The following is a 144,179-nucleotide window of genomic DNA, read 5'->3' on the forward strand; positions in this document are numbered from 1 at the left end:
GGTCTGAATATTACTGTGAAAATTGTTTTGATTTCACAGATCTTGAGGATCCTTGGAGCTCTCACACTTTGAGGACCCCTTTGTTAAGCTATAAATGGAGATCTTTATTATTTTCCCCTAATATCTGCATTCAGTGAGGTTCCTCTGTACAGACACATTTTGCAAGGTTCATGCCCCCACCCAAAACAAAACAAAGGTGTGACTATAAAAACTGACAAGTGACACATATGGAACTATTGTTATAAGCAGTGTTAGAAGTTTATTTTCAAATTTTTCTTAATTTTCTTTGTTTCAGTTTCTACCTTATGAACAAATTTGTGTCATATCTTATTTTTTTAATAGTTTGAGTATAGGCATGAGTGCCAAGTCCAATCGGTATAGTTGCCCCAAAGCTTATGAAGTTTCAATGGGCTGCCCAGGCCCCTGCAGTGCCTCTTTTTTGTTTGTTTGTTTTTAAGATTTTATTTATTTGAGAGAGAGAGAGCAGAAGCAAGGGGAGCGGCAGAGGGAGAGGAAGAAGACAGCTCCCCACTGAGCAGGGGGCCCCATGCAGGGCTCCTGGATCCCAGGGTCCTGGGAACATGACCTGAGCTGAAGGCAGGAGTTAAACCAACTGAGCCACCCGTGCGCCCCCCTTGAAGCATCTTTCATGGGACATTTCTGGTATTTCCTTTTGCTGCTGAGGCTCTGGATGGAAACTTACACTTTCGGGGACGGTTTCTATGCCAACTGTGTTTCCTGATATAGGGAGAATGAACCTCATGGCTTTGAAGGCAGAACTGATGCGGGCAGGATTACAAACTTCACAATTAAAAACAATGGAAAACCAAAACACATATCTAGGATCTCAATTACCTTAAAAGCTTGGAGAAACTCCAGAATATTGTTCGCTAATGAGAAAGGGGGAGGAAGAAATGCAAACTATTTATTTATGGAGCTTTTAGGCTTGCTTTGTTACAGCCATGAGAAAATTGCTGTTTTATGCAGGAACTTCCTGAATTCAATCACTTGATTATTCTACTCTGATTTTCACATTTAAAATGTTCCTTTTAAATGTGCATCATGCAACAGTTAACAGCTAAGTAAGTCAAAACAAGTCATAAGTCGTGTGAGCAAGACCCAGCCTCAGAAATCACAGTGACCAAGTTTCCTGTATACGTGTCTCTCCCACCACCCAAAAATTCATTATCCTATTTTGTGCTTACCATCCTGATGTGTGTGTGTGAGTGTGTACCCCTTAAGCAATATAAAGTACGACATGCAAATGTTTTGAGAAGTGTAGCTCTAGTTCATGCAAAGCCACTACTGTATGATACTCCATTGTATGAATGTACTGCAACTTATGTTTCAAACCATACCTTTGGGTACGGTTTCAAATTTATATTTGGTCTTAAAAATAGTGTTGTGGTCAGGCCCCTGGTGGCTCAGTCAGTTAGGCATCAGACTAGGGACTTTGGGATTTTGGCTCAGGTCATGATCTCAGGGCTGTGAGATGAAGCCCAGAGACAGGATCTACACAGGGCAGGCGTCTGCTTAAGAGTTTTTGTCTCTCTCCCTCTCCCTTTGCCTCCCCCCCCCTAAAAAAAAATAGTGCCGTGGTAAAGATTTTTGTAATGTTCTCGTGTGTCGACTCTTGAGAAGTTATCTAGCGAGTAAAATTGCAGCATCATTGGGTAGATGCATCTTTGGCTATATTAGAAAAATCCTTCATTTTATCCACATTAGCATTCTTCAGAAGATAAAGTTCTCGTTCTTTCAATGTTCCTGTCAGTAGTTGATAATGTCAGGCTGCCTTTTCCATGTTGCCAGTTTTGCCAGTCCAATGATGTAGAAGCTCTCTTGTGATTTTATTTTACATTTCTCTAATCATTAGTAAGATGGGACATCTTTGCCTATGTTCATTGGCCATTTGTGTGTCTTTCTAGGAAACTTCTTTTTGTGTGTGCTGCCCTTTTACCCCCCTCGTTGTTGGTCTTCCTCTTGTGGATTTCAGAGAACTCAATAAATCCCACCCCTGGTGTCTCCTGCAGTTGCCTTCAAAAGGAGGCACAGATGTACCTCACTGCCCTCTCCTTGAACCAAAATTCAAACCCCAGCAGCGCCCCTTATCTGGAAGGTAGGAATGATGAGACCCCCCCCCCTTTGCAGAGGTAACATTTATAAAAACCTCCTTGCAGAGTGCCTGACAGCAACAGATAGTTGATGAGCACGGAGTTTATCCTCATCCTCCCAGTGACTCCTCCTCTTTCCAGGCTTTTCCAATTGCAATGGGAACATTCTTGGAAGTTTATGCCATTAAGCACAAGCCATGAGTAATGGACTCTTTTCAATTGTTTTGTTGTTTGGTTTCGTTTGGTTTGGTTTGTTCTCTTGTTTTGTGGAGGCCGAGAAAAATTAAGGCCATTCCACCTCAAGTTTAGCATTAGCACAAGTACAGCCATCTTAGGACCCTGGGAATAAGAGCTGAACTTTACAGGAAAAGCTCAGAATGCCCTCGGCAGAGAATCCCATATCAGATCTTAAGAAAGCCTCCTACCCTTTCCCCCATATTGGAATGGAAAAAATTCCTCCACCCCTTCTGAAAATCCCCTAGACCAGCCCATAAAAAACCCAGCTGTAACCCACTTCGGGGTCCAAGCCCCTGCTCTACTGTATGGAGTATACTTGGACCCAAGCTCGAGCTTGTAAATAAACACTCGTGTACTTGCATCGGTGTCAACTCCTTGGTGGTTTCTCAGATTCGCAATCTTGGGCACAACAGTTTGGTGAAGTGAAAAAACCTCCACAGATTCATTGCCTCATCCTGAGAACAGGTGTAGAGCAACAATCTATGGGTGATGGAGGCACTGCTGAGCCCAGATTGGTTGAGTTTCACCTTCTGTCTATTTGCTCCTCAGGCAAGGATATGATGTGTATTCAGAAGAGTAGCAGAGCAATGGTTTTTATTAAAAGGTCTCATATATAAATGCATATTTTATATAATGTCCAGTGGCTTTTCTGTGGTCTAGTTAAATATCTGATGATTTCCCTCCCACTCAACCTAACATGCACAGAAGGTTTCCCAGTGAGAACGAAGCGGAAATATGTTCACGTGTAATGGGCAAATGCTCTGGATTAGGCTGGGATGAGGGGGTGGAGGTGCTCCCAAGATCTTTATACATTTAAAGTTCTCAAAAAAAAAAAAAAAAAAAAAAAAAAAAACAAAGTTCTCAGATTCTCACATGTGTCCTCTCTGGGAGACTTGAAATGTGCAGCAGCAATTCTGTGAGAGGCTTTTGTGGCTGGGATGACATGAACCCCCAGAGATGGAAGGAGCAGCAGCCTTTGGCTTCCTGAGGTCCTGCACCTGCTGTCTCCCGCTCAGCTCCACGATCAGTCTGTTCACTCACCCGCTGAGTATCCACACAGCCCCTGTGCCCCTGCTGCACACCGGGTGACCTCCTGCGTGCTCGAAACAGCCGTAGAGAAGACAGATCCTCTCAGAGTTTACAGTCCAGTGGCTGGTATGTGGAATGGAGGGACCAGAGATTGGGAGAAACACTGAGTAAGAGACGGTTTCAGGCTCATGAGAACCATATGAGGGTATGAAATATGGTGAAATGATAGGGTGTTGGGAAAGGCTTCACTAGGGAAGGGACCCCATAGCTGAGACCTGAGTGATGACAAGTATCAGGCTTCCTGGTTCTCAGGGAGTCTGCTTCTCCCTCTGCCTCTGCCCCTCCCCCTGCTTATTCTTTTTTCTCTCTCAAATAAACACTTTTTTAAAAAGTTAGTAATTATTTTTAAGTTGTACGGTTACGAGAGACTTTTTTCTTACTTGTACTTTTTAGAAATTTCTGCATTCTCTCAAACCAATATTGTTTCCATAACACAAAAAGATTTTTTTAATTCATTTAAGAAAAGTGGTTCTTATACCATCAACTCTCAGAGGGATTAACTGTCCCCACTTGCTGACAGCCTCCCTAAACTTTTACTCCCTAAATGCCCTGCATCATCATGTCTCCCAGCCAACTTACTTTATGCCTCATGTCCTCCCATCCCAAAACTCAGATAGCTCCCCTAAACCAACTCTGAATGATAAAGAGTAGGTATTTTACTCAGGGATTTAAGACCTTCTACAGCATGAGTTCATTCCCTGAAGTACTCTCTCTTCACTCTGTTCTCTGTGGCTAGATTTAAGTGTTTTCTGACTTTGAGATTTTTTGTTTAGTATGGCATGAGGCACATAATTAGCACTTTTACAACAATCCAAAAGTAAACTTGAAAGCAAACATATTTCCCCCATGTTTGGGAATTTGAGGGAAGACATGGGGCCCAGGTTTAGGAAACAAGAAATTCGAGGAAGGCAGGATTATGGGATGTTCTCTAACAATCCTGTTCAAACAGATGGCCACTGGGCACAGCCCTGCAGGCGACGAGAAGCAGGAGACTGTCAGGCTAAGCAGGACCAGTGATGTAAGATGGCTGAGGAGAGAAAAAGGAGCCACAGCCTGGCGGGACTGACCACAGGGTGAAAGTGGAAGTGGGTTCCCACGGGAGCTGTTACACATGCAATGCCCCACCCCCGCCCCAGCCTGGCCCCAAAGAAGTCCCAAGAGTCTCACTCTCAGAATGTATTTAGTGAAAGGAAAACCAGGGAACCCTGTGGAATGGGGTCAGTGCAGCCCATCCCAGATCCAGAAGGGTGAACTAAGCGACACTTGGGATCACTCCCAGTCAACCGTTCTGAGGAAAACAAGCTTTGTCGACTTTCACTCTGGGTAAACTAATCTCCCAACTCCCAGCACAGGCCTAGAGAAGTCAACAGCATCCTGTGGGGCTAGACTCAGTGGTACAGGCTCAACCGGTCTCAAAGCTGCAAATTTTCCTGACTGCTGTGTTAATGTTTGGGCTGCAGAAATAAGGTGAACGCACAGGGTCTCTGCACTTTCATCAGCCAAAACCTGAGCAATATGTGTTAGGATGAGCATGTTTTTGTTTTGAAAGGTTAATACTCACTTTAGATAACGTCCTGTTTCCTGTAATTCTTCCTCTCCCTGAAACTAATATGCGCATGTGCACGCACACACACACACTCATCTTTTGGGTGTAAAATAAATGTTGGTACATCAAAAAGAGGTCCCTCTCATCTGTCTCCCACGTACATTGTTTATGTGTAGTCTATTTTTGCTATTTTGTGAATTTTGGCTCCTGTTGTGATCCATTTGTGCAACTTATCTTGGCAAAAAAGGAACGAACTGCCCATTCCAACTCCGGAACATTCTCTCACCACCCGCTACCTCTCTGTGGCTTTCACATGAAGCCCTACTCACCGCACTCACAGATTCTAGCCTCAAAAGTGAAAAGATTTTCTTCTGACAATCTGATTTTATAACTCTATGGTACTTATATTTAAAAGTCCCTCGATTAATATCTGAGAAACCTGCTACAGTTGATCCTGGAACCCCGCACAGTTCAAACCTGTGTTATTCCAGGGTCAATGTACATTAAAAATAACAAGCAGGGCAGCTCCAGTGGCACAGCGGTTTAGCGCCGCCTGAAGCCAGGGGTGTGATCCTGGAGACCCAGGATCGAGTCCCACGTCGGGTTCCCTGCATGGATCCTGCTTCTCCCTCTGCCTATGTCTCTGCCTCTCTCTCTCTCTCTGTGTCTCTATGAATAAATAAATAAAATCTTTAAAAAAAAATAACAAGCAGATTCTGACTTGCTAAAATTGGAGTAAACAAAAACTATTTTCATTTCTAGAAGTTAACTCCAAGATGATCTGCCTTCCTCCCTGCTCAGTGGGGAGCCTGCTTCTCCCCCTCCCTCTGACCCGCACCCCCCTGCTGGTGCGCATGCAAATAAACAAATAAAATAAAATAAATAAAATCTTAAAGGAAAAAAAAAAGATGATATGCCTTCCTCTCCCTCCATGCCCAAAGCCCCAGAATCTGAAAAAGATACATTTTGGATAAATGAATTTCTTGGTTTTATCTGATCAAAAGGCAATTTTATTTATTTTTTATTTTTTTAAGGCAAAATTTTTAAAATATATATTCTGAGATTCTCTCTCAGATACTGGACAGAGGCTTTCCGCACATAAAAACTTTGAAACACAGTAAGTCTTATTTCATAGATGAGAAAATGGAGATAGGAAACAGCCAGGTGTTTTGCTCTAGCTTAAAAACTGTGACAGTACAGGAATTTATACTCAGGATTTTCCCCACCAGATAGCATCCTGACTGAGAAACATTTCCAAAGACCAAAAAACAAACAAACAAAAAAACAAAATAAACCCCCATTTCGAGGAAGCTATTTGGTAAAGAGTATAAAAATCCTCCTGACGAAAAAAGAAAAAAAACACTTTTAAATGTTTTTTTAAAATGGTTGTTAGCACTGACTTTGTTTGCTAATATATATATATACAGAATATATACATATGTATATATTTATATTTATATCACTTTATATATATATAAAGTGATTTATATATATATAAAATGATAAAAATAACCAAAGTATGGTGAAAGGCTCTTTGAATTTTTCCAGCGACAAATTCTGTATAAGCAAGTTTTCTGGATAGCTGATCCTGAAATTTTCAGGGGTTCTTGCATTTTTTTCATTTTTATTGAAAATCCCATCAGGAACCTGTTAAATCCCTTTCTTTAGAAACTAGGCATCCTTTGAGACAGCTGGGTGGCTCAGGGCATGATCCCGGGGTCCCAGGATGGAGTCTTGCATTAGGCTCCCTGGGAGGAGCCTGCTTCTCCCTCTGCCTGTATCTCTGCCTCTCTCTCTGTCTCTCTCGTGAATAAATAAATAAAATCTAAAAAAAAAAAAAAAAGAAAAGAAAAAGGAGCTAGGTATCCCTTCAAGTCCCCCCGCCAACAGAGAGTCAGTGTGAATGAACATCAGTCCCTGGCCCTCGGGGACACAGGGCTCCTGGCCCCCGTGTCACACAGCTTCATCTGGGCATTGACACTGTATTTTTCCAATTGCTTTACTTCCCCCCTCCGTGTCAGTTGCACTTCTGGTTTATTATTACTCTTCCCTTTGCATTCTATTTGCAGATTCTAGTATGCCCAAGCTTATTCACAGAATTGCTACAACCAATCTCCCGTTCTGGAAGGCCCGCTGTATGCTGGGCACCATGCCTGTCGGAATGTACCCCATCTTTCTAGTTCTTACACAGCTCTACGAATTAGATAGTAGGCCCATTTTATAGATGAGGGAACTGGAGCTCAAATAGTTCGTCCCAGTTTGCACACCAAGTAGGAGGCAGGATCTAGGGTGGGCCCTCAGGCTCCCGGCGGACCTACCTCATCTGGTGTGCCCTCTGGGTACTGCCAAAGCCACCTGCTTGTGGGAATAGCTCGGAGGGAGGTCAGAACAGAGCAGCGCTGACCGGGCAGGCCTCCCTCACCACTGGAGTTGGTGAGCACCGTGGACGCCACAGTCTGCTAATTTCATTCACCTCCTGGGTCAAAGGAGAAAATTCATGGAAACCTTTTCTAAAATGTAAAAAAGTTCATACAAATGTTGCCCTTATCTGGTAAAGGGTCAATCACAATAATAAACCTTCACATTTTAAAAGCAAGCAAACAAGTGGAGCATAGTTGAGGCTACAGATGGGATTCAGGGCTCATTGGTTGGCCAATGGCCTCTGAATTCCCCAGGCAGAAGGGGTCCTCACCTACATCAGAGCTGGGAGTGTGGCCTGGTAAGCCCAGGGCAGGGTCAATGCAGAAACAGATTTTTTTTTTAAGATTTTATTGATTTATTTATTCATGAGAGACACAGAGAGAGAGGCAGAGACACAGGCAGAGGAAGAAGCAGGCTCCCCGGGGGGACTCGACCCCAGGACTCGATCCCAGGACCTGGGATCACTGCCTGAGCTAAAGGTAGATGCTCAACCACTGAGCCACCCAGGTACCCCCATGCAGAAACAGATTTTTTTTTTTGAGATTTTTTATTCATTTATTCATGAGAGACACGGGGTGGGGGAGGGGAGAAAGGAGAGAGAGAGGCAGAGACACAGGCAGAGGGAGAAGCAGGCTCCATGCAGGGAGCCCGACGTGGGACGTGGGACTCCATCCCCGGTTTCCAGGATCACGCCCTGGGCTGAAGGCGGCGCTAAACCGCTGAGCCACCCAGGAGTCCCAGAAACAGATTTTAATGAGAATACTCAATACCAGGTTTTGCCAATTTTATTGGAAAACTAAGTTCAGTCCATTGATTAGTGATACATGCTGTACATGAATCTGGTGTTTTACTATACAAAAATACTTGCTATCTGCTCAGAAGTATACAAACAAGTTTCTAAAATTCTTCATCATGAATCAGTAAAAATATAATTTATCAAAAATACCACCGGGAAAAAAAATGGCTCAATACCTTTTCTCTCCTCACAAATACACAAAGAGAGGTGGAAGAAGGAAAATACAAATTCTGCTAAGCCAGCTTTAAGAACTGGGAGTGAAATGCTTTGTGGCAAACTTCCCTTCAAACACTTAGGCTGACCAAAAAAAAAAAAATCACCATCAGATAATGTGGTGAAATCTAATTAATGGGGAAGTCCTGAAAGGAAGGGCTTAAAGGAGGTTTTCAGGGAAAACAATAAAACAAAGGAAGTTCCCAGAGAACCAGGAGTGTAGCTCCTTCCTCTGGAATCCTCCCCTGGGAAATGGGAGTGACACCAGGACATGCACTTTCCGGTTGGGGCTCCTCCTGGCCCAGGACCCATCCCTTGACTCTTCTCCCTCCCTAAATTCCAAGTGCAATGCCACCAGTAATTCTGGAATGTTTTCCCCACTCCTTACTTTCTGGCCAACTTTGCTGCTAATTCTAAGTTTCAGAATTGGCTTTCTTGGCCTACACATGCAAGTGTATTTTACAGATGACAGACTAAAAATCGTCAGCAACATATGTTTTGAGCATCTGATAGGTCTTTGGGGGGCATCACAGCCCCCCCACCTCCGCCCCAGCCCCGTGTGTTCTGCCAAATAAAAATAAGGCACTTTTTTTTTTTTTTTAAACAGCAGTTCCAAAACAGAGCCATTACTCAATGTTACCAGATCTGATCCAGGAAAAAGCAGGTGGTAAGAGAAGAGGCAGAGAATTCAACTGTTTTTGTCTAGCTCCAATCATTTTGGGGAGAAAAAAATATACTGTATAAGTCTGTGTTCACTCATAACATTAATCATTAAAAATATAAAGAACACAGGGCCTGCCCATGTTCGTTGCCATTTAAAATGGGGCACGTGGCCCGCAGCAAGGGGTTTCTTTCCAGGGTTTCTCTAACGACTATCATCAAGTTTAAAAAAAAAAATTTCTTATACCAAAAAAACCAATTTGGTTTCATTTGTAATTCCCTAAGAAATATCTACCTTTCAGGGAAAGAAGATATGAAAGCAGAGACGTTTTTCATAAAAACAACATAATTTTCGTAAATTCCAACACACTAAAGTTTAGAATTTGCTTTCTTAAGTGAGAGCCTTCCTAGACTCAGCCACCATCCTAGGAAACAATCATTTCTTCTCACAAAAGCGCTGGGGGTAGGGCTGAAGGGGACATGGATTGACCTGAAGTCGAATGTTGAAGTCACCGCACCAGAAGTCAGCAACTCAGTTCTAAGCCCTGCTCCGACCTCACGAAGAATAGAATTAAAAAAAAAAAAAAAAGTCACTTACTTTATCAAATTACAATGATTGCAAAACTTAAAGAATGACAATCTGTGAACATTTTTCAACAAGAAAGCCCTACCCAAATCTCTGTCAGGTGGGCACACTCCTTGCAAAGGCACCCAGACCAAGGGACACACCCACGGCCTCCGCGTGGAGAGCAAGGCTTCTGGCTGGAAGCAGAACAGCCTTCTCCTGAGTGGCTGCCAGCAGACCAAGTGCTACCAGACTAAGAGGAGAGAGCAGGTGCCTTAGGGCAGTTTCTTGGGGAGAGCTCTTGGAGAAACAAGAGTTGGAGTAAATTTTGAATTTCATAAAGCTCTGGTCGGCTAGAGAAAATTCGAGAAGGCGTTCTGGTCAGAGGAGACAGGAAGGAGAAGCAGTGGCGTAGGAGCACTGGGGGCAGGATGAAGGAGCACAGAGCTGGCCTGGGGATTCCCAGCATGGGCAGTGAGGGGACAGCTGTGCACACACACTGGGGGTGTGGGGCAGTGGTGGTGACATGTAAGTGGGGCATCTCGGGCTTTCGCTCCTCAACCAGGAGGAGCCCTGCCCAGGCAGGAGGCGCTTAGAGCAGCACTTTTTGAAGGGCGGCTAATCCGTGGGCCAGGTGTGTGACGGAGAGGAAGGAGGAAGTGACTTGGAAATTGTGCTTCAGAAAAAGCCATGAGTCAAGTGGAATGCAGAAGAGGAGGGTAGAACGGGATGATCACTGCAGGGGGAAGGCAGGCCGAGGTGGATCAAGCCTCTGCTACTCCCGCTTTTGAAATTCCCTCTCTCCAGCAGAACGCTGAGGTTATTTCAAACACATGTAATCCTGACGAATCCCTTTTGCCCCTGAAATGGGAATTTTAAAGGTCTGTAAAATGAAATTTGGTCTCTGGAAACTGATGGCTGGCCGTCGATGCATATGGAAAGTGCAAAGCCGATGGAAAGTTCTCCAAGAATACTTCTCTACCTTCCTCTGTGAAATAACCAGTCTCACTTTGCAGGCAGCACCCCCGAGGGGAGCCACTGAGGCCAGGGGCTGTGCCATCCTCGGACTGCGCCACGGCCCCATCTGTGGACTGTAGACAACTTCGTAAAACCGTTTATAGATGCTAAATATTTCCTGCCTGTTCATTCCTCTCATTTTCTGTCCTGGCGCCTGTTCCCGGCAGGCAGTTCAAGCATTCAGACAGGGCATCTGTTGCCTTCTGAAAGGACTTCCAAGCCCTTGGTTCTGAATTGTGCTGACCTGCTACTGTCACCACATCCTGCTCCCTTAACAATCCGATTTCAGGTGACCTCAGGGGTAAGCGACGCTACAGGTGGCATTTTACGACTATACAGTCAATGGGGGCACAGCCCAGCCTGCAGTGCTAGAAGACAAGAGTCACCCAAGGAACTCTTGGCCAAGCTTCTCCCTGCTACCCGAGAGGCACCTGCACCTCCCTCTGCAGCGTCTTCGAGTCTGGCCTGGTGGCCAAGGACAGAGACTGGTGTTTGGATGAAGGTGGCTGCCGCTGGACCGGCATGTGGTACCTGACGTTCTTCCAGAACCTTGTCTTTGCAGATTGCAATCCCTCGCTAAAGTCCCCTGACCAGCGGATGGCCCCATGTTTCTGCTTAATGAATTTAATGGTTTCTGGCATTTTCTCATAGTCTTGGATTTTCTCCAGTTCAAGCAGGACAACTTTAATTCCATCCTGAACAAAAGCATTGTACATTGCTATCTGCTCTTCAGAAGAATTCCCCAGGCAGCCCAATCCTGATGTTTCTGGGACCAAAATGATGATCAGTCTTCTGCTTTTCCTTATGTTTTCATTAGCTACCTCAACAATGTCTGAAAAAGACAAAGCAGAGTAAGAGTAAGTAAAATTTCAATTAACAATCATTTTCTCCCAAACCAAAACCCCACAAGATTCTTCCCATCCCATCTTTTTTGTGTTCTAATGCACTTTTTTTATCATCTTTTTTTAAAGATTTATGAGAGAGAGAGAGAGAAAGAAAGAGCGAACACATGAACACGAGCAGGGGTAGGGGCAGAGGAAGCAGATTCCCCGCTGAGCAGGAAGCCTGACTTGGAGCTCCATCCCAACACCCCAAGATCATGACCTGGGCCCAAGGCAGACACTTAACTGACTGAGCCACCCAGGTGCCCCTTCTTTTATCTCATCTGAATTAAGATGAAAAAATTTCCAATTGTATAGACCAGCTCAAAACCTGACCTACAAGAGTTGAATATCTCATTTAGGACTCAGAATACTTCAGGTGGAAATTTTAAAACATTAAACCATTTGTTCTCTTCCACTCCCATTCCACTCTCTTGCTCTCTCAGTTGTAAAGAGAGAAAGTTGTTACTATTGGATCTAACGAGTTGTGAAGTTTTCCAAAACAAAAAAAAACTTAGTTAATTCTTGCACCAACAAAATATGAGTAAAAGTAAGTACTTTGCATTTAATAGATGTGAAAATCTTCATCACGCCCCACAGAGGGGGTTCTTTTTTTTTTTTTTTTTTTTTTTTTTAAATATGGAACGCTTCACGAATTTGCGTGTCATCCTTGCGCAGGGGCCATGCTAATCTTCTCTGTATCGTTCCAATTTTAGTATATGTGCTGCCGAAGCGAGCACCAGAGGGGGTTCTTAACACTGCCACGTCTGAATACATCAAAATTCTTCTAGAAAGGTGAAACCTAACTTTAGCAATTATTTTCACAACAAAGACTTTTACTTTTTTCCATGACACACATACCTTCCCCAACATAGGCATCCCTTCCATAAATGAACAGCTTATATCCACACTGTTCTTCCAAGACCTCAGGCAAGACTTTAAACACAAAAATATCTGAGTTAGAGGTGGACCCTTCCCCAAGGGTCTTTGGGTATAGTATGTATGCATCATAGGTCTTTCCATCTGAAGCTAGAGGTGAAAACATAAAATATTTAGGTCCAAAAAAGAAGAGATTTGGTAAAGTCAGTATCCCAAACATGCATTTCAGGATGAATTATTAATTTTTGTGTGTGAGTATGAATGAAGCAGCAATACCAAAAATACAGTAACTTTTTAAAATGTTACTCTCCTACAAGTTTCTATTTATTACGTTTTACTGTGAAGGTATTCTTATATTACTGAATGGCCACCTCATGTGCAGAGATTCTTTTTTTTTTTTTAAGATTTCATTTATTTATTCAGGAGAAACACAGAGAGGCAGAGACATACAGAGAGGGAGAATCAGGCTTCCTCTGTGGAGCCTGTTGCGGGACTTGATCCCAGGACCCCAGGATCACGACCTGGGAGCCAAAGGCAGACAGCCACTGACCCACCCAGGTGACCTGTGCAGAGATTCTTTACCTCTTGCTCTGGGAACTACATCTCACTCCCTGGTCTTATCTTCTCCCCCGGTGTCTCAGCCCTGCAGTCTATCCATTCTTTCTTTTATTTATAATTGTAGTATTAATTTTTTTTTTTTTTTTTTTTTTTTTTTTGCAAATTTGAAACAAAAGAGAAAGGGAGAGTTTCCCTGATGCATGAAAATAATCATTTCTTTCCTCTGAAAGCATATCATGGGGTCATCCATGTCCTAACCAGCATGGAGCAGGCCCTCAATAATGCACATTGGATTTGTAAACAGACACTGTAAATGCCTGTTTATCCCACCGTTACGAACACTAAAGCAGCAACTTGGAAAACAATGCCATGCAGTCTATTCAGTCCCCAAACTCCAATTACATACAAGAATAACTACTATTCGTGTATATGCCATATTTCATTTTAAAATTTAAGTATAAACCCTCAGTTATCTTCTACATCCCTTAACTATCCCCTCTCTCCAACAAAGAATTATTGCATAGAATACAACATTGTACCTTTTTTGGGGAGAAACTCATAGCAACAATCCCTGTACCAAAGCACAATGTCAACCTTGAAGATTTTGTAGATGAAAACAGAGCATGTAATCACTACTGTTAACATGACAAATACACCAATCATGTGCTTCTTGAAATCAGGCACTATAGCGGAAAAGAGGAAAAAATATATTAGAACCAAAAGAATTAAAAATTGGGGCATACCAAATTAAATATTATTATCCCAGAGAAACTATTTGGGATTGGTCTGCAATCTCAAATCCCAGATAGTATCAACCTATTCATTATCATCACTTAATAAAGCATAGTAATGCACAGAGCCATTTAGAATTGATACCACATAAAACTGAATGAAGTGCACTGTATTAAATTTCCACCTAAATATTATAACACAGTTGACCCTTGAACAATATAGGTTTGAGCTGCATGGGTCCATTTATATGTAGTTTCTTTTTATAACAGTTACTATAAATGTATTTTCTCTTCCTTATGATTTTCTTTTTTAAAAAAAAATTATTGATTTATTCTTGAGAGACATAGAGAAAGAGGCAGAGACACAGGCAGAGTGAGAAACAGGCTCCCCACAGGGAGCCCGATGCAGGACTTGGTCCCACAATCCCAGGATCATAACCTGAGCCAAAGGCAGATGCTCAACCGCTGAGCCACCCAGGTGTCCTTCCTTATGATTTTCTTAATAACATTTTCTTTTTTCTAGCTTACTTTATTTTAAGAGCACAGTATATAATACACATAATATACAAAATATGTGTTAACTGTTAATGTTATCAGTAATGTTTCTGGTCAACAGTAGTTTATCCATAGTAAAGTTTGGGGGGGACTCAAGTTATACTCGAATTTTTGACTGGGAGTGGGGGTGATGGTTCTTCTAACCCTCATGTTGTTCAAGGGTCCACCGTATACAATGAACAGAAAAAAATGCCAAAGACTATAGGATAGAGCACTTCAGAATAAAGCAAGTCAAACTCACTCAAAAGCCTACAAAAGAAAAAAAGAAAAAGAAAAAAAAAAGCCTACAAAAGTTTCTGGAAGCAGAAGAGTCAGGTGGTGGAAGTTGAAGTCTAGGGAAAAGGAAAGAAGGCGTTTAGGGATGCCATACAGAATGTTTCACTCTTCCACATTCTCCTACCTTCACTCCCTAATCATTCATCCAATGATTGCAGTGGAGGAAGGGCAGAGAAGCAAGGTGAAGAAGAGGTAAGGGGGTATGGTGTAGAGAAAAAAAAAAAAGAAAAAGTGCCTTCTAAATGTCAGGGGCCATGTAGGCACCCAGAAGAGAGAATCTAAAAGCTCTATTATTTTAATTTCCCAATCTGGGTCTTTGATCCATCTGCAGATTATTTGGGTATGAAATAGAAATGAAGATATATGCCATTTTCCAAACCAATATCCAATTGGCCCAATGGATAGTTCACCTTTATAGTCTTGATTATGGCAGTTTCACACAAGATCATGATATCTGTAGTGTAAATCTTCCAGATTTATTGTTTTTATTCAAGACTACCTTGATTATCCTTATCCCTTTCTTTTTTTAAGATTTTATTTATTTATTTGACAGAGAGATAAAGACAACACAAGCAGGAGGAGCAGATAGAGAGGGAGAAGCAGGCTCCCCGCTGAGCAGAAAGCCCTACAAGGCTCCAGCCCAGGAACCTGAGATCATGACCTGAGCCAAAGGCAGATGCCTGACTGAGCCACACAGGTGCCTCATCCATTTACATTTCCAGATACTTTTAGAATAAACCTGCCTACAACAATGCACCCACACAAACACATACCCCCACTTGCACAAATACTGTTGAAATTCATTGGAATTTTTTTGAATTTACACATTCATTTGGGGAGAACTGACATCTTTATAATATGGAGTTATTCAATCTATAAACATTGTATATCCTTACACCTATTTAACTCTTCTCTAATTTATTTCGGTAATCTTTTTTTAGTTTGTATCATGGAGGTCTTGAAGAGCCTTTGCTAGATTTCTTCCTAAGTATTTGACAATTTTTGATACTACTGTAAATGTAATCTTTTAAATTTAATTTCTATTTATTGTTGGTATTTTATAGACATACATAGAAACACTGTATACATATATATATATATATATATATGTTTACATGTAGAGAGACTAGTGATCTTGCTAAATTTGTTTACTAATTCTCATAGTTTGTCTCTAGGTTTTAAAATTTTCTTCCATGTACACATCCATAAGGACCCTATATTTAATTCAATTACAAGTAATCACATTATTTAACAAATATTTTCAATATTGTGTCTGATTATATACTTGAAGAAAACCAATAACTTCTGACATCCCCTCTGGAATGTAGATATTTAGGCTTCTCCTGTACATCCATTATACTGTCATTTACCAAAAAATATTCATTAAATACCTATGATATAGCAGACTTAAGTCACTACTAGCTCTGGAAATAGGATGATTGGTAAGATAAATGGTCAGCACCATCACAGAATTTAAGTCAAGTAAAGAAAACTAAGTATGAAAAATATTGTGACAGGGACATAGAGTTCTCTGAAAGTATATAACAGAGGCAATAATCTCATCTGTGTGGTCAGAGAGTTTGTTAAGGGCAGGCAAGAGGACAGAAAGCTTCCTAGCAGAAGAAACAGTCCAGCTGACAAGTGAAAGAATAGAAGTTTGCCAGGTTAAGAGGAATTCAAGTGTTCCAGGCAAAGAAAACACTATATACCTAACGGTCATTGCAACAGTGAACCATAAATACATTTCAAATATTCTGTTGTTTACCTGGATGTATTAATTGGATATATGCTGTACTTATACCATCTGTATTCTTTGCTACACAGGTAAAGGGATATTGATAAAATCTACTTTCCACTTCTAAAATATTAAGCATGGTGATGATTGTACTCTTTCTTTTTTTTGAAGGATTTTCCACTCTGTTCAAAAGAGAGAGAATAAATAAAGTTATTTAAGTAAAACTACAACTGAGACACATATACATGGTTCATCTCTTTATCCACCACATGAATTATGGCAGAAATTATCACCAGCCCTATGCACAGGGATAATAATCAGGCTGTTAGCTATCCTGATCTGAGATTTCATAGCCCAAAGATCACTGTCAGTAAAAGGCCCAGTAGCAGAGATCAAAATAAAATTACCAGCCTCCGAGAAGAAAAAAGATGGATGGGCATTCTGGTTGTCATGGGGGCACAGAGAATACATGAAACAAGAGGAGACTGGAGCAGATGACCAAGGAGAATGCTAAGGAGTCAGGAGTTGATCCCTAGAGAGGAAACAGAAAGCCACTAGAGACTTGAGAGGTGGAGTGCCAGATTCTCCATCCCACTTAATGAGTCTTTCCTAAACTGCTTAAAAAACAGAATAACATGAAGGGTAATTCAGGAAAGTTGCTTCATTGGGATATTGTAACATATCTATCTAAATTCAACAGAAAGCCTTCCAAGTGGTCCGGAATTTACACCACAATGTCATGTATTTTTACCTTAAGTGTTTAAGAACTTATAAATCCTGTTTAGCTCAGCAAAACTCAATATGGGCAGTAAAGGATCAAGGGCCAATCAACTAACTTTTGCTATTCAATTAAACCATCAAGGCTGTATAAATTTCATGACATGAAATTTAATACCAAAATACCTCTGTTGTGTGAGTGGCTTTTAGCATACTTACGGTATATAATCCTCCTCCAGCACTGAGTCCTCTATATCAATTGATGACCCATTCCACGTCCAGTAGACAAAGTCACTAAAGTGGCCACTGACGTTGCACAGCAATTGTAGCTTGGATCCTGCGAAGCAATGTATTTTTAATCATAGCAATTGATTTTTAGCTGATCTACCTAGATTAATAAGAGGCTATTGAATAAAAATTTTAAATTATAGAAAAGTACAAAGAAAACAAAAATTGCCCTTAAACCTACCTCTTGGAGAAAACCATGATTAGCAAACTCATGTATCTTATTCCTTATCTTCTCTATGTACACATGCAATTTTTTCTTCACATGCAATTTTTTAAATGAAGTGTTGTCTACTATTTGTAAATATTGTATATTGGGAATTCCAGCTTACTTGACCAGCCTTCCAAAACAGGCCATTTCATGGCTGCTTAGTATTCCATAATACAGATATACTATGATTAACAATTTTCCTATTGCTAAACATAATTTGTTTCTAAGTTTTTCATTATTAGGATTAATATTCTAATGACCATTCTTGTACATCATCAATACTATACATATCCTGAAGTACTACTTTGAATCTGGAAGTAGAATTGAGTGAGATACATATTTAAAAAGCCAAATGAGGCTGTACATGCCCACACTTTGTCCAGTAGTGTATGTGATTGTCTTCTAACCCCCAAATCTCCAGATTCCAATTATTTTTGTCATTGCCCAAAAAGAGAAGGAAAATTTCCATTTAAATTTTCATCTGCATTTCTTGAAATCACAGTGAACGTGTCTTTTATAAGTTTGGTATTCATTTGCCTTTACGAATTGCTTATTATACCCACTGTCTATTATTTAGTTGATTCTCATTTAACTTCACTGCCGTGTGGGAGCTCTTTATTCATCGAGGATATTAACTCTTTATCATGCATGAAAACTATTCCAAATACCACTCAGAGTTCATTGCTTTCATTTTCATTTTTGTTTAGGGAAATTCTTTGGTGTAGATATTTTTATTTTTTTATTCAGTCAAATTTCTGTTTTATCTGTTCTCACAGTTTTTTTCTAAAGCTCTACCACCAAATCAGAAAAATATCCATGTATGTTTCACTGAGATATATAAAATGTTCCCCTTTGTTTTATTGTTTTGATTGTTTTAGTTCTTTACTCTGTCTAGAATATAAATGGGTATGGTGTGAGGGAGAGATTTAACTTAATGTTTTTATCCAAATAGCTGATTGATCCTTTCAGAACCACTTACTGAGTAACAATTTGTAATGCCACTTTTATCAGAAAATAAATTATTTATTTGTGACTTTCTTGGTTGATCTGAATGTATATACTGATTCCAATTGTACTAAAATCTTAATTATTTCAGCTTTGGGGTAAATGTTAGTATTACTTAGAGCTCTTCTTCCAAATATTGTTTTAATAATCTCATCATTTTAATCCTCTGGGTGATTTTTAGAATCTCTCGCCAACTTTTGAGCCCATTCATATTTTTATTGGAATTCCATCAGAACTATAATTTTAAGTCTCTGTCTTTACAATTTCCAGTTTTCCCTATAAGAAAAAACATACACTTCTATTACAGTTTTCCTTAAATTAGTGTTGATCAAGATTGTATTCATTATTGTTCCCTTTGGAGACTTTTAAGACATTTTTATCCTAATTGCCTCCCTCCCCCATGAATTTTTAATACCACAGACAAACAGCATATTGCTTTAGGTTTTTTTCCACTAAGAACCAATTTTCTCCCCATTGGAAACAACATAGCTCCCACTCCTCATCAATATATATGATTTAAATCTCAATTTTCCTGAGATATAGGTCAGAATTTGGGGAGGGGGTTTCTCCTCTATAAATTTTATATATTTTTGAAAGATTTTGCTAAGAAATGTTATAGACATCTCTATGACATGTTGCAAATAGGAGCTCTTTCCCCATTATGTTTTCTAGCTGGTTACTGCCGAACAAGTTTACCATTTTAGAATGGTAATTAATTTTACTCATTTGTTTGCTGTTACAAATATTTTGTTTATTTTAATGAAGTTGGCTTAGACAATGTACATTTAAAACCCATATCCCCAGATGAAAAAGAAGTACAAATAAAATTTAAAAAAGCAGTGTTCTGTTGCATATACTTCTGCATGAATAACTTTATTAACTGCTTATGAAAATCAGGAGTTTTCAGAGATCTTCTGAGAAGATTTTTCTTTAATCTTAATGTTTTCTCTTCAGTGAAGCCATCACTGGAGTCAGTCCCTATTCTCACCATCTTTCTGCCACCTCGACTCCAATCTGATATTCCTTTTCTTTGGGGCCAGACCCTCAGGTTTTAAAAGCAGCTTTAAGTCAAGCAAAGGCCATTTTTCCACAGGTCAGTTCTCTGAGGAACTTCCATCTCCCACCGAGAGCCATAAGTTCAGGAGGGAAGCGGTCAGGTGTCAGATTGCCGTCAGGGCCAGTTAGGAAGCCATGATGAGCACTAGCACTGGTGGGTCTTATTTACCACAAGCCTGAAGACACATAGTCCTGGAAAAGGCGGCCCCTCTGTGCACACACGTAATTTGTAAAAAGGAGTGGGCAACAGGAAGGGTATTGAGGTTTCATCACCAACACTCAGCACCATGAAAACAAATTCTAATGACTGATGGACACCGGAATTCAAATCACCAGATGTTTTAAGGAGGTGAGGTGCCAGTCTTTAATTATATCTTGAATAGCACATGACAAAAGAACTATTTTTAAAAATTAAAAAAAAAAGGACCAAGGGGAAAGAAGAAAAGATAAAAACAATATCTAAACTCATGGGATGACCCCATTTGTTCCTGACAAACTTCCATCACATCTTCCTCCGCTCCAAACTCCCTTGGACTGTGATTCTCAGCAATCCTCTGACCTTCAAAGAGAAACCTGAGTGAATTCACTGGAACATCCAGTCTTTGACAGGATGGTTCTTTGAGTTTCTGGAGATGTGTCGTCTGCCATCCTCACTTCAAAGTGAATCTCACTGCCATCATGTCCGATGACTCTGAGTTTAATGCATGCTCTTTCCTTCTTATCCCTTAAATCCCCATTTGAAGGTTCTGCCTCCTGGTCAGACATGGTGATGATGGCTTCACCCAGAGTCTCATCCGCACAGCAGTGGCCTCGGGGAGGCAGGACCTCGCTCGGAGATTTACAAATCCATCTCTTCCCCACAGCACGCCACCACAGCCGGAGGGACTTCCACTACACCTAGAATATTAATTTTGTATCTGGCCCATTAATAATATACTAACCCTAACTTCTCCCCCGTAATGCTCTTGAGGGTAATACATACATTATGTGATCTGAAAATAATAATAAAGTCCTTTACAGTAGGCCTGCCTTGGTTCTTTCAATGTATGACTGTATCAAGTGGGTGTTTCTAGAATATGTTAAGTAAAGTTATTTGGGCATCTTTGTCTTGCTCTTGGCTTCAGCAAGAGGGTCTATGCCTGTAGAAGGTCTAACACTATAGTGGTTTATCATTAAGAATGCTAGTGACTATTGGTTTCAATCGATGCTCTTTATTAACTTAAGGAAGTATCCCCCAGCTCCTATTGTTCTAAGTTATTTTATTGGTAATTGGCATTGAATCTTAGCAAATGCCTGTTTGAAACCCTTCAGGAGAATCATATGACAGGGTGATGTGTGCATCTCACCAACATGATATATTGAAATAATTGTTTTCTTATATGAAGCTATTTTTTTAGATTTAGAGATCACTGCCCCCTGAACTTGAGAGCTCCAAACCGTGTACCTCTAGAACATGAATTCTTAATAGAAGCTACAGCCAACAGGGCAAAAAGTGGTTCTTGGGGAAAGGGCAAGAAAATCCTAGATCTTGCAAAGGTTTGTGGCCCTTCCAAGTGCCACGATACATCAACAGATATCTATCTGGGCATTACAACTGAGGAAGGAGGAAGGGAAGAGGATTGGGGGAGGTAAGTGCCTTGTTAGGCTCTACAGGGGAGCATTAATGAGGAAGAAAAGGGTTGAGAAACACTACTCTAGATTCTATTGGTCTATATTTAATTGTGAGTTTTCACATCTTTGTTCATATCTACGAATGTCTTTATATTCCCTTCCACCAGGAATAACAACTTGGCCAAGTACAGAATCCACTCGTCACAAACTTCTACCTTCTAATCTCTGTACAATCATTCAAGGTATTCATGCAGGTACTTTTACAGAAGAGAACTTTGTATTCCAGCCTGGCTTTTGGTCCTCCAATAGGAAAATCTGTTTTTATGTTTGGACCAATGGTTTTTAATAGAATTCTCAGTGGAGGCAGAAATGTTCTATATTTGTGCTAATACAGAACTCACTGGCCACATATGGCTATTAAGCCCTTGAGATATGGCTAATGTGACTGAAGAGCTAATTTTTAATTGAACTAATTAATTTACTCAACTTAAATTTACATGTACATAGCCACATACAGCTATTGGCTATTGCATTATATAGTGTAGGTCTGGATGCTTCTAAGATTGTGCCTTTGTTCCTGAAATAAAAAAATTCACTGACTTGATGGTCATTCCAGAAAAATACTTTTCCTTTTTGGTCTGTTATTGTACACTTCTGTCTAAAAGCCTAACTCTGGTCTTAAGAAATCCATTCTGGGGATGCATGGGTTGCTCAGTGGTTGAGTATCTGCCTTTGGCTCAGGCTATGATCCCAGGGTTCTGGGATCGAGTCCCACATCAGGCTCCCTGCAGGGAGCCTGTTTCTCCCTCTGCCTATATCTCTGCCTCTCTATGTGTGTTTCTCATGAATAAATATATAAAATCTTTTTTTAAAAAAAGAAAGAAATCCATCCTGTGCCACTCAGATAAATTACATTTTTCATTTCTAGTTCTGTTGAACTTAGCCTTTGGCTGATGCTTTTATAAGGACCCACAGGAAAGTGAGGGTGGACAAATCAGACATGGTTAGATTTCTGCCATGAGAGGCAGGAAATCCAAAGAAAAATTTTAAGATATAATCTGTGCCACTTGCCCACTAATTATAGATCTATTTGGTAAACGGTTTCGGTTATGTGAAGTAAACGTAGAGTTTATCTTAATCATGAGTTCAAAATAATGATTTCAGCGTATCCTGACTGGAGCCCACTTACCCAAACTTGCTTCCACTGTCTCATTAGCTGGACTCACAATTATAGGCCTCACAGGTTTGTGTTCTTCTGAAAGACAAACATTCGCAGGGCTTCTTAGTCTGTTACAGATCAGAATCTCGACTGGTGACAACTGTTAGCAAAATATACCACATGGCATCTGGCCAGATATTCCCGCAAGTCCCCAAGGCATAGACAGTAGGAGGCAGAAGGTAAGAGTTGTGAAGGAAGGAGACCAACACAGGCGACAGCAAAACCACAAATACATGCTACCCAGCCTGGTGGGCTCTGCTGAGCCTGTCGAATATGGTGCTACAAACACACACCTCACCATGATTCCAGAAACAAGTGCCTCTCTTAAAGCAAATCAGGAAAAACAAATAGCTGTGGAAAGGTACCTCTGTGGATGAAGCATTCACTGGACGAACCATCCAGTGATATACCTGCTTGTATTTAGTAATTGTAGTAATGACCTAAGAGTGGAATGTCCAGCAATTTGGCATAATTTATGAAAATGGGCAGAAAAGTATCAAGGAGTTCCAGAAATTCATTTAAGTTTTATTTACAAGAAGATTGACTTCAAAGGTAGATCTGTGGCCAAGCCTGAGAAATTATGAACTGGAATGCCCAGTATTCCATCAGAGTCAAGAAAGAAAAGAAAGAAAAAAAGAAAAGAAAGAAAAGAAAAAAGAAGAAAGGTAAAGGGAAAAGGAAAAGAAAAAGAAAAAGAAAAAGAAAAAGGAAAAGAAAAAGAAAAAAGTAAGTTCCATCAGAATGGGATACTGTCTCTTTTGTTCCCTAATGTATACCTAGAACAGTGCCAGGTGCATAGTAAATGCTCAATTAATATTTTAAAATTCCTTTATATTTGTTTTACAAAAACAAAATATGTTTTGTTTCCAATGTTCTAATACTCTCTTTTGTGATTAAATATATTATTTCTACAAAAGGGACCAAAAAAGAAGACAGAGAGTATTTAAAACATATTTGACCTATTAAAAAAATTCCCTGGGCAGCCCGGGTGGCTCAGCGCCACCTTCAGCCCAGGGCGTGATCCTGGAGTCCTGGGATCGAGTCCCACATGGCGCTTCCTGCATGGAGCCTGCTTCTCCCACCTGTGTCTCTGCCTCTCTCCCTCTCTCTCTCTCTCTCTCTCTCTCTCTGTCTTTCATGAATAAATAAATAAATATTTTTTTAAATAAAAATTAAAAAAATTCCCTAGTTCTCTCTAAAATTCTGTCTGCTGCTCTGGTTGCTGTATGTCAAGACAGACCAAGAAGAGGTACCCAATGGTCAGAGAGAAGCTGCTAAAAACTCAGGATGGTAGTGATATAAGGACTGTGGAAAATTATAATTCACTGATGCTTGCAAGACCCAGGCAAGGAGTTAATTTTGATTCAATAAAATTAATGTTTGCAAAATATAAATTATTAGACAATTGAGAAAACATAGCTATACATAGGGTGATCGTATTTTGGGTTTACCTGAGGCAGTCCCCATTTATACCTGTTGTCTCAGGATAGTTACTAATAAGGTCCCCTTTAACTTTTAAAGTTCTAGTTAAAGCAACTCTTCTATTACTGAAAGCTTACAAAATCTAATATTTACAGAAAGGCTGAGCATTTTGCCCATCCCCAGGTAATTTGTAGGAGGGCATTTTCTTATAAAATAGCTTTTAAGGTGAAACATAGTTAATAGAGAACTGAAAGCCTCAGGAATATTTACAAGAATAATTATCATATGTCTATTTCTTTCTTTTCTGTTTTGCACCAGGCACATGATCACAAGCTGAGCATACTTGATCTCTAATCTGTCCAATAACCTCGGAAGGTTGTATCATCTTAGAGGAGGAAACAGGCTTAGAGAAGTAAAGTAACTGAGCTAACATGAAACTAATAAGAGATAGAGTGCACTCTGGGAATGCAACATATTCCAAAGCCCATTAGTGTCCACCCCATCAAGTCAGTGTTCCTTACTGCTAGATACTCAGTCCTCCCAAGTGAAAGTGCTCAAAATTGCTCTTCTTCTTATAGCAGCCACAGGGAACCCCAGAGCTCTCTGGAAGAACCATCGTTAGCCATACCAAAGAAAAAGGCTCTTACTTCAGTTGGAAAACACAGGTCCTAATGTTTGTCTAATCAGCTCTGCATCTGAAGCAAGAATGCAAAACATGCATATAATATTAGCAACAAAAAAGCTAAAGCCATGTGACCTTTGGCAAGTCATCGAGCCCCTCTTGGGTTTGGTTCCTCCCTGAACAATGAAGGTAATATTAGAATCATGGTTTCCAGGCCTTCCCAGATTCAAACTCCTATGATTGGAGTTATGACTTACCTATAGTAGTAAGTTCTATAACCCGGGTAATACGATATTGCTTTCCGGAGTATGTATAAAATGCTCCACAAGTATATTTCCCATTATGCGCCGTAGTCACATTCGCTATGATGAGTCTATCTGTCAGTCCAATAAAGTTTATATTGTCAAGAAGCAGAGGTTTGCAATCCTAGATGGAGGGAGAGGAAAGACATAATTAAAGCCAATTAATGATTTTCCCCAGCCTACCAGGAAAAGAAACTCCATTTTTTCACACTGGCAAATGTTTTATGTGGGTAGTGTGTGTAGGTGGTGTGTTCAGATACAGATATATATATATGTACATATATTCATATAAATCCAAACATATATGAATCAAAATCCTCAGGGGAATTTACAAGAATAATCCTCATACATCTGTTTATTTCTCCTCTATTTTGCACAGACACATGATCACAAGCTCAGTACATACAGGAATATATGACTATGTTTCTTGCGTACAAGTTTTAATACAGCATTTTTTTTGGCAATAGTCACAATTATATTCCCAGGATATTACATTCTTATGCCTATGAGACTTGCACTTTGAAGACAAGTGAAGACAAATTTACTTTGCAAGGAAAACATATTTGAGGGCAGAATGCTAATACCAGTTTCTTAGTAATGCTGTACTTCCTTTCTGCATTGATATTATCTATTTTGTATCTCTTTACCTCTACCAGATGATTCCCCATGTAAGCGCCAAAAAACTGGATATATCAAAGGTACCAAAACATGACGTGCTCCATGGACTGCTAGCCAATCCACTTTTAAGACAATTACAGAAACCACTCAGTTACGTAAGGACCATTTAATGTTTTTAACAAAACCAAAAAATAATATCTTTAATAATAAATAGGGATCTCTCAAAAACTTTAAATTTATAATCAGCCTCATCTTTAAATATCCTTTATTTCTACTATACTTTTTTCGACTTTATCTCATTAAATAAAACTAACAGAAAGTAAGACTTTCCTTAAACTGCAAATTAAATGTACGCCGTCTTACAACCCTAAAAAAAATTCCTGTTAATTTCACCACGCAAAAGAAACAATACATCAAAGTAAAAGTAGTCTGCAGATTCACCTTATTGTCTAAGGCAGAAAGCTATTATTTGCTGCAAAAGTAAAATATCATATTTAATATAAAATTACCTTATGCCACTGTATTTTGGGAAGCTCATTTTTTTCATTTTTAAAAGAATCCATATAAGGACACACAAGTTGTCCATCTGCCGCAACAAGTAGTTTCTGTTTAAATACTGCTTCTGTGTTGTAACACAAGTTAGGTTCATGCTGTACAAACTTAGCAGTTATTTTAATTTTGAGGCAGTCAGTTGAATTCCTAAAATAAATCAAAATAGGTGAATTCAGCATAATTAAAGATGTTTCCATCCTTAACTCTTGCAGGCACACAGAACACGTTTGCAATGCATTAATACCTTTCTTACCTTACGACACAATAGTAATGTCCCGAATCCTCCACCTTAGCAGGAACAAACCACAGTTTATCTTTGTGCTGATGAATCCTAGAGTCTACTTCCATAGATATAGGTGTCTTACTGTCATTTTTATACCAAATTATAGTGCCTTTCTCTTCATTTGGGTTTAAAAAACATGCACGGACATCAATTTCAAATGCAGATGAAACTAAAATTACTGGTTCTTCACGTTCCTCACATGTATCTTTAAAAGGAAAAAAGAGAAAGAAGCAACTTCTGTGAAAAATTAATGTAATATCGACATATAAACACAGCAATTATAAAATACATCAATTCATATTATGTATGAGTTTTAACAGCTTTATGATTAAAAGCATCCCTTTGGAAGTCTGAAAGATTTATATTCAATTCCAGTCCCGTCACTCACTATCTGTGTGCCCTTGGGAAAGTTACTTAACCTTTCTATCCCCTCTTTACTCATCTATAAATTGGTGCTAATGTAGCAGGAGAGAAATCTGCTTCAGTACAAAATGGACTGGATTTGCTCTCCCTCCTGAACAACTAAAAAAAGAAAAAATGGACCAAGTACATGAAACAATATTCAAGACATTGAACATCAAAGAACAAAGAACAGAAATACCAGAAAGATGGAAAACAAAGTAGGTGAGCCCTACAATTTTCCCAAATTATTGTCCAGAGAAAGATTCTAGATCATGACATTACAAGGAGGAAACACAGGCAAAGCCCAGTCTTCTCTCTGAATGGAGAAGATAGAGCTGGAAATCCAGGTAAATCACAAGTTTGCAGGTCAGAGTACCAAAGGGATTAGAGCGGTATAGATATATAGAGAGAGAGTTTTAGAGATCTATACAGTCTCCCTCAAGGTTTCAGCTGAGTACCAATTAGTATAAGCACATAAGAAAACTACCCCAAGTCAAAGTGAGAATTGCCAAAAGGATTAGAGTGACTATCTGCTGGAGCACATACTGCTGTTCTCAACAGCTAGAATGGAAAACTTATTAATCATGGGACATCAGGAAGAGTACTCAGAGGGTTTTGACCAGCTATTTAGGCCTACAGTAAACCTTTTTCGGACTAATTAAGCTTTAAAGCAAAACCGGAAAGGATCAACTATTTCCAAGTAACAACCCTGTAGCAGAGCAGTTCAAGAACATTTTTAGTAATACAAAAATATCCAGCACCCAAACTGGTAAAATCTTCAATGCCTAGCATTCAATCAAAAATTACTAAGTATGCAAAGAAGCAGGACAATACAATCAATAAGAAGAAAATAATCAGGGCGCCTGGGTAGCCTAGTCAGTGAAGCATCTGTCTTTGGCTCTGGTCATGATCTCAGGGCCCTGGGATTGAGCCCTGAGTCAGGCTCCCTGCTCAGGGGAGTCTGCTTCTCTGTCTCTCTATGTCCCTCCTCCAACTCATGCTCATGCTCTCTCTCTCTCTCAAATAAATAAAATCTTAAAAAAAAAAGAAGAAGAAGAAAAATCAAAGCAGACCCAGAAATGACACAGATGATAGAATAGATTGAAAAAGTAAAATAGTTATTACTATGTTCAAATACTATATCAAGCATGATGAGTAGAGATATAAAAGATTTTTTTAAATTTCTAATGATGAAAACTATAATGTTGACTTAAAAATACATTGGATATGATTTTTTTTTTTTTTTTTTTTTTTTTTTTTTTTTTTTTTATGATAGGCACACAGTGAGAGAGAGAGAGGCAGAAACACAGGCAGAGGGGGAAGCAGGCTCCATGCACCGGGAGCCCGACGTGGGATTCGATCCCGGGTCTCCAGGATCGCGCCCTGGGCCAAAGGCAGGCGCCAAACCGCTGCGCCACCCAGGGATCCCTGGATATGATTAATGGCAGATTTGACACAGTAGAAAAAAGATTAGTGAACTTCAAGGCATAGCATTATTAAATCTCTTTAAAGATAACTGAAAAAAAAAAGATAACTGAATGTTAAAGCAAAAATTTTAAAAGTATTGTGAGATTTATAACATATGGAAAAGTAAGATGTATAGGAACAACTGGACAAAGTTCAAGAAGGGAGAAGTGGATTTATATTAAGTTTTTTATGGCATATGTGAAATAGCATAGTATTACCTGAAAGTAGACAGAGGCAAGTTAAAAATGGATATCATAAGCCTGAGGGCAGTAATTTTTTAAAAAGACAAGTTATTAGTATAAGCCAGACAAAACAGATAAAGTGAATTATGACATACGAATGGCAAAAAAAAAAAAGCACATGACAAGAAGTTCATTATAACTAACGAGAAAATGGAAGTTAAAACTACAAACAGGGCAGCCTGGGTGGCTCAGCAGTTTAGCGCCGCCTTCAGCCCAGGGCATGATCCTGGGGACCCAGGATTGAGTCCCATATCGGGCTTCCTGCATGGAGCCTGCTTCTCCCTCTGCCTGTGTCTCTGCCTCTCTCTCTGTATCTCTCATGAATAAATAAATAAAATCTTTAAAAAAAAATAAAACTACAAACAGATATTATTCCTTTCAGTATTAAAATTTAAAAGGTTGGCAATATCAGGTGTTGGTGACATACTGAACTTTCATTTACTGCTGGTGAGGGTATAAAATAGTATAACCACTCAGAAGACATTTTAGTAAGTTCTCAAAAAGTTTAATACAAGCCAACCATATAACACAGCCATTCCCCTCCTAGGTATTAACTTAAGAAAAATGAAAATATATGTCCATTCAAAGACCTGAACACTAACTGAATAGCCAAGAACTAGAAATTTCTGAAATTTCCATTAAATGTGAATGGATAAATATATGGTGATATACCCCTATGACAGAAAATTACCACGTAATAAAATAGTAATAAATTATACAATATGAATAGATCTCAAAAATAATTATGATGACTGAAAGAAGCCAGACTAAAAAAAAAAAAACAAAACAAACAAAACTGTCTCTTGACGGTTCTCAGCTGTGGGTTCATAATGACTACATTTAACACCTCTTCTGAATGAAAGTCAGGATCTCCCATCACACTCTTCAGTCAGGAACAAAGTCAGAGGAGGCCCGGCCTTGACATTGGAGGCCTGGATTTTATTTAGCTCCTGCTCTGACACTAGCTACATGAACATGAGTTCTTAGCCTCACTGGGCCTCAGTTCCCCAATCTGTAAATAAGATAATGTACAATACAGTTCTGTGACCAGGGCTCTCTGTTCTGGGATTCAACAGACACAGGTGAGAAAAAAATGACTCTGTCAGGGAAGGTACTTCGTGTATTTTAAACAAAAGAGTTTTTCAGCAAACAAGAACATGAGGAAATGCTTAACTTACCGGCTTCCAGAGAAGAAATGAGTATAGCTATGAAACAAACAAGCCTGAGTAACTCTTTCATATTCTCCTGGAAAAGAGAGGAATGGACATGAAACAAAAATGAAAATGTTACTACTTCAGAAAAATCTCTAAAACCATATACACTAACTCCCACCTGCCTCTACCCTCACCCCCAAGTCACAATGATGGGTTAGTCTCCGTACGTCAATATGATCATGTTTCTGGTCAGAACTGGGGACAAGTTCAAACAATTTAAGATTAACAAAACTTTTTTTTTAAGATTTTATTTATTTATTCATGAGAGACACAGAGAGAGGAAGAGAGACACAGGCAGAGGGAGAAGCAGGCTCCATGCAGGGAGCCGGATGTGGGACTTGATTCTGGGACCCCAGGATCATGCCCTGGGCCGAAGGCAAGCACCAAACTGCTGAGCCACCCAGGGATCCCCAAGATTAACAAAGCTTCTATCATCTGTCCCAATATTCATTTCCAATCTTGTTTCCCATTCAAATTTCCCCCAAATCTAATCTACACTATATCCAAATTATCTAAACCAGCTTGCCTCTAACTTGTGTGGATTTATTCTCCAGCTGGAATGCACCCCACTGCTAAGACCCACTTACAAAAAGTCTTTCCATACTTCTAGGTGCAGCTCAAAGATCACACCTTTATTTTATAAGGTAGACAAACTAAATTGTTTGTACCAAATAATTGACAGCTACCTAGAAACACAACAAAGAAGACTAAAAAAAATAATAACAATATATAGAAATTGAATGGTTTTTCCCCCTCTCTGAGGCTTTTTATCTAACATTTCTACAGTGAGCCTGTACTCATCTTATCAAAGAGAACAATCAAAAACAAAGCCTCTCAGCTCCTGAGTGGTTTAGAAGGCCACATCAACATAGCATCAGCCTCGAAAGCTATCAGTCAGCGATAGGGCTATAGATTAAATTGAGGTCCTGGGGGATCTCTGGGTGGCCCAGCGGTTTGGCGCCTGCCTTTGGCCCAGGGCGTGATCCTGGAGACCCAGGATCGAATCCCACATCAGGCTCCCGGTGCATGGAGCCTGCTTCTCCCTCTGCCTGTGTCTCTGCCTCTCTCTCTCTCTGTGACTATCATAAATAAATAAAAATTAAAAAAAAAATAACTAGTTACTTTAAAAAATAAATAAATAAATAAATAAATAAATAAATAAATAAATAAATAAATTGAGGTCCTGGTAATTATGACCAACTGCATAACACTTTGCCCACATACATGGCAGGGGATGTAACCAGATTAGGTACTTGACTGATGCTAGAAGGAAAACGTGCCCATTTCGTATCGATAAAACAATGGCACTAAAATAATATCAATTATTGATGAGAAAAAGAAAAAAAAAATCTCAATTTTGCCTACCCTTCTAAACTGCTCAATCACAAATGAAGTTAAGTTTCAACACAGCCTCATTTTCCTTTGGCAAGTTCCTCGTGAGTGCTCCTGAACAGGGCCCTGACCATGACACGTTGTAAGTTCTGGACTCATACACCCGGTGACCTTCTGCACAAATTGAGGACCTGTGAATCCCTCCTATTCAGTAGACCCCCAACTAAACTCATCTTCTCCCCACCTCCATGACAGGCACAGCATTGCCCCACCCCAGCCACACACACACACACCCCCACACACAAAACAGGAGACCCAGGTTAAGGACCCTGACGCAGCCGCCCCCAGAGCTCCTCTCTTACTCACCCTAGCCAGCATGTGTCAAGTGGCCCGGTTCACTCACACACTGCTGACCCCTCCGGCTCAAGCAATCACCAGCTCTGCCTGGATTAATTATGGCAACAGGCCCCTCACTGGTCTCTTTGCCTGTGGACATACTACTTCCCTCCCATCCAGAGTCTACAGACTCACATTTACCAAATGATCTTTTCAAAACACCTCCACTAGCTCCCCAGCAAATTTCTTAGCCAGAGCATACAGGTTCTATGTACGGAGGCTCTGACTTACTTTGCCAGACTCAAGGCCCTGCCCCGCTGTCCCTCACCCAAGTCTGCAGTCACACTCCCCTTGCCCTGTTCTCCACCTCAGAGCCTCTGCCTTCACTGGTCCCCCTCCCTTCACCTGGCCACCTCCCTTATCTATCAGGTCTCAGCCCCATCACTGTCCTCCCACCCAGACCCGTGGCCCAGCCAGGCCCTCCTCCTAGCCCCTGGAATGTCTCACTGCAGTTATCCCAGGCCAGGAAGCGTCGTGAGGGCAGGCACCGTGACAAGCCTGTCACTGCCACACATGCCACTGCACCTGGAACCAAGCCCATGGGACGACAAATTAACCAAAGAAATGGCTATGCTCTCTAACCCAATCTCGGGGCAATGTCCAGACTAAACAATGTAGTTTCATGTTTTAAAATCACCTGCCCTTTAATTTTTTTTTTTTGCCCTTTAATTTTTATAGGACATAAAACCTGTTTATATTATCTGTAGCCATAAGTCCATTACAAGCACAAGACATATTTTACTAAGACATCACTAATTCAGACTCTAATGGCGTGCAATCATTTGAGTATTAGCTGTAAAATGTTATAGTTAAGAAGTGGTATTAAAACACATAAAAGATGTCACAATGGGCTTTTTACATAAAGACAGAAAAGAGGAAAAAAAAAGACCTTCGAAGCATGGCAGACATCCCCTTTTATAGTTTCTTCGGTTTGCCCCACGCATGAGGATGAGATCCTTAAGCCTGGCTCAAGCCTTGAAGCCTACCTCAGCAGTAAGACCACATTCCTTAAATATCGTGTAACTCTGACATTTTATTCACATCAATTGGCCTTCTCCCAGGTTCACCCACATTAATTGCATTATTATCACATTTACTTCTAACCTATATTTAGAATATTAAAAAAGTCTAGCAACCTGGCTTACTAGCTCTTTCTGTGACTGTGTGGATGTGTATTTCAAGGCTCCACGAGAGAGAGAGAGGCAGAAAATAAAGGGTTAAAATATTTCCTGATGGCCAGTTCCAGGCCAATCAACTGCTCATGTTAGTTTATCTAAAACAACATAAAGACACCAGGAAACTAACTGAACAGTGCCAGCTGTTCGTTCCTGCAATCACAAGATCGGACTTGTTTGATTACTAAGCATGGGAGAAGAAAAGGAAGGTGCCAGGGTGAGTTTTATACAGATGATATCTGAAGATGTAATTCTGAAGTAATTGTAGGGAAATGCTGATTCGTTACGAGTCCAAGGCTAATGGCCTGCCGCTGCCGGGCAGTGTGATGTTCGACACAACACCTCCCTGGGCCTCAGTTTCCTCATATGTACAGTGGGCAAGGAGTCAGATGATCACTGAGCAATTCCCACTCTGATAGTCTATAAAAAACACAAAAGCCAAGCGCCATGGGTACAGGTTTTATTCCACCTCCCCCCGAACTGCTCTTAGAAAAAGCGGGGGAGAGAGTGGCTCCTTCCTCTCAACAGGGGACCTTCTGAATCTGTTATCAGTTCCCAGGACCTTAGGGCAGGAGATGGGGTCATATGTCCAAGGAAGGACAATGGGAAGGAAGGAGGTAAAGATACATATACCCAAGATCAAACTAGCCACACTCCTGACAAAAACAAACACAAGTCCCACTAGGCACCCCAAACAACACAGAAATTCCAAGGATGATGCCAAACCTGACTAGACTTGTACTGCCAGTAGTTGAAAGGGTGGCCAAGTAAGGAGGTCTCTCAAGAGCATCAGTGTGCTGCCGTATGCCAGGAAGAGTGCTAGTGCCAGAGACAATAATAATAATGACATAAAATAAGGAAATAAGAAGCCACTCTTCAAGATGGCCACAATTTAGGCATAAGCCACATGTGATCACAGATGTATCCCACACACCCCATCACTGGCACACTGGATCAAAGCTCAGCCTCCTTAATTTTAGTTCCGCATTTGACAAGATAGGGATGATGCCAGCAGTATCTGTCACAGACAGCTATTGAGGATGAAATGAGTTGTCACATGTGAGGGTGTAGGACATTGGCAGGTGGTCACACTCAAATGTTAGCGATTATAAATCACCCCTGGTGCTGATGACAAATACAAGTTTTGGTGAAATGTTTTCAGCTACCCATTCATCTCTTTATTCATTCACTGCTGAACTCAACAAATGTATATTGGATATCTACCACATGCCTGCATCCACACTTGGCCCTGGGAGCAAACAGGAATGACGACCCTGAGTCTGGCTCAAGCAGGTCATTAGCCAGCAGGGAAAGCAGAAACATCCACAGAATTAAACAGTGATACAGCGGTGGCTATGGGGAGAGGAATGCCCAGGGCCCTAAGTCAGCCTGGAGGAGGACTCCTGGATGAGGTATTACCTCAACCTCATGAGGTGGTGGGGAGCACTTGGGGGAGACCACTCCCCTCCAGTTCTGGAGCATAAACCAAAGATGGGAAGCCAAGAAGCAAAGCTGGGGAGGCTGACAGTGCCCAGATCACAGAGCCTGGCTCTGGAGTTAGGACTGCAATTTGTTTTTGTTTTTGTTTTGGATTTTTTATGTACTTATTCATGAGAGACACAGAGAGAGAGGTAGAGATGCAGGCAGAGGGAGAACCAGGCTCCATGCAGGGAACCTGACATGGGACTCGATCCCGGGTCTCCAGGATCAGGCCCTGGGCTGAAGGCGGTGCTAAACCGCTGAGCCACCCGGGGCTGCCCTAGGACTGCCAATTTGTAGGTAGCAAAAAAAGAAAATCACTTACAGGTGTGAAGCCATAGGGTGGTGTACAATCAGATTCCATTTTTTATAGAAATCTTGGCACCCATGTGGAATATAAATCAGAGACAAGAGGGTAGGCAGGGAGAACAGGCTGCCGTGAAAGGGTGTCGAGATGAGGGAAGATGAGACCATGAGCCAGCCTACAGTAAGAGACAGACAAGAAAAGGGGCGTATCTGAGACTCACTCAGAGACCAGCGAGAGGAGGGATGACAGAGGGGGTCTAGGATGCACCAGCCCCGATTCATTCAGGTGGGGACCAGTGAGAGCCAGGCCAGGTAAGGACAGGTTCCAGAACCACAGGCAGCCCAAGGAGATGCCCTGGGTCTGCTGGGGCTAGCTAGCAGGGCTGCCAAATATCAAATACAAGTGTCAGCTGATAGCTGAGTGATGCAGACACTGGAATGTGCTGGAACTGGACAGCACACAGTGCAATGACAGCCATCATCACAGAGGTCACAAACCATAGTAGTAGGTTAGTGACCCCGGGAAAGTGGGTGTGCTGTGGGTCACAGACCTCTTCAGAAATCAGATAAAACCATGGAGCTAGCCCAGAGGAAACTGTATGGACAAACAGAATGTTCTGTACACAACGAGAGATATGCCAGGATCACCTGAAGCTGAGGTTGGAGACTCCACCTATCTGTGAGAAAAGGCCGGCAGGCCCGAGCTGGGGAAGTAGCCCTGTTAGGTTGAAGATGGCCCTTTCTTGTGTGAAGCAGTCCTGCTTCGCAGGATGGAGTCTGCATCTTCAAGGGGACAAGTCCACCTGAGGAAGGAAGTGCACCTGACGGTGTGAGCTGCAATGAAGAAGCTTAAAGTCACTGATCACTGTGCAGACCTCAAAAGGTATCCAAAAAAACCCAAAACAAGCTGACAAAAAGGAGTCACACTTTTAAAGATCAACATGTTCTACTGTCCTCTGAGGCTCAGAAAATCGAGTCACGGGGGTGAGGACTACCAAGAGGTTGATAATCACCATCTCTTTTGGAATAAACACACACGACCCATCACATCCCACTGGGCCCAGGGATGCAGAAAGGCTGAATCGCCTATGGGCAGCTCACCACTTTATGCACTTGGAGAACAGAGCTCAGAGCTCAGAGAGAAACAGATGCCAGGAAAAAATGAACAGGCCCTTTTTAAGAACAGGTCCACTGTGAGTCCTCAGGCTTCCTTATACCACACTTATCAATACACCGGCCTTCCCAGTTACAGAATTGGAAACTTCCAAAAAGCTGAGCTGTGACTGCCCTACCTGTCATGTCCTGCAGACATTCCACCATTCATTCCCTGGTTTTACAGTTTACTTTTAATATTTTGGAGCCTCTGGTTTTTTCCAGGTCTGATTCATTTCCTTGGGTCTTTGAAATGCTGGTAAGGCTGAAGCATAACGCCTTTTAATGTCCAATCAATAAAACAGCCTAAGACAACACCAACACTCTGCTTAGATTAAATGGATTAATTACCACCTGATTGTTCATGTTAGATTGATGGGAAGGTACACAGCATAACATGAGGGGGTCAGAGACACAGTGGCTTATCTACAGGAATCATAACACAAAGTCAAAGACTCCCTGATGTTCCGGGGTTCCTGGCCCCTGTCCTAGGCACAGCGCCCTCCCCACCTCCATTAGCATGGCTGAGGAAGGAGTGCAGCCTGGGGGTGGGAAGGTATAGGGGATGGCAGAGAAATTAAGAGGGGGGGGGATGGGGGAAGGATGACACGAAATGAAATTACTTGGAAAGTCCAGGAAACGCTTTGCAGAGTTGACTTCCCAAGCCCCCTAAACCACTTCATTTTCTCTATTCCTCTTTGCCCCAGAAAGTTTTTAAAAGAATTTTTATATTCACTGTCTCTTCTTCCTGTCCTCTGTTACTTGAGTCACGGGTTCTTCTCCTTGCCCAACTGCAAGCGCTCTGCCATTCTGCCTCCATGGTGCCTCCATGGTGCTTCCCGGGGCCATCACTTGGTTCTTCCATCTGAGTCAGCCTGCTTCTTCTGGGACTTCTGACTAGCTGTGAGCGGATTCTGATCAGAGGCCTCTCCCGGGGTGCCTGGAGACACCCTCTTCCTCCAGAGCCAGGAGCATCAAGTCACATAGGTTCTCCCTGGCACAGGGCCCCTTGCCTCAGACCTCTGGCTCTGAGACTCAGGGTTCGGGCAGTGGCTGTGGCTCTCCTAGTTGCTGGTCTTCTCTACTTGGGCCAGAAGAGAAAGATACAGAGAAGATCCTCTCCCTCTCCCATGCTCCAGTGAAGAGGGCCCCAACCTACTCATTGTGCATGTGGTAAGAGCTCAGGAAGGAAGGGAGGGAAGGGGGATTCATCTCTCCAACATCTTCACATCAGACAACACATGGACAAAAATCTGGCTTCGAATCCAGAGAGGAGGAAAGGATGGAATACGGGTACTGAGTGTGAGTCAGAGAAGAGAAATGCAAGGGCAACCATTATGAGGCTGGGAAGCACATTGGAAAAGGAAGATTACTACTTCAGGGGTTTCACAAGGGTGCACAGCCAGGAAGCCAGGGAGGACACTGAGGGAGAACAGAAGGAGGGAGAGCAGACGCTGGGAGCGACTCTCCCTGGCAGGGACACTGGCTAAGCTAAGTCAACCTCCCTTGTTCGGAGGCAACTGAGCAAAACCTGCTGTGATTTTTGAAAGTGGTTTCTGAGTAAAATTCAAAATATTTTTAGAAAGTATTAACAATCAAAAATGTCACAGATTTGGATGAATTTCCCCGCATAAAATAAAAGGATTAAGGAAGGGGAGAGGACCAATGCTCTCAGCAAATTAGCAAGCCCTAACACACTGCTCCTTTCCCACCCTGAGGTGCGGTGATGTCTGTTTTACATATGAAATTTCCCGCCCTGCCTACCATCTCCTCCATAGCAGATTCCAGCCCTTGTGTAGAGGCTTGGCGGCAGCGCCTTGAGGTATTGATGCCCAGTGAGGGCAGTCAGCCAGGGTCTGGCATGACAGGCGGCCTCGACTGGTCACCCCTGCCCCTTGTCCCTAGAGGCCTGGTCCACTCACTGCCGTGCTCTGGGGTGTGGAGACAGGAAGCACAGCTTTCTATGACAATCACATGAAAAGAGCTGGCCAATGTGAACTTCCTGAGTACAGTTCCCCTTGCTTTTCAGTGATTACAACACATCTGGAAACCAGTACATCACACCATGACTCTGTGGCACATGGAGAACCCTGCGAAGCTACTTGTCTGTTGAAAATAAAATGGAAATGCGAATGGGAGGCGTACAGCAATGTCCTACTAGACCTGGGATGACCTACTTCGACATGTACTAAATTACAGAAGCAGAGGTGAAGTCTAAGAATGAACAGTGAACACACAGGCCTCCAACAGAAGCCGCTTCCAGGAAGGGCTAGCTTCATCTGCTAGCTGTCCTGTCAGTCTGCAAGGAAGTCTATGCCCGGTGCAGACACAGGAAAAGTGACAGCTGGGGGGTGGGGGAGAGGGCTGCAGAGGGACAGTCACCAGAACCCATGTGGCTTCCACAAGGCCCAGGGCCCCAGGGAAGAGGGAAGAGGTGTTTATGCCCACTTTGTGGCCACACAGCATCTATTAACGCCTTCTTATTCTTGAAGAATTTCCTACAACCTTGAGGAATTTCCTTCTGATTCCTGAGGAATTCCCCCACATTGTGCAGCTTGCCTTCCAGGACAGCAGCCAGGCACAGGACAGAGGTGGCACGCATCAGACACACCCCACACATTAGGCACTGTCCCATACAGCATCTGCATGGAGCAGCCCCTGGCATGGCCCGTGCTCTTTCCGTCGACATTAATCTCCAAGCTGGACTCCCTGGATTGCCCCTGGCTTGGCCACACATCATGAGGGGCCCTGGGCACACATGCAGGCAGACAGCCCAGCCCACACATCCAAGGCTGAAGTCTGTCCTCCCCCCACCTGCACAGCCAGGGCCAGTCGGACCAGGGAGGCACACTGGCTGTGGCATTCATAGGGGCATGGCCTAAGAAAGAGGCCTGTATATGCTTTGCCCAGGCTGTTAGGCCAACGAATTTCGGGGACCCTAGGTACCTGGATCGTGGCCATGCTGATGGGCACAGGTCCCACGCAGGCACATCCCTTTAGCCCTACAGACTCCTGGCCGTGCTGAGGCATGCAACTGGCCAGGAGGCAGAGCAGAACCCTCCAAAGTACAGGGCCTGGACAGGACCTCTCTTGCCTGGCTTTAAGGGAAGTCCTGCAGCAGCCAAACTTGTAGAAACCCAAGAAGAAAGAGAACACAGCAGCAGAAGCCACCTCTTCCACCTTCCAGGGACTTGACGGGACTCACATCCGAAATTTAAACAGAAATCCTAATGGTACTTTCCACATCTCCATCTAATACCAGCTCACTCTTCACACTTACAAATATATACACAACATTGTTTAATACGATTTCTCATCCCGAACATTATTCAACATGTATGTAAGTGTATATTTGACACAGCAGAGAAATATTCAGAGAATCTGGCTCCAACTACTTGACTATAACTGAGAAGGGACTGTGGATAGTCCCTGGAAGAAGCAAAGACTAACGCAGGCTCCTCAGGTCATGAATCGTCACAACCTCCTTGTTCTACCGAGAACCACCGTGAACACGTAGGGGGAACGGGGCATGGCATTAAAATCAAGCCTGGAATTATGATCTTCACCTCTTATAAGGACTCAAACAGCAACTAAACAGTCTCCAATGCTGTTAAGACCAAAAATGTTAGTTTTAAAGACAAGGCATAAAGGAACTTACTCATAAAGCCATAGAACCACATGCTTGTAGAAAATACTTTAGAATTCTGGACTTACCACGAGTCCCAGTTTCTTAATCTAGAATCTGCAAATCCCCAGAAGCTGTAGCCAGCGAAGGAACTCAGAGTCCAACTTTCTGGTGTACTGATTTGACTCAAGGATTTTTCTGGGTGGAGTTATCTTTATATTAGAGAAAACGCAGCTATATTACAAAATGGAAAGAAAAATCTCCAAGATGTAAAACATGAGTCATCAAAGAAATAGCTCTTCAGGTGAGCCACTCTGGAGTGCTAGATGGAGCATTTTACTCTTCATTTCTCAAGAGGAGTCCTTTGGTGGTAAAATCTGAGAGGCACTGCCTTACATAAGCACCCACAACCATCTCTATCCGGTCCCGCGCATGGGAAACGGAACCATGAGGGCCACCCAAAGTCACACCTACAAAGGACACAAAAGAGCGATCTAACCCTAACATTACTGAGCAGAGCCCCTAGGATGGTTCCACACTTGAGACAGGGAAGGCAGAACAAGGACGTGGCACAGTCTGGGGTTGACCACGGTATGATACGACTGTTTCTGTTCTACAGAGATGAGCGACGGACACCCCACCACACTTCGACATCCTACAACCCAACTGTGTGTTCAGCGTGGCTATGCCTGATTTTCCCCCAGAGAAAAAGTTATCCAAAACCATGAGTAACCAAAACCACTCCTTCGACAGAGGCAGTAGAAACACTCATCATCTCAGAAAGCCTGAGAAACACTGAAATTTTTGCAATTTTCCTATCAGATGATCCAAAAGCCTGCCTCATAGCAGATTCATCTGGTTTATTTACTCACACAAATGAGGCAAGGGAAATTTTTTAACCATCAAAGCCTATCGTGCACAGGGATTTGAAGATAAAGTAAAAATAGCCCCAGAGGTTTCAGGTGTCGCTATGCAGTCTAAGTTGTTCAGCTATGACAAGGCACAAAGCCACCAGATCGGTGGTTTCATGTGAATTTTCACAGCAGAGAGAAAAATAAGGCACAGAGGGTCAGGATTACCATCACCAGAGGGCCACAAACATGAATGGGCTCGATGGTTGGATTGGATTTTAACACAGTGTCTGTTTTTCCACAACGAACTTGGGACTAGATCTTCTCTAATAAGAATTTTTCTGTCCTCACTCCTCTGAGGTTTCTGTTTTTTTTTTAACCGAGCTATAATACGCATACAGTGCCACACACAGTAAAACCTAAGTGTATAATTCCATTTACTGTGACAACTGAATCCACCAGGAAGACCCCATCGAGACATGGATCATTTCTATCCTTCTCTAAAATTCCTATGTGTCCCTTACTAGCCACCCTTGACTGCACATGGCCCCACCATTCTGGTTTCTATCATCACCAACACAACCCTTTAACAGTTAACATGAGCGCACACGGACGGCTGGCTTACACCCCATCAGTGCCCTGCTATGCCAGCGCCCACTTGGCATTATGACCAAGTGATATGGGGAATGCACTGGTTCTCAAAGGGGTCAGTCTGGCTGCTAAGGGAGCACTTGTGAAAGTATGGAGAAGGGGATACTTTGGATGATCAAAATGAAGCATTTGGTGGTAGACTGACTTTCGGTACAATGCAAAGCAGTTCTGCAAAGTAAAGACTGTGCATGACTTCCAAGCCTCCATGCCCTTTATCACTGGGGAGCCTAGCGCCTAACTCTATCCTACGCTTACATAAAACATATATACTGGCACACTTTTCATATATACTGGATTTTCCAGGAATGTGATTACTGTGAAAACAGACAAGACTACCTTTGACTACCATTTGGACCTTAGACCATGAGCAAAAGTCACTCATCACTCAGTGGTACTTGGATCCCCACCAAGATGCCTCTGTTCCAGACCACACTTGGAGCCATTCCCTGTGACCCTACATTCTAGTCTATATAGCACATTTAGCAGCCACACTGGGTTCCAGTTTAGCTCTGCCTAAGCATCCATCCACACTGTGATTCTTTACTACATCGAGCTAGTATACTGATTAGTTGGAAATTACGTTGCAGGTAAGTTTCATTATATCATTTTAGAATTGCAAGTATTTGCATTAAAGGGGGTAAGGGGTTCTGAATGAGCTGACAAGCACTGATCTAAGTGACAGCATGTAACTCTTGATTTAACTCAGGGTCAGCAGTCATGGGCTGTATCTGCTGGGGTCCTTACCTTCTCTGGTTTGGGAAGCCATATGTGCAGAACTTGGGGTGCACAGGCCACCTCCCCCACCTCCTACTAGCACCCTAAGTCCAGCTGAAACTCCGTTACCCGACTGCACTTGCAATGGGGAATCATTTCAAGAGACAGCCTAAAATTGCCCTTGCACCTCCTGAAAGGGGATCTGCACCACAGGAAAGGTCCCACTTTTCTCCATACCAGGAATTCTTTTTACTTCTCCTGAGCACTTCTTTGTGTCTTGAAGACACAGACAGCTATGCCCCACCAGGTTTCCTTTCTCTCACCACTGAAAGGAAAGTACATCAGTGTTGTCAACCTTGGCTACACGTGAGAACCACCTGGGGGCTTTAAAAACACCAGTGCCTGGGCGCATCCCCAGCGACGCTAGTTTGTTTGCTCTGTCTGTGGTCAAGTCCTGCCATTTGTCATCAGAGCGCCTCAGGCGATGCTATGGTGCAGGCAAGGCTGCAGCACCCGCTTACTGCCGCACCTGCAGCCCCACTTGGCAACTTTGCAAATCTAGAGTTCATGAAGGTTTACGTTTGACACCTTGCTAGGCTCATTGAGGGCGCCACTTCATCTCCACTCTTGGTTTTCTTTCATCCTATTTTTAATTTATGGCATCTTATAAATCCTTTCTGGAACAGGAGGAATGGGGTGGAGGAGGAAGCCTCCACTACTCTGCCTCGTGTAAGAGAAGGGGAGACAGTGCAGAGTTCAAAGGTATGTAGGTGACCAGGGACCTTCCGGAACCCCAGCCCCTTTCAACACGTGGTGAGATCACCCTGGTACCAGGGCTCCTCCACATACTCCCAAGTGCTGAGCGTGACCAGGAGGCTTTGGCAGCATTTCCTGAGGTCACAGCAGGCAAGGGCAGGGTGGAGGGAGGGAGGAACAAAGCTGCTGACAGCACAGATCCTGTGAGCCCTCCTGACAACCTCAAAGAAAGGAAAACACAAACCCAGTTCCTGCACGCAGCAGCAGACAGGGAACATCACTGGGGGGGGGGGGGTGTGAACAGCCTATGAGCACCCCCCCCCATGACCACTGTCCTTCAACTGACAAGTTCACAGTGGGTCCGTCATGTAACATAATCTCTGCACTTCCACACCCCCTGTGCAATGGTAGTTCACTGCAATTGTCCAGCTTTGCCACGCTGGTTAATAAGATGCTCTGTTTACAACATCTCTACCTGTTTCCAGGTGGACGCGCCATATTCCACTGATGCATCCCAACTACACGTTCTCCATCTTCCCTCCAAGTGCACAGCCAAGCCCTAGGGTATATCTCAGCACCCCTACCAATCCTTCGGAACCACGGAGCTGTCTCTGTGTCCGTTACCTTCCTGCCCTCTCCACTGGAGACCCTGAATGGTGTCCTGCCTGTGGGCAGCCGGGGTGCCCACACTCTATTCAATGAGACAAAGTTCAAAGACCCCCCTCTTATGCAAAAAGACAGCAGTTGTCCTGGGACTTCAACCAAAAAGATTCATATCCATTAGAGGACAGGGTTTTTAACCTATCCCATTCACGGCTCTACCCTCAGTACTTGGAACAGTACCAGGCACAGAGTAGACATTCAATAAGCATTTGTTAAATAAATAAGTGTATCTAACAGTGTTTAACCAACAGTAAAAGAATTACTCAAAAGATACTATCTTAAAAAAAAGCCATAAAGAAAGCCTTGCCACATTATGCCCCACAGGGCTGAGCAGAGCCTATTTAAAAAGAAAGGTTTAGTTTGGCCATGCCAAGGTCATGTGAGAATTCAGGTCAAATATCTTTCCGGAACTACACGGAGGCTACCCCAGGGTGGACAGGTGCAAGTGATGCTCCACACGCAGTACAGTGGCAGCTAGCCAAATAAGACTGAAAACAAATAAGGGGTTCCACATCCCAAAGGCCCTGCCTTTTTGTCTAGCATAAAACAAAATACAGGATGTGAACATAGAATAGTAAATGAAATATTAAATAGGACTCTAAATAAGAAATTAAAAGCAGTCAAGAGAGAAAAAAATGCCCACAGTACACAGTAAGCTGGTGGGAAAAGGGGCAGCAGACTTCCCCAGCACTCCCCTCACCCCGCATCCCCCGGCTCTCCGCATTTCACCAATAATAATCATGGAATTCCATTTTATATACTCACCTTCCAGAAGTTTGGTGCCAAGCCAGGGTAACCCAGAGAGCACCTTCCAATGATGGATGGATCTCGGCTCACCTTTTTCTCCATGGTATCAGTGGCCCAGACGTCCCTTACTGGGTTCCTACGCTGTGAGGCTAAAACCCTGGGACATGCCCATCTGCTGAGCATCTCCTGCCACCAAGAATCACAGCGGACAGATGCCCGGGGCGGGAATCCACACCACCTCCGCAGCACAGGCGAGAGAGCCCTGGTAGGCACTGACCATGGGAGCCATCCTGCCCTAAAGCAGAGGCATAGGTTTGGAGTCCAGAGGGGTCGCCCTCCTTCTGGGTGCCAGTCCCCCAGGTCAGTAACCCCGTCTACGCCTCGGCTTCACTCTGCCCTGAAAGGGAAGTCATAATAGCATGTGTCTCCCAAGACGGCAGGGAGGATAAAAGGGAAACGGAGAGGGCCTTTTAAACTGCGAAGTACTGGACCTGCCTGTTGTGCACGAGTGTCCTCTTGGCGTCTGTTCGTAGCTACACTCAGGGCAGTCTTGGGGGGGGGGGGGGGCAAGTCAGCTCCCCCACTCTATAGACCCTCCAGGGTCCCTCATCTTGTTGACCAGACTGACCCCTCGGAGCCTAAACCCCCGAGCGGGGCCCTCCCGAACCAGCTGAACTTGGCCAGATTCCAAAGCATGGAAGCAAGTCACACACACACACACACACACACACACACACACACACACGCACACCCTGGAACTACCCTCCAGGACCACCAGCAAGTTCCCCCCAAAAGGATCTGAACAACCCTTATTCCGGCTTCACGCGGGAATAAAAACACACCAAATCCCCGCAGATGTCACCGCCGCCACCTCCTTCCACAACAAACTGACACGCAGGGGTGACTGGGGAAGGGCGCTTTCTGCGCGGGGGGGCGCGGCGGGGCCTCCTACCTGGGCGGGGCCCGGCGGGGGCGGCGGGGGCGCGCTCCGGGGGGGCGCTCCGGGTGGGGGGGGCGCTCCGGGCGGCGCGGCGGAGGGGGCGCGGCGGTCACATGCCCGCGCTCCGGCTGGGCTCCGGGGTCCGCGCGGGGCCGGAGCAGGAGCCGCGCCGCCCTGGCGCCGGGGGACTGCGGGCGCGGCCCCTGCAGCGCGGCGGCTCCGCTCGGCTCTGCTCCGGCTCCGGCTCCGGCTCCGGCTCGGGCTCGGGCGCCGCGGGCGGGGACGGACGGACGGGGGCGGGCGGAGACGCCGGGGCGGGCCGGGCCGGGCCGGGCGCGGGCGGGAGCGAGCTGGCCGGGTGCCCCGCGCCCTACCCAGGGGAGCCGGGACACCGCCCTGCCCCGCGCATCCTCGGCGGGCCCGGGGCGCCCCGCACCGCGGAGCGGCGGCCCCACCCGGGGTGACCCGGGACGCCCCCTGGACCCGCGGCCGGGCTCCCCACCGACTGCGGGGCCCCGGGCACGAGTTGGCGATTGCAGCTCGCGCCCCGCCCCTGAGCTCTCGGCCCCGCTCCCCAGCCAAGGGCAGGACGGTGTCGGTCGGTCGGTCAGCCCCCCGAGCCCCCCGAGTCCCCGGAGCCCCCCGAGCCCCCGAGCCCCCCGAGGCCCCGGAGCCCTGGCCGGCCCTCCCTGGCCTGCCAACCTGCCGCACCCACTACCTTCCCGGTACCTTCGTTTCTTCTTCTGTGAAAAGGGGTCAGAGCAGCACCCATCTCGTGGGCAGGGGACAGATACTAATGCCGTAAGCCAGCGCCAGGCCCCGGTTTGATACGACACGGGGTCCCCCGCTATTATATCGCTACTGCTATGTGCCCGGGTGCAGAAGCAGCTCACAGGTGGTACCGTCGTGATACCAGGCTTCTCGGCCACACCAGGTATCCTTTTCAGCGTAAAACCCACTTACTCCCATCCGCTCGTTTTGCACCTGAGGCCTGGCCCTCGGGGAAACTGAGTGAATGGCCAGGGTCCCACGTGGACCTTGGTGCGGGGAGGGAAGGACGCTGGGTACCGGCAGCAGCCAGGGGCTTGCAAGCTGCTCCTCCCTTTCCACGCCGCCGTACCTCCAGCAAGCGACCGGACCCTGACTTGTTTTGAGCGCCTAATGAGCCATCCTCCTCCGAGGACACGTTGAGTAAATGATGATTGCTTCCTTCCTAACAGAACTCGCACACCCCCTTCCTGTATCCCTTCCAGGCTGGGCAGGTCCTGGTTTCCCTAACCCATCCCTTGATAGCCGTGGTCAGAACCCCAAGAATTGAGATAACCCTGGCCTCAGGTGGCCCAGATAGAGAAATTACCAGCAATAATTCATCAATCCTAATGCTGCCTTGTGGATTGATATGATGACAATTTCTCTATTTTTTTTTTTTAATTTATCTGGTTCCAGTGTTTGCATCTGGTTCCTCTTTCTCCAAGGAACACACTCAACTCTGGGACCAGTAACATGGTATTGTGAGAATTCATCAGCTCTCCCCCATCTCTTTAGTATTCCTTTTTAGGGTGGTGGTTCTTGAAACCTTAGAATCACCAGGAGAGAAATCTGAACCAGTGATGTCCAGATCCATCACACAAAAATCTTTGAGGCTGAGGCCCAAGTGTCAGTGTTATCAAAACTCCCAGGTGATTCTACTGTGCAGCCAGGCTTGGGAACAACTGTCCCTTCAAGCCCCCATAGTGATGCCCTTTCTGTGAATCCTCCACCTGAAGCTACTTCGGCTCCTGTGTCCCCAGTGGTAATCAAAGCTAAAACAAGCCAGCCAGGCTGAGTGCTGTGGAACGAGCATTGTTGGTGAACATAAACATATCTTGCCATTTATATAGTAAAGGTTTTTAAACAGTTTACAAAAAGAGAGTAAAATTGGTCTGTGCAATAATGTAGAAATTAAAATTACACTTTTCCTTGAGTTTTTTTTTTCTTTATATTCTGATGCTTCCCACCCACCACTACCCCAACCATCCTGCTACACACATGGGCCCATAGACTCGGAGAAGACACTCAAATACTCCTCTATACTATGAGGATGGGTTTTTGAAGACCTTCTCTTCTCAACTATAACCACGGTCCCATCTAGCACCTTAAATTCACCTCCTCCCTCACTCAGCCGTGCTGACTACTTTCCCTGACTTGCCTCTTCCCTTTGTTTCATTTCCTAGGTAGCTCATGTGTCCACCTGTCCTGCCTCATCCCAGAGTTGAAGACCCATGAGGTGGAGGTTGTCAGGCCTACATACTCTGGTCTCAACACCACACAGATGCTCTGAATGCAAGGGTGTACCTGCGTGTGAGCCATATCCCTTCAGGAAGGTGATGACAGATGTGTTTGACAAAAATTAATGAGAAATAAAAATAACATCCAGAGTCTCGTGACACCTTCTGGAGTGTGTCTCCCTCCCTACCCTCCCGTCTCTGAGACTGCTGTCATTTGGAAGACTTGACTGTCTGCCACCCCCAGACAACCTTTCTTGGGAGACCATATCCCCCCAACGGTTTGGAGGCCCCTGGGTGGCTCAGTCAGTTAAGTGTCGGACTCTTAATCTCACCTCAGGTCTTGATCAATCTCAGGGTCATAAATTCAAGCCCCGCATAGGGCACACTGGACCACAGTGGAGCCTACTTTAAAAAGAGAGAGAGAGAGAGAGAGATTGTATCCCATGAGGATTTTCAGTGTGTGCCCCTCTTGTCAAGCTGCTCAAATCATAGGACCTTCTTTGAGAAGAGTATCTAATGATGCACAAGAAACAAAGACCTGGAGATCATCAGTGTCATAGCAAAGCCATGTGTCCAGAGTGGTCTGTGCCAAGGGGCAGCTGTCACCGTAGAACTGCCTGGGTCAGAGGATGGGCTGTTTCACAAATGGTGACGCAACACCCCCATTGTGTTCAGAGTCCCCAGCCGCTCGAAAGGGACTGCTAAGGGGTAAGAAGGCCACCAGTGAGAGCAGCCCTTGCAGCTGGGGACATCGGGATAAACATGATCCAAGCTGGGGTCGTTAAGTCCAGAGGATGACCTTTAGACAGAAACCCTCCCCAGAGGAGCCATGAGCAGCCCACGTCCTTCACCTCCACCGCCCCCAAAGAACCCCAGTTACTCTTCAAAGGACAAAAGGGGTTGGCGAAGGAAAGGATTCTGAATGGAGGAGATGGAGTCTTGAGCCAGTGGAGACGAGGCAACTCTGCTGGAGAGATTTTTTTCTGGCGCTAGAGATGGAAACAAGGATCCGTGAGCTAAATTGACTTCCGTTGTGGAAAATAAAATTACATCTTTGCACACAGGGCCTCTGTGATTCTTGCTACGCCTATTTTGTGTTATTTATAGAACTGCCAGTAACTGCTCACAGAACCACAGTGTTCCCTGAGAGAGATTTAAAAACCACTGTCCTACATGGACTTCCTTCTACAACCTCGTTTTTCGTTCCTTTCACACATTTTCCACCTCCTGACCTCCAAATAACCACTCTTTCAATCTGTGTCTCTTATTACCACCCATCCACTTCTCTAAGTCCACTTCTCTAAGCAGTTTTATGTGAGTTTCTCTGATCATCTTTCCATTCAGATTCCTCCGATTTTACAAGACTTTTACCAGTCAGAAAGCTGCATGTAAACTAGAGATAGGAGTGGAAGAGAAAGTGTAGAATATCATAAAATTGCCTCGGGCAAGAAACTATTTCTTAACTTCCTTTATAAGAGGAGGCCAAAGAGATGGACGAGGAAGGCAGCCCTGCCAACTTCTTGTTCTAATGCAGCTTTAATCTTGCTCAGTGAAAGCCATTGAGTGCAAGAAATTTCTTGCACCTGGTTTTTTTCCATGCTAACAGCACAGAAACAGCACAGCAAGTTCCAGAGACCCAAAGATGTAGCGGCTTCTAAGAAGAGCTGCGCCTAAAGAAACCAGACCAGTGGCCTCTTTCTCATGAGCCAGATCTTGATTTGATGGTTGGTGCAACACATGAAAGTCAAAGCACCAATAACCAAATCAGCCATCATCATCCAATATGCAGCGGTTACCAAATTCCCCACATTATCCAAGAAGGGCCCCTTAGAGCCTTCCTCCTCAGTCATGGACATGTGACATGTGACATGGACATGTGACAAAAGCAATGCTTTCCTTAAACTCATCTTTAAACATAACAAAAGTACTAGCTGCCTTAAACGTATTTCCTGGTATTTCCTACCCAGTCCCACCACCTTTGGTTCTCTGCAAGTTTCTGTAATTGGTCTCTGTGTTTTGTCAAGCACCACAAGCACCTTCTAAAATCCAGCGTTCGTATTGCAGCCTTTCAATTCTTCTCGATCTTTCCAAACATTACTGCCAATTTGTTTTCTCTAAATGGTTCCCTTTTAATATGATCGCTATAGTAGATTAATGATGGCTACAAATTCTTTGCTTCTCCTCCAATTAAGAAGTAAAGTCTAATTTCCCTCCCCTTGAATCTGGGCTGGTCTGGCTACTTAATCAATAGAATGAAGCGGAATTGACTTTCTGGGTCTCCTGAGGCCAGATCATCAAAAACCTTTCAGCTTCTTCTTAGGCTTCTTGAAACACTCACTCATGACCTCTTTATCTGTCAGATAAGAGGTGTTACCATCCTGAGGCTGCCATACTATTAGAAATTCTAAACCACATGGAGGTCACACGGAGACACTCCATCCCAGCTGGCAGCCAGAACCAACTACCACCATGAGAGAGCACCATTTTGGGTGTTAAGCCAGCCAATCCTGGTTAGCCACTATCTGCCTACATCCATTGGACAGTCCCCAAAGGAGAACCATCCAGCTGAGTCCCATCAATGTCAGAACCATGACAAACAAAATAGCACATTGTTGTTTTAAGTCACTGAGTTTGTAGCACAATAATAGGTAAGCAAAGCAATGACCCGACCCAGGAATGTGTCACAACTCTCAGTTGGCCTGTCCCCTACCATACAGAGTCAGCGGAGCATGCAAGGTCTCTTTGAATTAAAAGGATACTATCCTCCCTTCTCTGGCATCACCTCTGGCCACTGCCCAGTTACAGACTTCCTGAAGATTGTGATTATGATTATGTGATTATCTTACCAGCAAATAAAAGGAAATGAGAGTTATGGGATAAACAGGTTTAGCTTTAAATATGCTGTTTTGAGTACAACCTTGTACTTTTCAGCAAGTGCTAACTGCAAGAAGGATGTAGTTTCTAGTATTGTTATTCAATTCAAGAAACAGAGCAGCCCAGGAGAAATATAAGGTTCTAGAGACAAAGGTACTTGAAAAAGTAGAGAGCAGGCCACTACCTCTGACGATACAAGCAAAAGAAAATCTGCCTGGACTCGAGAGCGCTGTATTTGTTGAATCGTTTTCTTAATGTCCCAAGATTATGTTAACATCCATTCCATTCTTTTGTTTTTCTTCACAACAAACAATTTGGTAATAACTCAACAGCAAGTAGATTTATGTCCATCAGTAATTACTGTTACACATGACTGCCCTGAGAGAGGATGGGAGCCAGGAAAATTTTCTGTCCTGGGTCCAAAGGTTGGGAGAAGAGTCCATAATCCCGTTGATTCCTTCTTTGCCTCTTGCATCCTCATAGGAAAATCACTGAATTAAGAGCCTGGGTGGTGAGTGCTGAGCTGTTCCTACTCCGGGATAGTTACACCTGCTGTCCTAATAGGAGGCCAGTGCTACTGGGCTTCGAGTCCTCCTAAGAGTGACAATAGTAGAAGCCTATAATATCATTTCCAAAAAAAATGGCATAAAAGATTTAGGATCCAGACTAAACAAGACATTGGGCAGGAGAAACAGGAGGTTCCTTAAATGTGACTTATGCAAAGTTCTCAGGAGCTGGGTCCTTGTATGCTTCTAGATCTGTGCTGTCCAATACATGTGACCTTTAGAATCATAAAATTATTAAAATTATTTAAAATTAAATAAAATTTAAAACTCAGCTCCTCAGTTTCACTAACTATACTTCAGGAGCTCAATAGCCACACATTACTAGCAGCTATCATATTGGACAGGAAGCCACAGAACATTTCCATCACTGCAGAGTGTTCTAGAGTAGCAAAGCTGGACATTGCTACTCTAGAGTCTAGACAATTCAAGGCCTCTGGACCAGGGGCCCTTCTCCTGCAAGCTAGTTTTCATCCAAAATAAACAATCTGCTCATTTTAAATCTATATCTAAGGAAGAATCTTCTTTGTACTTTCCTCTTTCCTTCTGATCAACCACGTCATTATTCAGTCTATCTTCCATTGCTCAGCTAAATCATACTAGATCACGTTTTCTCCATATTTTCTGTGCTCATTTTTTATATTATTGTAATTACTTTACATTCATCAATATAATGCTTTGTCCATAATTGTTTTCCTATCTATATTTTTTATTTTTCTAATAAAAATAAATGTAAGACCTTCCTATCAAGGATAGAAACCATGTATAGGGGGGAGGGGTGGATCTCTCCATCACGTGTCCCAAAATACTCATATACAACCCTGAATGTCAGAAGTAGTCAACTGACCAGGTAAGGAGAAGAGTGCAGAGAGGTTTCTCTATGGTAAATGTCACCTCAGACTTTTGCTGCACTCACAATGATTTTTAGCAGAGGCAACACCATGATCCCCAGTCACAAGGTCATAAAATCAGCAACAGGATATTTATTACTTTTCAATTTAAAAAAAGAGAGAGAGAGAGACCAAAGATTTAAAATACAGTTATGTTAGCACTGTAAAATCTTACCACACTACATTTTTGTCATTCCTTTTTGTTATTCTCTAAGAAAAAAATCATTTATAGTACTTTGCCCTATTGCTTTGACATATTAACTGTGTGCTTATCAAGTAACTTGGTGATTTCCCAATCTGGACATCAAAATAATGACACAGAAAAACAGTCTCAGAGAAGGTGCCCAAGGAGAAGAGGTGTAGGTGGCACCCAGAACCCAGGCTTTCCTAAGAATGAGAAACAGGTCCCAATGCATAAGATTTTGAATACAAAGGAAAGCCCTACGTGTTCTAGGAAGAGTGTTTTTCCCCTGTGCTGTCCCAGGAAAAGGAGAAGTCAGGAATAAAACACAATGCTTAGAAAGTATTGAGCACTTTCTTCACTTTTCCCTGCTCTATGTATGGGAGTAACAAGGTAGATACCTGGAGGACCCGGGAAAAGCCAGCAATTGGGAAAGACTCTGAAATAGTATTTGCAGAAAAAGAAACCCAAGCCAGGCAAGGCAGGGAGAGGAGACCATGGCAAGAACACTGTCAAGCACACTGTGGGCTCGAGGGCAGAACAGCACCCCATCGCTGCCAACTCACACTCTGATCTTGTACATCTTCTTTTCAATTTATCCCAACTTTTTCATATTATTGATATGAAAATAATATCGATAATATTGACATGATATTATTGATTGTAAAGTGTATGGCTTTTCAATCTTGATGCCTGACTATACATTACTAGTATATAGAAATACAACTGATTTTTGCATTTTGATCTTGTGATCCACAAAATTCACTTATTACTTCCAATAGCTTTTTATTAATTTCATAAGATTTTTTATGTCAACCACCATGTTTTTTGCACATAAAGACAGTCTCTTCCTATCTAGATGACTTTTATTTCTTTTCTTGACTTTTGGATCATTTAGTACCATGCTGAATGGAAATGAGGAAAGTGAACATTTTTGCTTTGTTCCTAATCTTAGGGGAAAGCTCTTAGTCTACGATGTTAGCAGTAGATCTTTCACAGGTGCTCTTTATCCTGTTGAGAAAGTGCACTTCTATTCCTAATTTTCTGGGAATTTTTATCAGGAGTAGATGTTGGGTTTTGTCAAATGCTTTCTCTGCATCTGTTGAGATCATTACATGGTTTTTCTTTTTTGGTTTTATTAATATAGTAAATTACATTTATTGACTTCCTATTGCTAAGCCAACTTGGCATTCCCGGGATAAAGACTTCTTGGCCATGATGTGTTAGCGTTTTTACATTTGTCGGAATGGGTTTACCAGTACTTGTTTAGGATTTTTATGTCTTTCTCCATAAGGAATATTGGTCTATAGTTATTTTCTCTTGCAATGTCTTATTTGGTTTTGATATCCAAGTAATACTAACCTCAAAAAGTTGGAGAGAACTCATAAGTCGGGAAGTATTTATTCCTCTTCAAATTTCTGGAAAAGTCTGTGCAGAGTTGGTATTATTTCTTCTTTAACTGCTTGGAAGAATTCACCAAAGAAGTTATCGGGGCCTGGAGTTTTCTTTCTGGGAAAATCTTCCAACTACAAATTCAATTCTTTCTTTAATAGATAGGAAGCTATTCAAGTCATCTATTTCTTTTTGAGTGAGGTTGGCAGTTTGTGTCTTTCAAAGGAATTATCCAGTTTATGTGTCAATATTTTTAGCATAATTTTATTCTTAATGTTCTGTCATTAGCTTTTTAATATTTGTAGTGTAATGCAGGGATGTTACCTATGCCCCAATATTGATATTTCTGTCTTCTCTTTTATTCTTGATCATGCTGGCCAGAAGTTTGTTCATTTTACTGCACTCCTCAAAGCATCAGCTCTTGGTCTCATTGATCTCTCCATTATACTTCTGTTTCCTATGCCATCATGCTCTCTGCTTTGATCTTTATTACTTCTGATCTTCTGCTTGCTTTGGGTATAATTTTTTTTCTCTTTCTGGTTACAGTGGAGGCCAAGGTCATGGATTTTACATTTTTCTGCCCATTTATTTATTTATTTCAGAGGGGAGCAGAGCGAGAGGGAGAGAGAGAATCTTAAGCAGGGTCCACACTCAGCACAGAGCTTCAAGCAGGGCTCAATTCCCACAACCCTGAGATCATGACCTGAGCCAAAATCAGAAGTCAGATGCTTAACCAACTAAGCCACCCAGGCACCCCAACACTCTTCTGTCTTTTTCAAAAGGCATTTTGTGCTGAAAATTTCTCCACAAATGAGATTTCATTCCATATGTAAGAACCTTACTTAAAAATAGAACTATCATATGATCCAGCAATTCTACTTTTGGATATTTATCTGAAGAAAATGAAAACACTAATTTGAAAAAGTTTATGCATCCCTATGTTTACTGCAACATTATTTACAATAGGCAAGATATGGAAACAGCTCAAGTGTCCATTGATAGATGAATGGATAAAAAAGATGTGATATATATATATATATATAAATACTACTCAGCCATAAAAATGAATATAATCTTGCCATTTGCAGCAATGTGAGTGGACCTAGAGGATATTATGCTAAGTGAAATAAGTCAGTAAGAGAAAGACAAATACCATAAGATTTCACTTATATGTGAAATCTAAAACACAAAATGAAACAGAAACAGACTCAGAGATATGGAGAACAGACTAATGGTTGTCACAGGGGAGTGGTTGGGGTAGGCAAAACAAGTGAAGGGGAATAAGAGGTACAAATTTCCAATTTGAAATAAATAAGTCATGGGAATGGAAAGTACAACACAGGGTTCATAGTCAATAATATTGTAGTAACTTTACATGGTGACAGAGGGTAAAGGTGATCATTTTGTAATGTATAAAATCATTACGCTTTATTGTATACCTGAAAGTAATATGATATTGTATGTCGACTCTAATTCAATTTTTAAAAAGAAACTTGCAATACTGTAGTCCCATCTTTTCCTGTCTGGCTTTTTGTGCCATATGTGTCATTCATTTCACTTTTATATATGTTATAAACCTCACATAGCCCTATCACTACTTCTATTTAAATAATTGATTTTCTTTCAATGAAATTTAAGTCATAATTTCATTGCCATTTCAAGGGCTCTTTATTCCTCTGGATAGCTCCAGATCTCTGTCATTATTTTCCTTCTGCCTAAAGGATTGCCTTTAATATTTTGTGGTATATGTCTGCCAGTGATGAGTTCAAGTTTTGTACATCTGAATCAGTTTAATTTTGCTTTTGTTTTTTGATATTTTCATGGTGTATAGAATTTTTGGTTGATGGTATTTTTTCTTTCAGTACTTTAGAGACAATCCTTCAAAGTCTTCTAGCTTACCTTGTTTCTGTGAGACATCTGCCATCTTATCATCCTTGTTCTCCTTTGTGTTCTTTCACTGACTGCTTTTAAAATTTTATTCTTCACCACTGGTTTCAAGTAACTTATCACAGAACATAATGTATTTTTCTCTGGGTTTCTCAGGGATCAACTTAATCAATGGGTTTGTCATTTTCATCCAACTGGGAAAAGTTCTGGCCATTGTTTTCAAATATTTCTTTCATAACCCCACCTTCTTTTGAGGGACTTCAAATATATGTGATCTGGCTGCTTGGAATCGTCCTACAGTTCACTGATGCTCTGTTCTTTTGTGTGTTTGATGTTTTTGTTTTTTACCCTCTGTGTTTCATTTTGATAGTTTCTATTATTGTGTCTTTAAATTCATTAATCTATTCTTCTACAATGTCCAATCTGATGTTAATCTCATCCAGGATATTTAGATCTCAGTCACTACAGTCTTCATCTCTAGAAGTTAGAGGTGGGTCTTTTTATTTATTTATTTTTAGCATCTTCTACTTCTCTACTTACTGGTTTAGACATATTGAATGCAGGTATAATAACTGTTTGAATGTCTTGGTCTGCTAACTCTAACTTCTGTGTTGGCTTTTAGTTGGTTTTGATTAGTTGATTTTTCTTCTTATTTTTCTATTTCTTGGCAATCTCTGTAATTTCTTATTAGATGCCAAACATCATGAAATTTAACTTGTTGGATGCTGGGTTTTTTGAGTTGGAGGATGCACTGTAGTTCTTGAAAGTGGGTCTTGCCTTTATGACTCCTTAGGCAGGGCTTTACAGCATTCAGCATGGGGCTCATTTCACGCCACTGCTGAAACACTTGATCATCGTCCTCTACCAAATGCCTGCAGGTTATGAGGTTCTCCATTCTGGCTGGTGGGAACAGAAATTATTCTTAGCCTTGTATGCTATCTACTGTTTCATCTACTCCTGTAGGGTGGTTCATTTTCTGGCCTCAGCCAGTTCCCTCACACATATGCTCATCCATACTCTGCTAAATTCTTAAGGGGGACCCCCTGCAGACTTGAAGTTCTTCCTCATTGAAGATCTCCCCTCTCCGGCATCCATCCTGTGAACGATAGCCACCTTGGTGTCCCTTGGCCCTTGGCTCTCTCAATTCAGTTTCCTGGGCAGTTTGTTGAGTTCTGCATGGGTTTCCCTTCCCTATGCAAGTGGCTGGACACTCTTCCATAGCCTGGAAGCTTTCTCACATCAGTAAGCAGGAGCAAACATAGGGCTCATCTCATTTTTCACCCTGTCTCTCAAGGGTCCCTGTCCTTCAATGGCTGATGTCCGATATCTTAAAAATCCTGGTTTTGCGTATTTTATACAGTTTTTTGTTGTTGTTGGCTGTGGCGAGAAGTAAATCCAGACCCTACTCGTCAGTCTTGGCTGGCAATAGAACTTAGGTACACAGTTTCCTGAGTTCATAACTATGGCAGTTGGCCATGAACATGTCTAAAATTCTCTACACAACTCAAAATTTTTTTCTTCCAATTTTGTTTGGAAAAGCTTTTGAAATATTTATAAAACATAACCCAGAATTAATAAATGTTAGCCAAGACCGAGACTTTTGAAGAAGGAACTAAATTGTGAATGATGTCAAGTAAAGGACAGTGTGGCAATTGTCAGAGGCAGAGAGACCAAAGCTGTTCAACAGGGAGAGAAAAGGAAGACTAGTGAAGGGAGGAGGGGGGGAAGAAAGGAAGGATGATAGAAGGAAGGAGGAAGGAAGACATATAAAGTCCCAAGAACCAAGTTATCTACCTCCAGCATTGCCAAACCCAAGAATTTCAAAGGAAGAATTATTAGCAATTGTGATTGGTTGAATACAGGTAACAGGAGGAAGAAGTTGAGAGGAAATTCTATGAGTGTTCCAAAAAAAAATTGTTAAAGAGAAAAAATATTTTACATTAGTGGCTCTCCAAGGTCTCTGAGATCCTTTTAGAGGCCCAGAAGGTCAAAACCACTTTGATAATGATTCAAAGATGGTATGTATCTTCTTCACATACATTCTCTCTTAAGTATACAGGGGTTTTCCAGAAACTATATAGTGTATATCTCAAAGAGTGAATGCAGAAGCAGATATGAGAATTCATCTGTTCTCTGTTGCGCCAAGTATTCAGGAGATTTCCACAACAGCATAAAACAATGATATGTTTCCTTTTTCATTTTTTTGTTTTGTTTTGTTTTCAAAATATATTTTTGTAAAAGAAATGTTGTTTGTGTTAATAAGTAATGAATTTATTTTTATTCTTAAATGATCAATAATTTTTTAAAAAATATGTTATTTATTTATTCATGAGAGACACAGAGAGATGCAGAGACATAGGCAGACACTGGGTTATTGTGAGGACTGAATAAGTTAATATGTAAAGAACATTTAAATATTGTCTAATATATAGTCAATTGTAGAGATGATCATTATTTCCCATACATTAGTTAAATTTGGGTAACTTACTCAGGATCTTTAAACCTGTGAAATGGGTATAAAATATCTGCCCAGGGACATCTGGGTGGCTCAGCAATTGAGTGTCTGCCTTTGGCTCAGGGCATGATCCTGGAGTTCCTGGATCAAGTCCCACAGCAGACTCCCCACAGGGAGCTTTTCCCCTGCTTTTCCCTCTGCCTATGTCTCTTCCTCTCTCTGTGTGTCTTTCATGAATAAATTAATAAAGTATTTTTTTAAAAAAATAAATGAAATAAAATAAAATACCTGCCCAGTTACACCAGAGAGTTATTGAGAAAATCACAGATAATGAATGTGCCTGATAGTATTTTTAACTGAATAACATGCAAATAAGCAAATATTACAGAAGCTTTATTTGGCATAAATTCCTAATGTGATGTCATTTTTGAATAGGGAGTTTTCTGGTAAAGAGTACATTAGTATTTCTGGTTAAAAGAGTAGGTACTTATCACCACAGCTGATAAATTCCTCATTCCAAAAACACTAACCAAAACCACATTTGAAAAGTCAGATATTTCTGCACAAACACTCAAGTCTAGAGTTACCAAGTGTGAAATGTAGAAGAACTTGGTCCCTGTGTGATAGGATGATGAATTTTGTCAATATCGTGAGGAACTATCAGACACTGAAATCTAAGCAGTCCTCAAAGATAGTGAGGCACTTAAAACAAACAGAAGGTCAGTTTGCAACCAGAAATTTCTCAACATTCCTTACGTAAACTCAGAAATTCAATTATTGCCATGCCAAAGTTGTTCTGTTTCTCTTCATTTTTCATTGTTAAAAAGTTCTACCAAAACTTGAATCATTTCCTGTCTTGACAACCGCAATATCTTTTTCCTCTTCTTTCTACACTACTAAACTCCAAATCACTGTTGCCAAAGAAATTCTTCACCTCATTGCCAAAGAGGTAGCCCAAGCTCTTGGACGTTACATGCATTTGTGCACACACATGAGGATACACATACATCCATCCGTATCCTATCTGACGTCCCTACCGGTGCTTCAGAGCACATACCATCTTACATACTGTTTCTATTTGTGATCTTGTTTCTTAACCATCTATGCCTCTTAGCAATGTAAGCACCATGACGGTAGGGTTTGAGTCTGTTTTGTCCACTGTTGTACTACCATTGCCTAGAAGAAAGCCTAAAGTGTAGTAGGTGCATTTTCAATTATTTACTGAATGAATGAATGAATGAATGAATGAATGAATCACTTAATGCTGCAGGCTCCTGTATGCTTGATTTCAGTATTTTTCATCCCTCTCATTTAACAATATTTTATCTTCATTGCCCTAACTCTTCCACAACAAGTTATAGTTCTCTCAACCATCTTTGTATTGTCTCACCAGGCACTAGCCATGAATATGCAGGTAGTTAGCATGAAGACAACTTATCCATCCTGGATCCTTCTAAGGATAGGTGGGACTCAGCCAATGGGCCTTCACATTATGGAGACCTGGAGCAAAGTGTTTCTCACTTTTGACAAAATCAGGGTGTCTGAACATGGGAATGAGCACAGTAGAGAAGGCTGAAGTCCAAATCATCAATCAACCATCTCCTGAGCTACTGCACATAGGGAAGGACCCAGAAAAGGGATTTCCATAGGAACTTAGACCACCATTCCAATTCAGGGCTTGCATTCGGAATAATAAGTGGGCTGGAAAGAGAACTGATGTTAAAACCCTCCCCCTTTGGGCAGCCCGGGTGGCTCAGCGGTTTAGCGCCACCTTCAGCCCTGGGCGGGATCCTGGAGACCTGGGATCGAGTCCCACGTCGGGCTCCCTGCATGGAGCCTGCTTCTCCCTCTGCCTGTGTCTCTGCCTCTCTCTCTCTCTATGTCTATCATAAATAAATAAATAAATAAATTAATTAATTAATTTTAAAAAAACCCTCCTCCTTCAAACCTAGATATGGGAAAAGGGCCTCATGAATCAGATGGAGAAATGGCTGAGTCAGGGGGCTCCATACCTGGCTGTGCACCAGTGTCTCATGGGCATTCTAGAGCCGTACTTCCTGAGCAGAATCTCACCACAGATAGTGCCTGGAAATCTGTATGACTAAGGATCTACCAACTGCTCCCTAGGTCAACACCTATTAACCAACAATTCCCCCAAGGGCTTTTCCAACCTGCGATTACGAGATAATAGGTCTTTGAAGGGGTGGAGCATGCCCTAGGGGAGTTTTAAGTCTAGGTGGAAGTACTTAGGGTTATCTGTTTGGAAGGATACTTTAGTGGACAGAAGGTGGGGGGATACAGAAGGTTCTGTAACACCCAGGATAGCACCATATAACAGAACATCCTCCATCCTACAAAACTTTCAAATATCCCACCAGAATGTGGGTAAAGTTTGAGTCTGGCGCCTAACTCTGTTTTTCACAGAAACAGAGTAATTTTTGGTGCCATTTTAATATGTGTTGAATTTTCCAGAGATGCAGCTACCACAAAAATCAAGGGGAGCTAGAACTTTATTTTTTTCTGGAACTTGAAAAAAGATGTTTCACCACTGGGAAAATCTCATGATGGAAGGCAATGCATCTAACAATAGGTGAATCTCTGGGGACAGTTTCCACAGACAGGTTCCAGCTGCATTTGCAGCTGCCACATTACAGACATCTCTGTCTCACTGCAGGCATCTTACAGGTCCTTTGTGCCTTCCACTTCAGTCACAGCCATGTACGACACATCTAATTGAATCTGGAATAACTGTGATGTTTCTCCTTCACATTACAATTAGGGTGATCTAGTTAAAAAAATTTTTAAGATTTTATTTATTTATTTATTTATTTGGGAGGGCTACAGGGGAGGCAGAGGGAGATTGAGAAAGAATCTCAAACAGATCCAAGCTGAGCTGGACATGGGGCTCAATCCCATGACCCCAAGATCATGACCTAAGCCCAAATCAAGATTTGGATGCTTAACCGACTGAACCACCTAGGCGCCCCCGCCCCCCATAGTTGAATTTTTATTATCACGTGTAGATAGGATATGTTATCAGTGAATTTTATTGTAGGATAGTAAAGAGGAATTAAAAAATATTTTTTAAGAAAAAGAGCATTAAGTCCGTTGAAGTTAAGAACTACTGATCAAAACCACCTAATTCATCCCTCAAATCAAAGCTACTGGCTGGAGATGACATCACTACAGTCTTTGACTTGTCCTTGGTGTCTCCTTGCTCACCCTTGACTTCATCCCAGTTGGTGGCCTATTCAATGACAAGTCTTCTAGGAAAACCACTTCAAATTCCAAGTTTTGCAGAATCCAAAGCATCACAAAAGAGGTCTTTTTTTTCATGGGCAGCCTCTCACCCCCACCCCCTGAGAGATCTTCTCAGCTTTCCTTGTGAGCCCTATTTTGAAATATTATACCCAAGACCATGAGAAAGTTTTGATCCAACCAGGTTGGCTGAACCTCCTGAGCCATAAATGCCACAGGGAGGCTGAAACTTCTTAACATTTTGTGATTTGCCTTTTTAAACATCTCCCTTATTCTCATTTCTCACCTAAATGCCACCAGGCAGATTCTAGCTGCTAAATGTGACTTAATTCTGAACTCACTTTTGTGACTGCCCCCAACTCCCTTCGCTTTCAATCCAAGAAACAATAATGTTACTGAGACTTATGACCAAGGAAGGATAAAACATTGTGCCAAACTGAATCTCAGCTCAGAATTATTCCCTTATGCAGAGACAATGAAGTTGCAAGGGTAAATCTTCTACTGTGGTTTTCCTATCAAGTTTCTCTGCAGGGAGAACACAACATTTGCTAAGTGATCAGTAGGTTCTAGATAGTTGGGGAGTAGCTGGGAATGAGCCTCCAGGAGATCCTCCCAGCCTCAGCCTCGAGAGCTATGAGGGTGGCCACTCTGCCATCTCCTGCATCACCCTTGTCAAACCTTTCCCTGCTCAATAGTGGGGGTAGCATCTGAGACTGAGACAACCTCACTCAAAAAGCTCCCCTCTCTCCCCTTCCCCCTCGCCATCCTCTCCCCCAATTTCTCTCCCACTGTAGTTTCTTCCAAGTTCCCTTCCTTGCTCTCTATCAACTAAGAACGATACACATAAAACACTCCACTCATATTTCTATATTTTCTTGGAATTCTATTAGTGCACATTATCTTAAACCGTAACATTTTATTGTTGCATATATGTAAAGTATATGTGGAAAGCACATATGTGAAGTATTTCCCCTGGCCCTTTAATTTACCATTAATTGTGGTAAATGTGCCTTTGATGTACTCAGATTTGCTTTCAGCATGGAATTCTGGGAATACTTCATTCCAAAGAAGCTAAATGTACTTATGAGAAAACTCAGCTTGCTTCTCAAAGTGGGGTTCATAATGCTTTTCTCAACAACACAAAGAACACAACTTGAAATGTAACAAGAGTAGCATGGCATTGGTATATCTGTGGTTAAATGTCTTTGACCTATGAAACTTGACATTATATTATATTATCCTTTGAATCAACACACCTTGGATTGGGACGCAATGCCACCTTAAGAAAATAGACTAAATATACTTGCATACTTAACTCAAGGCTATATTCAGTCTTTCTGTACTTATGTACATGCCTTTAAGTTGGTGTCTACTCAGGGTATAGCATACCCCTGTTTCTCAGGAAAGTAAACCAACTTCTCTGAACCCACCTCCAGCCCATAGGTGTGGGCCTAAGGAAATACTCTTGTCCATGGATGCTTGGGTCGAGAGTATTCACTAAACTCTCTCCCAAGACTTTTGTATCAAGCCTGAAATACACAGAGCTAATTTCTATGTGTCGTGGATGGAATCAAAACAAAGGTTTTGTTCTCCTTCAGACTCCTTTGGGAGATGCAAAGTGGACACCCTCCAAATGAACCAGAGAAGCAAAGAAATTCAGTTTTCAGAGAAAGAAAAGCGAGCAGTGGAGACAAAAAAAATGAGAAGGGACTCATTCAGATGCTGGGAGACAAACCCCTCAGGTTGGTTCAGCCCTTCTAGGAGTCAGACTGCTTCCTTGCCCCTAGGTTCCCAGAGGCACTTGTGAATGTTGACTAAATTTCTTCCTTTCTGCTTGAGCAAGTTGAGCTCATTGAAACATGCCAATGGCTCTTGCCGCTGCCAGCTCCTATTGCTTGTAATCAACATCTAGCTGACAGCCCTCATTCTTATCAGATTTTTTTTTCCTTAGAGTCAGTGGTTTTTGCAAGATTTGGCTCTTCTCTATTTCATGCCCACTTGTTCATTATCGTGTGTGTGTGTGTGTGTGTGTGTGTGTGTGTCTGTATCTAGATATAGATATGTCTAGATATAGAGATAGATGATAGATAGATAGATAGATAGATAGATAATAGATAGATATTCTTGATACTTTGCAAAGAGTTTACCATGCCATAGTACTGATTTTGATGAAAAACTTCCAGGAAGTAGCAGCTTTGGCACTTTTACAAAGTCTTAATAAGTGAGAATAACCCTTGAAACTCAAGTGCTCGGAACAGAGTAAATGTTTTTGCCCAGCAGTGCCCTCTACTAACAAAGGCTATTTCCGAGAAGCCCATATTACACATCCCTGAGAGGCCAAACAGACTTGGACACATATTAAACACGCAATAAGCCTCCTCAAGTGCCCAAGTCACAAAGTGAGACTCACCTACACAAATAAATAAGCAAGGAACATACCAGAGGAAAGTTAGATGGAGATTCAAAGATAGCTTTTTGAGTACAAAAGTAACTGAGGAGAAATGTTGGTGGCTGTTTAACGGTCTGAGAAAGAAGTAATGAACAGTAACCTACGCAACCACTTTATTTTGTGATGTGAACAAGACAGTTAAACAAGAAACAACCATGCATGGGGTGCCATAAACAGCATTAACCCACAGATAAGAGAGGCCAAGATGCCTCCATCTCTACTCTTTCCAGATGTGCTACATCAGCTTCAGTGGCCCTTCTATCAAGACTTTGCCAGGATGGCGAAAACACAGATAAAATGTTTATTGTGGTAGTTGGCATGGTAGGTTCTTTGTGTTGCTACTTTGGGTTCCCCAAAGATAAATTGAGAAGGTGCTACGATTTCAAGTGTAGAGTTGGGATGTCTTCCCCATTCAAATTGGACATGTGGTTTGATAAGATATGGGATATTACTGCCCGATATTTAAAACCGCAATGTTAAAACTAATATTTACAATTTACAATATTTACTATGTCATGTATCTAAGATTCATATGGAAATAAGCATTGTTTTTTTTAAGTGTTTTTTTCCCCTTCCCTATTTACCACTAGATCCTTTCAAACTGGGTCAAACACTTGTTGCAATGGGATAACAAATAAACATGAGAGCAATAAGAAGAAGAACTAGGAAAGTACAGATGTGCAAATTTTATCTAGAAAAATGTAGTCTGTGTAGTCATTGAAACAGGATAGTATGGGCATAAAAACAAACAGATGGAACAGAATGGGAAACCCAGAAATGGACCCATAACACTATGGTCAACTAATCTTTGACAGAGCAGGGAGGAATATCCAATGGAAAAAAGATAGCCTCTTCAACAAATGGTGTTGGGAAAACTGGACAGCCACCTGCAGAAGAATGATATTGGACCATTTCCTTACATCATACACAAAAATAGACTCAAAATAGATGAAAAACCTAAATATGAGTCAGGAAACCTACAAAATCCTAGAGGAGAACACAGGCCACAACCTCTTTGATCTCAGTATAGCAACTTCTTACTAGACATGCCTCCGGAGGTAAGAGAAACAAAAGCAAAAATGAATGTTGGGACTTCATCAAAATAAAAAGCTTTGCACAGCAAAGTAAATAGTTGACAAAACCTTTGCAGTCTGCAGAATGGGAGAAGATATTTGCAAATGACATATCTGATAAAGAGTTAGTATCCAAAATACATATAGAAGCTTATAAAACTCAACACCCAAAAAACAAATAATCCAGTTAAGAAATGGGAAGAAAACATGAACAGACATTTTTTCAAAGATATACAGATGGCCAAAAGACACATGAAAAGATGCTCAACATCACTCATCATCAGAGAAATACAGATCAGAACCACAATGAGATAGAACCTTCACCTATGAGAAAATTAACAAGACAGGAAACAACAGGTGTTGGTGAGGATGCAGAGAAAGGGGAATCCTCTTACGCTGTTGATGGGAATGCAAGCTGGTACAGCCACTCTGTAAAAGGGTATGGAGGTTCCTCAAAAAGTTAAAGATGGAACTACCCTAGGATCCAGCAATCGCACTACTAGATATTTACCCAAAGGATACAAAAGTACAGTTGTGAAGGGGCACATGCACCCTGATGTTTATAGCAGCATTATCAACAATAGCCAAACTACAGAAAGAGTCCAAATGTCTAGTGACTGATGAATGGATAAAGAAGATGTGGTCTATACACTCGATGGAATATTACTTGGCCATCAAAAGGAATGAAATCTTGCCATTTGCAACAATGTGGATGGAGCTAGAGAGTATTATGCAAAGCACAGTAAGTCAGAGAAAGACAAATACATGATTCCACTCATATGTGGAATTTAAGAAACAAAATAGGTGAACATATGAGAAAGAAAAAAGAGAAAGAAAATGAAGGAAACAGAAGAGACTCTTAACTATAGAGAACAAACTGAGGGTTGATGCAGGGAGGTGGGCAAGGGGTGGGCTAAATGGATGATGGGTATTAAGGAGGATACTTGTTATGATGAGCACTGAGTGTTATAGGTAAATGATGAATCACTAAATTCTGCTCCTGAAACCAATATTACACCAAATGTTAATTATCTCGAATTTAAATAAAAATTTGAAACAAACAAGAAAAAGAAAAATGTAGCCTGGTCATAAACACTTTAGGATCAAGTATGTAAAGTCAACTCTCATGATTTCCTGATTTCCCCCATTTCTTCCAGTGGGAGAAAGGGAGAAAAGAGCAAACTCAAGAGGTTTTCAGGACAATGACCATCCCTATTTTATTTTTATTATTATTATTTTTTTGTATCCACCAAAGAGTCTCATACAGTGCAAAGCACATGAAACACTGTTGACATCTTACAGTCAGACAAAGTGGTCTCAGCTCCAGGTAGGGTGATGTCTACCCTCGTTGAGGCTGAATCACGAGCAGTACTTACAAACTTTATTATAAAAAAAAAATCCCAAAATACACCGAAGAGAATTCAGATGCAAAAAATTAATCCAGAAACATCATTTGCAGAAGTGTGCTGGCCATTTATTCCAAAATCTAGTTTACCTTTATACTTTATTTTTGTATTTTGAAAAGAAGAAGAAAAACAGCAATTGCCATATTTATTTTTTTAAGTCAATGTGGCCCCGCATTGTTAAGTAAATACCATGCTAACCATCAAATCTCTTAATGATCATACCAAATTTTTTTTTCACTGCCAAGGAATTAAATATTAAATATTTAATTTTAATGGTTGGTGTAGAAGTTTGGATTCAGATTTCCACAAATGACAAAGAGCTTAAAGTTTATCCCTTCAAGAACAAGGTGTAATGTGATAAAATTCTAATATCGACATTTTATGGAAAGAATATTCTTGGTTATGTCTTTACAAATTGTGGTTTACTTCTTCAAAGTTGGAGCAAATCACAGAAAATAGTCTACCCGAGTCACCTTCACAGGTCATATGCCCCTGTTCTTTCTCCCATCCATTAAACAATGTTAGTTTTTCCCAGAAGCAATACACTCCAAAGAATCTCAAGGGAGGGGCACCCGGGGGGCTCAGTGGTTGACAGTCTGCCTTTGGCCCAGGTCGTGATCCCGGGGTCCTGGGATAGAGCCCCAACATCGGGCCCCCACAGGGAGTCTGCTTCTCCCTCTGCCTGTGTCTCTGCCTCTCTCTGTGTCAAGAATAAATAAATAAAATCTTTAAAAAAAGTAAAGAATCTCAAGGAAAATATACTTCACCTTTTTACATTCAGAGCTTCACTGTTACTACTTTAGACAAGATTGGGGGCAGGGGGGAGTTTCTTAAATTTCTTCCTCAGGAGGACTGGAGAAGAACAAAGGGAGCATTAGAAATCAGAGAAAAGAAGGTTAAGAAGTCTGAACTATCTGACTGCAATACACCCACCTTGTCAATGCTAAACTGGCCCATGTGACCTACGTGGGTTTCTTTTTCACCTCGTCAGAATGGATGGTTAGACCAAAATACATGTTTCTTCCAAACAATCCACGTTAGCTGAGTATGTAATACTAGGCAAGCCCCTACTTGCCCTTTTGCTTCAACATTGGCAGTCAAATCCTGCCATGCAGGGTCCCCTCACTGCCTCTGGGAAGTAGCCAGAGCACTCCATTTGGGGTCACAGACCCACCTTGATCTCCCCTGACTACCTTCTTGCACACATTTGCCTCCTTGCCGGCTTCCCCAGGGGCTACCTCTTTCCCTCCACAGAGAATGTCACCCTTCCTTCTCCAGCTCATGCCCTCCTCCCTACCCTTCCCAACCCTTCCCAATACTGTGCATTCCTTCCAGAAGGCCTTCTAGGGTTTCCCCACTCCTTCGACCAGGGGAAACAGGTGACTCTCACCTCCTCTGCTGAGCCTTGGCTTCACCTCCCCCTCTCTGATGGCACTGGCAACCATCACCTTCATTTGGCATGAGTTCTTCACTCCCCTGACACTCAAATACTTAAAGATAGGCTCTTTTTCTGACTAACTCTAGCTTGAACTGAGTAGCTGTTTACATCTTTGCCAAAGAAATGACAGTGGCTGCATTTACACGAATGCCCACCATGCCTTAGAAGATTCAAACTACACTCACAGGACAGAGAGAACCTTTGATAGCTTCTGGGGACAAGGATTTCTGGGAAATGGACCTAAATTCCCCCCCACAGGCAGGATTTGGCAATCTCCCTGGACAGCCTTGTTCAAGCCAGCTTTTTGTTTACTCAGGTCATTTACTGAATTTATGGCTGTCTACTTCCCAGGTCAGTGGTTCTCAACCCACATTACACTGGCTGCATGGTATGACCATCTGGTGAGTTTTTTTAAATCCCTATGCTGAGACCCAACCCTATCACATCAGATCCTCTAATGGTGGGGCCCAAGCATCAGTATTTTCTTAAGCTCCCCAGGTGATCCCAACTCACAGCCAGGATTCGCGATCACATGCCTAGATCATAGAAGGTGATCCTATTTAGCAGATGTTCCTTCTATTTGTACAAAACTATGTAGTTCACTCACACAGCAAAACCCATTTTCTATGGGGACCCAGCAGACTGCGGCCAGCCAAAGGAAGAGAGTTCAGCCTCAGGGACTTACATACAACAGGTTTCCCTAAAACAATAATTTATAATTTGTTGGACATCAGATCCAGACCAAAGGAAGTACCGGTCTCCACCACCCCAGTGCCCAGCATTTTTCACTTTCCTGTGAACATAGTTCCTGTACACTTGTCAGTCACATTATCTTACCAATGCTCTTAAAACTTTGAATGCAGAAGAAGTGTAGAACTCTGATCTTGCAGTTACATAAATCTCAGAAATTGAGGTTAATAATACTCGAGCTTGGTGAGTGATGTTGGGTGTAATTTCCCACATTATTGACAATAGCAAAAATATAACCTCCCTCTCTCCTTGTGAGTCAGCTCAGTAACCCACTGTGTTAATCTAGAGAAATACTCGTTGAGGGAAATTTATTCAAAAGAGGTAGTCATGGCAAGTTCACACGAGTTTTTTTTTTTTTTAATTATATCACCACTGATTATAATCAAGTATTTTCCTTCCAGGAAGGAAATCTATGAATCTTTGCATTCCCAGCTTCATTCTATCTATGTATATGTATATCAATATAGCATTGTGTAAGTTTAAGGCGTACCAGGTGTTGATCTGATACATTTACGTATTGCAAAATGATTACCACCACAGCCAGAACTAATACTTAACCACCAGACCATGAGTGAACACCTCCAACCCAACACATAATTGCCACTTCTTTTTGTGGTGAGAATGGTGAGAACATTTAAGACCCACTCTCTTAACAAGTTTCAAGTATATAAATACAATATGTTAGCTGTAATCGCCATGCTGTACCTTAGATCCCCAAAATTGTTCATCTCATAACTGGAAGTTTTTATCCTTTGATCAAAATCTCTCCACTTCCCTTGCATTTCCCCTCAGCCCCTGGCAACACGACTCTACTCTGTTGCTCGGAGTTCAGCATTTTTACACTTCACATAGTAGTGATATTATACAGTATTTGTCTTTGTCTGGCTTATTTCTTCTAGCCTAATGCCCTAAAGCTTCATCCATGTTGTTGCATATGGCAGGATTTCCTTCTTTCTCATGGCTGAGTAATATCCCGTTGCACATATATATCACATCTTCTTTATCCATTCACCTGTTGATGAACACGTGGGTTGTGTCCATACATTAGCTATTGTGAATAATGCTGCAATAAACATGGCAGTGCAGATTATCTCCTTAGGATCCTGTTTCTATTTCCTTTGGATATACACCAAGGGGTTGCTGGATCATTTGGTAGTTCTATTTTTAATTTTTTTGAGGAACTTCCATCCTATTTTCAATAGTAACTATACCAATTTACATTCCCACCAACAGTGTACAAGGCTTCCTTTTTCTCTACAATCTTGGCAACACCTGTTATCAGTTACCTTTTTGATATACAGATTATTCTTTAATGGACAGATAATACTATTTATGAAACCAGGTTTCTCCCACCTACTCCAGGCAGGATCTGTTCAATCATGCCAGAGGAATAGCTATAGTCATTGTTAATGTGTACCTTAACAGTTAATGTGTACCTTATTAATATATATATATATTTCATTCGTATTCATTTTAGTTTAAATATTATCTACTGACCATTTCAAAGAGTAGAAAATAACCCTTGCACATAATATTCTTTTTAAAAACTACCTTATAGGGCCACCTGGGTGGCTCAGTGGTTGAGCCTCTGCCTTCAGCTCGGGTTGTGATCCCGGGATCCTGGGATCAAGTCCCACATCGGGGTCCCTGAGGGGAGCCTGCCTCTCCCTCATCCTGTCTCTGCCGCTCTGTATATTTCTCATGAATAAATAAATAAAATATTTTTTAAAAAACTAGCTTACAGATAGCATGTGCCAATTTGGATGATAAATTCCCATTGGAGGTAGAAGGAAGGAGCCTTAACTGCATGCTTCATGTGAACCATCTCTGAAAAATGTCAATGCTCATAAAAACATGACAACTTCAACTACATCTGAAAAAGAATGATGCCATAAATTAGCGTTTCCTTCTTCAAGTTCTCCTATCATTTCAGCACAATGAAATACAAAGTAGTTTGGGAATCCAACGATGCATGTTCATAGCCTGATTCTGTTAATCATCCACTACTATCTTGAGAAACCACCTACTGTCCCCGGGTCTCTGTCTCCCTCGGTCCAAATCTGTGTAAGGGACACAGGTAATGCACCCAGAAATCATGGGGAGGAGACAGTTTGGGGCGGGGCGGCAGGGTGCTGTGCGATGATACTTCCAGGATAGAGCAGCTGCTAGTCAACCTATAGCAAGGAGATCAAGAGGCCACTAAATGAAGTTGCAGATTATAAAAGATCTAAGAAAAGTTGCCCCAGAATTTCCAGTCAAGTTCTACCCTCTCACTAACTCCGGGAATAGAATTAGGGAAGCCACATCAGTTTGGGGGGCGCCCGCTCATGGCTTTGGAATGTCTTGGTTTTGTGGTCCATGCTGGAATACGCTGTTGGCAAAAATGACTGAGTGACTACAGTCATCAAAAGCACTGCTTACCTCAGCCAAGAAAGGACTCATTGTCAAGAAGTTCAGCATCTTTAGAAACAACACAGGATAATTTATAAGCACATTCACGTCCAGTAATTTCCCCTCAAACTATAAAAAGAGGCAGACTTCCACAAAAGATACAAACATGCGATTCCTTGGTTCTAGAGCAATGTCATTCATTCACTCATTAATTCATTCCAGGAATGGCTGAAGGCTTCAGACATCAAACTTGCTAAAATATTTTCTGAAATTTTAGTCTTTAAAGCAAACCATGCCATTGTTATGGGCCGACTGAACAGAGATGTAAGAAAACCAAAAGCCTCAAAATCTAGGAAGTCTAAAATATTTATTTCAATCATGATTAGCACAGACACATTTCAAATTTTACAAATATGTTTCTGGACTTTTTTTTGGTAAATATTCCTTTTTGTTGTCATTTTTACCCAACATTCTCACTTAACAATCACCTATCCTACATTGCTTTCGATTGAACAATTCTGTCTGGGTTAAACACCTAGAATTCACCTAAGGACTCCCCTTCTTGTCAGAAGCAAACCCTGCCCTCTTTTCCCTGGACTAAGAGGAGAAGCTTCTTGAGCTTAAGAAACAGACCTCATAGCCTTTCTGCTTCCTACCTACATGTTCCTATGTCCACAGAAACTTGCACCTCTTAGTCCCTCTTCAGGGCCAGCAGCTTCTGGAACCTTCATCCCAGATGCTACACACACACACACACACACACACACACACACACACACACACACATTAATCCCCACCCTGCTCTGGCCACAAATGACCAGTTGTGCCATGAAGATGGATCTGAGTGTCCACCTAACCATCAACACTTTCTCTTGGTTCCCTGTGTTTCTTTACAAGATAGAAGCACCTCTCAGCTTCAGGCCTTACCATCAGGAACCCGAGGCTGTGGTCCATCCACATCCCTTCTGCAGAGAACCTCCCAGCTCTGCAGACTCATAAGCAAAGCAGCTCCATAAGAATGGAACCAGAGGGACCATAATGAAAGAGGATACAGAGTAGAGAGAAACTCTCTCCCCAGGGACTTCCTCAAATAATAAAACTTAGGAATTTATTCTATTCTGTAGCACAGAAAGTCACGGCCTCAGGGCTTAGGAGACAGTCCCACTCTGCCCCATGCCCACTCAGTAGTCCTGAGGAAAGCTCTCGATTCTTCACCTCTAAAGTTAGAATAACCCTACTTGCACCTCCAGGGAAGGATGTAGAAGCTCCAGTCCCCAGCGGGCTCCCGAGCACCAAGCAGACCCTCACGCATACAAGTGGCCCACACTGCATGACCAGAGTTCTCATCTGTAACTCACAAGTGGCGGAGTCCTTTGGCTGTTTCTTTCTTGCCTTCCTTTCGGTGTTGACATTTGATTCGGTCTCAAAACTAGACTGTAAGCTGCTGCTCATTTTCTGAATCCTCCTCTTTTTCCCTCCTACCTCCTCTTCCTCTTCCAATCTCAGGGGCACCGAGAACAGGGCTTAGCCCAGACTGGACACACAATCATGATTCATCAAAAAGGATCAGTTAATTTCGTAAGATAAAAAAATGAAGGAGAAAGATCTTTATAAGCTGAGTTTTATCTCTGGAAGAGATAGAATGTGTTTCTGTGGAACGTTTCCACGGCCATGTTTCGGCTAAGCTTTTGTCACTTGTCACACACACAGAATTCAGGGCTGGGCAAGAGAGCGAAATGTCCTGGGTACCAGTCCTCTACCAGATGTCACCCATGTCACTATCTCTTGTGGCAAATACAATGACTTCTCCGTGTGACATCCATCATCCAGATGAGCATTTATGGTCAACAGGGAAAGACTTTACAGATCTGTCACCATCTTTCTAGCCCATGACTGAAGACTACCTGAAATTCATAATAAAATCCAATCTCCTGATGGTGACCCCAAATGCCCACAGTGATCTGCTCCCATCCCTGTCTCCAAATTCATCTACAATCCCCCTCGATACAGTTGGCCGGCTCTGTACATCTTCTTCTGGGCTCTACACTGCTGTTCCCTCTGCCCTCTACCTGTGTGCCTCAGACTCAACCTTCCCCCACCAGAGCTCCCACCACCAGGTTAAGGCAGATCTTGGCTCATCAGTCACCAGCTTAGCACCAGCCTGTTTCTTTCACGGTGCTAATTGCTATGGGTGTAATACCTGCTGTTGCCTAGCTGTTTTGTGTGGCCCTTGCTGGCAGCAGCCAGATCACCCTCACCCACTATGGCATCCCACAGCTAGACATCCAGCAAGCCCTCAGAAAACAATCATTGAGTAAACCAGAAGTTATGATCGCAATTTTTAAACTAATCTCAGTGCCACTACAGACCTGTTAGAATGGCCAAAATCCAGAACACTGACAAGATCAAATGCTGGCAAGGATATGGAGCAACAGGAACTCTCATTCATCACTGGTGGGAATGTGACATGGCACAGGCTTTGGTAGACACTTAGGCAGTTTCTTATAAAACTAAAAATAGACTTGCCACACAATCTAGAAACTGTGCCCCTCGGTATTTATGTAAAAGAGTTGAAAATTTACACAAGAACCTAAACATAGCTATTTGTAGGAGCTTTATTCATAATTGCCCAAACTTGGAAGCAACCAACATATTATGGAGTTAGATGCATGAATAAACTGTGGTACATCCAGACAGTGGAATATTATTCATCACTAAAAAGAAATGAACCATCAAGCCATGAAAAGACATGGAGGAAACCTAAATGCATACTACTAAGTAAAAGATGCCAGTCTGAAAAGACTATACATTGCTTGATTCCAACTATATGACACTCTGGATAAATCAGTAAAAATATCAGTAGTTTCCAGGGGTTGTCAGGTGGGAGTAGGGAGAAAGAATAAGTAGGGCACAGAGGACATTTAGGACAGGAAAACACTCTGTATGATGCCATAATGATAGATGCATGTCATTATATACTTGTCTAAACTCATATAATGCATAATACCAAGAGAACCTTATTATCAACCATGGACTTGGGTGATAATGATGTGACAATGTTGGTTCATCAATTAAAACTAATGTGCCACTCCGGAATAGGGGAACATTTGATAATGGGGAGAAGAACAAATATAGGAAATCTCTATACCTTCCCCTCAATTCTGCTATGAACCTAAAACTGCTGTCAAAAAATAAAATCTAAATAAAGAAACCTGTATCATGAAATAAGATATGAGAACTTTTTTAAAAAAACGAGTTAACCTCTTTAACCAAAAGACCATGAAAGTTCAATAAAAAACCAGTTGGCCAGCATGCCATGTTGACAAGTACATGGGGAAACATTCTCTCAAACATTCCCAGAAGTATTATTTGGTACAACCGGGTAGGAGGTAAATGGGCAGTTTTGAAATACATATCAAAATCACAAATGCACATGGTCTGTGACCTACAATTCCACTTCTAGGAATTTACCCAATAAATATGCTTGTTTGCACTTCTGCAAAATGACACAGGCAAGGCTGTTATTCATTGCAACACTGGTTGTAATAGCAAAAAAATGCAAACAACCTAAAAGTCCACTGTAAGGTGAAAAATGCACCTCGTTAGATGCAGATATGGAACACGGTACAGGAGAGTGTATACCATTGGTGTGTGTGATGGCTAATTTTATGTGTCCATTTGACGGAGCCCAGATAGCTGGTTAAAGATTATGTTTAGATGTGTCTGTGAAGGTATTTCTGGAAGAGACTAGCCTGCAAACTGAAACTAAAGTGGATGGCTCACTTCAGTGTGGGTGGGCATCATCCAATCCCTTGGAGGTTGAACTAGAACAAAGAGGCAGAGAAAGGTTGAATTCACTCTGCATGACTACTTGAGCTGAGACATCTATTTTCTCTCCATGTTCCTGGTTCTCATGCCTTCAGACCTGAACTAGAATCTACACCTTTGGTTCTACAGCTCTTGGGCCTTGAAACTATGCCACCTGCTTTCCTGGGTCTACAGCTTATAGACAACAGATGCTGGGACTTCTCAGCCTCCATGATCACATAAGCCGATACTTTATCATCTTTTTTCTCCCTCTCTTTATATATATATCTTTCTCTCTCTCTCTCAAAATATACCAATGATATGCCCAATTTTATATATAAAACCTATAGGAGATTGATGTACCTATCTCCTGTTGGTCTTATTTCTCTGGATAACCCTGACTAATACAGCATGGAAAAGGTAGAAATAACTATTAACAATTACTTAGCTACTTGTTGATGAGAGAGAGGGAAAGCGGTATCTGAGAAAAAGGAAGAGAGGAAGGACTTTACTGAATAGGCTTTTAAACTGTGTGTTATCTACTCAAAAGTACACAAACTATATGTTATTTGTTGAAAACAAAATTGTTTAAGCAGTCACCCAACATGGGGCTTGAACTCACAACTGTGAGATCAAGACCTCTACTGAGATCAAGAGTCAAATGCTTAACCAACTGAGCCACCCAACACTCCTTGTTGAAAAAATTGTTTAAATTCCAAAATCTTACTGAAAAGTTTAACAGCAAATTGTGTAAAATACAATTTTAAATTATATTCCTATACCCATATTACTGGAACAACTAAACAAAGAGAAAATAGGTAAGTTGCCTAAGAGAAAACAGAACTGAGTCTCCTCTCCCAAGCTAGCACTTGCCTTACTCGGTCCCAGACTCCTTGGAGATACTCTTTAGACATTCTTGGTGCAGAATTGGGGGCTCATTTGTTAGAACATATAAGGAAAATGTCCCCACATATTAAACACTCAACATGTCTAGGATGAGGTGATAAATTGGATAATCTGCCAGGAAATGTCAGCTTGAAAATCAACTTCAAGTACCATTTCACAATGGCCCACACAAATTCAGAGACCAAGGCAGAGACCCCACCTCCCCACAATACCCAAGTGAAGGGATGAATTGGTTGAGTTTCTAGGCCCAGCACCTCCAAATGGAGAACTGGACTCCGCACCTTTGGATGAAGAACCAAGAACATCAGCACTCAGCTGTCCAGGCCAGAGCAGCACATAGGCTAGGAAGTTTAATAGACTTGGTATAGATTGATGGGCATTCCCTTATCATTAACTCATCACCTCTGGGCCACTTACTGAGTTCAGAGTCTTAGTTGGTTTGGTCCTTGAGCAGGTAAAATGACACCAATCTTGTAAAGCTGTGAACAGATTAGACATAATGATATAAGAACCCAGATCAGCATAAGTTCCTTAGTGGGAATTCAATAAATGGTGACTTATATACCCGAGTGAAACAGCACAAATACCATCAGTGGTCCCAAACCACTGAATTCAGTAACCCCCACCTTCACCAACCTGTGGACTCTAAGTAAGATTGTGTTGTGAATCCCAGCTGTGCACTGCCTACTGGTGTGACTTTGGCCAAATCACTTGTACTTCAGCTTCTTAATCTGCAAAATAAAATCATAATAATTACTGCCTCATACATGAGGCACTTAGAACCAGATCTCACGTATAGTCAAGTACTCTTTAAGTATTGGCCATTGGTATTTTTTATTCAGTACCAAGTTCAAACCATTGCTAAGCATCACTTTGGTCCTTATTTTAACAGCCTAGCACTGAGCTGTTAAGAGTGAAACTCTGTACCCCCCGTAAAGCTTTTCATACTCATACCAACTCCATGAGACTTACACTTACAAGTCTATGATCTCCATTTTCCTGATTCTACCCTTGGCTTGTATTCATTTGCTTAATATCCATTAAGAGCTTTAAAGTGTCACTCAATAAAAATGGAAAACAACCCAAATGAAATTAAACAAAATAATCAATTTGCCCCAGAAAATCTCCATTTTCAAAATCTACGATTTTTTTTGAGATGATTCTTTCCCTGCAGAGTTAGGTAAAAATGCTCCTAGCTCCCTTTTGTTGGCTCATTCAAGAAACAGTCATTGAGCCCCCACAAGGTATCAGATCCCAGACCAGGCCCTACAGAAAGAAACACACATAAAACAAGTCCTGCCTTTGAGAAGGGGAACTGAAGAAAGCAAGTGGTCAATCACAATGCAATATAAGAAAAATGGTGTGCTGTCCTGCATGCAAGTGAGATAAGTAAGCAACAAAATAGAAACCATGTTCAACCTATTGTATGTCCATGCACAGCTAGAACATACCAAACGCTAGCACTAAATCCAAGACTTAAGAAGTATGTTGCAACATGCACACACATTTTCATACACACACACTTTCTAGTCTAGAATTAGAACACCTTGTCAAAATTTCAGCATGCAGTTCTCCAAAACTACATACTTTATAAGGTGACAATATAAACTTCATAATGACAACAATCGTAATTGTACCATTTTGTATTTTTCACCTTTTTTATTTTCAAAGAACTTTCCTCTGTCTCATCTCTGTTCTCCATATAATCGCTCAGTGGGATGAAAAGTCAACCCTTATCTTTAAATTTTATAGACAAAAAGGAAATAAAATCATAAAGACTGAGTTTTGCCCTGGGTTGTTCAAATGGTAGAAAGTCAGAGCAAAAGCATCTGATTCCCCACATTTTCAGCAGCCCTGCTGAGCGACATCAAATGAGGTCAAAGTCCCCAGAAATTAGGTTGCCATAAGTTACTGTAAGAAATGATTGCTTTGATGTGAGTAACCGAAAAGACAAGAAGCCAAAAGGTTTTACAAAGGGTTTCCTTAAAGCAGATCAAGACAACAAAGTAGCCGTAGCCAGCTATCAGATTAGCACATTTATTTTAAAAATGACAAAACACAGCGTTGGTGAAAGTGTGGGGAAATGGTGTTCATACAGTGCTGGAGGGAGTATAAATTTATAGCACTTTGTTAGATTAATTTAGTAGCAGGGATCAAAAGCTTCAAAAATCCTCAGGTGCTTTGATGCCACAGTTTTCCCTCTGGGACTCTAGTCCAAGGAAATAATCAAGAAGGGACGCAAAGCTTTTATTATAAGTACATCGGTTTTGTAATGTTGATAATGAAAAAGGAAACAATCCAATATCTACCAACATGACTTAATAAATTCTCTGTATAATGTGATCAAACAATTTTTGTAGGAAGAAATTCATTAGTGTGGTGAGATGCTCCAATATATTGTCAAAAGGGAAAAGCCAACACGTACAGCTCAATATGGTTTGTTGTTGTTGTTGTTTTTTTTAATGTAAATGTACTCGGAGAAAAACATACCCACCAAAATGTTGACAGCATTAATCCCACAGTGATAGGTTTTATTTTTCATCTTATTGACTGATCCGTAGTCCTTTGTTTTATTTCTAACCATGAGCACGTGCAATTCATGTCAGTTTTGCAAGGTAGATTTTAGGAGTGAATCTCGGCCTCTGCTAGACCATGCCGGGCAAGGTTTTCCCCTAAGTAAGCAAACAGGCATGTGCCCAGAAGGGATTGTGGGATAGAAGATTGATACCCCCATGCTGACTTTGAGAAGGGTCACACGTATCTCCTTAAACTCATCACCAATGAATGGATAAAGAAGATGTGGTCTATGTATACGATGGAATATTACTCAGCCATTAGAAATGACAAATACCCACCATTTGCTTCAACGTGGATGGAACTGGAGGGTATTATGCTGAGTGAAGTAAGTCAATCGGAGAAGGACAAACATTATATGGTCTCATTCCTTTGGGGAATATAAAAAATAGTGAAAGGGAATAAAGGGGAAAGGAGAAAAAATAAGTGGGAAATATCAGAAAGGGAGACAGAACATGAAAGACTCCTAACTCTGGGAAACGAACTAGGGGTGGTGGAAGGGGAGGTGGGCGGGGGGTGGCGGTGACTGGGTGACGGGCACTGAGGTGGGCACTTGACGAGACGAGCACTGGGTGTTACTCTATATGTTGGCAAATCAGACACCAATAAAAAATAGATTAAAAAAATAAAAATAAAATAAATTCATCACCAGAATTAGGAAGATTAAATTCATCTCCAAAAGTGCTCCCTGCTCCTTCTAGACAACATTATTTCCTTCCTTTCCCCAGCAGATCCACACGCTTCCAAAAAGCACACACCCTCCCTTGGCCTCCAGCACACCACGGTGGTCTCCTATTGCCCGTGCGTGGGTAGCGGGATTCCCAAACCAGCTGCACCATCTGAAGCATCTTTCCTCTACCTGGCTCCCCACGCCCTCCTCCCCACAGCGTCAACTGGCATTTTGCAGAAGAGCAAGGAGTTGTCAGATGAATTGAACTGAATTGAACAGTAAACCTCATTTTGCTCTCCTTTTTGTGTTCTCATTTCCTGTCTTTAACCTTCCAGATTCTTTCCATTTTCTTATTATTCTTTCCCATAACAACGCTACTGATGGGATTATGGAAGTCAAGCATGTCCAATAAAGAAATACCGGACAATGTTTATAATCTTCTCAGAGTTTTTCCTTACAGCTCAGGGTGTAACGTTTGTAAAGCCTTGGAAAGTAACGCTTGTGCTTTTAAGATGACAGTTTAAGCCGTATTGGAGGAAGCGTGTCCGAGCACTGCTACTACAACGCGTTGTAACTTTAACTGCAGCCGATGACACCCACGGTTAATAGTCACGCAATGCCTTGGGTCAAACATCGGGCCAGATTGTGCCCCTCTAAGACTGACAAAGCTTGATGGAAAGTGATAAAATAAGTCTTCGTTCTAAGATCAGCAACAATATTTTTTAAAGATTCTTATCTACAATACCCTCCCCTTGAACCTCACGATTTACCCAAAGTCACGCAACTATTTATGGCTTATAAGTAGTGCACGGCTATAAAATGTATTTCCCATATCTTTCACCGTTAATCTTCCATAGAGTAAAACATGCATCATCACAGCTGATCTTTTAATATAACTCACAGACACATCTTAAGGCTGAATATGCCTACAGAGCCGCATAACACCAAGAAATTCTTAAAATCCTTTTTTCCACAAAGCAGCATAACATTATCAGTTTTTATCAAATTCCATTTGTCTCTCCAAAATACTTCATCCATGTAGAAGTAAACAAAAAAGAGAACGAGGGAAAATTACAGGAACAAAAACCAGAAGTGCAATTAATCATCTTACCATCTCCTTTCTTCGTCGTGGGGACATTTGGGGATGGCTGGCGTCGCGGGAGGCGATGACTCGGAGGGTAAGCCCGCAGCCTTTCTTCCCCCAAATAAGTCAGCTGAGTGGATGTTGGTTCTTAAAAACAAAAGTGCATTCTGAAGTCAGCCCTGGATAGACTTGCTAATTCCTCTTTTCTTTTCCCAAAGAGCTTTGGGTCTGGTCCGTGCAGCAGGAGAGTGTCCCTCACATCTTGTCAACCGACCCAGTTTTACTGAGGCTGAAAGAAGGAGACAGTGAGTGACGTCTGTGTCAGAGCCTATGGGGGCTTTAATCCTCAGCAGTGACACATATGGGGAGCTATGAACAGGAAACTCAGCGCTGGGCAGCCAGCCAGAATCATTCCGAAAACGTGCCAAACTCTTACGAAACACCAACACGCTTTACCGCACACTTGCACCAAATGCTTCACAAGCCTGGGTCTCTATCCCCATGTGACTTCGTGTTAGCCCTCGACAAGGCTTGCCAGCATGTCCAGCCTGGCAGAGGTCCCCATCCGACGAGTCAAGGCCGCCCCCTCAGTTGTCAACCTCCAGGTCCTTCTTGTAACGACAGCCACAGACCCGAGCCTGGAGGACCCTTCGCTTCTTTCCATCTTCCAGCCCTGGGCCTCGGGGGGTGCGCCCGGCGGCCTGCCCCGCGCCCTGGGAACCCCGCCCGGCTCTCTCTTGTCAGGGTCCTGGAGGCGGGGGACCCAGGGCTCAGGTGATGACCGGGCAGGGGCAGGCAGGAGGGGAGATGACGAGAGCCACCTGTCCGGCTGCCCCTTCGCTCCCTGTGCTTGGGCCCCTCCTCGGCCCTGCGTTCAGATTCATGTCCTTCACATGACACAGGGTCCAGCTTTGCACAGCGCTGCTCAAAGCCCCGCAGCAAGACCAAACCTCCTATTTTGGCCTTCGGATTCCTCCACCCAGGGCTTCAACATGCCTCTCTGCCTTGTTCCCCCTGCCCTTTGCGAGAACCCCTGCTGCCCGTCTGCGTGACCACCCACCGACTCTGGAAGACACTGCTCGCACCTTTGTTTGCATGTGCTCTGCAGCCACCACCCTCCCACTGGCCCTCCTTATCCCCTTGAGTGTGACGACACCCACATGCACATTTCCCCTTCCTCAGCGCCCACTCTCCGTCCTTCCCATCCTTCCCACCACGCACTCAATCAAACCCCGCCTCCCACTCCATCCTGGGGTGATTTTTCCCACTCGGCACCTGTGTCTTGCCTTCATAATAATAACAGAAGGCAAGAGTGGTCACTGATGTGTTGGGCATTTTTCTAGAAAATTTAAATGTTTCAGAACCCTTCTAGAAAAAAAGTCTAAAGGGACCCCTGGGTGGCTCAGTGGTTGAGCATCTGCCTTCCACTCAGGGCATGATCCTGGGATCCTGGGATCGAGTACCCTGCAGGGAGCTTGCATCTCCCTCTGCCTGTGTCTCTGAGCCTCTCTGTGTCTCTCAGGAATGGATAAATAAAATCTTAAAAAAAGAAAAGATAAAAGTGTAAAAAAAAAGTGTAGAAAAAATAAATACCTTCCTTGAGATCCCTTACGCTGACAGGGTGGAGCCCAGATGAGCCCATCTGGCACTGCTCTTCACTTACCCAGAGCCAGTGCTCTCCTCTCTGGGAATATATGGACTCAGGGACAATGCAGTTTCCTCTCACTCAGTATCCTTTCCAGAGTGTGTCCTGGAATGCCTTCTCATTTGAGGTAATTACCAAACAGCCGTGATTAATTGGTAGATTAATGGCATTTAACTGAGATACCAAATGTTCTACTTTAGTCATGGGCAGGGATGTTAGCAACATTAAGAATGAGCAGAATGGTGATGAGGTTTAAGGCAACATTCCTGTAGCAGTTTTGCTGACATGTTTAACCTACCTACAGTGTGAGTGTTCAGGTCTAGGCCATCTGGTAAATCAACAGACTGTTAAAGACAAAACCCCAGGGAGAAAGCTGAGAAGACCCTCAAAGTTCAGATTAAACTTTTCACCTTTCCTCCAATGTGGAGTAGACATGAGCCTTGAGGGACTCACTCCATCCCCAGCTCTAGATTTGGCCCCACTGGTCTGAGCCAACCAGGGTCATCCCACCACTCCTCCCAAAGAGATTGTGGGATGGGCACAACAGGGCAAAGCCAGGTGGCAGAGCATCCTCCTGGCCATAGAAAAGACTCAAGAGTGGGCCAGTCAGAGCAAGGCTCAGGGCTTCCACCTGAGTGGTGGCTGGGGAGCCAGAGGAAAGGCATCTCAGAGGAGGGAGTCTGATCCCCTTACCTCTGCACAAGCAGGTTGACATCTTTCTGCCTCCAGATCCTCCCTGCTCCTCCATCTCTTCCCATTCCCCTTCCCCTCCTCGCTTCCCCACCCCCCTTCCCCACCAGTCCTCTCCCTCCTCATCCTTGGCCTCCTTCCCTCTCTTTCTTCTCCTCCCATCCTCCTCCTTCTCCTCTCATCCTCCTCCTTCTCCTCTCACTCCTTCCTCCCGTAAAGAAAGAGAGAACGCCATCAGAGAGACTCTGAGTGCACAAGAAGAGGCCAATAACCAGAGGAGAAGCCACCGTCAGCAGTGGTTTGCAACTTCCAAACAAACACCAGCTCATGGGCTCCCAGACATGGCTGTTTCGGCCCTTTGAAACACACCAGCAGCTTCCAGGGCTGCTAGCCAGGAGTGATGGATGCTGGAAGATGAATGATATTTCATTCCAGAGAAGCTTCCGGCCTCCCACTTGGTGCAAGACCCTCTTCTGAGCATTTTGGAATTAATTAAAAAAAAAAAAAAAAAAGACCTTGAAGACCCAGCCTTGTTCTCAAGAAGCTTAGGTAGGCTACAGATGCAACAATGGGCTTAAACTACCCCAGGTATTTGCCTCCCAAAATAGAAGCTCATGACCTGAATTTTTCTCGAATTGGTTTAGTTTATATCATCTTATCTAAACCTCCAGTAAAGGAGAGAGATTTCATTTCAAGGATTTTTCTGACCCTCTTTTCCACTCCAGACAATTACTTCTCCGTCCACTTTCCGTTTCTCAACAAGGAGAAAAAAACGTCAGGAATCTTCAATGTTTAGTTAATATGTGTGAACACACACACACATGCACATGTGCACACACACACACACACAAACACACACACTTCTGCCTGAGATTTCTCAGTTGTTTAGTTCCTCCACAGAGTTCAAAAAAACAAATAGTCATAGTTGGCAAAAAAAATTCAATACCAGAAGTTAGTGGAAAATCTCCAAACTCCCAGGGCCTTTATAAATGCTGGAGCATAGCACTCGCTGAGCCAGGCCCAGAGCTTTCACTCTTCAAACTATAAGAAACGTCATTATGAGTACACTTTTATCAGCAACATGGTGTCTGTTGAACCCCAGAACATTCTGTATTTATACTTAAGAGATCAGAAACAACTCATATATTTTCCCAGAATATTCTTATGGAAAAATTTACATATTCAGAATTGATTTGCATTTAAGAATATCTTTAATGTGTTTGTAATTCATGTGTTTCCTACACATCACAAATGATGAGAAAGAAGAATATGAAGAAGCACATGCAATCTCTTTGAGCATGAGCATGCGTGTGCATGCATGTGTGTGTGCCTGTATGCAAGCATGGGCATACCTGGAATCTAACCTTGGCTCTTCCCCCCCAGATGCTGTGAGTCCTTAAGAAAGGGTAAACCTCTGTTTTACAGTCCAGCAACTTTGCAATTAAATAAACCCTGATCCGGGCCCCACAAGACCTGAATGAAAGAAACTGCTTTAACTTAACCATTGTGGCTTTGGGGAAATCACCTCTCTGTATCTCAGTTTCTATATCTGAAAAAAAAAAACAATGCAGTGTAGTCTAAGCCTTTGTTACATAAAGTGTAGCCATAGGCCAACAGCATCACCAGGGAGCACGTCGGAAATGCAGAATCTCAAAAAATAATAAAAATAAAAATAAAATAAAAATGTAAAAAGAAAAAAAAAGGAAATACAGAATCTCAGGCCCTACCCCAGAACTACTGAGTCAGAATCTACATTTTTAATTAAAGGTACCCAGGTGACTTGTGCACATTTAGGTTTGAGGAGCCCTGGTCTGCATGATCTCTGAAGTACCTTCTCGTGACATGTTCTGTTAGTTTAACCTTTGTTCCTTTAAACAGGAAAATTAAAACTTCATGCCAAATGGCCGCCTCGTAACCTTTGTGGTTAAGCCCTGGGAGAATCTGGTTTGATATTTGCATGTTGATTTCACTCTTGCTCCAGGCAACCGACATATAAACACATCAGATTGTCTCCATGACCCTTCCAGACCACTAAGCCCCATGGTGTCTTCCAGCTTCGTACTAAACCTCTTAGGAGAATGCCATCCTTTAATACTTCATACCTCCAGAGAGCTTCCTCATCTACCACTGGTTCAGCGGGGGTTGGCAAGTACAAATTAGTGAACAGGAAAGATTTTACAGAGCTAGCCTTGTAGCACTTAATGAAGCCATGATCACTAAGGGAAAATATGAATTGACTAAGAATGAGCCCAGCCTGGTGAAGCTCATTCAATCTCTTTGATGGGGTTATAGATGGGGAGATTCTGCAGAACACTGCAGACTCCATGAATTGAGAGCTCATGAAAGCATTTGAGTACCTCTTTCTTGTGAGCCAAATGAAGAATACAATTGGCAGAACTGGGTACTTTCATAAACACCCATGCTCCGTGATAAATGAGTCAATCTAAAGAGTGGTCTCCAAGTGGAAAACCTCAGGTGCCCTATTTGGTCCCTCCTGGGAAAATGGCGGCCATGCTGGGTGAACACATGGTCATGGCTGACTCATCAGTTGTGGTAAGTCAAGAGTAGTGGAGAATGTGGGGAGGGAGGATTGGAAGGAATACATTTCTGCCCAAAAAAGCAAATTCAGGGTTAGAAAGCAGAACTGAAATCTGAAGCCAAAAATATTCTCAAGTGAGTATTGGCAAAAAGATCCAGAGGATGTAGAAGTGGATCTTGGTAATATTTCCAGAGGTCATGTATGAAAGAGAGGAGAGGGTCACAAAGTCAAGTGAGAGGCTGGAGTTGGAGCTGGTGGGCACAGTGCAAGTTCCTGCAGCCTAAGGGCAAAGCTGGCATGTCTACATGATGCAGGCACCCCAAGTTAGAATGGACTGAATATTCTCTGGGTGAGCAAATCAGAATCCCAACAGATCCCATTAGGAGGGAACCATAGGCCCAATCTCACAAAACAAAATTTAACAGAGACAAATGTAAAACCCCCCTCTCTCTTCTCAAACCTAATTTTGTAATTACAGGCAGGGCACACAAAAAACAGCAGCATTGATGGAAAACAAAACCAAACAAATGTGAGGGATCTCGATTGACTAAGATGTCCTCAATGAACCCCAAATGCGACCAGAAACTGCATGCTTAGCTGCCCTGGTAGAAGTGTGACTTCTATGATACAAGGGAGGATAGTCACTCCCAAGACAACACTCCAGAACAGTGTTTTCTAAACATGTTTCCCTTGTGACACTCTGAGGAAATGATAATGAGGGATTTCCTGGCCTGAGAAGACCACCCTGGTTCTCCTGTTGCCCCATAAACCAAGGGGATTGATATCTGCACACCTGGAAACCATCAGGCCATGCCAGGGGCCAAAGTATCCTACCTCAGAGATGGAACTAGAACAATGGGGCAGAAAGTTCTAGAAACCAGTCTAAGACCTTTGTAGCAATAGAGCTCTCAGCAACAAAATGGGCCAAATCCCAAGATGATGTGTTTGCCCCATCCCTGAAGTATTCAGACAAAGGCCACTTGGGATGGGCATGAACATCTAACAGGAATCCCTTCCACCATCTCTTCTTGGCCTTCTGATTTTTCTTTAGTATGTGGGTTGTTTTGTTCTGCTTTCATGGCAAATCATTGTCAGGCAGGGCATTTTCTCGCCATTCACAAATTGAAATAAGAAACTGAGGCTAAAAAAAAAAAAAGAAAAGAAACTGAGGCTAGTAATGGCAAATCCAAGTCTAGAATTTATTTTTTTAATTAATTGATTTATTTTAGAGAAATAGAGAGTGCACACGAGCAGGGGGAGGGGCAGAGAGAGAGAAGCAGACTCACTGCTGAGCACAGAGCCCAACTCCGGGCAAATCCTGATGTGAGCCAAAGTCAAGTGTCAGACGCTTAACCAACTGAGGCACCCAGGTGCCGCCCCTCCCAAGTCTAGAATTTAGATCTATAAACCTCAACCCCTTTCCTTGTTTTCTCTCTGGCTGTCCACTTCTGTGAACTTGGGGTACAGTTTTCAGTTCTTCCAGTGAATAAGGAATTCACTGTCCTTAATAAGGTAAGGTGATCTATTGTACTCGTTATATGTCAAGTTCTAAATGAGGCCCAGGCCAGTAAAAGTATCTGACTTCCTGTGCCATTAAACATTAGGTATAACTAGTTGGTCCTCAGTTGTTCTTCAATAGAAGGAAATACTGTTACTAAATCTATGGGAAGGTTCAAAAGGTTCTGATTACTACAGATTTTTTTAAAGTAATTTTGTTATTTAAAAAATACAACCACAAAAAAAAAATACAACCACAATACAGAAGACAGGAAAAATAAAGTTTTAAAAGTCCTTCATGATCTTGCCACCTATTTGCTGATAACTGTTAGCATTTTGGAATATTTCCACTTATTCTTTTTTCCCATGCACATATATCTTGGTAATCTCTCTCTCTCTCTTTCTCTCTCTCTCTCTGTAACCTGTGCCCAATGTGGGATTTGGCATGACCCTGAGATCGAGAGTCACATGTTTGACCAACTGAGCCAGCCAGGTGCTCCTCTTTGTAATCTCCTTTGATTTAACATCACATCACAAGCAGTTTTTGTGCTATTACATGGCTTTCATAATTATTATCTTTGGCACAAAATTATCACATATTGCATACCACCTCCTAACCTGACACATTTTCCTTTCTCTTAAGTCTTAGTTCCTTTTATGGCTTTTGTTTTACATTTAAAAATTAAACATATTTTATTCACACACTACATTTTAAAAATCTGGGTGGATGGACACCTCCATGTCATTCACAGTGGTTCTTTGGGAAGCAAGGAATTGTCAATAATCCAAGATTCCGTGGCAGCTGGGTGGTTCAGTGGTTGAGCATCTGCCTTCTGCTCAGGTGGTGATCCTGGGGTCCTGGGATCGAGTCCCACATCAGGTGCACTCCACCTGCCTGTGTCTCTGCCTCTCTCATGAATAAATAAATAAAATCTTTTTTAAAAAAATCCAGTATTGTTTTGCTCTTCATATTTGTCTGTCTGTTGTAGATGTCTTACCAAAAGTCTGTAATAGTTATAACAGAAACTTAAAAAATCTCTAGAATATGAAAGGCTCAGTCGCTACAAATGGAACCCTCGCATGCTCCTGCCCTGCCTGTAGCTGATACTTATACCATTGCACTCAGTACAAGGAAGTCAGTAGACCATGTATTATTTTAACTCAATGTCAGAAACCATGATGAAGTACCTTGGGAGGTGAGGGGGGGTGTGGCTGGAAACTATTGTGTTTATTATTCCTATATCCTCATAGATGAAAATTTCATGAGCAAAAACACATTCATTCTCCAGCTTACTGCCAACGTGGTTTCAGTCATAGAAATCACAATAATAAAGAGGTCCAAACTTACCTGTTGGATAACAGAAGGCTGCGGCACTATACTCAGTTCTTGACTCAGTTTCAAACCCTGTGGTTCTTTGTAAAAAGTAGTTCTCCTTGAAAAATCAGTTCAATTTCATTACTTCATCTCCAACTCCCCCAGTGTGAAGGAATCCTAAGTAATCGTGTTCCCTTTCCCTAAAGTCGTTATAAGTAATTCTTCCTTTAAAAATATTCTTTCCACTTCCCTTCAAACCTCCTCTCTGAGAAATTCAAGCACTAAGTGCCTAGAGGGATGATTCTTAATAAGACCTTCTCATGATACTCTCTCCTACTATTGCCAAAGGAGAAAAGGCCCTTACCTGGGAGGAGAAATCCAGGTTCTAGCTGCAATCCTGAAGTGGGAAGGGGCTGAGGCATGTGGAAAACCTTAAAGACATTGATAATGTTCTATTTCTCAGGTTACTTGGTGGGTTCTTGGGTGCAGGGTTTTTAAGTCAAGGCCTTTTTCATTACATCTAGCCCTTTGTAAACTTCGAGTATTTTGTAATTTAAAAATAATAAATGCCCCTCTCTTGCTGGCTTCCTTTTATTTTTTTAAGGCTTTATTTATTTATTTGACAGAGAGAGCACGAGCATAAGCAGGGGGAGTGGGAGAGGGAGAAGCAGACTCCCCACTGAGCCGAAAGCCCTATGTAGGGCTCCATCCCAGGACCCCGGGATCATGACCTGAGCCAAAAGGCAGACACTTAACTGACTGAGCCACCCAGGCACCCCTTGCATTCTTGCTTTTATGGAAAAAGAAAACAATGTTGAAGTGAAACCTCATCAGATAAAACAGAATTTATAAGCAAGCAGAATTTTTCTTCCTCACATATAGGTTGTGTCCTTTCCTGCATTCCTTATCATCACCGCGACCTCATTTTAACCCAGAAATTGTATTTTCCCCTATTATTACTACCAAAAAACTGGCATCATCTGCTTTCCATGCAGGAATTGTATGTATGTGACTCTCAGACGAAATCACTGGTTCAATGATGTGGAAGGAAGGACACTGTGGTAGAGTAAGGAGGTAAAATCCAAAGGGTAAATTCTTGGGAAATGCTGCAAAGTGGACCTTGGTTAGGTTTTGACATACGTATAAAGCTATGAAATCATCATTACAATCAGGATAGTCAATATACTCATCATCCCTAAAATTTTCTAAAACCCTTTTGTAAATTCATCCCTCCTGTCCCTCCCCAGGCCACTGTTGATCTGCCTTTCTGTTACTACTGATTAGTTGGTATTTCCTAGAATTTCATATGAATCGAATCTTACAGTATATCTTTTTGTCTATCTCTCATCACTCTGCATAATTGTTTTAAGATTCATCTATATTGTAGTCTGTATCAGGGGTTGGTTCCCTTTTATTGCTACATAGTATTCCATTGGATGGATCCACCACTGTTTTTATCTATTCCATTGTTGATGGACGTTTGGGTGGTTTCTGGTTTAAGGCTATTATAAGTAAAACTGCTATTGAACATTTGTCTACAAATCTTTGTGGGCTTTCACTTCTATTGGGTAAATACTTAGGAATGAAATACCTGAATCAGATAGTAGGTATATTTTGAATTTGAGGGGAAACTACCAAATCGTTTCCCAAAGCAGTTGTACCATTGCAAATGCTTGCCAGTGGTATTTAAGAGTTCTGTTTCTTCCACATTCTCACCAGTACTTATTATGATCAGTCTTTTTAATTTTAACCATTCTAACAGATATTTCCCGAAGAACTAATGATACGGGACATCTTTTCAGGTGTTTTTTTTTTTTTCCAGCCATATATCTTCTCTGATGAAGCATCTGTTTAAACCTCTTGCCCATTTTCTAGTTGGATTATTTGTTTTTTTACTATTGCATCTTGAGAGTTCTTTATATATTCTGGATACAGTCCTTTATCAGACAAGGGATTTGCAAATGTTTTCTCTGGCTCACCTTTTCTTTCTCTTGAGTAGCTTTAAAAGAGCAGAAAATGTTTAATTATGATAAAGCCCAATTTATCAATTTTTTTCTTTTATGGATTGTGCTTTGGTCATATATATCTTTGCCTAACCCAAGATCACCAACATTTTCTCATATTTTCTTCTAGAAAGAAAGAAAATATGAAAAATTTTTTTAGGTTTTACATTTAGTTCTATAATACATTTTAAGATAATGTTTGTAGTGGTATGAAATGGGGATCGATATTGCTTTGTTTTTTGGCGTGTGGGCTTTCATCTCAAATATGGATGTCTAATCATTCCAGCACCACTTGTTGAGAAAATTATCCTGTCTCCAATACCTTTATAAGTTTTGTCAGAAATCAGTCGTCCATATGTGTGTACTTCTAGTTTTGCACTCTCTATTCTGTTCCATTGATCTATTTATCTGCATTTATACCAATATCATATTGTCTCGATTATTGTAGTTTTATGATAAATCTTAAAAACGAGCAGTTCCTGATATGGTGATGAGAAAGGGCTCTGGCATAGGGAGAGGAGGTGAAGTTCAAAGGTTAGGCTCTTAGTTCCTCTGCCTACTGTGTGTGTGTGTGTGTGAATATATGTGTGTGTATCTGGGTATCAGAGGACTACTTCTTTGCTAAATAAAAATTTTGCAATTTTCTCAATTTTGCAATTTCCTTCTACATATCTCCACTGTTAGTCTTTAATAGCTGTTTCCATAAAATCAATCAAGTCTAAAAAGTGTGCCACCTTCATCCTTTTGTTAAGTGTAAATGCAGCATCTCCTAACAGACATAAACTGATTTGCATTCATGTGTCCAGCTCCTAGATTCTTATCTCTGAATATAGTAATAATGCAGCCATTTCCTAGATTCAATATCCAGTACCAATGAACGTTCAAAAGTTTGATAGGAATGGGTTCACAGCTTTTCTTGGGTAACCATGTGGCAAACCAGGAGGCCTAGTTGATTAATTGCTCTAGCCATAGAGCATGCATTATCTTGCATAATGGTTTCTGTTTGTTTGCAAATGACTGATCAAGAGTTAGTATCCAAAATCTATAAAGAACTTATAAAAGCCAACACCCAAAAAACAAATAATCCAGTTAAAAAAAATGAGCAGAAGACATGAATGGGCATTTTTCCAAAGAAGACGTGCAGAAGGCCAGCAGACACATGAAAAGATGCTTAACATCATTCATCATCAGGGAAATGCAAATCAAAAGTACAATGAGATGTTATCTCACACCTGCCAGAATCAACAACACAAGAAACAACAGGTGTTGGCGAGGATGTGGAGAAAAGGGGAACCCTTCTTATACTGTTGGTGGGAATGCACACTGGTGTAGTCACTCTGGAAAACAGTATGGAGATCCCCCCAAAAGTTAAAAGTAGAACTACCCTATGAGCCAGCAATTGCATTACTAGGTATTTACGCAAAGAATACAAATGTACTAATTCAAAGCAATACATGCACCCTGGTGTTTACAGCAGCATTATCAACAATAGCCAAATTATGGAAAAAGCCCAAATGTCCATTGACTGATGAATGGATAAAGAAGATGTACTATATATGCATATATAGTGGAATATTACACAGGCATAAAAATGAAAGAAATCTTGTCATTTGCAATGACATGGATGGAACTAGAGAGTATTATGCCAAGCAAAATAAGGCAGTCAGAGAAAGACAAATACCATACGTTTTGCAAGATCATGTGTGGAATTTAAGAAACAAAACAAACAAACATAGGGGGCTGGAAAGAGAGGAAAACCAAGAAATAGATTCTTAACTAGAGACAACAAACTGATGGTCACCAGAGGGGAGGTGGGTAGGGGGATGGGTGAAACAGATGATAGGCACTTGTGATGAGCAGGGGATGTTGCATGGAAGTGATAAATTCTTCATCTGAAACTAATGCTACGCTGTATGATAACTAACTGGAATTTCAATAAAAACTTGGAAAGTTTTGGAACTTGGAAAAAGAGGTTTTTGTTTGTCTTCTTGCTTTATTCAGTTTTCTTCTTTTGTTCTGCAAAAGGGTTTAACAGGGTTTTGCTAGTTTTCTTAGTAAGATGAGTTAGATTGGGGGCATTTTCTTTTCTGTCCCTTAAAATAACTGCTCTCTCTTTTTTTTTTTTTTCATTTGGTCTTCAACTCAGTCTTCCCTTCCCTGACCACATTTAACACCCACCTGTCTTGGGCAGTTGGGGTCACAGAAACCTAAATCCCTGCATAGGTTCTACATTTCATTACTGGAATCACAAGTCTGTCATACCAAATATTATTTTCTCATCAACCTCTTTGTGAATAAAAGGTGGAAACCAACTACTGCAGCCTCTCATTCCAAAAGGCTCTCATTCTAAGATGTATCACGGAGAGATTTCAACCTCCTCTTGCTTCCCTTTATGTGCCCCCATTATTCAGATAAACCCAGACCTATAAAGCGAGACCTCCAGTTCTACAAGAACTGGTCCTGCAGGTGTGCTTCCTTGTGCTCTGTTCTCGAAGTTCATATGTGGTGTGCAAAGTAGAATTGCCAAGGCCATTTTTAGCACAGGTCAAAATGCTATTTAATTCATTAATGAGGATATGAATAAGGAAGACCAAAAAAAGAGCGTTAAGAACACCGAGAAACACTGGGTTTATGTAATCAGTTGGAAATGAATATCAAGATGACATTGCCAAGAACTTCTGCTTCTAGGAAGGATGTGCTAGATGAAAGATACACTGGATCTTGCCACAGTAATTGGGCAAATATGGATATGCTTAAGTAGCTGTATTTTGGAAAACATCAGAGTTGTGAAAGCAATAGGAAGTCAAAAACACTTTCAGGGAATAGAGAACAATTTGAATATGAGCTTATGTTTTGCAGAACCAGCAGTTCCAGCCAAGGAGTAGCTCAACTAGGTGTCTCACCAGACAGCTCCTTACGCAAGCCAGTTTGAGTTAGACTGGAGCTGGGGACCTGCACAGAAGCCCCCGTGAGTTGTTCCGAAGTGATCTTCAATTTATTGTAATACAAAGATCTCCACCTATGGGCAGAGCTTTCTCCTATTTTTTTTTTTAACACACGATGTAGGCACTAGCATGTTGATATGGGAGACACACAACTGACTCAAAAGTGCCATGCAAGCCTCCTACCACTCCCCCCTAAAAACACTGAATATGGCTGCATGAACTAATCACAGGGAGATGGTCCTTGGAGATCTATCCCCTCCCCCTCCTTACTTCTATAATGAGTAATAAAAAATTCTTTGCTCTCCGCATTTCCTTGGTTCAATTGGATGCACCCCAAGTGGTGAGCACCTGGAGATCGGTTATAGCAATGGCCCCAAATTTTCTGAAATTGTTGAACCTCATATTCATGAGGCTGAGCAAGTTCACTCTTCTGTAACCATTACTCTCCTGTAACATCAATGGGCTGTGTTTCATTTAACTGGTCTTCATTTCAAGAGGCTTTCCTGATCAGGGTTTTTCTAAGGCTTTCCTCTTGAGCCCCAGGCACCAGCCTACATACAGTTGTTTTTAAATAACCAGTAACTATGGTTTCAGGTACTTGAGGAAAATGCTTAAAAAATGAATCATCAGCAGAGTTCAGACCTATTCAACTGCTCTGATATTTCCTACAGACATTGGATCAGAGCAGCCCGAGATGGAGGAGCCCCTGTGCTTGTGTCAAGACCAGCTCAGGGTTTACCCTTGACCACTCAGAACCTCCAACTCTTCGATGGAAAAGGCACAGTAAGGATCACACACAAGGAGATGATATCGCTCCAGACTGCAGCACCTTGGACACCGAAGCAACTGGGGAGAGGGTGGTACTCCCCCAAAAGAAAAAAAGACTCTATTCTAGGAACCCTCAGTATAAGTCAGCAGCTGACAGGTAGGAAAGTTAGATCTATTCTGCATTTTCTTTCCGAGCACCCACTGAAAGAAAGCGTTCTCTGACTCGTGGAAATGAGTCAGCAGGTGAAGCCTACTCTCCTGATGCAGCTGCAGAACTTCTTGGAGTCCAGGGCAGGACTAGATGTCCCGAGAAAGCAGTCAGCATTTACGGCCAGGCTAAGTCATGCGCCTGCCCCACAGCAGCTCATGGTCCCAGGGGAGCAGCCCCCGCTGGGCCTCCGGATGCTTCTGACATCATTCCTGTTCTCCCCTGAAGCTGGCGCAGGTTCAAGCCCAACCCCTGACCGCAGCTCATGCAAAGCTCCAGTTCGTCACATGGTTAGTTATTAAAGACATTGGAAAGCACTAACGATCTCCAAAGGCCAGACAACTTTTTAGCCTGGACCATTAGCTTTTACTTGCACCTATCAAACAACATCTCCCGGCACTAAATCTCTGAAAGACAGAGCCCGACTGATGGCGTGCTCACTCAAAGCATGTCGGGAGGGAGAAATAGAAATGGTATTGCAAGGAAGGCTAGGACTCTGTCTCCAGGGGCAGAGACTCTGACTCCTTTGGTCAGAGTAGGTTGAAGAGGAAAAAGCAGGAAAACCAAGGCCTCTGTTATCACCTCCTGTTGCTGAGTGTGTTGGCCCCATTTCTTTAGTCTACTCTGATTCCAAAGCTTTACATCAAGTGAATCAACAGTGTCTGAAAACTTCAAGAATGCACTTTGATCCAAAGCATTCCGGATGCACTGCACATCCTTGGCTTCAAAACAAACAAGGCAACCGTTTTCGAGAAGATACGGTTAGTGTATTTTTTTCTCTCGTGTTTTCCACCAGAACGGAGATTGGGAAAAGAAATTTTCCAGAAATAGCATTCAAATTGAAGGATTGGATATAAAATGTCATGGAGGCAATACAAAGGAGAGGGAACCAGAAACAAAGATAATTATAAAACCAAAAAGAAATGGAAGAGGGTTGGAAGAAGGAACCGAAGGAGGAGAAAAAGAAGACAATGTGCGTGTAAAAAGACACGTGTGTATAAATGTGTGGGTAAATGGTGGGCTACCTGGCCCGCATCTACTGATTCAGAAACTCTGGAAGGGGCAGGGGCTGGGGGTCGGGTGGACCAGGAAATCTGTGCTTTCCAGTGGTTCTTTTCTTTTCTTTTTTTTTTTAAAGGATTTTATTTCATTTATTCATGAGAGACACACAGAGAGAGGCAGAGACAGAGGCTCCTCCACAGGGAGCTTGATGTGAGCCGAAGGCAGAGATGCTCAACTGCTGTGCCACCAAGGTGTCCCTCCAGTGATTCTGAGACAGGCTGAAGTTTGAAAAACACTGACCTGGAACATTCTGTGACCCACATTTTAGCTTCTTTAAAGGTGGGGCTGTGTTTTCTCTGTCTCGTGCATTCCCACAGTGTCCCAGGAAAGTGAGCCTTTAATAACCATGAGTGACTGGGTGGGCAGTTCCTATTATAGTCACGGAGGTAACCAGGACAGGAGCCCCTGGAACCACCCCTGGCCAGTGAGCCCAAATCCACCAACAACCTGACACCCCTACTACAACTCCTAGGGTAGCAGTGGCTTCCAACACAAGTATTCAGGCAGGCCCACTCGGGTTTTCACAGGAGAATCAAGGTGTCATTCACATCCAATTAGCCCTGGGCTTCTAATCAGGGTGGCAAGATCTCTGGGTTTCTTCCTTGGCAGGAAGCTGGATTACTCATTGGCAGGGGAGGTGCTTCCCAAACCTCTGACCCAAGATTGAGGAGGGCCCTGTTATTTCCTGTCCCTGGGTACAGGAGGTGAGTCTAAGTCAGTCTTTTTATTCTGCTATGAAAAACTTGATCATTTGCAGGGCAGTGGCTGAAATCATTGCATAGCCAGACTAACAGACACTCTAGCATGTTGTAGGATAGATTTTATTTTTGGTTCTTGGGAGAGGGCCAGAGAGGCCTTTGGATACTGTTCCGATTCTCCCAATCAGTTTCGATGAATTCTGCTTATTTCTACAGGATTCTTTTAAAACCTCTAATGCAGAGGTTTTAAAATGCAGAAATAGGTATTCTCATATACAAGTGGGTTCAGCAAAGCTTTACCAAGCTATAATTCACACACCGTAGAAGTCTCCCTTTTAAAAGTGTATGATTCCATGGGTTTTAGTATATTCATAGAGTTGTGCATCCATCAGCACTACCTAATTTCTGAACGTTTTCGCCGCCCCAAAAAGAAACTTCATGTGCATAGGTAGTCACTCTCCATTCACTTTGCACCAAGCCCTGGCAACCAGAGAACTACTTTGTGTTTCTATGGATTTGCTTATTGCAGACATCCCACATAAGTGGAATTAAACAATACATGTTCTTTTGTGACTGTCTTCTTTCACTTAGCATAATGAGTTCAAAGTTCATCCATGAGGCAGTATGTACCGTAGTACAAATTTCCCTTGCTATCTGAAAGTTCACTTTATACCACTTGGCTTTTGCAAAAGACCTACCTTAGCACATATTTTCACTAACTGAAAGATATCTAATAGGGTTTTTCACTTTTACAAAAATGGTAATTGATTCTTCCCCTTACATCATTTCAGCTTACAAAAGGTTTCTTAGGAACACCTGGACTTCATTCCTTTTCATGGCCAAATAGTATTCCACACAAGTATGGATGTACCACCTTGTGTTTGCCCCTTCATCACTGAATGGACATTTGGATTGTTTCTACTTCTTAGCCATAATGCATAATGTTGCTATGAACATTGGTGAATATGTTTGTGTTGTTGATTATGTTAGGTCTATATCTAGGAGTAGAATTATTGAGTCATATGGTAACTCTATATTGAACATTTTAGAGAGCTGCCAAACTATGTTAGGCAGTCTCAGTGAATTCTTGCCAGCAAGGAATGAGTGTTCCAATTTCTCAACATCCTTACCAACATTTTATTATTACCTTTAAAATTTAGTCATCCTAGTGGATACAAGTTGGTATCTTGTTATGTTTTGCTTTACACTCCCCTAATGATTAATGTTGAGCATCTTTTCAAGTGCTTATTGGCTTGTTCAAATAGTTGTTTAATGGTTGTTCAAATCCCTGGTCCATTGTTCAATTGGGTTATTTGTCTTTCTGTGTTAACTTTTAAGAGTTTTTCCTTTTTTAAGATTTTATTTATTTATTCATGAGAGACACAGAGAGGCAGAAACATAGACAGAGGGAGAAGCAGGCTCCCTGCAGAGAATCCAGTGTGGGACTCAATCCGGGGACCCCAGGATCATGACCTGAGCCAAAGGCAGACACTCAATCACTGAGCCACCCAGACATCTAAAGAGGGTTTTTTTTTACATGTATGAATACAAATTTCTTTCTTTCTGTCTTTCTTTCTTTTTCTTTCTTTCTTTCTTTCTTTCTTTCTTTCTTTCTTTCTTTCTTTCTTCTTTCTTGATACAAGTTTCTTATGAGATATGTAATTTGCAAATACTTTATTCCATTCCATGAGTTATGCTTTCACTTTTCAAAAAAGCAACAGGTTTTTTTTGTTTTGTTTTGTTTTGTTTTTTATGATAGGCACACAGTGAGAGAGAGAGAGGCAGAGACACAGGCAGAGGGAGAAGCAGGCTCCATGCACCGGGAGCCCGACGTGGGATTCGATCCCGGGTCTCCAGGATCGCGCCCTGGGCCAAAGGCAGGCGTCAAACCGCTGCGCCACCCAGGGATCCCGCAACAGGTTTTAATTATGATAAGTACAACTTTTCTATTTTTCTTTTGTTGCTTGGTCTTTTGGTGTCATAGCTTAGACACTATAGCTAAATCCAACTCATAAAGATTTATTCCTATACTTTCTTTTAAGAACTTGGTCATTCTTGCTTCTACATTTAGGTCTATGATCCTTTTGAGTTAATTTTTGTATATGGTGTGAGGTGGAGGTGTAAACTTCTTTCTTTTTCTATGGACATCCACATGTCCCAGGACCATTTTTTGAGAAGATTGCTCTTTCCTCCATTGAATTGTTTTGGCTCTTTTGCTGAAGTCAGTTATAAGCATTTATTTCTGGATCCTCAATTCTCTTTCACTGATTTTTATGCCTAGATTTATGACACCATCACACTGAATATTGTAATTTTGTACTAACTTTTGAAAATTGGGAAATCTAAGTCATTGAACATTGTTTTTGTTTTATTTTCAAGATTGCTTTGGATATTCTGAATCCCTTGCACTTCCGTATGAATTTTATGATTAGCCTCTCAATTTCTGCAATAAAGGCAGCTTGGATTTTCATATATATTGTGATAAATCTGCAGATCAATTTGGGGTCATTGCCATCTTAAAACTGTTAAGTCTTCTGATTTGTGAATATAGGATGTCTTTCCATTTATTTAGGTCTCCTTTAAATTCTTTCAACAATGTTTTGTATTTTTAGTAAATAAGGCTTGTGCTTCTTTTAAGTGTTACTATTTTATTTCTTTATATGCTATTATAAATGGAATTGTTTTCTGATTTCATTTTTAGATTTTTTTAGTGCTACTATATGTAATCTGTTATTTTTGTTTATCAATCTTTTATCTTGTAAACTTGCTGAACTTGGTTATTAGTTCTAACAGTTTCCTGTGGATCCTTTAAAATTATCTGCAAATAGAAATACTTCCTTTCCCATATGAATGCTAATTGGTCTAGGTAGCACTTCCAGTACAATGTTGAATAGAAGTGGTAAAAACAGATACCCTTCTGTTCCTGATCTTAGGGGTGGATATGTCATTAAGTGTAATGTCAGTTGTGAGTTTTTCAAGGATGCACAGTATCAACCTAAGGACATTCCCATCTATTACTAGTCTGTTGATTTTTCTTTATATTATGAAAGGTTGTTGTCTTTTGTCAAATGCTTTGTCTGCATCTATTGAAATGATCATGTGGTTTTATCCTTTATTCCATTAGTGCATTGTATTACATCGATTGAGTTTCAGGCGTTGAAACAATCTTGCATTGTTAGAATAAATCCCCTTTGGTCATGGTATATAATTCTTTTATATGTTGCTCTACTTGGTTTTCTAGTTTTTGCTGAGGATTTTGCTGTCTGTATGTACAAGTGATATTGATCTTCACTTCGCTTTTCTTATCATGTCTTTGGTTTTTGTATCAGGGTAATATGGGCTTCACAGAATGAGCTGTCAAGTGTTTCTTCGTCTTCTGTTCCTCAAAAGAGTTTTTTGAAGGATTGGCACTAATTCCTCTTTGAATATTTGGTAGAAATGAATATCCACTGGAACACCAGTAAACCATCTGGGCCAGAGCTTTTCTTTGCAGGAATTTTTTTTTTCCTTTCTTGCTGAGCTGGTTTTGGTAATGCCTTCCTAGGAATTTGTCCATTTAATCTAGGTTCTTTAATTTACTGGCATACAACTGTTCAAAATATTCCCTTGTAATACTTTTTGTGTCTGTGAGGTCCCTGGTAAAGTCTCCTCTTTCATTCTCGATTTTAACAATTTAAGACTCTCTTTTTTTTCTTGGTCAACCTAACCAAAAGTTTGCTCATTTTTCAGGAAACCGACTTTTGGTCTTGTCAATATTCTCTATTTAATTTTCTATTTCATTTATGTCTATTCTAACTTTTATTATGTACTTCCCTCTGCTTGCTTTAGATTCTATGTTCTCTTCATTTTCTAGTTTCTTAGGGTGGAAAAACAGGTGATTTATGTGAGAATTTTTAAAATATAGTCATTTACATTCCTATATTTCTATGTACTGCTTTAGTTATATCTCTTAAGTCTGGTATATTGTGTTTTCAATTTTTTGCACCTTAAAGTATTTTCGGATTTCTCTTTTAATTTCTTCTTTAATTCACTATTTAGGATTGTGATGTTTAATTTCCACACATTTGTGAGTTTCTAAATTTCTTTCTCCTATCCATCTTTCATTTTGCCTTGTTGCAATTGGAGAACATACTCTGTATCATTTCGATCTTTTTAAATGCATAGATTACTTTATGACCTAATGTAGAGTTATTGTGGAGAATGTTCCATGTGCAGTTGAGAAGAATGTATATTTTGCTGTCATTCGGAAGAGAATTTCATATATGTCTGTTAGGTCTAACCCACCAAGGAAAATTCACAAAGTCTACCATCCAATCAAAAACTACCAGGTGGTGGGATCCCTGGGTGGCGCAGCAGTTTGGCGCCTGCCTTTGGCCCAGGGCGCGATCCTGGAGACCCGGGATCAAATCCCACATGGGGCTCCCGGTGCATCGAGCCTGCTTCTCCCTCTGCCTGTGTCTCTGCCTCTCTCTCTTTCTCTCTCTGTCTCTCTGTGTGTGACTATCATAAATTAAAAAAAATTAAAAAAAATTAAAAAGTCTTTAAAAAAAAAAAAAACTACCAGGTGGGACGCCTGGGTAGCTCATTGGTTGAGTGTCTGGCTTTGGCTCAGGGTGTGATCTCAGGATCCTGCAGGGAGCCTCTTTCTCCCTCTGCCTATATCTCTGCCTCTCTGTGTGTCTCTTATGAATAAATAAATTAAAGCCTTAAAAAAAAACTACCAAGCATAGGGGATGTAGTCAATATATTTTAATAGCATTGTATGGTGATGGGTGATAGCTACACTTGTGATGAGCAGAGCATCTTTATAGAGAAATTGAATCACTATTTGGTACACCTGACACTAATGATGTAGCCTCATGTGTCAATTATACTCAAAAAGAAAATTTAACTACTAAGCATGCAAAGAAGCAAAAGAACATAACCCATAATGAGAAGAAATATGATCAATCAAAACTATCAGAAATAGACAGATGATAGAATTAATAAACAAGGATATTAAAACAGTTATTATGACTGTATTCCACATGTCTGAGATGTGAAAGTAAAGATCAAACAGGTAGCAGAAATGTGAAAGATATTTTTAAAGATACAAATCACACTTAATGAAATGAAAACTACCACATCTGAAATTCCTTTAATGAATGGGATTAATGGCAGATACAATACTGCAAAAGAAGTGTGTAAGAAACTTCAAGATATAGAAATAGAAATTATTCAAAATAAAACAGGGAGAAAAGTTTGAATTAAAGTGAATAAAGCATTGATGAATTGTGGAACAATTAAAAGTATCCAAGTACATGTGTAATTGTAGTCTCCAGCATGGGTAGCAGGGAAGTGAGGCAGGATGAGGCAATAGAAAAAAATACTTGAAGAAATAATGGCCCAAAATTTTCCAAATATGATGGAAACTATAAACCCACATTTCCAAGAAATGCAATAAACCCCTACTCAAGAAACCTAAAAAAGACTACACCAAGGCACATCATAATCAAGTTGTTTAAGATCTGCGATAAAAAGGAAACTTTAAAAGTTGCCAGAGGAACAGAGATAAAAATGACGTAGATTTCTTATCAAAAATGATGCAAAGTAGAAGACCCTGGATGAATGTCTTTAAAGCATTAAAAGAAATAACAAACTGTCAACCTACACTTTTTTATGCAGTGAAAACATCTTTTGAAAGTGAAGGGGAGGGATCCCTGGGTGGCGCAGCGGTTTGGCGCCTGCCTTTGGCCCAGGGCGCGGTCCTGGATATCCGGGATCGAATCCCACGTCAGGCTCCTGGTGCATGGAGCCTGCTTCTCCCTCTGCCTGTGTCTCTGCCTCTCTCTCTCTCTCTCTCACTGTGTGCCTATCATAAATAAATAAAAGTTTAAAAAAAAAAGTGAAGGGGAAATGAAGCTGTTTTTGGACACACAAAAGCTAACAGAATTCATCACCATCAGACCTACACTTGAAATGTCAAAGAAAGTCCTCCAGACAAAAGGAAAATTGTACCAATAGAAACCTGGATCCACACAGAAGAATAAAAAGTAATAGAAATGATAACTCCAAGGGAATATACATAAGATTTTTTTTATTATTTAAAATCTGTTTTTAAAAATTTTGTTTATTTATTTGAGAGAGGGAAAGCATGAGCAGTGGGGAGAGGCAGACTCCCCGCTGAGCAGGGGGCCCGATGCGGGACTTGATCCCAGGACTCTGGGATCATGACCTGAGCCGAAGGCAGACACTTAACTGACTGAGCCACCCAGGTGCCCCTATTTAAATCTCTATAAAAGATCATTGTTCGAGGGGCACCTGGGTGGCTCAGTGGTTGAGTGTCCACCTTCGGCTTAGGTCATGATCCCAGGATCCTGGGATCAAGTCCCGCATCGGGCCCCCTGCTCAGCGGGGATTCTGCTTCTCCCTCTGCCTGTGTCTCTGCCTCTCTCTGTGTGTCTCTCATGAATAAATAAATAAATTTTTTTTAAAAAAAGATAATTGTTTGAACCAAAATAACAGCAATGTATAATGGGGCTTGTAACATGTGGAAGAAAAATCTGTGATACTAATAGCACAAAGGCCAGGTAGAGAGAAATGAAAGTGTTATATAAGGTTCATATACATGAAGCAGTCTAACTGTCTTGAAATTAGGCTGTAATAAGTTTAAGGCACGCTTGATAAATCCTTTCATGGCACAGATTGTAACTGAGATGATTGGGCACCTGTCATACCCTGCCAGGAGATTGATCTTCCTCAAGTTAATTGTATCAACTCTTTGCTGATAAAAATTTAATTTAAATGGCTCTGATAATCTCCTCCAATAAATTCTAAAGGCTAAAGCCTATCTTTCCATTCTTACCTGCCAAGATATCCCTTACATACCCTGTGAAGGAATAGGTCTATGGCATCCAGGCCTCCTCGAGACACTTCTGGAAACTCTAGTAGACAGTTAGCAATGTGTGAGATGGTTTTGCACTAAAATTTTGCCCCCGGGGAGTAGCTAAACATGTAGTGAGTCTCTGACAGTCATGCGGGAAAAGATCCAGGAAGGTATCAATCCTTTTGTGGATGGCAAAGAGCTCATGCCAGCAGAATCTTTAAATAGAAGAGGATAAAAAAGAAAAGAAAGGAAAGGAAAGAGCTGCTCCAAACTAGCAAATACGGTGGAAGACCAGGTAGAGAGGCCCTTAGACTACATGGAGAACAGAGGCCCAGTCGGGAGCTGTCCTCACTAAGATGCCTTCCATGTGAGGGAACCACAAGGAACTCCTAACAGCCCAAGTCAGCCCCCACATATGTGCAGCCCCAGTTGACCTCATGTGGAGCAGAACTGCCTGACCCCAGCCCACCCACAACATCAGGCAAGAAAACAAAATGGTGGTTGTTTTACAGGACTTGGGGGAGAGGGTACAGGAGAGGGCAGTCTCACAGCAATAGATAATTGAGACTGCTAATAATAATCTTAATAATAATCTTAATGTTTGAGCCTCTTTGCAAATTACCAAAACTATATTTAAAAACGAAATCTCAAGTCTTATGGTGAAGCTGAAGACCAAGTGCTGGTTAACACTGATGAAGTAAAAAGAGCATGGGGCTGAAAGTGGGGACAGCTGGGTTGCGAATTGACTGAGCTACTTAAAAGGTGTTTGACTTTGATAAGTCACTTGACCTTTTGCTCCTCCCATCTTCTCATCATACAGTTAACAACTATTTTAGGGGATTCTGAAGAAGGCCGAATGAAACCATTAAAAAAAAAAAACTTTTTACTGGGTAAGGTAGGATTGCATGTTGCCTCTCCTCTTTTCTTTGAGCTCAGAGGTTTGTTGACCATGAATCATGCCTTTTCAAAAGGGAGGGGGATCCCTGGGTGGCGCAGCAGTTTAGCGCCTGCCTTTGGCCCAGGACGCGATCCTGGAGACCCGGGATCGAATCCCACGTCAGGCTCCCAGTGCATGGAGCCTGCTTCTCCCTCTGCCTGTGTCTCTGCCTCTCTCTCTCTCTCTGTGTGTGTGACTATCATAAATAAATAAAAATTAAAAGAGAAAAAAAAACAAAAGGGAGCACTGTTGTCTCCTGCCTTGGAAAAGTAAGAGGAAGTGAGATCTAGGCTATTGAAGAGGTAATATTTTATCCATTTGACATCCAAAAAAGAGTCCTGAGAATGGCTCTTACGTGCTCAGAATTTTAAGCCACTTCACTGACATTCTGCAAAAATTCTAAGTAGGGGGTGACAAGAGCAGTGGAGGAGGAGTCACACCATGAATTTCTGAGAAATCCACCACACTTCCCTTTTGCATCATTACCAGTCTGCTATAAACTGTCAATACCTGGGGGTGGAGGCTGGAAGGGAGAGAAGGAACTAATAGAGAGTTTTCAGTGATTGGATTCTTGCTTTCATTCTAATTTCTCCATCCCAACATTTGCAGAAGCTTCATGTTGCCCAATAGACCCTTTCAGTGCCCAGATGAGTTTTTGTTTATTTATTTGCTTATGAACTATCTCCCCCACTAGGATGTCAGCTGAGAACAGAAATCTATTTACTCTGTTCACATATTTTAACCATGGCTCTGAGAACAGTGCTCTGAACACTCATGAAATACCTGTGCAATGAATGTCACAGTCTATCCCAGCTGCTATGACAAAACTCCCACAGACTGAGTGGCTTATGAACAACAGAAATGTATTTCTCACAGTTCTAGAAGCTGAAAGTCTGAGGTCAGAGTGTCCACAAGGTCAGGTGAGGGCTCTCTTCTGAGTTGCAAACTTCTCATCGTATCCTCACCTTTTAGAAGGAGCATGGAGCTTTCTGGGCTCTCTCACAGGCGCTCATCCCATTGATGAGGATTGCACCCTCATGATCTCATCATCTTCCAAAGGCCCCACCTGCTAATATCATCATTTTCAGGAGCTAGTATGTTAGCATGTGAGTTTTGGAAAGACACAAACATTCGGGCCGTAGCAAAGAAGAAATACAGAGTCTCTCATGCTTTGGCCCTGACCCACTGCAACAGAAATGGGCCCCTGGGAATCTGCCTCTCAGTGAGTTTTCTAAGTGGTTAATTCTCACATACCCTGAAGATTGAGAACCACTGGACCTAATGTCTGGATCAAATGAGAACATTTAGAAAAAATCTCAAGGAGATTGAAAAGGTTTCATGATATTCCAGACCAAGAAGAAAAATGGAAGTTTTATACCTACTGCCCCAGAGTGGTTTCCAAATAGACCAATCACCCATTTTACTTGGTTCAAGCTCAAAATGGGAAGTATATTCCCTCAGTCCTTGCACTGTGAGAACATCCTCCTGACAGCTCTTTGACACTATTCTAGGCACATCCATGGCTAAATGATAAGCCCCGATCTTGTTCTGATATGGAGTGTGCATGTGGCTCTGGGGTTAATCTGTTGGAAGGCAAAGCCAACAAGGAGACCCAAGTCCTGCTTGTCTGAAGGGGGCAGGCAGTGAGGGGGGCCTGGCTTCAAGGCCAGACAGACAAAGGTTCAAATCCAGCTTCTAATCTCATTCTTTACAACAAACATATTTTAGATAGATCAGATATTGAAATTAAAAACTTAAAGAGAAAATGTAGGAGGCAATTTTTACAATCGTCAACAGAGGAAGGACTTAGCATGACCTAAAATGTGGAGGCTATTGAAGGAAAATAATATATAATTTCAGCCACATAAAAGTGAAATCCTTTCATCTAGAAAAGACATTGAAGAAAAATTTAAGTTTACCAAACAAATTAAAGCTTGGGGGGAAATGTTAGCAGCATGCATTATCCACAAAGGGTTAATGCTCATAAGAAATGAATAATTCCCACGAATCCAAGACAAAACTCGGCAAAGCCTATGAATACCCAATCTACAGAAGTGGAGAAGCAGACCATGAACATTAAAACTATGTTCAAGATTACTAAAAATGAAAGAAATATTAATTATGTCAATTCATTTCCTATTATGCTAATAGGAAAATAACCTGTTTTGGCAAAGACCAAAAGATTTCTAAGAAGTATGTGAGATAAAAGGTACCAGGCACAGTTATTATAAACATAACTTGTTAAAATCTTTTTTGGAGCATAAAGTGTCAATGCCAAGCAAAAGTTAAAAGTTGCATTCCGTTTCACCCAGCAATTTAATTTCTCAAAGGTAATCCTAAACTAGCCATGACAAGTAAACAAGCCCTGGGTGTACAGTACAAAGCTTTGGGTTTTTTTTTTTTTTAACAGTATTTCCAATCTTGAAAAATTTGGACTGACTCTAAGAGTCCATTTTGGAGGATGTATGGCCCAAATGCTTCCATGAAAGAGGACCACTGGCCAGTCCTTGGCCATTGGCCAGGGGACAGGTGCATCAAGGACTCCAACGGGATGAATCACAAGACTCTCGCTTGGCATGTGAGACAGCAGTGTTTCTCTCTCATCACCCTGATGAGAGACTATAAAGCTGAGTGCTGCTACAACAGCCAGTTGCCACCATGAGAGGAAGCAACCTTCTAGAAAAACCAGCTTGCAGAGGAGGGTACATCAGAGGACTTCCCAGAGGTAACAAGACCAACAACCAGTGAAGCTAGACTACTGGATTAAACCCATCTTGAAGCTACCTTTTCCATAGACTTCAGTTACAAGGGCCAATAAATTTCTTCATTGGCCAGTCTGAGTCACTTTCTGATACCACAGCCAAAAAAACCTCATGATAGAGCCATCGTTAGGGAAGTGGTTAAGGAAATCATGGCCCAACCATGTGCGAAAATACTGTGCACAGGATAGGAGGTATTGATTAGCTGTCTAAGTGGTGTACACAGATTTCCACTAATAAGGAAAATGCTAGGGAATTGTATTCATGGTATCACCCCACTTAGGTAAAAAAATAAATTAAGCTATAGAGGGAAATAAAGATTAAAATCAGAGAGGAAGAGGAAGATTCATTTCTACCATTATGAACTGATTTTTTTAAGGCTCTGGCAATAAATATGTTACTTTTAATGTATGTGTATATGCATAAATATAGAGCTCTGAAGTGTTCTAGATACCATCATGAAAGAAGCTATGGTCTAACAGATACTAAGAGTGTAGTCTCCAAATAGCTTAATTTTTACGTAAGATCAAATTGCATAACCCTACACCTATTTAGCTTTTGATCGCTTTCTCCAGTTCCTTGCCTGCCTTGAAATAGCTAGCATGTGTGTCTTGATCTCCAAAATAGTAAAAATAAATAGAAATTCCTTCACAGGCCCTGGCACCAAATGGCCAATCAATGCTAGCTCTCATTATTTCATTTTTCTGAAAGTAAAGGCAGCCCTTCGTGAAATTTATCTATTTTTAAAATTTTTATGTATTTATTCATGAGAGGCACAGAGAGAGAAGCAAGAGACACAGGCAGAGGGAGAAGCAGGCTCCCTGCAAGGGAGCCCGATCCCCGGTCCAGGATCACGCCCTGAGCCAAAGGCAGACGCTCAACCACTGAACCACCCAGGCGCCCCTCCTGAAATTTGTTTTTTGCTTGGAGCTCTGACATTACATGTCTTCAAACACCCTAGAAGCAGCAACAGTTCCCGGATTTCAGCTCAGGAGCTGTGCGGGGCCTCCCGACCCTGGAAATGACATGATCACAGACACAGCCCCAGGGAAACCGGGAAGAGCTCTTTATGGGAACCTTAGACTCACTGACCCAATCAGCTGAAAGGGAGCCTTGGAGAAGTCATCTGGCTTCCCTGCTCATTTTTCAGAGGATTAATCAAGATAAATCCCTTGGAACTTTCCTTGACTGGATGTCGCCTCCTGTTCTCAATAGGAAAAAATACAAGTGAAGAGCTGTCAGCAAGTCTTGAGCCACACCCTCAGGATACTGGGGCCGGGTTTTCCTTCCCCAAGGGTGGGAGAATTGAGAAGCAGGGCAGTAAGGGCTGCAATCTCTCCCAAAAACCAGCAGCCTGGGGCTCTGAGCCCGGTTTTGAAGCTTCCTTCCATCCCAGCTCACAGCTCTGCTTCATTTTGCAATGATGAATGTTCACACACACACACTTTGAGGTTTTTTTTTTTAAGGGCCTTCAATAGAGCTTTAAATTGTTCTCAGTTATTGTCGGTTATCAGGATAGCAGTTCTTCTAAACGAAATGTTAAGCCAGGCCTGGCTTTGAAGCTGCCTTATGCAGACATATATCCATCTGTGTAGGCACATGTAATTTCAGAAATCTTCCCAAGCATGTTATGTGTGCTATGGAGATGGAGGAAAGATATCAAAATCCATGCAGATTTTCACATAAGGAGGCAATGTCTGATGTGAGTTTTGCACAAAGTGCAAAAGAAGCCAAAGTTCATGGTGCTCATACCTGGCACACAGGGCCACTCAGCAAGTATTCCTGGGATGGCTGAGTGACTTTGCCCTGGGACCTGACGCAGATGACTTGCCTCTGTTGGGCCCCCGTTTCCTTTCTACAGATGGAAATAATCTCATCTGCTCTGTGGGATGGTGGTGAAGGCTGAGGTGAAATGCTTTGTCAAGGAAAGGCATGCTGTGACTATAAGACACTAGGAATGGAGGGGTGGCCAACTGGTGTCCAGCTATGCATATCAGAAACCACTGGGTAATCTGAGGTGAACCTCCTGAGGAACTGTACAAACACCCTCCTCCCTCTTATCTCTCCTAAAATGCACATCCTCCCTGCAGTCAGGCCACCTTATCAGTGCTCCCACATGGCAGGCCCAGCCAGCCTTGTGCTTTGGTCCAAGCCAGGCTCCTTCTCTGAAATGAGTTTCTAGGCCCATCACCCATTTGGCACAGTTTGCCCTCCCTTTAAAGTTCAAACTTCAGTTTCATCTTTCCAAGAAGCCTTCAAACCAACCTCCAGAGCCACCTCTCTCTCCTGCCCTCTCCTGTGCTCACCACATTTCCTATAAGACAGCAGGCAACTTTCCCTGGGTGCCACCCTAACAGAGGGAAGGTGCCAATAAGGCCACCAGGCTGATTGTCAAGGTGCTCATCTTAAAAGCCTTGACAAAAGCACTTTTTTTTTTTTTTGGCTTTTATTTGTTGTAGCTCAAGAAACATATCCTTGTATATCAAGAGCCCAAAAGCCAGAGGCCTGGGGCATAGAGCTTATATCATAGACCAGAGAGGGAGTAAACACTGGAACCAGCATATAACACCAGAAGTATGAGGGAGTATGACTAGGTTTGGGAGCTTCAGTGGGAGTGGGGTGGAAGGGACCCAAGACAAGGAGGCATCTGTGTCTGGATTTCAAGGCAAACCTTGTGTTGACACCCCTCCTCCTCCAACATGGGCCTGTGGCCCAGGAGCAAGGGAACTGGAATGAAGCAGGCAGGATGAAGATGGTCGGAGGGAGGCCTCAGGGTTTCAGTGGCCTCCGGGAGCTGCAGGAGGGCTCGGACAGGTTCCTTGGCTACCCACCCTCTCTGACAAAGCACATGCCTTATGAGACCAGTGACAAGGCAGGACACAGTGCCCAACGACCAGGCCAACGGGCATCACAAGGCAGCTCCCAATGAGAAGGGGCGGGCAGAGAATCTTGGACCAATCTCAGTGCTTGAGAAAACACCTAAGACTGAGAGGGCCTGAGTTCCCTTGAACTGAAAAGACAACATTTCCCTACCCTCCTCACAAGAAAGAACCATTTGAGTGTATGTGTGATCAAACATCACACCTGCCCGCATCCCCTGGGTGACCAACCATCCAACCAGGATGCCCTGGCTGCAGCATCACGGGGCAGGACCGACATGCTGGCCTGAGAACTTCCTCAGTCCTGGGCCTAAAGCCCCCTCTTCTCAGGACCCAGTTTGAGTGAAGAGCAGAGATTGTGTCCATAGTCACACTTGTTCACTCACCCAGTAGAGCTGAATGTAGCTGTCCCTGCACTGAAGTCAGATGGGAGAGAGTGACTCTCAAATAATTAAAATACAGCGTGATAAGGGGAAATATAAAGTAATGCAACAAGATAGCACTGCACACCTACCAGCATGGCTAAAATCGAAAAGATTGACAACAAAGACGTTGACGCCAAGATGGCACTCTGGGAGCCTCATAAGTGCTGGGGGAACATAAGTGATGAACTGTTTTGGGGAAAAGTGATGCTTTTTTGATAAAACTATATATATGCCTACCCTTTAACCCAGTGAGTCCAATCCTAGATGGTTTCCCAGAGTAAATAAAAAGCACGTGTCCACAAAAGACCTGTACTTTTTTTAAAAAAGATTTTATTTATTCATGAGAGACACACACAGAGAGAGATAGAGAGAGAGGCAGAGACACAGGCAGAGGAGAAGCAGGCTCCATGCAGGGAGCCGATGTGGGATTTGATCCTGGGACTCCAGGATCTCACCCTGGGCCAAAGGCAGGCTCCAAACCACTAAGCCACCCGGAGGTCCCAAGACCTGCACTTCATGGCAAACTCAGTCACAACAGCCCAGAGCTCGGGAAAGCTGGCAAACGAATGATGGCATATTCGTAGGATGGAAGAGGGCTCGTGAGAAAGGAATGACCTACACACACGAGGATGAATCCCAGCACCTTCCGCCCAGTGAAAGCAGCTCATCACAGACGAGCACAAACCCCATGCTCTGTGTACATGAAATGCCCGAAAGGACAAAGCCAACCTGCAATGTTAGACATCGGATCAGGGGCTTCCCGGGGCTGGGGTGGGCGGCGATGACCAGGCAGGGGCACGAGGGAACCTTTCACAGTGTGGGAACTATCCTATTATCTCGCCCGTGGTGGTGGTTAACACAGGTGCCTAGGTTTGTCAAAACTTAGCAAGCTGCACACTTAAAATGGGTGCATTTTCCTGTTTGTAAATTAGACCTTAAGAAAGCTGATTTTTTTTTAAATCAGAACCAGAAAATGTAATATGAGGTGAGAACACACTGTAACAAGGATGCACACAAAACACGATGGGGATGAAGGAAGCCCTGGCCACTGGGCAGAGTGGAGATGAAGAGGAAGCGACCCCCTCCACCCCCACCCTGCAGAGACCGCCCATCTGCACAAAGAAAACACAGCGGGACTGTGGGCTGCAGGAATGGCACAGAAGGGTGGGGAAATGAGAATTGAAAGGGAGGCCCTGGAGAGCTTGCGAAAGACCTCCTGGACTCTACCTCTGGGCTAGTGTTGCCCAATTGCGGTGCCCAGACTCATGGAGAGAGCAGCTGGGCGGTGTGGGGGAAGTAACATGTTGCTAATTAGGACTCACTCAAGGGGATCCCTGCAATCCTGCAATCCCTCCCCTCACGTGAGGCTGCTGTGCTTCCTTAAGGGAGGGAGGAGGAGAGCACCCCGTTGGAGTGGGACTGTCGCCAAGTGCAGGGTAACAGTCAGGGGCCATGCTGTTGGTAACGGCTGAGATGTCTGTGCTTCAGGAGGATGCCCTGGCTGCAGCATCACGGGAGGATTGGAGCGATGAGGGGAAAGCAGAAGGGAGACCAGTTAGCAGGCTGGGACTATGGTCCCCCAACTCCCAGGTATGGCGTTGTTTGGGTTACAGCAGTGGAGACATAGGGAAGAACATAAATATATGTTTTGGCAGCAGATGCAGCAGCACTTTGTAAGGTTAACAGCACTGAGTGGAGTTGGGGGGGCGGGGCTTGCGCACCTACCTGGGTGTCTCAGTTGGGCTGGTGTCCGACTCTGAACTCAGGTCAGGTCTTAATCTCCTGGTTGTGAATTGGGGCCCTGCATTAGGCTCCATGCTGGGTGTGGAGGAAAGAGGAAGAAGGAAGGAAGGAAGGAAGGAAGGAAGGAAGGAAGGAAGGAAGGAAGGAAGGAAGGAAGGAAGGAAAAAAGAAAGAAAGAAAAGGAAGGAAGGAAGGAAAGAAAGAAAGAAGAAAGAAAGGAAGGAAGAAAGAAAGAAAGAAAGAAAGAAAGAAAGAAAGAAAGAAAGAAAGGAAGGAAGGAAGGAGAAAGAAAGAAAGAAAGAAAGAAAGAAAGAAAGAAAGAAAGAAAGAAAGGAAGAAAAAAGAAAGAAAGAAAAGGAAGGAAGGAAGGAAGGAAGGAAGGAAGGAAGGAAGGAAGGAAGAAGGAAGGAAGGAAGGGGAAGAAAGAAAGAGAGATAGAGAAAGAAGGAAGGAAGGAAGGAAAGAAAAAGGAAGGAAAAGAAAGAAAGAAAGAAAGAAAGAAAGAAAGAAAGAAAGAAAGAGAAGGAAGGAAGGAAGGAAGGAAGGAAGGAAGGAAGGAAGGAAGGAAGGAAGGAAGGAAAAGGAAAGAAAGAAAGAAAGAAAGAAAGAGGAGGAGGGAAGGAAGGAGAAAGAAAGAAGAAAGAAAGAAAGAAAGAAAGAAAGAAAGAAAGAAAGAAAGAAGAAAGAAAGAAAGAAGAAAGAAAAAGAAGAAAGGAAGAAAGGAAGAAAAGAAAAGAAAAGAAAGAAGAAAAAAGAAAAGAAAAGAAAAGAAAAGAAAAGAAAAGAAAAGAAAAGAAAAGAAAAGAAAAGAAAAGAGGAAGGAAAGGAAAGAAAGGCGGCAGGGAAGCTGGGTGAAGCAGCCTGCTGAGCGCCGGGGCCTCCCTGGGGCGAGATGGAGACGAGGGGGCCTCGGGGGGCCTCGGGGGGCGAGTGGTCCTGCGTGGGTGGCGCTTCGACAGCAGCCCGTCGTGGTCACCAGTCCCAGCAAGGCCGTCGGGGGCTGTCGGCGGGCACGCGGGCTCCACGGCCGGCTCCCCGGAGGCACGACCCCCGCCTACGTCCGCGCCGAGGCGGGAGCGCAGCGCGGGGCCAGGGGCGCCCTCCGGCGGCTCGCGCGTCCCGTCCCGCAGCCTCGCATCGCCCCCCGCCCCCCGCCGACAGGGAGGCGCCCGCGAGCCGGACCCGCGCCCCGCAGGCCGCCGAACGCCGCCCGGAAATCCAGCGGCAAGGCCCAGCCTCGCTGAGAGGCGACGGGTCCCCAGGGTGAGAAACGAGCTGCCCCGCAGGAGGTGGCACCGCACGGTGCGAGAAGAAAGCCTGGCCCACTGGGGAGTTTGCCATCAGATTCTCCCAGGGCCGAGCTGTCTGGAAGCGGGTTCAGGGTCCGCCGCGTTGTACCACCGCCCCGACGGGCGAGCCCAGCTTCCTTGCGGAGAGGTTAAGAACCCGCGCAGTCCCGAGGCGCTGATCGCCTGTGATGTTAGCGGTGCGTTTGCAGCAAAACCAGGCAGCAACAGAGGCTCGGGCTCAGAATCACAGTCTAGAGAGATCTCAGGAGAGCGTGTTTGTGTTTGGGGAACGCACGCCCAGCCGTGCTCCTGGTACACAACCGAGAGGGAGAGGGGTTCAGGGCAGAGGGAGCAGCTGCAAGACAGGGCTGCCATCCTAGGCCCTGAAACCTCGGGTGGCAGTGTGTCCTCACACAGGGCCAGGGTGAGCCACGTGCTCCGCTTCCCAGAAAGAAGTGGCTCTTCGGCCCTGTGACTCGACCTCCCCCTCTGTGAGCAGGCCTCCCACCCCTGGAGGAGCTGCCACCCCGGGAGCTCCTCACCCCACTGTCCCCCCACGCCCTCCCCCTCCAGAGCTCAGGCCCTGCCAGCCGGCCAGGAGCCCCCACTCGCTGCTGTGCATGTCCACACCGTGCCAGGGCCCCCACCCTGGCCAGATGCCCGGGAGGGAGAAGCTGTGGCCACCCCTCTGCCGGGGGAGGGTGCCTAAGTCCCCCTTTGCAGCATTGGTGCTTCCTGCGCCTTTCCTTTCCCTGTGGCTGGATCAGAAGCCATCAGAGGCGGGGAGCCTGTCAAACCCCAGGGGTGACAGCTCTGCCATGGAATCAGCGACAGCCGCAGGCCTGGGATTTGGGCTGTGACTCTAGAAAGAAAGGGCACTACAAACTTTCTGGGGCTACCAATTTTGTTTGTTGAAAACTAATAGCTGGGCTCATAGCATCAGGAAGGTGAAAGGAAATAACATTCCTTAGGTAATCAGGGCTTGGTTTCTTACCAGCCAATTCTTTTTTTTAAATGTGATTACGGTTTCCTGGACCAGACACACTCGGGAGCCAGAGCTCCTCCGGGCAGTGGGAGTGATGGAGTCAGGAAGCAGGGTGCAAGGGACAAGACCTGGGGCCCAGCCGGAGCTGCCACACTCCGGGGACTCTGGGCAAACTACTTAGCCTTTCTGTGCCTCAGTTTCCCCACCTGTAAATGAATAGTGATGGAACCTAAGGCACAGGATTCCTGCAGGGACCTCTTGCTCACGCATGCACAAGCACCTACAGTGTTCAGTCCCAGTTCTAGAGGGATTGTACCGTGTTGGGCAGTAAAACAGACATAGATGCTAGTCCTTGTGGAGAAGGAAGGGGAACAAAACGGAGAGTGGTCTGCGGAGTGGGGCAGAGACCTGGGAGAGACAAACAGGTACCTGCCCAGGGCCAGAAACTGAGGATGGCACGCACACTTGCGGGTACTTGCAAGGCCCTGAGAGTAAGTGCCTCCTTAAATGGTGTGCCCTGGGTGCCCGGGACTAGGTGGGGTGCAGGAAAGGGTCAATCAAAGCTGGCAAAGTTCCTTGGAAAGCCCTTAGTCAGCTGCTCTGAAATGAAAATAGAAATTCTTAAAAGTTTCAAGAGGATCAGGCTATTTAGTGTTGGAGCAAATAGCTGGACACACCTCAAAGCAGGGGTCCCCAGTTCTAGCTGCATTTGAGAGAGGCCAAAGGCAGTGGGGGGGGGGGGCGGGGGGAAAAAGGCAGAGACGCAAACAAATCAAAACAAAAGCATTAATGCTGAAGCACAAGCAACCCCAGAGGTTCGATTCAGTTGCTCCGGGGTGGGGCTCCAGCACTCTCAAAGCTCCCCCAGGGGATCCCTGGGTGGCGCAGCAGTTTAGCGCCTGCCTTTGGCCCAGGGCGCGATCCTGGAGACCCGGGATCGAATCCCACGTCGGGCTCCCGGTGCATGGAGCCTGCTTCTCCCTCTGCCTATGTCTCTGCCTCTCTCTCTCTCTCTCTCTGTGACTATCATAAATAAATTTTAAAAAATAAAAATAAAAAAATAAAAGCTCCCCCAGGGGCCCTAGCGCACAGCCTGCGTTGAGAACTACGACCCCACGACCCCACGTGGGACGATGTTTTTGGATCCTAACATCAGTCACCCAGCGGGAGCACACTACGTGCCAATCACCTTGCCAAAGGCTTTCCGAGAATTTTCTCATTTCGCCCTCACCTGATTCTACTGGGTCAGTCACAGTATCGTCCCCATTGTACAGATAAGGAAACAGAAACTTCAAGGTTTTATGCAAATCTCTCAAAGTCATGCAGTTCACCTTACGCTGCCTTTCCGTCACAGCCCGGATTACTAATGTTTTTCATGAGTCTACTAAGTTTTCAGGGAAGGACTAAATGTGCAAGGGGCTCAGCTTAAGACGACAAGGCAAGGTGTCACTTACTTTACAACGATTACCATGCAAAATAGTTACAAGTTTCCAAAGTCGGGCGTTCGGAGCAGTGAGTCTGATTCCCAGAAAATCCACTTCAGAGCACACATTCCTGGATGATGCCTCGTAAGTGAGATGTGTCTGCTCCGTGGGGATGACTCAGGGGCGGGCACGAGGCAGGGGGCTTGTCAACTCTGACACACCAGAAGTTGAGCAGGACACCACTTAAAAACAGTGGTCTCCTCCCTGAACCACAAAGTGAAGTTGAAGAGGAAACCTAAATTTCCGGAGGGGAATTAGCCAAGTCACAAAGGAACCACTAAATCTGGGAGACCACACAGGAAAGAAAATGCCCGACAGATAGAAGCTTCTGGCCATGGTGCCCCGATGTCGGACCATGATAATTACAGAGAAACCTTGGCGGCCACCCCAGCGCAGGCTCAGGAGGAGAGACATGAGACAACTGCCCTGCGGTTCTGGGGCAAGGGTGGTCCCTGGGGAAGCTGAGGCTGGGGTGCCAGCACACTGCCAGCATGGCAGGAAGTCAACTCTGTGGTCTAGTCTCTTCTCCTGCCAAACCATCGCTGCAAAATCCCAGTCTGCCACTTACTAGCTGTGTGACCCTGGGCCAGTTTCTTAACCTTTCTGAGCCACAATAAGTGATAGTTAATACTACTGTTTATTATTATTAAAAGTGGATGAGTCTTGAGGCACCTGGGTGGCTCTGTCGGTTGAGCATCCGACTCTGGATTTTGGGTTGGGTCACAATCTCAGGGTCATGAGTACGGGGTCCAAGCTCAGAGGGGAGTCTGCTTCTCCCTCTCTCTCTGCCCCTGCCCCTGCTTACACTCTCTCTCTCTCTCAAATAAATAAATAAGATCTTTTTAAAGATTATTTGATTTTTTAAAAAGCAGATGAGTTTTTGTAGGATTATGTCATGCACCTCCCCTCAGCAGATAGCACTGTGTTGGGCAAATTTTTCCAATAAAATACCAGATAGAAAAAGAAATATTTCAGACACTGTGGACCGAGAAGCAATTATATATTTGCCCTGGGTGGTAGGCACATTTTGGACCCAGGTGGGTCTGTTGGAGACAGTCTCAGGACTAAGAGCAACCAGCAGGCCAGATCACCATGATGGGTAATTACAGGGGGCCAAGCCCCCACGGTCAATTCTCTTTGCCAACAGACACCCAGACCCTCTCCTCCCAGAGAGCATGAGTGTCTGCCCGCAGGTGGCCCACCAGAAGTGAGGTCACCGAAGTTCCAGCTCCAGACTGGGAGCCTGCAGCACAGTCAATGCCCAGCAAGTGTAGGAACAGAGTGAGGAAGAGCGTAGCAGGGGACACACCAGCTTAGGTTCACAGTGCTCGCCCAGTACCCCTGAGTGGGCCATACAAAAACAGGTGATAGGTGGCACTTGGCCTGGGGGCTGCTGTTTGTTGACCCTTGATGTAGCAGGAGAAGCTTAAAGCTAACCCCATGTGGGCTCGGAGGAATGACCAGTGAGCCCACCCTCACCAGCATTCTCCGGAGCAGGACCCCATTAATGGGTTAGGAAAACACTTTGGTGGATCACGACTGGCTTTTTTTCTTTTTAATGTAAGAAAGAATGGAGTATATCCGGGTTTCTCATTGCATCCATATATAGGGATGTATGTTTGGGGTGCAATGTCAAATGTGTCTCTTACTGAGGATTGGACTTTAGCCATATTTTTTGTCTTCTGTATACCTCAAAAGAGGTTATCACATCTATTCATCAAATACACATGGAACACTTACTATGAAAGCTTAGTGATAAGTTCTTGGAGGAAAGGGATCAAGTCATAAAGTCTGTTTACCCTGCAACCTACCACCTTAGCTGGTGGGTAAGTGAAGAGAGGAAAGGAATTTGCTGGGATGTGGGGCTAATGTCTAGTCCTGAGAGGACTGTGGTGAGGAGCAGGTCTTTGCTAGCAACCCCCACCATAGGCCTTGCAGGCTCTTCCAACGGGAACTTCATAAAGCCGCCAGTCCAGAGGTCCTCAGACTGTGCTCAGAGGAACCCTAGGGTTCCTTGATGTGCCTTGGGGGTCCCCAGGACCACAGGTTCTTGCCTTCCCTCTGTGATTGCAACTGGAGTAGCCTTGCATTTTCTTTCTGTATTTTGAGGTGACCTGCATATCTCTTCAGACCAAAGGGCTCCAGCCTGGAACATTAAACACCAACCTGCTCATAGACACACACTCACATGTACCCGAAGCCAAGAATCACCTACTGCCAACCTTCCAGTAATTGCTCTGTGACCCACAGGGGAGGGAAGGCCTTGCATTCACAAGTAAACAAACTTCAAAGAGCTGTTTAAAAGGGAAAACTGATGGTGTGTTCCTAAAAAGAGGTCAAAGAACATTTGATAACAGGGGGAGTGATTATTTATTCAGAAGTACACAAGGGAGTGTGACACAGAGGATCTGTAGGAGGTTATGAAGTCTGTTCAAGCAAATAAAACTGCAAGGTCTCTTTGGTCAGGTGAATTTTTAAAGGTTAGGATGGGTGGGACCCAGTTCTGGTGACTATGGGAGGTCTGGTTTCCTAAAGAGGATATGAAAATAAGTCCATTGAGTTGATGGAGCCCCTTGATGAAGAAATCTCTGGAATCTTGGAAATAGTTGGAAGAGTAACGGCCAAAGCAACCATTATGTGTACATCATATGTCCAGTTTAAAGAAGATAACCATCCTTTCGATCATGGCCTTTACAATGAAGCTGTGAAAATTACCCATGAGTTTCCTCAGTTTTTTCCTTTGGCGGTTGTGCAATATGATTGATCTTGATGAGCACGTTGAAGACTGTCATAGGAAACCCCTGATATTTGAGGGAGATTTCTGTGATTTTTAATATTTAACTTGTTCTCTTTTTTATTTCATTTACCTAACCTTATGAGATACTGCAATATCCCACTTTTGATGAAACCTGTCTGTATATTGAAACTTAAGTCCGCCTAAAGAATCCCGTCTCCAGTAATATGGTCAGATCAGATGCAAGAACAAAGCAGTTGCCTTGAATTTAGTTTTCTGTTTTACTAATAAAAGCTGAAATGGTTATAAAAAAAAAAAAAAAAAAAAAAGGGATCCCTGGGTGGCGCAGCGGTTTAGCGCCTGCCTTTGGCCCAGGGAGTGATCCTGGTAGACCCGGGATCGAATCCCACGTCGGGCTTCCGGTGCTTGGAGCCTGCTTCTCCCTCTGCTTATGTCTCTGCCTCTCTCTCTCTCTCTGTGACTATCATAAAAAAATAAAAAAAATAAAAAAAAAATAAGCTTTGCAACCAAAGCTGTCTGCCACCATGTCTGAGCTTGTGAGACCCAGAGAAGGAGTCGGGGTTCCCACTGGGGCCCAACTAGCATGTGACATTGGACAAGTGGCTCAGGTGACATCCCAGCTTCTCCACACGCAAACCCAGGGCAAGCCCTCCTCTCTGCCTCTCCAAGTAAGACGACACAGATGGAACCATTTCAGGGCTTTCAATATTTACAGTGTCATGTTATTCATTTTCCCCCAGTTATTTGTTTCCGGATCTTGAAGGAAAATCTCACAAGAAGGGGAATTTTAATTAATATCAATTCACTGAGCTCTCGGCACAACCTGAGAAAATGGTGACTCGTTTCAGTTCTCAAGGGGCTTTCCTAGCAAGGGAGGTGTCCCCGGTGATTCCACACCCTCATCTCTGAAGAGGAAAAAGAATTACTTTCCACCGCAGCCACTGCATTGGACAAACCATTCATCGAAACAGCATGATGTTGAGCATAAGTCAAAACATGCAAATGATCACCATGTTTGGTTTGAACACACCAGCCCTGGCTCTTGACCAATGAGACATACACTGCGAGGCTTTGTGATTTTTCAAGAATAAATTCCGAGCTTTTCATTTCGAACTAATTTTATGCCTTGGGCTCTGGGTGCAATTAACCGTAGGCACTAAAAATCTCAGGAAAGGAGAAAACTTCCTGGAAATCCTGAGAGGAGAAGAGGTAAGGACCAGATTCTGGGTCTGCATAAGTTTACCACCAGCCAGCATCTTATTGACGCCACATGTGTCCATGCTCACCTGTGATTATAATGCAATGCTATCATCCCTGAAAGATCAAGCACATAATGGAAAGTAGTCACCAGGCAATGTATTGACATGACAGCCTTAAGAAACAAACTGAAAGAATATTCTTCTCACTATGTTTAGAAATGAGGAAACGGGGGGACCTGAGTGGCTCAGTTGGTTAAGTGAGGTCATGATCCCGGGGTCCTGGGATCAAGTCCTGAGGGGGGCTCTCTGCTCATCCAGGAGCCTTCTTTTCCCTCTCCCTCTGTCCCCCTACTCATACTCTCACTCATACTCTATTTTTTTAAATAGAATAAATAAGGAAACAGTGATACAAAGACAGAATCCCCCCCCCCCAAAAAAAAGACAGAAGCCCACTATATGAGTTGTAGAATGAATGAGGACATGTCACCCAGTCCTGATCAATCAGATGGTGTCATGCTCATGGCTACAGTGAGCAGACCAGCTCCAGAGAGGAGAGTAGGACATAGCTGAACAGAAATATCTGAGAAGATAATTTTTTCTCATGTAGGTTGGTGCACAAATATAAGGTACACCTTGAGATACCAGTGGCTAATATTGCTTACCACGTGAAGAGAACCCATTAAAGAGACAAAGATAAGGCACCCTGATGGTCCCTGGATCATCAGCCATGCTGAAGCCACCTTGTTACCGGGTTTTATTTAACATTACTGTCTTTTGAGCTGACAGATTCTCTCTCTCTCTCTCTCTCTCTCTCTATCTATCTCTATCTCTCTCTCCCTCATATGCTAGTTTGAGATGGGTTGTCACTTGCAAATACAAAAAAAAATAGTAGTATAAGTACTTAGTTATAAGGAGTGAGATTATATGCAAAAGGTTTTTGTTTTTTTTAAGATTTTATTTACTCATGAGAGACACAAAGAGAGAGGCAGAGACACAGGCAGAGGGAGAAGCAGGCTCCTTGCAGGGAGCCCGATGTGGGAATCGATCCCGGATCTCAGGATCACAGGCTGAACTGAAGGCTGACGCTCAACCGCTGAGCCACCCGAGCATCCCTATATGCAAAAGTTTTATATTTTTATTCATTTTACATTTTAACCATGATTCAAAAAAGAAAACCCCAAAAGTGATCTAAGTGAAAAACATAAATTCAAAATCTTGAAATATTATCCCTACAAATACGTCAATGAGAGAAGTTGCCTGCTCATTTAATACAAATATGAAGTTAATCCTTAGTTGAATAGTCAAAATGGGGACTTTCCAAATTAGGATTTATAATAGGATTTTGCTGCTTTGAATGCCATCCAAAGGAAACACTTCCAAAACACAGACTGCTCAGTGGACCCACTCAGCTTTTCAATTCAAGACAAAAATGTTTATAGCTGTGAAGCTATTAAAAACACTTCCAAGAAACTAGTCAAATGTTTTCTGGAAAACCAATTTGCTTCTTTGCACTCACTAAGATGTTTTATTAAGAAAATGGCTCTGAGTTCTGGCCTGCTGTTGCCAGTGGGTCAGGATTCTCATCCTCGCTCACTACGAAGTCTGTGAGATGTTCTCACTGTCTCGGGGTGAACAGCCACTGCCAGAGGCACAGTCCAGACTCTGACCTAGCAAGAGACATACTTGGCTAGAGAAACCCCAGAAGGCAAATGTCATGTAGTTCTGTGCCCAAGATCAGAGAGCTGGAGGAGCCAGAATTAGAGATCCTAGTGGGATGTCCCTGGCCACACTCACTGTGGGTCTCATTTGGAAATGATGAGGAAAATCCATTTGGCAAGTGTATCAACCCCAAATCACTGCCATCCTCACCTCTGCATGTCAGAATAGAGCCAAGGTCACCTGATCATCCTCCCCGGTGCCAATATACTTGGGCCCCTGAGATGACACGTGGCCCATGACCACAGTCCTCAGATTCTACTGCCTTATGATTGTAAGTCGAGGAATGATAGTTCTGCAAGGAGCTCATGGGTCACTTAGGGGTACACAGGGGGAAACAGAGGCCCAGAGAGAGGAAGTGATGTGTCCGAGATCACACAGGCACGTCTGGGGAAAGAGCGTAGATGCAAACCCAGATCACACTCACCTGCCAGAGCCTCTGGCCTCTTGAACTTTCTTATCTTCGCACATGCTTGCCTTCCACCTGGTGCCCAACCTGGCTCATGGTTAATCCCATAGGGTGACAGATGTGCAGGCTTTGCCTGACCCCAGCTTCCCCAAACTCTGGCGACATTCGTTGTACCAGTAAAACAGGGACTTTTGTTTTCATTTTCCTTTTGTTTTAAAAATCGGTTTTAACGTTTTAATAAGCAATTCTAAAACTGTCATTTTAGAATGACAGAAAGCAGAGCTTGAATTATCTCATTTTGATTCATTTGTGTGTATGCATATAAATAAGTGCATATATGGACAGACTTAGCTGCACGCGGACCTATGAGTGCATGCAGGGCCACATATATAAGTACATGCAGGGAAGGGAAGGAGGAGAAAGGGAGAGGAGATCATATCCCACAAAGTAGTAGCCAAGACTCTGCCCCTGTCTCCACCCCACCCCAGCCTCCACCCTGGTCGAGCTTTAAGCATTGCTCACATCCCTGTCTGTGACTGAAACCGAAGATGTGGTGCCCCTTTGCTCAGTGTGGCTCCCAGAACCACCTCCAGAGGTAGCCCACAGCAGCTAAGCCCAAACCAGCCAGACTCCCAGAATCCCCTTCAGCTGCTTGGCCTGTTGGCTGTACTCTCTCAAAGGATTCCAAGTTCATAATAATTGAAAGAGGCAAACAGGAAAGAAAAAGCAGGGAGATTGCATCATGGCTTCGGGTGCAAAGTTGCAGAGGTTGGGACTGTCGGATCCAAGTGGCAAAAGGGGACTCATCACTGTAGGACCAGAAGGCGAGCACCTGCGAGATGGCTGTCCTTGTGGAGCTCAGGGACAAAGAATGGCCGGATCTTCCATAGCAGGGCAGTCAGAGGGCATGAGGTCAGGAGGGAGAGCGACAGTCCTGAAGTGGCTTGGGGCCGCGTGTGAGATGCACGCCCACGAGGGTGCAGGAATGACTCCCCACCTCAAACTCCAGAGTGGAAGATTCCCACCGAGCCCCTGAGTCAAGCTGGCTGCTCGTGGATGACAGAGCACAGACACAGACTGTGCGGGGCAGTCAGAGGACGTGCTCCGGTGAAGAGGGTTTGCCTGGATGCCCGGGTCAGAGCAAGACGCCAAAAAATGTGAAGTTTCCCTGTCCCCATCATATGTGGCTGGGTAACCAACTGCCTTTTAGGTTCACACCAGGTTCTCTGATGTGAAAGCCTGAAAGGGTGTTAGGGAGTCATATGCTGTCACAGACCAGACACACGGGGCCTCCCAGTAACAGGGGGGTCTATGGTCTATGTGATAAAGCCGCCCCTACCCCTTCCCGGTGCACCTACTCTGAACCGGGAATTAAGCATGATAATTAAATAGTTCATTTCTTTTCCCCTTAGAAGAGCTCTCTTTGGGGAATTAGGAGATTTAAAAAACTGATCTGGGGTGTGGCATAAAGACAGCCTGGGGAGCTGGATGGGGAAGGCCTAGAAAACCTTCCTTCCTTTGGCCAAAGAGAAGCAAGGTGAGTACTCACTCACACCTTCATTAGGGTTCAAACTGAGGAGGAAACTAATGATTCTGGACCAGCAGGTCACCACCACCCTCACACATACACACACAGACACACACACACACAGGAGAAGACTACACAATTGACCTATCAATTCAGAGTGACTTCTTAGAGTCCACATCAAAGCAGACCCTCATAGCCACCCCAGGGTTGACAATCTGGATGGTCCTGAAGGCTCCTTTCCGTCCACTGGCAGCTAAGCTATGAGCTGACTTCACAGGTCTGAGTTGGCGAAATGGAAGATCAAGCTGTCATCACCCCCCTGAGTTCTAAAGGCCTCCCCTCTCCTTCTAGGTCACTTCTCTGAGCAAAGAGCATCCACTTTCACATGGTCACATAGTCTCTGTCCCCAGTCCCCCTATAGAGCTTTATGAGCAGGGGGTCCCTCTAGTAGACCAGACTTTCTGTGCCCAGCCCCAAAAGCAGGGTAATGACCACACCAGGCTCATATGGGCTCTTAACCAAGAACACATGAGACAGCCTGCCCTGACATCCCCAGAGGCATGCACTTTCTAAGTATTTACTTCTGCTTTGTCTCCTATTTCTGTTTCCTCAATCTCTTTCAGTGGACCCTTCACGTTACTGTCATGCTACCTGCTTCCAGCAGCCACTCTCCCTTTTAAAAGAGCTAATTCGATGCAGCAAAACGGCAGGACACCTGCACCCCAATGTTTATAGCAGCAATGTCCACAATAGCCAAACTGTGAAAGGAGCCTCGGTGTCCAACAAAAGATGAATGGATAAAGAAGGTGTGGTCTATATATACAATGGGGTATTACTCAGCCATCAGAAAAGACAAATACCCATTTGCTTCCACGTGGATGGAACTGGAGGGTATTATGCTGAGTGAAGTAAGTCAATCGGAGAAGGACAAACATTATATGGTCTCATTCATTTGGGGAAAATAAAAAATAGTGAAAGGGAATAAAGGGGAAAGGAGAGAAAATGAGTGGAAAAAATTAGAGAAGGTGACAAAACATGAGAGACTCCTAACTCTGGGAAACGAACAAGGGGTAATGGAAGGGGAGGTGGGTGGGAGGATGGGGTGACTGGGTGACAGGCACTGAGGGGGGCACCTGACGGGATGACCACTGGGTGATATATGTTGGCAAATCGAACTCCAATAAAAATAAATGGAAAAAAAACTACAATAAGAAGGACCTTTCCAGGGGATCCATTTGATAGAGTTGGCCTGGAAATCATTGTTCTCCACCCACAATGAGAGCCATCTCTCAAATCTGGTCCCACTGTGCTGCAGGCAGCTTTCTCTGGCACTTTGTAGACGGATGCTTGGCAGAAGCCATTAGCAGAGCCTCCCCTAGTGAAAGAGCACCCAGCCTTTGAGCATTTGAGTCCTGCGATGTCTGACCCCTCGCACAATAGCCAACCAGAGAGCAAAGCGCTTCACACCAGCCCCGCACAGAGTGCACACATGGTCACAGTTGAATGTGTGAAAGAATGAGTGAGTGAGCGAATGAGAATACAAGGATCTAGCACTAGAAACACAGTTCATGAAGCTCGTGGGACTCTGCCAGTAGGACTTGGTCCTTTAAAGATGATCTTTAGCAATACAGAGAATCTTTCCAACTGCCATGTCAGTTGAATTAAAATTGAGAAATACAATGGACTGAGTGGGATGCAGAAGTCATCAAAGGTCAACCAGTGAAGAGGATCAGGGGTAGGACAGACACATTGCCATAGGTCTCTAGGGCAGTGACTGTGGCCAGTTCTACAACAAGGAAGTATCAGTGGTTGACATCATCAGGACAATACTGTGTATAATCTTGTGTGGTATGCTGAATCAGATGTACACATATTCATGTGGACTTCTGACTGTCTGGATTTAGTCATCAAAGACTCTTTTTTGTGGTTATTATAAAGTCCCGAGTCCAAGGACCTTTCTGGGCATTGGTGCAGAGATGTAGCTGAACCATGTGGTGGCAACATCTACAGGCTCATGGCACAGAGAGGGCAATGTTCACAAAAATAAGGCATGAATAGGTCCGATTTGGGTCTGCAGGTGTCACATCTTACCCAGGGATGTTATAATATCAGCAGTAGCCAGCCTCCAAGATGACCCTCTCTGGATGATCCTCACTTTCTAGTAGCCATGCCCTGGTACCTTAACTATTAAATCAGGACTGACCTGCAGAAATAACAGTAGGGTCATAAACAGCATTATTGCTTCCACAATGGCATTTAGGACGACACACTCCAAGGGCAGCCAGCGCATGTTGTGAAGACACTTAAGCTGCCCAGTGGGGAGTGTGCACGGCAGGTAACTGAGGTCCCCTGGCAGCAGCCAGCATCACTTGGTCAGCCATGAGATTTTTGGAAGCAGAACTCCATGGCCAGTCTAGCCTTCAAATGATGGCAGCCTGTGACGGCATCTTGATCACCTTGTGAAGGTCCTGAGCCAGAACACAGCCAAGCCAGCACTCCTCAGTCACTAGTCCTCAGAGACTGTGAGATAATAAATGATTATCTGTGTTCAAGCAAGGGAAATGTATTAAACAGCAACAGATAACTAATACACTGTCTATTTCTGCTGCACAGAAGGTATTTTTCACTTAATTCCAAATTCAACTCTATTAACTGAGTAATTGAGAGTGGCAAATATATGGTCCATGTACCCACTACCCCAATCCTCCTTCTATTCAGAAAATACAGGAGACAATTTTGAGAGATAAAATGTAAAAACTCAACAACATATGTGTGTGTACATATGTATATATACATGCATGTATATATGCACACTCACATATATATACGTATGTGTACTGTCTCTGCCTATCTCTCTCTCTCTCTCACACACACACACACACACACACACACACAATGGTAGCACAGAATGAGAACCCTGGGTTTTTGGATTTACTTTGACCTACGTAAAATGGGTAAAATTTGATGCATGAAAGGCACTCTAAGGGAAAGGAGTGTACCCCAGCCAGGAGAGCATTCATCAATGTTAAGTGTGTGTTGATTACATATCTAGAAGGGATATGTTCAGGAGCAAAACCAGGGAAATCAGGTGACCCAGGAACACAAGGTGCCGTGAATTTAGCCAGGCTTACTCCTAACATTTCTGAGGCTTAAAATGAGACTCCAAAGAGAGGCCACATACCATGGGTCTGGATATTTCTAAGGTATTTAATATACAATTAGGAATGCTAAGTCTGAATCTCTACCTGTTTGTGTCCAGGTCCTATGGCCGCAACCAAGTGATTCCCTGACCCTAAAACTATAGGGGATTCCCCTCCATCCCCACCAAGCCACACCTTACTCTTCTGACTCAGGATTTCTAAGCAGTGCTAAAACCACATCCTCCCAGCCAAAGGGTGGCAGGAACTATAATTATTCAGGGAGCCGAGCTCCTGCCTAGACACCCACTTTTAGCAACTGGGGGCAGCCAACTTTAAACAAAAGCAGCAACTGTCTCTGGGTCCTCAGAGCAGACCTGTGATTTTCTCCTCTTCCCACACAAACCCAGCGCTCCCACCCCATATCCTTAGGCTCAGAGGAGTCCAGTTTGGTTCAAGCAATTTTCCTGCATAATTCCTTTTTGCCCAGTTTTTGGCCAAACCTTCAAAAAAATTTCTTAGGAGACTGAAATTAAATTTAAAAAGAAGTCTTTGGGATTTGTTGCTTATTTGTCTAAAAGTGTGCGGTCTAGGGCACGGCCATCTTACAGATCTAAGGGCAGCTCTGACCCTGGCCGCCGTGGATGCCATCACTGAAGGCTACTCTTAGTGAAGGCCAGTTCAGGACTCACCACACTCCTCCTTGGATGGACCACTGTTGAGTGGATGGAAACAGAAACATCTGATAGTTGACCACGAAGATCCCTTTTAGTGGAGACTCCATCCTTCATGATTCTTTAATATCCCTCACTGGCAGCTCATGCTTGGGTAGGACTTTATGTCCCTCTTTCCTCTTAAGTGAACATAGCAGATTCTTGCTTTCCGTGTGAGCACTGAGCTGCTCAGTGTTGAGGAAAAAGCACTAAAGGTCATGGGAATCCAATTCTGCCAACTTCACACTATGAGAATGGGTTCCTTAGTCTCCCCATCCGCCCTTCCAATGTCCCAAAGAATGGGAGGGTTATTACCTTAAGGATAAAGACTAAACAATCCTCTTCTTGGACCCTTGCCCACATTTGCTAATTCCACCTGGGGCTCCAGTGTCACAGGGATTCTACAGATGAGGGGTCAGTAGACCAAGCCCAAGGACAGAATCTTGCCCACTCCCTATTTTCACAGCTGTGTCCATTTCTTTACCTATTGCCTATGGCTGTTTTGAGCTGTAATAGCAGAATCAAGTGGTTGAGATAGAGACCATATGGCCAGCAAAGCCTGAAATATTACCGTCTGACTCTTCATCTTCACAGAAAGAATTTGCCAACCCCTCCTCTGAATGATGACACCCATGAATGCTTCTAGTGCTTACTATGTACTGGCCATTGTTCTAGATGCCATACATGTCACATCTCATCCTTATGCCAAACTTTGAAAACATCCAATGAAATTATACCAGTTTCACAGATAAGGAAACAGAAGCAGAGAAAGAACTTAAGGAAACTTCTCCAATGTCACCAACCTAATAGGAGCTGGGACTCAGTCCCGGCCAATCTGGGTACTATACTACCTGTAAATTCCATCAGGAAAATTCTACCTACATTACCAGTGGCATTGATTTCACGCAGCCTTCAGCTTCCAAATTCTAGCCTTCTGGTTCCCTCCATAAACCACTAGGAAGAGACACATTAAGTATAATGAACAAATGGACATTCTGGAATTCAATAGCTTCTTAAATTTGGTTAGAATGACTCATCCGTGGGAGCCTGAACATCACTGAGCACCAACAAAATGGAGTTTCTGTCTGTGGTGCAAACCTTCCTGAAGACCTCAGTGGTTTCACACGCACACAAGAGCAATGGTCCCAGTAAAGTCTTTCCTGAGCCACCAGCCAGGTCCATCAGTGTACACCAAATCAGTCACCCCAGGGACACAATTCTGAGGAAGCCAAGCTTTGCCTTAGCACATCAGCAACCCTTCCCAGAAGTGACCCCGTTTTATCAGTTTGCCTCAAACAAATGTTAACAGTATATTCCAGCCTATTAAAGTCCCCCACTGAGGGAAGAAAAGACTGTGTATTTAAGCTCATTGGCTTTAGTAAAGCATGATGATTTCCATCCTGGAAGTGTTTTTATGAAGAATGCCAACCAGCCATGATTCAATAGCAGCTTTCAAAGGACTGCTTGGTATCAATGAGCAGCAAGAGGAAAGCTTCTGAAAACAAGGCCATTTGATGGAAGATCCTAGAAGATTTCATGCATCCTGATCAAATAGGCTACTGGCTTCCTCCAGCCATTGGCCTAAATCCCAGTTTTTGGCTTGACTTGAAAGGATTTTAATAACTCCACCCGTCCACACAAACAGGAAGATCTGTTGCATCTATTGGATCTACTGGAAGTGATACACACTCTCCCTTTCTGGCCACGTTAGGAGACAGGAGGCATGTGTGATTGACCTTAGACATCTGCATTGTCTTGGCGCTCTGTGGAGCAGGATTGGCTAGGTTGCAAAACACCATGCAGGCGTCGTGGCCAACTTAAACATCTCAGATGAAAAGTGCTTTTAGGTACAACCAACTTCCTAAAGTACTTCAGTCTTAAAATGAATCCTTAGAAGGGGCTAGAAAAGATGTTAAAAGGTCTCTAACTCAACTTGTTTGTTCTGCAAATAAGAAACACAAAATTCAGCGATGTTTGGTGGTATGTGGCTAAGATCACACCAGTAGCCCTAATACCGCTAGAGAAAACTAGCCTGATTAACGAAATGGAAGAGGAATATGTGCACTAGTAAGCAATGCTTTGAAAAGTGGTGTTGTTTCCATCCCGGAATATCTGTCCTTCTCCTCAGAGTCAACTACATTTACCGTTCTTCGATGCACCCCTTCAGAAACATTGCAGACTGAGACAGCATCATCAGTATATATGCAGATAAACTTCTCTTCCACAAATCAGCAAGTATGTATGTAATCACTCTGGGTCTTGCCCCCCAAATAATCCCCACCTGTAAAAGTTGCCACAAGCACAATGAAGACTATATTGATGAGACTCCACCAGGCCCACACCCACTTCAAATATTCATCACCCACCAAGTCCTTCTGGAGCACCCTCCAGGCTCATTCCTGTCCATGGAATACAGCCCCAGCTGGCAGTCCACACGCTGCCCACCTAAAATTAAGTTAAATGGCTTAAATACAAAACCCCTGAATCCTGACTGGGCATTAGTGATGTCACCTGTAATGGACATGTATCATGGCACTTGGTGTTTCACCAGATTGGACACTATTCCAGAAGTTAATTCTCCTGCCAGAGTTGGAAACACCCCTCCATCGAGAGCAGCAAGCCCGCAGAAGCAAGACACGGAGCTCTAGAGTAGGTAGAGAATGGAGACCCGGCAGCCACCACGGGAAGACCACCTCCTGGCCACATGAACAAAGCAGCCCGAGTTCTACAGAGCTGGAAAAAACTACACCATTGGCAAACCCTGCTAGCCACCACCACTTCATCATTTAATTGTCTTCCTGGACAATCAGCGAAAATTGAGCCATCTTAAGTCAAAGTCTTTTTCCACAGTGATTTGTCATGGGCATTCTGCTCTTGGAAACTCACATCATGCAATAAAACAATGCCAAAACTAGTAACTAAAATACAAACACACATCTGTGCCTTTACCGTTATTTAAAATTTATCTGTTTGAGAAAGAGAGTACACAGGGGGAGGAACAGAGGGAGAGAGAGTCTGAAGCAGACTCCCTGCTGAGCATGGAGCCCCATGCAGGGCCCAATCCCAGAACCTTGAGATCACGACCTGAACCAAAATCAAGAGGTCACCCAGGTGCTCCTCTTTTACTACTATTTAAATCAAACCCAACTTAAAAGCAACCTGGGGTCTCCTTGCCTGGCTGGCTCAATAGGAAGAGTGTGTGGCTCTTGATCCCAGGGTTCAAGCCCCATGTTGGATATAGAGATCACAAAAATAAATTATAATTAATTAATTAATTAATTAATTGCAACCTAATAGTGTGTCTTTAGGAGGATCCCCCTGCCAGGTTGGACATACTGCAGTTTCTTGTAAGTCTAGTGACTCCTGCACTAAAGCCATTTACTTCATCGTTTCCATTTTATCTTCCTATAGTTATCTCCCTGGAATTCACATTCAGAATCTAGGTCAGCTGCCTCAAATATTTTATTTCTATCTGATGCTACCACAAAAAAAAAAAAACTTTGAATAATATATGTGAGAGGATGGGGGCATTTCCATGGTTACATCTACTTTCACTTGACCTGTCCCTTGATCTGCCCTCTCAAACCATCACCTAAACCTCCTGCAAGGTGAGCAAATAGTCTTGTGATGTGAAAGGCTAAAGAAAATTCCCCCAAATCTCTCTCTCTCATGACCACATCACATTGTGAAAAATTCTACCACCAGCAGTTATTGAAGACACCTGTCTGAAGGTAAATGCTCTCTATGATGGTGATCCATGAATTCACCAGTTAGTAAAATATCAGCACATCTCAAGTTGGAACTCATGGTAAAATGCAAAGAAAATGAGGATTTGGGGACATTAGTCCTCTGAACTATTCAAAAGTCAATTAAATGGATACAGCTAGAAGCTGCCTTGCCATTCCCACAGGTTGTTGCAAGGATGAAAGGAGTTCAGTATAAACCATATAGAAGTATGAGCTCATGATTCTCTTGTCCATAACCAGACTCTTGGAAAGAAGAAAAGGAAAAACCAAGAATGAGGGGGCTTACCAGCTAGACCCTAAGGTTCCAAGAAGAAGAGATGCTCAGGGATGAGGTGAAGAGGCCTGAGGAGGGCTTGTCTGCAGTGCACAAGGACAAGACTGTGACACTAGAGTGATTATTTTCCCTGAGGGCAACCTCAAAAGGTTCAGGATGTTCCCACTGATTTCTGGGCACACATTATTATGACACTCTCTTAACAACTTCTTCTAGATCCTTGGCAAAACCCCATCTTCAGTTTGTGTCTCCTCTGGGGACAACATTTTCCATGAACTGACTCCCTGCTCTGTGAGGTCATGTATTTGTGTGTGTGTGTGTGTGTAATTTTCCATGCATCGCCAGGCATGCTCTTCTTCTGCTCCAGAAACAGGTGGGCAAAGTCCATTTGCAGTCTAAAGGTATCTTTCTTTAATAGTTTTACAGATTTTTATTCTCCAGGCTGTCCAATCCCAACCACTGAGCCTGCCCCCAGTGCACCCTCCCTGATTTGTTCAGCTGGTAAAAACCACCTTCGGTTTGCAACTGAGGTTATTGTAAGCAAGGCTTGGGTTTGGGTGGCACACATCAGTGTCTGCTGTTGTGCCTGGAAGCGGGCTTCAGGCCAGGCAGGATATGAGGGGAAACAAAGGGAATGATAACGCCCCAGTAATCTAGGAAATCAATCAGCAATCGGAGAAATCACTATAATCCAAACCCCCCACCCCACCCCCAGAACCTAAGCTTAGAGAGACTGGGAGTTGGAAATCATAATCTATGTCATCTGATGATTACAACCTTGGCTCAGAGAGACTGGGAGTTGGAAATTATGATCAATGTCATCTGATGATTACAACGATAGCATTTATTCTATGACTCCCTGTTACCAATATTACTTCATTTAATTTAATCCCTAAAGCCACGTTATGAGATAGGCATTAACCTCCTAGTTTAGAGATATTTTAAGGAACATGTCCAGTGTCACACAGCGAGCAATTGGCTGAGCTGGGATTTGAACCAGGCTAGCCTAGTGCTTGTTTAGCCACCATGTTATTACAGTGCCTCCCAGTCTGAGGCATTCTGCAGAGGTCCAGAAAGGAGGTGGGACAGCCAGAGGTGAAGGACCATTCTGAGGCTAAAATTTGTGGCCAGATTTTTAAAATATAAAATGAATTAGGGTAGGAAGAAGAGGTTGTCAAAAAAAGACTGTTGTGGAAATGCAAAAAACAAAAACAAAAACAAAAACAACAACAACAAAAAACACCCTTCATCCTTGGTATCTCTAATGTCCCATCTTACAGGCGTTCTGGTCAGCCACTCTTGATAAATGTTTGCTATAAAAAATTGATATCAAAAATAATTTTAAATTATAAAATCAAAAAAAAATTATAAAATCAATCATTTGCACTTGAGTTATTCCAAGATTTGAGAGCTGTCCCGAGTCACGTAAGAATGTGTTGCTTACCTGCCTGTGTATTGCCAGGATCCTGAAGAACTGACTCTAGAATGACCTGTCTGCCCAAACCCTGACCATCCTGGGCAGACAAGGCTCACAGAACCCCAGGGCAGCATCCATCAGGGCCATGTTCCAAGTCCCCCCTCAGTAAGTGGAGCCCAGTTCTAAACTCACAGGCTGAGGATTCCCAGGCAGTTGGCAACACCAAATGACATCATAGCCACAGCCATTAAATAGCTGATTCCAAACTTTGGACATATTCCATCTACACATTTGATGTGAAAAAGCAAACAACAGAAATTAAGGGGGAATGAGGATATCATCTACCTCTCTGTTCGAAGTATGCATTCTGAAAAGTACTTATTCCACCTCCTGGACTTAATGGCTCATTGACCTTGAATTTCTCTAAAAGAAAAATATCTTCCTGGCAGTGTCAACACAGGGACACCTGGCACCTCCACCGCTGCTGGTGACAATGTAAGTATGTAGTACCTTTCTAAGGATATTTTACTTAAAGCCCTTGGAATGAACATCCCTTGGGCTCAGCAGATTCATTCCTGGGAATTTACCAGAAGGAACTAGTAGATAGGCGTCGGCAGTCAAGGATGTTTATTGTGGCACTGTTTATAACAACTAAACATTAGAAACAGCTTAATGGCCTGTGGTAGAATTGGTTAAATAATTTTTACAATGTTGACTCAAAGGAATATCATTCCTACCATTAAAAATTATCTTGCAGGGGCACCTGGGTGGCTAAAATTTGTGGCCAGCATCTGCTGTGCACCCTCCCTGATTTGTTCAGGGTTGAGCATCTGCCTTTGGCTCAGGTCATGATCCCTGGGTCCTGGGATCGAGTCCTGCATCAGGCTTCTGACAGGAAGCCTGCTTCTCCTTCTGCCTGTGTCTCTTCCCATCCTTCTGTGTCTCTTATGAATAAATAAATAAAATCTTTAAGAAAATTCTCTTGCAGATATCCATTTATTGATGTGACAATATTCAACCATACTTGAATCTATTGGGATTTTAGTAGATGCCACCTCTTCAAGAATGACTTCCATCTATTTCTTTAATGATATTTAAATAGCCATTTCATTGTCCTTGTCCCAGTCAAACATCAAGCGGCACCCTCTAGTATGTTCTAGAATGTTGATTAAATCTGATTTAAATTACCTCATGATTGTACAAGCTTATGGTGCCAATTCTTGACTTGCCTGAGTGGAAATCCCAGGTTTGATAAATGACCTCATCTGGAAGTCATTGTTTCCTCTGGATTCTGGTCCTACTTCAGACCTGCCCCAAATCTAACCTGACAACTTCAAACTACAGCCAGTAGAAAAGCAGGCATTTATCATGATAAACAGGACATGTGAAGACCAAAACCAACTTTTGAGATAAATGAATACTTCAACATGATCCAAAACAAGGGAGTACACAAAAAAATCTATAACTTTGCAAATGACTCCGTTCTTCCAAGTGAAAAAATGGCAAGCTGCTGACTTTCAAAAAGATCTGGGAAAAAAAATGAGTAGTGAGCAGGAATCTATAGCTGTGCTTCTCTGGGAGTATTTATGATTATACTTTTCCTTAAAATGACTTCCAGAAAAGTCACCTCTATGATATTTATAAGATAAAGAGGTCAGCCTATCCATAATAACCCTGAGAAGAAATACAGCCATTCACTGTGGCCATTTGTTGGCAACATTCACCCATTGCCCCCACTGAGTCAAAGAGTAGCAAAGCCACCGCTGTCAGAGTTGGACATTGTGTGTTTTTCCAAAACCAAGTTTCGGCTGTATTTGGAAAAATGTGTGAACTTTGTGTTACCACATCCTTTTTTTATAAATATTTATTTATTTATTTATTTATTTATTTATTTATTTATTTATTCATGAAAGACACACAGAGAGAGGCAGAGACTCAGGCAGAGGGAGAAGCAGGCTCCATGCAGGGTGCCTGATGCGGGACTAGATCCCTGGACCCCGGAATCACAACCTGAGCCAAAGGCAGACACTGAGCCACCCAGGTATCCCGAGTTATCTTTAAAAGGAGACTCAACAGCAGAAGTGATAGTTGCAAGGATGTGTACAATGTGTACAAACATCAGACAAGAAGAGAACTGGATGAAAATCCCAGCACGGCCACTGACCATGGGGGTGGCCTGGGCAGACTTCGCCTTCTCAGCCTCTATTCCCTGTGGAGTCAAGAGGATTTGATCAGGTAACATTTGTGAAAGACCCTTTCAGGATGGCTGGAATTTACTAAGGACTCAGAAAAAAGCCCGATTTGCCTTGTAATGGAAGCATGCCTCGGGAAGGGAGCCCCGGTTGGGGATCTTCAACCAGAAAAGATAAAAACCAAGCAAGTGTGTAAAAATAAGACCACCCACCCCAAGACCCTTGAGAAACCAACCAGTGCCCTGTCCCACCTCCAGACAGCCAGCAGTTGGTGGAAAGCACCGCAAGGGCAAGATCTAACAGCAGTGACTGCCGGTAGAAAAAGGACAGCAGCCATCCATGGAAACTTTGAGGCCTTTCTCTTTCCCCCTGCTAGTCCCAACCAACACAGAGGTGTGCATTCAGGAGAAACCAAGAGGGTATAAGATGACAGACCCTACCATATGCACAAGCATACAACACACACACACACACACACACACACACACACACACACAGCAATGGGTAAACGGAAGACATAGGTTACGAGATTAGATTTTTTAAGTAAACAGTACTAAGTCTTGGCAATCAGAACTAGACTGTTGCAATAACACGACATTACTGAAAAGTTATGGAAATGGACCAATGAGTCATTAGGGGGATCCCCACCCAGAGGAAAAAGGGTGCGTCAACACACAACTGGCTGTAGTTATCGAAAAAATTTATAAACCATGTCATGTCTTTGCCCCCAAAGAGGTGAGATGCCTGACTAAATTAGTTACACAATTGGTGAAAGATGTCTTTTTTCCAACATACCTATGTGAGTGAGGTCACAAGAAATCGTGATGAGGCTACTTGCAAGGTGAGGAAGGCAGCAGCCTCATCCAAATGGCCAGTCTCCTGGACCTCACTTGTGGCATGGGACACCAGTGCTTCCTGCTGGAATCCCTCCTCGAACCTGGACGTGAACTCAGCACACCAGCTCCTCACCTTCCAAGCACCCAGCTGGTCGCCTCAGACCCCTGGCCTCTTCAGCTGTGGGCATTCCCCCAAATTTTTCTTGTACTTTCAGCTTTACTTTCTCTCAGAAAACTCATCCACAGTCGTTGCTTTACCTGCTAACACCCCTTGGAAACCTCCTTACCATGTGCATCGTTCCTACTGCTTTGTAGGCAGATGTTTACAGATTGCCTGTGAAGATTTAGGCCCTCCACTCAAACTCAATGCTGATACCGGAGTGTGCTTTCTCCTCCTAGGGGCAGATTCTTCAGATGTTTGATCTCAAATCCCAGATGTAGGATCATGGAGAAAAAGAAAAAGGGTCCCAAACTTCTCAATGATTTCTAAATATGTATATATCGGAACCTAGTCGAAACAGCTGCATTTTGGCCTAAATTTAAAGATGGTACGTCACCTTTTCAGTGACAACAGGAAACAGAAAGTAGTGGCTATGTTCCAGTTATCTACTGCTGAGGAACAAATTACTTCAAAACTTAGAAACTTAAAATAACAAGAATATTACTTCATCTTACACTTTTGTAGGTCAAAACTATGGGCGGCGGGGTGATTCATCTGTTCCATGTGGCATCAACAGAGGTTGGTGGCACTCGATTGGAAGAGGCCTGGTCTGGTGGGTCTCTGATGCATCTGGCACCTTGACAGGGACCACTGGGAGGCCAGGCTCAGCTGACACTCTCGAGCAGAGGGCTTACCTGGGGCCTCTCCAGCATGGCAGCCTCAGAGAAGAGGGACATCTAATATGGCAGCTCAGGACACCAAAAGCAATGTCCCAGCCAAGACGCCCAGCTGTGAGCTATGAAGATTCCTGTGAGCAAACTTTGAACGGCCCAGAGAGTTGCTTCTGCCTCATTCTATGGGCCATGCCAGTCACTAATACCAGACTGAATTTAGAAGGAAGAGACTTAAATGCCACTTCTGATGAGAGACTTTGCAAAGAATTTTCTGCCATCTTTTTTTTTTTTTTTTTTTGCCAACTATCATTCATCTACCACAGACCCTGTTGTCATCCCTTTCACTATTTTATACTTGAGTTAGGCCAACTAGTTTGCTCTGTGGCTTGCACAGTGTCATCCCTCACTAGCTCCCAGTGAGGTGACTCCCTTTATGCAGGTGCTGTGGCAGCAGCAGGCTTGGCATCACTTTTAGGTCTGGCATAATCAGTGACTGTCAGAAAAACATCACACCAACATTCATGCTAACATCCATTTTAGCATAATATGGCAGTAAGTGTCTGAGTTTTTCATGGTTCAAATTCCTACTCTGTAATTTACTGGCAGTAAAAAAAAATGGGCAAAGGCTAAAATTTTCTGATCCTCATCTTTTAAATGAATATAATACATGTAGCAGGTGTTTCAGGGGCCCCTCACTCCTGATCTGTGTCCATTCCTTCAAGTAAAATGTTACAGGGGCATTCTATATGCCTTTCAAGGAGACCCTGGGGACAAGAACCCCAGTGGCCTCAGCAGGTCATCTCCATAAATCACCCTTTGCATGTTTTTTCCTCACTTCCTGCCTTCCTCTCCTGTCTCCTTCCCTCCTGCTTCCTGGAATCACCTTCCCCATCAACTATCTGCATCCAAGTCTTCCTCTCAGAATTCATCTTCAGGAGAGCCAAAACTAAGGGAATTCTCACCTTGTAGAGCTGTTCTAGCAACACTTAAGCTCAGAATGTGAGAATTGCCTGTCACAGAGCTGGCAAATAGTGGTCCCAGTCCTTGCTTATTCTCTCCTCTCTTGGATGTCAGGACCACTCACCTTTCCCCAAACCCGGCCAGCCCTTTCCAGATCCACTCAATGCTCAGCCTTCCCTCTGTCCACTTGGTGAGACCCCCTCACCCCTACGCATCCAGCTCTGACCTCCCTGAGCCAGTGGCCCCTTCCAGCAGCACACCCCTCTCCTTCTTGCACCTTCCACAGTCTTGCACTTTATCACACTCATTATGTTATCTCTGTCAGTCTTCTTCATGAGATGAGCTCTCACAGGCAACAGACAAGTCTGTTTCTGCTAGTTAGGGAAGGAAAACTTAATATTTGTTGGATGAAGGAATAAATCAATGGCTGAACCGAATGTTCTTTCTCCTGTGACACACGCAGTGTCCTTACCCTTTTCCTACCAGCCTTCCACCAACCCGCACACACAACCACCCTACAAGCCATTCTTCTGCTACATTCCATCATGCCTGGGTCTCCCCTGTGTGAGCTCCCGGGGATCACTGCACTGCATGTAGAGGCTGACATCTGGCCTTATGCTAGATCCACCCTCTGGCAAATCAAGGACAACGGGCTGCCCCTCCAAAATAATATTCTCACTGGGGAAAGGAGCTGCCCCAAAGGAAGGGAGGTTGGGTATGGGATCCGGGTGTCGGCATACCTGCTGGGGGCTGACAGCAGAGGGACATGCTGCATTGCCACACCAGCCCTCTTCCAATCCGACCCACAGAAACATGTTGCCAGGTTCTTAGGAGCCCTGGAAACCGGAGCCATAATCAGTGGGAAAAGAAAACCTGCTCACAGGCTGTCCTATACAGTAGAAAACAGAGTGCACGAGGCTGGAATATGGCTTTTCCAGAATGCCATGGGACAGTTTTGTTCTAGAAGATGAGGCAAAAGCCTACCAGGAGCTCAGGAAAGTTTCCCCGTGAAGGTAAAGACAGAACAGAAGTTCCCCTTCTCCTTCTTCCTGCCTTGAATGTAGGTGCTACTTCTGGCACTGCAGCAGCCATCCGGGACCCTGAGAAGAGGACAGAAATTCAAGAGTCACTGATCCTGACATCTTCAAGCTGTCAAACTTCTATGCTTCCAGTAATGTGAGGAAAAAATAAACACCAGTTTTTGTTCAAACCACTCTCTGTTGGTTTTTCTGTTACTTGCAGCCAAATCCATCCCAACAGATACAGATCTAAGACTAGACAAGACTCTTAGGTGCGTCGGTGGCACTCTCACCGGTGGCAGCCACAAGCCGGGGTGGCCCGGAGAAGCAAATACAGTCTATGAAATGCTATGCCCGCACTTGTTCCATGAGCTTCTGGAGAGCAAGGAAATGCTGCTGAATCCATCGATGTGTCTCCTCCTAGAGCACAGCATCTCACTCATGCTCGTTACTTAAGAGATTTTTGTTTGTCTACTTAATTTGCTCCTACGCAGGAGAAAACAGAGGATCTGCCTTGAGCTACTGCAGAACAATTGTAATTGAAGAAATACTGGAGTCAGTATGGTCAGTGAGCATGGGGAGGTCAAGAGGCTCATGGTCCCACCATTTCCCCCCAATCACCCCACTCCACCACCACATGCTCTGGATTGAAGGGTTGGTGGAACAGAGGAAGGGGAACTGGAGGGCAACCTCTTCATAAGTTTTCTCCCCTGGAAGATTGTAATTCAAATGCATCATAGTAATTTATTTTAAAGATGGTGGGAGTTGATGGAGGGGGGGGTGGATGGGCAATGCTGTGCTAAAACAAGAAGCTCTGCTCCTGAGATATCACCAGATTCCTTTCCCTCCAAGAGGTTTCTGAAATCAACCTGGGCTTATCACTTTGAAGATAAGTCTGAATTTCCTCAGGATGAACACCACTGAGTAAAAGCTGACTCAAAAAGACACAGCAGACTCAAGTGTTTACCAAGAAAAGTGTACTCAGCATTTGACAGAATTCTCAAAGGACTTCATCCTAAAATATTTTTATTATAGTCTGAAATAATTCAATCACAGGCTTCTCTTAGTCAGAGTTCAGCAAGCACCCTGTGCCCAGACGCTCAGACATTTAAACAGGAAACTCTAATTCCAAAGAACAAAAAACATTCTGAACCGTGCCAGAGTCGGAAAGTGACCTTCCCTGCTCCCAGCACACTGTCAGCCTCCCCTACTTCACTGTTGGAAGATAACATTAAACCTAAATCTCCAAGCGGAGGTGGGAGGGTTCTCTTCACAGTGGGATAAAGGAGCTCTTGCTCAAGGCTAAAGAGGCAGCAGAGCCAGGCAGCACCAGATCTTCGAGAAGGGAAACTCTGATCTCTGACTGTAGGAGGGAGTGATTCCTGGAACAGGACTCCAATCTCCTCCTTTGGTTACAGAGAAAATCCTCCTTGTTCACCTGAGAACATCCCACCTCCCATGAATGCCAAGCAGCCAGCGCGCTTTGTTCATTCATTCATCTGCTATCTTTGACATTGGGGAAGCTGTAGACCTCTGCTTTCCAAATAATATTTGTAAGGATGGATTCCTTTGAGGCAACCAGGTACACACCTGGGTAGATCAATGGCCCCTTGGGGGAAAGCCAGTATAGACCCTCCAGGCGTAGGTGGTGAGCTTCCTGGATGGACGTGGAGGTGGGGGCCAGGGACTCCATTTTCCTTGTCTGTATGTGCTCAGAACCTTAACACTGTCCTTTGTACATTCATTCACCAAGTATCTATGGGGTGCTTCATGTGTGCTAAGTCAGGTCATCCGTGCTAAGCACAAGTCACCAGACAAAGCCATAGTGTATAGGGTAGAGACCCTACCTCAAGGAGCCTATAATCTACTAGAAAAGATAGACAAGGACACAGGCAACTTCAATGACCTAGAAGAGCAAGTTCAGAGATAAGAATGTGGCTTCCAGAGCTAGATAATAGGGTTCAAACCCTGCCTCTACTCCTTTGTGACTTAGGAAAGTTATTGAAGGTGCTCAAGCCTCAGTTTCCCCATATGTTGAGTATGAGTATTATTTGGGACAACAAATGAGATACTGTCTGAAAAATTAATGTAGATAAAGCCTGGCCTGTCTGCTTAATAAATGACAACTATTCCAACTGCGATAGCTTCCCCCTGGGGACACAGAGAGGTGTCCTTGCCAGGTTTGAGGGGTGGGGAAAGGTGTCCCAGGAAGGACCCAAACAGTAAGGAATCAGCCACTTGAACACAAGGGGACAGAATCTTCCAGATCCGGGAAACAGCACGTGCCACGTCCCCAGAAACAGAGAGAACAGACCTGAGCAGAAATGCGAGTGGTTCGGTATGGCCAGCCCTGGGCAGGGAGATGGGAGGGCCTGGCAGGAGGTGAGGCGTCCATCCATTCACTCAGCTAATTCGCTGGGCACCAGAAGCTGCAAACACAGTAGTGAACACGTACAAACCACAGCCCTTGCGGCGCTTACATTCTAGTAAAGGAAGACAGAAGCTGACAAAATAAATGAGATAAGCAGGGGGACTGGGAAAGGCCTCTCAGTTTAGACTCCAGCATGTGGCCAGTAGGCAGCCATTATGAAGTTTGAAGCAGACCAGAGACATCATCGCATTCGGACTTCAGAAAAATGATTCTAGGGGCACGGGGTGGGGTAGGGAGAGCTCAGTCAGTGAAGAGTCTAGTCTGCCTTTGGCGCAGGTCATGATCTCAGGGTCCTGGGATCCAGCCCCACCTGGGACTCCCTGGTCAGTGGGGAGTCTGCTTCTTGCTCTGCCCCTCCCCCTGCTTATGTTCGCTCTCTCTCTCAAATAAATAAATAAAATCTGAGAAAGAAGAAAGAAAGAAAAAAGAAAGAGAAAGAAGAAAGAAAGAAAGAAAGAAAGAAAGAAAGAAAGAAAGAAAGAAGAAAGAAAGAAAGAAAGAAAGAAAGAAAGAAAGAAAGAAAGAAAGAAAGAAAGAAAGAAAGAAAGAAAGAAAAAAGAAAGAAAGAAAGAGAGAGAGAGAGAGATGGAGGGAGGGAGGAAGGAAGGAAGGAAGGAAGGAAGGAAGGAAGGAAGGAAGGAAGGAAGGAAGGAAGGAAAGAAGTGACTCTGGCTGCCATGTGGGAGTTGGGGGGCAGCCGGAGGCCAGCCTGGAGGCAGGAGGTCACCTCCCACCTTGAGACTCTGAAGCAGATCAAAGTGATGCCCAAGATGAGACGGTGGCCCGGGTGAGAGGCCCAGGTGCGCCGCGCAGCCCGGGCTCCCTCACCCCACCCACACCCCTTGGGCGCCCCCTAGCGGCGGGCTCCCCCCCCACCCAGCGGCAGGTGCGAGTCACGCCACCCCCCCCCAAGCAGGCCTTCTCAGAGCCTTTATCGGGTCTACCGCGTGCTTTCCGCTCTGTGACCCTGTGCGGACTGCTTTGGGGAGGCAAAGAGAAAGTCAGACCCTGACCCTGCTCTCCAATTACTCACAGTCTCCTAGGGAAGAAAAGAGAAAAATGTGATTAACGGCACAGGAAGCCGAAAGCGCTAAAAGCTCTGATGAAGGCCCACGTGGGATTCAGGACTGGGAGGGATGATGAGTCGGTGTTTGGAAGGGCTTGTGCTGTAGGCGGCCTTGGAACAGAGCCCTGCAGTGAGAGGAGGGTTTGGAGAGGAAGAAGATGCGTGGGCAAAGCCAGCTGCAGGAGAGCCAATGGGAAGTGGGCAGGCTCTTCCCCGGGGCCTGTCCTCTCGGCGCAGAAGCCGGCGGTCCATCCATCCGTCCGTCCATCGGTCCGTCCATCCATCCATCCATCCATCCATCCAACAAGCGCTGATTGATCACCTGTGAGTACCAGGCTGTAAGGACCTCCTCGCTTCTGAATGTCCCCTGAACAGTTGCTGGACACTTTTTTTTCTTTTTTTCTTTTCTTTTTTTTTTTTTTTTTTTTTTTTTTTTGGTACCAGGGTGAAGCCTCCTCATACGGGAAACCAGGGCTCGCACAGCCACTTAGAAAGGCTTTGTGGGGCTCCCTGGGTCTGGCCTTCATGAAGAGGACCCGGCGGCACTCCAACTTTTGCTCACAGCCCAGCAACTCTGCTTGTTCTCTCTTCCAGGGAAGGAATTCTCGATAATGAAGAGTTGGACGGGAACAACCAAAGTCGTGGTACAGTTGCCAGAAATAACCAAGAACTGCTTATTTTTTTAGGAGGCAGTACCGGGTGCCCATTCCTGACGTCTCCCTCCACTCGGGCCCTGTCCCACTGCGGTCCCCTCAATGCCACCCCGAAGCAGGAGGTGTGAGGGGCCCTCCGTGGGTTTCGGAGAGGAGCCCAGCATGCGGTGCTCCGGCACATGCCCCTGTTCCACCTCATGGGGCCTGAGCTTCCCGAAACTTCTGCAGGGCTCCTCCTGGGAGTGAGTGTCGGATCCCCTCCTGCCCGAACATTCAGAACCAGGAAGCGCCTTTGCCGCACATGTGTGACATCCCTCCAGTGCCACCTCTGTCTAGGACAGCCAGCGGATCCCTGCTGTGTTCTCAAATAATGTCTACGTCTCCAGGGGGATCCCCTCTCCCAGGCTCTGGGTCTTTCTCCATGCGTTTCTTCCACTCTGTTCCCCACTCAGAACTTCTTATGGGGTCTTTCGCGGCAAGTCTTGCATTTCAGGCCCTGCCTGGTGACAGAGGAGGCACATGCAGTTCTGGGCCAGGGATCCAATGGCTGAGAAAAGATGCACAGGTGGAATTTTCTTGATGAAATCACCATGGTGCTGCCACTAAGGCCTATGGGAGTAGTTGGCCCAACAGAGTCAACATTTTTGGGTGGAGGATCCTAGACAAACCACAGTGGATCTCAGGCTGTGATCATGCCTCAACATCACCCCCCAGCCTCTCATCAGGCAGCTCCAGCATTTCCAGCATGTTCCCAGGGAGGCCAGTGCTGCTGGTCTGGGGTCCACACTCTGAGAACCAACAGCCCGCACCGGCACCCTGCGAAATCTGCTCCAGAGGCCAGGCGGTGTGAGTGGAGTCGGGGCTGTGTTAATGTTGTATTAACTCCTGGGGCAAAGACATCTGGGTGACTCAGCAGTTGAGTGTCTGCCTTTGGCTCAGGTCGTGATCCCGGGGTCCTGGAATCCAGTCCCACATCGGGCTCCCCACAGGGAGCCTGCTTCTCCCTCTGCCTATGTCTCTGCCTCTCTCTGTGTCTCATGAATAAATATAAAAAATCTTTAAAAAAAAAAAAAAGCCACCTGGGGCTCTTCAAAAGGGACACATGAGAGGCCAACACGATGTCCAAGGCCCTGGAGCCATGACCTTCCCTGCAGAAGACAGACCCCTCCCGATGGCAGGCCCCTCTCCCTGGACGGAGAAGCCTTCCTGCTGGCACCCAGCAAGGTGCGATGTGGTGGAGGAAACTCAAGACTGTGATTTCAACATTTTTGAGGTCTGGTTTCTTTACCCTCAAATTTACAAGGCCAAAAACATTTACTCTTTGAACTCTAATGTCTCCTTAGGAACCTGATAGTGGAAAAAAAAAAAAAAAAACTCAAATCAAACTGGGGCTACAGAATACTATTTTACAACCTTTCCCTGCTCAGGCATGCCAGGCGGACGGCTTGGCTCTGCTTAACAAAGGACATTTGATAGTCTCGCAAAAAAGTAAAAATAAAAATAAAATCGGGAGCCTATCTATTTTGTTGGCTCTTTATTTTTGCCCATTTATTTCCTTGCAGAACCTCTGGTGAGCTGCCAGACGAAGCTGGGCATAACCATGTGTCTGCCACCCAGGCTTTGCAGACCCTTCCAGAACTGGTGGGCCCTCCCGGAGCACGCTTTTCAAATGCAAAAACAGTCTGCACACCAACCACCTCCTTTTATCAGTCTCTCACACTCGGGGCCTGGCACCATCCACCTGCCCGACGCTAGGCACCAGTGAATGAAATTAGTCTATGAAATTAGTCAAACTAGCCAATCTGAAGCCTGCTCCCCCCTACGCCCCGTCTTGTCCATTCCTTCCACAGAAACAGCAGTAAAGGCCATGGTTTCCCCTCACTCCCTCTGCCTCCTCACCCACCCTGGTGCTTCCCCGCGTGGCCCTTCTTCCAGGATCTGTAACAAACCATCTCTTCAATGACAGTCAGTTCCCCATCTGTTGGCCTCCCCATACCTGAATCATAATAAAACCAATATTTTAGGGGCACCTGGGTGGTGCAGTCGGTTAAGCATCCGACTCTTGGTTTGGGCTCAGGTCCTGCTCTCAGGGCCATGGGATCAAGCCCCGTGTTGAGCTCTGTGTTCAGAGGGTGGTCTACCGAAGATGCTCTCCCTCTCCCTCTGCCCCTCTGCACCTAAAATAAATAAATGATGATGATGATGATGATGATGATGATGATGATGATGAAACCTACATTTTTAAAACAATAATTTGGGACAAGAAATTTAATCCATTAGAAATTTAACTCCTAATTATTTCTGAGCCTTCTGAGGGGTAAATCTACATTACTCACCATCAGACCCAGAAAGATCTGAGAAGTTCACTTCTATTTCCTGGACAAGCCGCCTCCGAAAGGTCAAGTGGAACTGTGTGAGTGGGCTGTTCATCCCCACCCTGTGGGACACAGGCCAGCCGGAGTCCCATAGGACAAGAGAGCTAAAACCTGGGGCATACCGCAGGGGCAAGGGACACTTGGGTCCCATTCCTGGTGCTTCCTTCCTTGTGGAGGACCCCCCTCCCCGCCACTTGGTTGCTCATCCCCCCACGGATTCCAGATGTATCTTTGGCAAGTTTGGAGAGGAACCAAACACATCGATCTCAGCTCCTTTCGATGGCCAGGTTGCCCCCAGGAAAGCAAAGATTTGCTCTGCTCCTTCTTCCTGTGTTCTTGCAAGGGACTCAGCCCAGCCCGGGGCCAGCTGTTCTACAGCTGTGCTGAGTCCTGGGAGTCGGTATTAGGAAACCCTTCGTTGCTGCACATCTATTACATCATCCACCTGATGATGTAATATTGAAACCCAGCCTCCATGTCCTCACCTCCAAAATGTGGCTTACAGGGTTTGCCTTGCTGACTTCTTTGAGGATTATATTGAGTAAGAACCCATAAAGTCTTGTACATTGTAAATTTTCCTCTTCTTCATTTTTGCTTTTTTGCTCCCTCATCTAGAACTTCCTCTGCCTCGGTCCTTGCAGCTGGCAGAGCAGCTCCTGGCCCCACACAGCCCAACTCAGGGGCCTCCCTCAGGGGCCTAGACACTGCGCACGGGCCGTTTCTGAGGAACCAGTGGGCAGCACCTCTGGGAGTTGGCTGGCAGGAGACTTTGTTTTGCTTTGCTTCATTTGAACAAGAAGGAGGAAGTGGTTTCTGTAGGCACACCAGGGAGGAGGAGGGTGGCCTCCAGGGCTGAGCCCTGTGGGAGACGGGCTGCGGGGCCCCCACCACCGCTGTGGTTGGCTGGCCGGCCACGTGAGCCACAAAGGGCGGGGGAGCCTCTGTGATTGTGCAGGGAGGCTCCTGGCACCACGGCGGACAGAGGCTGCTGCCCAGAGTGACAGCTGGACCCCCTGGGACACTGCCCTCTGTGGGCTGACAGCGCTCTGTGGGAGGCCAGGCACAGCAATGAGGAGATGACCTCGTGAGATGACCTGGTCCGCAGATGCCCACAGCTGGGACCAAGAACAGGAAAACTACCACGAAAACACGAGGTCCATTTATGTGTCCAAGTGAGCTATTGGCAGGAGTCTTTGAAATAATCAGTGCGTATCTGGGAGTAGGGACAGGACCCGGGAGACTCCTGTCCCACCAGAGTCCTGCTGGTGGGATCCCATCTGTTCACACAGGCCAGCGAATCCTGGAAAAACCTAAGTAACACAGGATTTCTCTATCCAGCCAGCACCCACACTCCTTAAGTGGCTGCCAGGTGGTGAGGCACCATGCCAGGTGCCGGGGATGTGTCAGTAAGAGGAATGCTCCTGTCCCTGGGAGGTCTTACAGGTAGATATATGACCCTACCCACTCCGTAAAGCCTCTCTGGATCCCCCCAACACGTGAAATATTTGAGACATGCAATTTTAGTGCATTGATTATGGTTGGTGCCTGTTACTGGTGTCCCCTGTCATCCTCAGTTCTTGGGG

The 144,179-nt window shown here is 43.5% G+C and overlaps 1 protein-coding gene, 1 long non-coding RNA gene, 1 other non-coding gene and 1 pseudogene across 10 annotated transcripts; 1 reads left to right on the forward strand and 3 right to left on the reverse strand.

Annotated features, from left to right (window-relative positions):
• Positions 1 to 8,173: 8,173 nt before the first annotated feature.
• Positions 8,174 to 78,977, reverse strand: IL1R1 (interleukin 1 receptor type 1). Of its 8 annotated transcripts, XM_072844424.1 has the most exons (13): positions 78,628 to 78,977; positions 74,909 to 75,003; positions 74,690 to 74,751; positions 29,463 to 29,529; positions 26,144 to 26,378; positions 25,848 to 26,037; positions 24,676 to 24,844; positions 22,345 to 22,410; positions 17,207 to 17,324; positions 16,301 to 16,452; positions 13,513 to 13,656; positions 12,398 to 12,565; positions 8,174 to 11,487 (listed from the first exon to the last, which is right to left on the reverse strand). In XM_072844424.1, the coding sequence occupies exons 4-13, from the start codon at positions 29,521 to 29,523 to the stop codon at positions 11,072 to 11,074; spliced, it is 1,719 nt and encodes a 572-aa protein (XP_072700525.1). In that variant the 5' UTR covers positions 29,524 to 29,529; positions 74,690 to 74,751; positions 74,909 to 75,003; positions 78,628 to 78,977; the 3' UTR covers positions 8,174 to 11,071. The 8 variants fall into 8 exon arrangements, with proteins under 8 accessions (XP_072700525.1, XP_072700526.1, XP_072700522.1 ...); XM_072844425.1 differs by lacking the exon at positions 74,690 to 74,751 and having other exon boundaries at positions 78,628 to 78,914; XM_072844421.1 differs by lacking the exons at positions 74,690 to 74,751; positions 74,909 to 75,003; positions 78,628 to 78,977 and adding exons at positions 43,364 to 43,742; positions 44,188 to 44,239.
• LOC140600564 (U6 spliceosomal RNA) lies at positions 12,170 to 12,276 on the reverse strand. The gene has a single exon (XR_012003762.1). It is a non-coding gene; the product is annotated as a U6 spliceosomal RNA (small nuclear RNA).
• LOC140643068 (small ubiquitin-related modifier 1-like) lies at positions 19,214 to 20,440 on the reverse strand (annotated as a pseudogene).
• A 60,607-nt stretch (positions 78,978 to 139,584) lies between the features above and the next one.
• On the forward strand, positions 139,585 to 141,640 carry LOC140643069 (uncharacterized). The gene is made up of 2 exons (XR_012039474.1): positions 139,585 to 139,892; positions 140,163 to 141,640. It is a non-coding gene; the product is annotated as an uncharacterized lncRNA (long non-coding RNA).
• The last annotated feature ends 2,539 nt before the right edge of the window (positions 141,641 to 144,179 follow it).

The sequence above is a fragment of the Canis lupus genome, chromosome 11 (genome assembly GCF_048164855.1).
Source record: "Canis lupus baileyi chromosome 11, mCanLup2.hap1, whole genome shotgun sequence".
Taxonomy (NCBI): domain Eukaryota; kingdom Metazoa; phylum Chordata; class Mammalia; order Carnivora; family Canidae; genus Canis; species Canis lupus.

What these genes read in the sequence shown, in the direction of transcription:
- IL1R1 (XM_072844421.1), bottom strand. Translation starts at nt 43,528, where the DNA reads ATGCTCAGCAGATGGGCATGTCCCAGGGTTTTAGCCTCACAGCGTAGG. An exon ending in CTGGAGGAGGATTATATACC is followed by an intron (nt 16,453 to 17,206) that starts GTAAGTATGCTA and finishes TCTTTTGAACAG; the next exon opens with AGTGGAAAATCCTTCAAAAA. An exon ending in TATCCAATTAATACATCCAG is followed by an intron (nt 13,657 to 16,300) that starts GTAAACAACAGA and finishes TTTCCGCTATAG; the next exon opens with TGCCTGATTTCAAGAAGCAC.